Consider the following 144,179-nt stretch of genomic DNA (forward strand, 5'->3'; position numbering starts at 1 on the left):
TCAACCTTGACAATTTTAAGGCATGTGGACTTCAACTCCCAGAATTCCACAGCCAGCAATGCTGGCTGTGGAATTCCGGGAGTTGAAGTCCACATGCCTTAAAATTGTCAAGGTTGAGAAACACTGGACTAGATAGACTGCCTTACCCAGGTTTGTCAAGAAATTACAAATCTACTTCAGCAGTCTTCTTACCTATCTATAATTTTCCAGTTTCGTTCACTAAAAGGAGATTGTAATTAAATTGTTTTAAAGGAAATGTTATTATAATCCCCTTTTAAAAAAAGAAAACACTCCTGCTAGGTGACATGGCAACTTATTTCTTGAGAGAAGTTAAGAAATCCCTTAGTTAAGATACAATGTTTCCATAAAATATGTGTTGAAATTCTGAATATTAGGCATTTACCTTCAAATGTCACATTCATTACTCCAGCTGTGCAGACTTTCAATTATAGGATATGATCCATCCAGGTAGGTTTTTATTCCACTGATAATAGGAAAAGAAATATAGTATTTAAATCTCTCTTTCAAATTTATTATCTATCTTTATAGTATTCCTTTCTTCAATGGAGCTGAGAACAACACACATTTATTTATTTATTTATGAGACTTATATATACCGCTTTAAGTGCAAGCACTCTCTAAGCGGTGTACACCAGTAAGCAATGTATATATATATATATTTCCATTGCCCCCAACAATCTGGGTCCTCATTTTACCTACCCCGGAAGGATGGAAGGCTGAGTCAACCTTGAGCCGGTGAGATTTGAACCGCTGACCTGCTGAACACAGTCAGCTAAAGTGGCCTGCAGTACTGCACTCTAACTGCTGCACCACCTCGACTCCATGTGATGTATTAAACCAGAGGTCTTCAAACTTGGCCCTTTTATGACTTGTGGACTTCAACTCCCAGAATTCCTCAGCCAGGCATGCTGGCTGAGGAATTCTGGGAGTTGAAGTCCACAAATCATAAAAGGGCCAAGTTTAAAGACCCCTGTATTAAACACTTGAATAATCAGTGTTAACAATGGCTGAACAGAGATTTTAATCTTGATCAATATTCAGATCCTTATATCATACTGAGTCTTGGTTAAAAATAGACTAATATTCCAAATATATTTTAATTTCCATAGGAAGTTCTCAGCTTATGACCACAGTTGAGCCCAAAATTTATGTTGCTAAGCAAGACATTTGTTAAGTGAGTTTTGCACATTTTACAATCTTTTTTGCAACAGTTGTTAAGTAAATCACTGCAGTTGTTAGTAACATGGTTGTTAAGTGAATCTGGCTTCTGCATTGACTTTGCTTGTCAGAAGCTTGCAAAAAGCTGGTGACATGTCTGGGAGACTGCAACCATCATAAATATGATCCAGTTGCCAAGCATTCACATTTTTATCACATGGGGGTGCTGCAATGGTCACAAGTGTGAAAAATAGACATAAGTTCCAGTCACTAAATGAACTGTCACTAAACAAACTTGTAAGTCAAGGTCACTAAATGAACTGTTGTAAGTTAAGGACTACTGCATATGGAGAATGAAATATTAGACCATGTACAGCTTACAGTCCTGAAATGTTAACAGGGAGAGATGGAGGCTACACAGAATCAGAAGAGGAAAGTGTATGGAAAATGGCTCTGTGCCCCTGCTCTTTTATGCTGAGGGACAATAAAATTACACACTTGGAAAGTGTGTCTCTGGCTAGCATCCTTTTCTTAAGGTGGCCAGGAATTGGGTAGGGTGCCGATGATCTTAAGAGAATGTGGTATGCCATTGGCTTTATGCATCATTTACAAGCAGCCCCTGATAATTCACCATAGCAAAAGCAGTTTTAAAGTACAGTTGGGCTCTTCCAAAATTAATCTTAACCTGCAGTAATTATATGAATCTTTAGATTTCCCTGACCAAATTCTGTCAAGAATGCATGTCTGATTGCATCACATTTAGTTAGTTCTTTGCAGATGAATTCTTCTCTTCTGGTCTGACATAGTGCTGCAATCCAGCCAATCTTGCAAGACTATATTTGATCAGTTTCGGTTTGTGGCTCCTCAGGATGTGAATATACCAGTGATAGCGAACCTTTTAGAGACCAAGTGCCCAAACTGCAACCCAAACCCCACTTACGTATCGTTGGGTGCCGGGTGGGCGTGGCCCATTGGCTGGGTGTGGTCCATTGGTTGGGCGTGGCTGCAGTGGTAATGGCAGACTGGCTGGGACTAAAAAGTTCAATTCCAACTTTGCGAGATCTCTTTTTTCCCGCGAGAAGTTGAAATTGATTGATTGATCGAACCTCTTTTTTTTGCACACGGCAGTGGAGGCCTAAAGCGAAAAGGTTTTATAAAACCCAGCTGAAGGCCTAGGACTGGGGTGACGGTGCATGTACCCAGAGAGAGGGCTCTGAGTGCCACCTATGGCACGCGTGCCAGGTTCGCCACCACGGGAATGTATGTTTCAAAGCGGTATGACTTAACCTGTCCTTTCATTGACTTCATCATGCAATGAAGCCATTGTGATTGGCCTAGATCAGGGGTGTCAAACTCCTGGCCTGTGGGCCAGATGCATCAGAGCGAGCCTTTTGCCTTCCCTTATAGAAGGTGGGTATGAGATTAAAAAGAGGCGAAGCGAGAGGAAAGAAAGGCGGCTGGCGTGGAAGTTTGCCCAACAGCAAAACTTTGTTGTTTCAGTTCCTTGGGTAGTTCAAAGGCTGGGATGTCTACAAAAATCTCTTTTTAGTCTTTTATACTTTATATTCAAACCACAGAGGGGAAGAATAAGAATAAAACCAATGTCTTGAGCTTTGGAGGTATTATTATTAACAATATATATATTAATTATGTATTGGTCAGATGTAAAGGTAGACCTGCAGCATGAGGTTTAATCAGATCTATTTATTAAATTGGGTTTAACAAAGGTAAATTAAAAGTAATCTGTTCACTGACAAAGTTTCAACTTTAATTTGTTTCAAGTCAATATCCATATTAAACTCCAAATGTAAATTTTTCCACTTTGTTTGACGACTTCTTAAAAATAATTCAATCTTTTACAAACAACCAAATTTTGTTTTATTGGGCCAATTTCATTCCACATAGAAAGCTGACATTTCCATTCATTAAACTAAATGGGTATGCCAGTGGTAAACGTCCCAAAAGATTAATAAAATGCCTTCTTGTAATTTAAAGCCACACAATATATAGTAACATTAATAGTATTAACTTACCTTGAACAAAATCCTAGTCTTTTAGATACACTAAAAATTGAAGGTTTTTTTTTTCAACTACAAAGGTAAATCTTGTAGGGTAGGCAAGGCGGGGTTGTATGATGTGTGTGAGCGCTGGCACCTTTTTTTAAAAAAAACAAAAAAAGTACTGGATATAACCAAAAAGGAAGAGGAATCAGTCCCCATTTTCTGATTCTCAGTATTATTTTGTCTCGATACTGCTAAAAGTGCTACTATTATGATCAACATGCTAGATTTTACATCAGATGATATATTTTACACTGTTATTTGCCAGTCCCTACAGAAGTTAATCTTGTGGTTGAAAGCCTGGGGCTTGAAAAGGAAAAGTATATATTAAAATAATAAAGGAAAAGATTATGTTCTGTGTTTATGTTGCTTGAAGGGCAACTGGCAGACTAATGGAATGAATGAGGAGAAGGTTGATGGGAAAAATTCTCCTCTGATCTAAAAGATGAGGAACTACGCTCATAGCAGGTCCTTCTTCTGTGGCTGGAGCAACATGGATTCTGAGAATGTCACTCTATATCTCCTGGATGTAAATATTAATCCTTAAGAGAATTAAGGAGCTACGAAGTCAATTAGTTTTCATTCAATCCACTCCTATGGATTCTTATACACACTCTATCAAGGGAAAGTGCTTCGATTTCATGATTGTGGTCACTATTTTGACTTTGGGGGCTCCATATTTTTAACATATTTTTATATCTTATATATTTTTTTCATAAATTGTGCTATTATCCCACATACCCAGCATTTTATAATTTTTCAACTTGGTCTTTGACAGAGGTGTTAGGTCTTACATTAACTTCAATATTTCATCAAAAGCATTTGAAAAAGACACTGGAATCTGCCAAGTTGGGTACCATTACCGGTTTTTAAGCTCAACAAGTATTGCCTAGGGTAAAAGGGTAAAAAAATACATCCCAATCAGGCAAATAATTTTGACTAGCAAGGCTGTATTCACCAGTGTGAATATAGTTGACCCCTTGTTTCTGAAAGACATCAATGAATAGTGTTGCCGTTGATCCACCACCAGCCTGCCATAAACACAACCTCCTCTTTCTTCTCTACTTCAAAACTACTGTTTTCTAACATTAATATTTCAAACTAAGAGCAAATAGATGAACTCATGTACCTTGTTAGAACGGCAAAATGGATGAGGATATTTGAAAACTTGGAAATACCAGTAGAAGCATGTGGTCAGGAATGAAGTAAAAACGAGACATGCTTCTGTCCTTTGTGTTATATGGAATCAGGGGGGTGGGGTTTACAGGGAGAAAGAAAAACACAGTTACCATATAATTGGAAGGAAGATTAGAGGTCATTTAGTCTATTCCTTATAACATTTTGAAGAGCTGACCATCTAGCCACTATTAAAAGACCTGTACTGAAGGAAAGTGCATTATTTTGCATAGCATCCGGGATCAGTTAGGAAGCTCTTCCTTGTATCCAGCCTGAATCTCCCCAGAATTGCTGTCAGCCTGGCAATCAGGGAAAAAATGACCAAGGGGGGCTGTGACCAATGGCCAGTGGGAAGGAGGTATTCCACCGCAGGCACGCTAACTAATTGAAGGAAAGGCAGTGGTAAGAAGGAATGAGTGAAATAGATGGACCTCAAATTCATCTAGTTGTCTTGATTTAACCCAGGGGTAGTCAACCTTGGCTCTTTTATGACTCGTGGACTTCAACTCCTAGAATTCCTTAGCTGGCTCAGGAATTCTGGGAGTTGAAGTCCACGAGTCATAAAAGAGCCAAGGTTGACTACCCCTGATTTAACCTGTGATGGATAACTTGTAATATTTTATTCCAGTTTCCCTGTCAAACACAGTTCATTAGTCTTTGGTATATTAATTCCCCAGTACATTAATTTCAGACCTTGGTTTTTCACTGCATCATAAAGTGAATTTAACCTTTCTGAAAAATCATTTGGCTTCTTAATCTCACAACATAACATCCTCAATATAATATCTTCTATATACAAAAATATATATAATTCACATTTCCAACCAGTCCCAACCATGTCATCCCAAGTAATGTTTATATAGTGCATTTATCCACAAATATACTGAACAACATTGAGGGCTTTCACACAACTTTGTTTTATGCCCTGTTCAATGTCACTAAGTAGTCCATCTATCTCCATATATGACTATTCAAAATTAGAACTTTTTTGCTTTGCAATACAAATCTCTTCATAGTACAAATGCCCAGATGTGGCTTTCATACTCTTTTTTGCTATTTAGACTCCTAGAGCTAAGCAGTGGGAAATCTCAACCATTTGTTCAATATTTTTTAAAAAAGACTGGGACTAATTTATTCACCAGAAATATGCTCCTAACTTTCATTGCTCCCTTGAAAAACACTTCACTGCTGTTTGTTGTGAAATGCTACTTGCCATGAAAAAGATTAAATAATAATGGCAATGGATATGATCTATATTTATCTTAATTAGTAGTTGACGAAGAAGGAGGAGGCAGATTCCAAAATGAGCATAGTCCCAACCCTGAATTTTGTTTCCAGATCAACAGGTTGTTGTAGGGACTTGCTCGTAGAAATTTAGGTGGAGTTTTCATTAGGGCCTGCCTGGATCACAAAGTTGCTCTCTTCTCTCTGCTTTCCTTCTTTTCTTTATCTCTATAGCTCTGTATCTTTTCCATTCACACACATTTTACTTACCCTGTTTTCCCCCAGACCACCAAAGCAATTGTAGGAAGACCTTTTTGCTTAGCATTTAAGTATCTGAAACAGACCCAACAGCAAGATGGTTCAGTATGGTCTGGATTATACCCGCTGCAGATGGATCTTGCCTCTCCTGCTGGGCTTAGCAATGATCTTTGGCATCATCTCACTAGTTGGTTCAGGCTGGGTAACCTCAGAAAGTGATCCATTTGGGAGTAAAGGCTCGTTATGGAGGTTATGCTCTTTTGAAGATGATGAGCGATGTAAATCTCTCATGGATTTTGGTAAGGATCTCAGTGATGGGGACACTGTAAGGCAATTTGTGTGTGTGTGTGTGTGTGTGTGTGTGCGCGCGCGCGCGCGCGTAGCAAATTACACCATTTAGGGGCAATATGCTCTATAACATTTTTGCATGTAACACCAAGTAGTTCTTTTCACTGTTATCATTACTTCCAATATTTTCTCCAAATTAGAAATGTTCAATAATGTGTGTGGGTTTTTTTTTTTTAAAAAAAGAAGGAATTGAAGTGTCAGACAGAGCAATTGTGAAAGTAGATGCTATAAAGACATACCTTCCTTTTTTCTGGTTTATTTGTACTCTTGGACTAGAGAAGATGTAGCTGTGATTCTCGTCTCGGTCAGCAGAAAACATAGCAACTTAAAATTTTGAAAATGGTGATTTTGATTTCTTTTATTGGTGCCAGTCCTAAAGTCTAAGAAATTGTTTGAAAATGGATGTATACAGTTACATATTAGAGATAAACTATTATACCCAGTGGATCTGTATAGTGTTCAGTATTTCAGAATGTACTGATAGCAATTCCAGCACACACATTTTAGGAGCATGTTAAATTTGGTTTTCTCTTTTTGGAAATAGTGTTATGTCATGAAGACTTTTATTTTCTGGCTGCTCTTTGGAATAAAATATTTGAAGGCTGCACTAGTTATGTAGAGTGCAAGCCAAATAAAGTGAAATGGAGGATTTTAAAAAATCTTCATCAATGAGGGGTTTAAAATGCCTTCAGTGAAAGATATTCTGTTTATACTATGTAATAAGATTCAATCATTTATATATAATAAGGTTCAATCATTTTTATAGAGTCAGTTAGATTTTCATGTGCAGAAAATGTAAAACCCTCAGAGGAATCCTTAGGTAATTTATTTATTCTAGATTGGTGGGCGAAATCTGAGGAATATACACAGAAATGTTTAAAATGCTATTCCAAACGAAAATGCTGCACAAGTAAAAGTGCAACATTCATCTTGTATGCCCTTTCCACAAAGCCGTATGACCCATCTCTTGAATTTGTGTCTGTAAAATCCCAATTAACCTCTACTACTCATTGCCCACAGCTTTTAAATATGATCTTCTCAGCTTTAATATCTTTGTGTGAAGATTTCTATTATTTTACAAATGCTTTTACAAATTCTGAGCTGACTATTCTTAGCAAAATGTTTTTGATATTTGACATGCCAGGATCTTCCCTGGATTTAATCTGTTAAAGAGCAAATCAGTATTGTGAGCATCTCATTTTAAACAAACAAACTCCTGAATGCTTAGATGGTTAAGGATTAGAATCCACTACCTTCCTTTCTCTGCTGCATTCTCAAGTTATTCCTATCCAAAGAGATCAATATCATTGTGCCTGTCAATTCTTCACTACTGTAATGGCAAGACATGAAAGAGATTTTATGAGAACCAGAATTAATTTGGTTACGCGTCCCACAGTTGTTCCTGTTCAAACAGGTTATTGAAATATTAAAATAACCCAGAATACCTTATTTAACAGAGATGAAGATAGGATGCCTAACAGAAAAGGTGGCAATCGTTTTATCGTATCTATTTCCTTGGAGGGGAAAAAAATGAATGCCTACCAAGTGGTTTACTCTAAAACTGTAGCTGCTTTAAAATCAAAGACTCTGTTCCATGAAATAATTGCCCCCTCCCCAGCCCCCCTCCCCGACAGATAAAACTATATGGATATAATGATTGGAGTTCACAAAGCACTTTGAGCCATTTGATTTAGTACAGCAAATCATGGAAATCCAGCTGTTACATTTGGCAAGCGATGCCTTTTAATACTATATGTGAACCCATCCAATGGCGGTTTACTTAATAAAAACATTGTTCCCTAAAAATGGATAAATGGATGGGCTACCCTTCCTTGCCCGACTGAATGATATTTTAGAACTGTATCTTGCCAGGGTGAGGCATAAAGGATGGAACTATTGTTTTCTGTTTTTATTTCCAGCTTGGGGTAGAGGTGCAGCTGGCACCTTCTTAGTTGGATTTGTACTCGTCTGCATCTGCTTTGCCTTGTCCATCATTGCCTTTGCCATCCCAACACTTCGCTTCAACTTCATCAGAGGCATAGGAGGCTTGTGTTTTGTTGCTGGTAAGGCTGCATATCCAAAGCAAGAGAAATATGGATAGAATATTGTAGAATATGGCAGAGCATATTTGGTTTGGAGAGACACTGACTGTTTCTATGGCAGTAAGAAAATAGCAGTGTAGGCGTGTAGAAAAGATTAGTGCCATTTCACGTTTTCTCAGGAGCTTGTCTGAACAGCAGTATGGGAAGATCTCATTTTGCAACCACATTTGAACTCAACATTCCCATTGCTAAGCAAGGTGGTTGTTAAGCCAGTCACGCACCATTTTATGATTTTTTGCCACAGTTGTTAAGCAAATCACTGCAGTTTTTAAGTGAATCATGCAGTCGTTAAGTGAATCTGACTTCCTCCATTGACGCTGCTCATCAGAAGCTGGCTGGGAATGTCACAAATGATGGTCACATGACCTGGGGACAGTGCAACTGTGCCAGTTGACAAGCACCTAAATTTTGATCATGTGACTACGGGGGTGCTGCAAATGTAAGAATGAGTTGTAAGTCACTTTTTTCACTGCCGTTGTAATTTTGAACAGTCACTAAATGAATGGTTGTAAATCAAGGACTACCTACATTTCATAAAAGCAGGCTAATAAGCGATGATATTTGTTATAATCAATGGAGAAAATAGTAGCATTTTTTTTTTAAAAAAAAGCACAAGCATTGCCTATTTCATTTTAAACCAGGGAACAAGATAATGTCTATATCCTAAAATAGAGGGCAGGGGGAAAAAATCTAAAAGGAACCTTTCTGCTTTTCCTAAATTCTTCTGAATTCATCATCCATCTCTCCTTATTTTTCTGATATATGTATGAAATTGTAGAACCTGGGTTCTTAATTTATTTTATTTTAGTTGATTCAAAAGCATTCTAAATTTATGTTCACCCTGTGAGTAATTCTACATAAACATGACTCAAAGGTTATCTATCAAACATCAACCTTATTGCTGAAATTGTAAATTGTATGTTTACCTTCATTATTCCTGGGTAAAATAAGATTCAGAATCTCACATCATCATTTCTATGATATTTCCCCTCAGAGCTTCAAACCCCAAAGTAGGAAAAGGACTGTAGCTTAGCGGTAAAGAACCTGCTTTGCTTCCAGTTACCTTAGCCTTTTTACCTAAAAATGGTCTCAAGTTACAAGGCTGGATCTTATGATGCTGCCAAATACTGGACTGCATGAATCATCTCTCTGACAGTATAGGACAATATAATTTAATCACCGTATTAGATAGATTGGGCAATTAGAATACAAACTAGGATGGAGACAGGGCTGAGAATTCTCTCAAGGCTATTTTTAAAAATATACAGTCAATTCTATTCTACTATTGTTTTCATGTGTTATTAACTTTTTTTAACCTTTTCATTTTTTGCAGCCATATTCTCATTAATGGGCCTTGTCATCTATGCTGTAATGATTTCAACACGTGTGGTCTTCCCAGTAAACACGGTGCATGTGTTTGACTGGAGCTATGGATTTGGGTGGACCATGTGCATCATGGCCATAGGTCTTGGATTCTTCTTTTGTTGTCTCCCCCTCTATGAAGATCATATTTTGGGAAATGTCAAACCTGAATTTTATTAAGATTCCTATAAAGAGCAGCAGGGCCATCATATGGAGTCCCTCGCTGCTTGGGATCCAAAGAAGCATACAGACATACCTATCAGCTCAAGTCCAACATACAAAACTAGAATATATAGAGGTTTAGCAGCTCAAAAAAAAAGTATTAACAATTCTTGTTAATGTGGATTTGTTAATTTTTTTAAACAACTTTTTTTTACCATTAGTTTTTATAGGCAAATAGTAACTGAACTGCCTTAATTAAACATTCACCAATTTACAGAATTGGTTTATAATCAGTATTGACTTCCTCCTGTAGTCCCAACCCTCCTGCTCCCAATCCTTTGGGGACACACTTTTAGGGGCAGGGGTTCAAAGGGCTGCAGAGGGGAAGATAAATTAATGACAACAGCTACCCTGCTTCATTTGTTAGTGTGAGATAAATCCTGCTAAGGCCTGTTTAGATTCAATCCACTAGACAGAAATATCATCAGAAACCAGATGTTCCCAAAAAAAACCCAAACAAAATACCTTGAGGGGTCCCTGATGCTCTCTGACCCCTCATGTCAACCCTGAGCTACAAATATTTTCCTTTATTAAAAACCTTCTTGATTGCATTATTACTAATATGTATAAGCTTGTCTTCTCCAGCCTGTCAATTGCAGATGTGTTGGGATTGCAACTCCCAGAATTGGATGTTTAATTATGCTGACTGAAAAATTTTGGAATCTGTATTGTTCTAACGAAACATCAGTATTGCTTTGTTTAAAAAAAATTCCAAATTTAGGCTATAACATCTTTATTAACAAGAATGAGAAAGATGAAGCCAACATAGAAAACGTTTATGTACCTGAAAGCAGTATTAGCCAGAACAGACTGTATGAAGTGCATAAATTGTTTAGTTAGGAAGATGTTGGGAACAAATTACCCTGACTGAGAAAACGTGACACCAACCTAATTTCTGTTCATTTTAACTAAACTATGTGGCCTGCACATTTTAAAGACAATTCTATTATGTTCCAAACTTGTTTACAATAAACAGTCTTCTGTTATTAGATGTTCTCAGATCTGCAAACTGACCTATGTGGAAAGCAAGATTAAAAGAAGAGTTTGCTGAAGTTCCAGTTGTACTTTTGTAATAGCATATCTTAGTTTTGCCTACTTGTTTTAAAGTGTAAATACATAGCCTTTTTTTAATGCATGGATGTATAATTGCCAAAATATGTTCATTATTTTTTTTAAGGGGCAATTCTTTTGTAATATTTTGTTTATGTTCAGCTGATGAAAGCAACACAATCCATCATAACACTGAAAGGACAATGATGCAGCATAGGCGTAGAAAACTCAGAAAATGTACATATATACATTATCTATTATACTAAGGGTCACCTGGTACTCATTTCTTTTGCCATTTATTCTGACTTCTTACAGCAAATGTGGGCAACTATGACAATTTTATGACTTGTGGACTTTAACTCTGAGAATTCCTGAGCTAGCATGGCTGGCTTAAAGTCCAGTTAAAGTTCACAGGTTGTAAAGTTGCCATAGTTGCCCACCCCTGTCTTATAGGCTTGTTTCTTAATTCAAACCTTATTCCTAAGTAAAAATACATAAAGCTGTATAGCTTCCATGTTCTTTATAATGCTCAAGGCTTAATTAAAAGTTAAATCAATAGTTTAAGTGGCAAGTTGAACTTAATATCATCTATTGTGTTTTGGCATAATTTTCCATGTTTCTTAATTGCATGTTCAAAAGGATGTGATATTATTAAAATCAGTTAGTAGAACTTTTTTGTCTGTCGCTTAATGAGTAAAAGAATTTGTAGGATTGGTATTAAATACTTAAAAATAAAAATAAACAACACATACAATTTAAGTATGTGAACATATTGCTCTGATCAAATGACAGATGCAAATTTGTTGAAAATTCAAAAAATTAGCATACAGACGCTATAATTGCTGTTAAAAATTCAGCCATTGCAAAAATGTTTTAGTATTCTCGGCAGTTTACTAGCAGAGTTCTAAGCATTGATTGCTTAAGGCAAGACTAGGAAATTTGTGGGCCTTCATGGGAGTTGAATTTTAACAGTGTCTTTAATATAGCCCAGACCTGAGATTTCCCCCTTCCCTCAGGAGATGAATAAAGAACAATTTAAAGCAGCAAAGAAGTATCTTTTGGCAAAAGTGAGCATTGTTGCCAGTAATCTCAGAAAATTAAGGGAAGGTGAATATTATTTCAAGGAGGGCTCCCAAAAGAAGGTTGCTGGTAGTTACATTCACTCTGTAAATCCTGATCCTAGTTTATTAAATATATTTATATTCTGTAGGTAGATGCAGACTAGTTCTTTCTAAAGAACTAATTTTGCCCAATATCAATAGATGCTAGATGGTTGGATGTACTTAAATCTAGCCATAAAAACCCTTCTCCCTTAAGCTGCAGAAAAATGAAATTTAAAATTCTGAAGATGTCTTTTCTGAGAAGAATCAAGGGCTATAGATATTCCTTCAACCAGTATTGCATCCACGTTTCATCAGTCCCTTTCGTCAGCCTGTGGATTGCAGACTCTAGCCTGGAAATTATGCAGAGGATTTATAGTCTGCACTCAATCTCTACTAGGGAGAACATGCCTGCCCAACAGGTTGCACAATGATAGGGTTCACTAATGGGAATGCGAAGGCCTTAGGTCTTGAGCCTGGGAAAACAAATATGCTAACAAATAAGTTACAGGATGAAACAAAACACTTTTGAGCGGTGTTTTGTTGTTTTGAAAAGATATATAGCATGTCTGTAGGACATATGTGCATGCTATTTTTTTTTTCTACGAAAGGGAAATTGATAGCAAGAAAACAGCACAGAGGCCTTGAAGAAAAACAACAACAATAAGGGACACAGCAGGACTAGGCTCCATATATTTAATCTATCTAGAGGATTCCAAGAAACTTTCTCCTCCTGGGAACTGGTGAATACACAAGGCATAGCAAATAGTAGCTCCTTCAGAAACTTACTGCTTTCATCAGAATTAGGGAGGAAGTCAGCACTAGGAAAAAAAACAGATTTCTTTTTTTCTGATGAATGACATAGAGCTGGCTCAATGGCACTTCAATCTGGTCTAACTCATCACCTGCAAGTCAGGCAATAAGGGATATGAGTAGCTAGAACCATTTCCATGATCCTTTTTCCACCCCTAATCTACTAAACCTACTTCAGCTGTACCTCACACTGCTAATGTGACAGTGATGATTAGACTGAGTAGGGCTTGAAGACTGTGGGAGTTTCTTTCCAGTTGAATCATGACTGCACCACCCTTTGGGTGAGTGGCATTCCATAGTTATGTAGGAGGAGGAGAAATCACTGCAGAACCATTAGGGGTACATATTACTTTAAAGTTGTATTTACACAATCACCAAATGTAGTAGATTATATTGTTACTGACGGAGTTCCATTGTACAAAAACTAACAGATGAAATATGATCAGCTTGGTTTAAATCTACTGGAAGCTCGGTCTGACTAAAATTAAAAACATCATGGCACATGTGAACATAATTTTAGAACAGCGTGTTAGTAATTGGAATGCAGTTTCTCCTCATATTATCTCTGAGGTGACTGGAATGGGATAGAATAAGTTGTCTAAACCAAGATTAGGCCTGAAAAGCCATTATTTCACCAATAAAAATTCAAGTAAGTGTTTCAAAAGTAAAAGAAATAAATGCTGATAATGCCTCATCCTGGGACAAAGGTGTTTTGCAAAAAAAGTAGAACTTTTTTTTTTAAAGAAGAAGATAGATCAAATAAATCGAGTGTCCTGCAGTATAAAGCAATGAAGAAGGGAGAGATACTGTAAGCTGGGATGGGTTTTTCTATGTGAACAAAGTGGTATGATGTATTTGCCCAGGCATGCAAGTCAACTCTCCCATAGACACTCCTAAGGTGGGGCATTTATTCATCTAAAGCCTGAGCCAAATGAAACACATTCAATATTTGTACCATGTAACCAGTCAGAATAGTTGCATTGGTGAAGCTGCAGCTTATAGACACAGTACTGTATTGAAAAGGCTGTTAAACTTGGATAGTGGATTTACTTAGAACTAGATGCAAGTGACAAATGGAGAAAGCAATAAAATTTTGATGAGGAGGAATTAAGCCACATGGATGCTGAAGTCATTTTTTTTTCATTCCTTCCTCTTAACTTGGGAGTTCCATTGTACAAAAGCTAACAGATGAAAATATGATTAGCTTGGTTTAAATCTACTGGAAGCTCGGTCTGACTAAAATTAAAAACATCATGGCACATGTGAACATAATTTTAGAACAGCGTGTTAGTAATTGGAATGCAGTTTCTCCTCATATTATCTCTGGGGTGACTGGAATGGGATAGAATAAAGTTGTCTAAACCAAGATTGTGAGGCACCAAGATGAAATATGAGCAGAACAAGGGTGGGAAGAGGGATTGAGCGGACCAAGATAATGCAGAAAAGAAACATGATGGATGACTAAAGATTTACTTAAGAGAACCATGTTGTAGTACATTCTATTGCAATCTACAATGCTACAGTACACTTCCCTTAGGTTTTTGTGCTGTTCTTATTTAGGGCTAACACCACACTGTATTGCAGCATACTGTATTGTGATTTAGAGGATTATAGCAGACCATATTTTCATTTTGTACAATGCAGCTCTCTGTCGGTGACAAATGTACTACATTTGGTGATCATGTAAATTGTATTTATTTATATAGAACTTATATAACCTGGGCAATTATCTCTCCCCCCCATTATAATATTTGGTTTAAAAGAGTTTAAAAAATAGTGCATGGTGAAAGCTAAATACTAAAGACTTAAATCAGCAGAAAAAGTTTCTAGAAGAGATGTTAAAACTTGTTGCTTTTGCCTTAAGCTAGGGCTGGGTGAAGCCACACCTTAATGGATGAGACTTCCAATAAGCAACACCTTTCTACCCATGTACTTGGAAGCTATTCTTTGAAACTGCTGGGGGGCACTAAAAAAAATTGCAGGGGAAGCCATGCCATCATGGAAATCAAAGTTACAGGACTCTTTCCCATGATAGAAAAGCAGTGTTTTAGAAGCCATGTAATTACATACAAGAACCCCACCCTGTTTGGGGCCTGTTTTTCAGTTAGCAAGCAAACTTTCCCAACTGGTTATTACATAAACCTATACAACATGAGTTAGATTTATTCTGGGGAGGAGAATCAGGGGGTGGGGAATCAGGGTTTAAAGCTCCCTATTGGTCTAATGCAGTGTTTCTCAATTTCAGCAATTTTAAGGTGTGTGGACTTCAACTCCCAGAATTCCCCAGTCAGCATGCTGACTGGAGTATTCTGGGAGTTGAAGTCCACACACCTTAATGTGTATAATGGTATACACTGGTATATCAGTGTATAATGTATAATGTGGTATAATGTGGGGCCACATGGGCAAGAGGAACAATAACAAAGCAGATGGTCATAAAACTCATTCACTTTCCTATTTCGGATTCCCCACAACATCTACTGATGGGGATGTGTCAAAAGCACTGGAAGTTATATACTCTCAAAACTCTTGAAATTATGGATACTAGAAAATTAATCATAATTATAGATTCTTCATATATTTTACATTGGAATTAATTATTTTTGTTTAAACTTAAAGTGGTGTAGAGACAACCTCATTTGTATAGTAGTTAAGGCATCAGGCTAGAAACCAGGAGACCATGAGTTCTAGTCTCACTTTAGACACAAAGCCAGTTGAATGACCTTGGGCCAGTCACTCTCTCTCAGTCCTAGGAAGAAAGCAATGGCAAACCCCTTCTGAAAATCCTTGCCGAGAAAACTTCAGAGATTCTTCCAGCAGTCTTCAAGAATTGGACACTATTGAACAAAAGACAAAAAAAAAAAAAATGGTGTGAAGAAAAGAAATGATTGAAATATCCAATTACACTAATATTTCCCATTATCTGAAGGATAGGCAGGACAAATCTGAATGGATATCATTATCATCATCACCAATAGCAGCAGCATCAAATAAACTGGAGAGACCATACAGATTCTGTTCTTTGACATAACCTACTGGAGATTTCTTATTCCATTATAGGGCTGCAGCAAAAGGTAGTGTTTGAATCAGTTGTGAGGTTGCTTTCCTTACTGAATCCTACTCTTACTGAACTCCTTCTTCAATCTCTATCTTCCATCTCCATTTCAGAGATAATGAATTTATCTGACTTCTGCACCGAACTTAGTGAGTCATAACCCTACCCATTTATGGATGCTTGAGATGAGTAACTTTGGAGAGATGGGTGTGATTGTTATCTGGCTTTGGGTTGATTAAAACATTTCTTGCTTACACCAGTAAAGGATAATAGCATTCAGCCCTTTAAATTTGTAAAAACTAGGATCTTCTTTTCCTGCAAAGGATCAACAGAAGCCACAGGGTTTGCTCGCTGTTACTGTGAGTAAACCCTCGCTTGGACTCTGGTCACTGCCAGATAGCATACTGATAGTTGCAGATCTAGTTCAACCTGAATCAGGGTTCTTTAGTTTGGAACCACATTGGAATGTACAATGAGACCAAAGATATTTATTTGTTTAACCACCCTTTCAAAAGACTCAGGGCCAACAGTAGAATAGAATAGAGCTGTGGAAGGGACCTTAGAGGTCTTCTAGTCCAGCCCCCTGCTCAAGCAGGAGATCCTATACCGTCTCAGTCAGGTGAATGTCTAGTCTCTTTTTAAAAATCTCCAGTGATGGAGCGCCCACAATTTCTGGGGGTAAGCTCTTCCACTGGTTGATTGTCCTCACTGTCAGGAAGTTTCTCCTTAATTCCAGGTTGCTTCTCTCTTTGATCAGTTTCCAACCATTGTTTCTCGTCCTTCCATCTGGTGCTTTGGTGAACAACCTGGACCCCTCTGCCTTGTGCAGCCCCTCAGATACTGGAACACTGCTATTATGTCTCCCCTATTTCTTCTTTTCTTTAGACTAGCCAAACCCAAGTCCCACAGCCATTCTTTATATGTTTTAGTCTCCAGGTCTTTGATCATCTTAGTTGCTCTTCTCTGAATTTTTTCCAAACTTTCAACATCTTTTTTGTGATATGGTGACCAAAACTGGCTGCAGTATTCCAGGTGTGGTCTTACTAGGGTTTTATAAAGTGGTAATAATACTCACGTGATCTTGATTCTATGCCTCTGTTTATACAACCCAGGATTGCATTAGCTTTTTTGGTTGCTGCTGCACACTGCTGGCTTGTAGTCAAATAATCGTCCACTAGGACTTCAAGGTCCCTCTCACAATTACTGTTTTTAAACCAGGTCTCTCCCAATCTGTATTTGTGCCTTTGGTTTTTCCTGCCTAAATGTAAGACTTTGCTTTTCTCCACACTGAAACACTCACATTCTTTAAAACCGACTAATACATAATTGCTTTAAAACCGACTAATAAATAAGTGGCTAAGGTCACTCCAAATCTTTGCCAGCTGTCAAATGCTTTTAAGGAGAATGGTTTTTAAGACACTGCAGAATGCCAGAAGTGTAGGAACCAAACACATCCAGAGGATAGCATATTCTATAAAATGGAGCCCACCAAAAAAATGACCTGTCAGATGACCCATTCCCTCTGATAATTTGTAAGGCAGGACCCTGAGTATAGAGACTGCATACAGATGTTCCCCATTGTGTTTCTTTCTTGTTTTCTTGGAAAGACAGAAAGCAGATGCTTAAGTTAGTTAATCTCATCTGGAGCTTCAGAGATTCAAGGCTAATTGAAGTCTCCAAAAAGCAAAGTAATCATTAACCAGTGGTGACTACATATACAATACTCTAATATAAAAGAGCTGTGAGTCATAACATTTGAAAAGAGTGTTGAGTTGCAAATGGGAGTGGTTTTATACCATTACTGGCCACAACAGATGACAACTAATTATTGAAACAGGTAGTTTTCTAGAAGCCACTGCACCCATCTTATTCAAAATTACCCACTGGCTGAGTATAACTGGGCAAAAAGTATCCATTGAAATGTATGGTTAAAACAACATCCATCACATTGAGGGGGAAATGACACGTAATTAAAACATATTTCATTCAGGACAGAAATGATCATAGCAACAGCAAAAGAGGAAAACTAGCAGATGTTATTTAGGTTTTTAAAAAGCACTATCAGATAAATAAGAGTAAAAAACTGATGCGGATTTTTATATAGCCTAGATTTATATACAATGCAGAAGGAACAGATTAACTCAAAGAAGTGTTCCTTTAGATCCAAAAGGAATCTATATTGCTTATATGTGACATATTCATTATACAATCTGTTTTATAACAACTGCTGTTCCCCAGGTTTCCCGAGGCAATGGGAGTGAAGTCAAAGAAATTATTTTAAGCCAATCTAAATAGATATAGCCTTACTGTGCTACTTTTCCACAGGAAATTAAGGGAGCATTAATGAGCTTTGGGAAAGTATCACACTGTACATTTATTTGAGCATTCAAACATCTTCATTCAGGTCCATTTAGCATTTATATGCTTATGTAGAACAGAACCAGATAATGTTGAACAGATTATACATTTAACAGTGTATTCTTTTGCATCTGATAGAACAAATTCCACTCAACAAATCTTCATGTTGGATAACAGCCAAAGAATACCCCAAAGAAGTCATTATGTACTTCATTATAGCAAGGATTTCAAGTAGATTGATCGTGTAAACCTCTGAATGTGCTCAGGAACCTCAGAACATGTCACTGTCCTCATGAGAGATTGATATATATAGGTTAGGAAGCCACAGTATGGGAAGAATATGGTGAAACAGGTTGGCTCCAGGCTGGCAAAGGATTAAGACAAAGCTGTATTCTCTCCCTTTATTTATTCAGCCCTTATGCTGAATAAATGTTAAGGGAAGCTGGACTGGAAGAAGTTAAATGTGATTTTAAAATTGGGACCAAGAAACATCAACAACCTGTGCTACGCTGATGAAACTAGCTGAAAATGCAAAGGATCTGCAAACTCTAGTAATAAAAGTCAAGGAGCACAGTGAAAAAAATGGCATTAAATTTAATATAAAGAAAGTGAACTCATGTCAACAGTACAACAACCAGTCTTAGAAATGACAAAAAAGATTGATGGAAGTATGGACAGCTTCTGCCTTTTGCAATCAACTCTCAACAGTTAAAAGGGTAAAAAAAGGTCAAGAGATATGCCACAGACTAGCCATGAAGGCTTTAGAAAATATATCCAAATGCCATGTTGTGCCTATACCTACAAAGATCAAAACTGTGCAAGCCATGGTACTCCCTATGGCATTCTATGGAAGTGAAAGTCGCAGAATCTAAACCTTCATCCATTCCAAGTCCTGCTTTGGTGTCTCCTTTTGGTGTGCAAGTGTGGATATTCCAGTGTGGAACTAGTGAAGTGCATCAAGACATCGTCCCAACTGCCCAGTTAAAGGAAAGACAATTGGGATACAAGCAATTGGGATACAAGCTGGCTGTGATGGAATGTAGTAAAGAGTTGGATTCCCAGGAGGGCGGGGGGGGGGGCAGAGGGAAGAGAATTCCAGATTTAGCATTAGACTTCCTTAAAGTAAATTATTCAAGAGTTGACAGGGAGTTTTCTGCAGGGTATTATCTGTCCAGATATTATGTGTCAGACAAAAAGGGTGAAGACAGCCCATCCGTAATGATCCACAGAGTATATTGTAGATGGAGGTATTGTAGATGGAGAATGCTCAGCATGGCAAGATTTTGTCTATGGCTGTGAAACAATAAAGAACTCAGCTTGGTAGAATCACCATATTGTTCTATGGTTTGGGGGCTGACACAGGGACCTATGGCATGAGCAGCAATATAAGAAGGGGTGAGTTGCCCTAACGGATTTGGGATAAATAAGTCATCTCAAGGGTTAAAGGATTCTCCCCCCACTCCCTGTGGGCTAAAATCAAACTCATATAGACAACCAAAGGTTTTGTGTCTAACAAAAACAGAAAGCTGTAGATATATAAAATGGCAGAAGCATTAAATAACAGAAGATGAGATTTTGGGTATTCCTGGAGTTGGTTTTTTTTATGATATGAACTGATAATACTTTCTGCATCAAAGAAGAGAAATCTATCAAGGAAGAGAAGTCTACAGTGGGAGACCCAGCAGGACCAAGAGAGAGATTTGCTGAGCAAACTGGCTAGTGGAAAGGATTATAGTTTTCAAAGAGTAGGCCACATCTCAATGAGGACAGCTGGACAAAGGTGATGGAATCCAAGAACCTTAGGGAATAGTTGTTTTTCCTCTTCCCGTTCTCCTCCCTTCATTAGAAGTGAGCTCAAAAGTGCAAGCAGAGGAAAAAAGATGCCTGAAGGATTTTTGCTTGTTTAGTTGTGTCAGAAGCATCACAGTTAAAATAAGGCATAGTCTATGACATAATATTTAAAATATAAATGAAATTAAAATATAAAATACAAGATTAAAATATGTACAAATTAAACAGTTCTTGCCCAGAAACTAGCAACATTAATTGTGTTCTGTCATGCTACTACGAAGTCCCCAAGTTTACCCTGATCAGGACACAAAAGGCAGATATACTGTATATATGAGTTGTTGTCTGCATGTCAATACAATCACAAAGAGCAGAAGCAATCTGGACAGTCCCATTTGTTCAGAGTGTCTCTGGATCTTGTTTTACCCATGCCCAGTCTATTTGACGATTTCCATACCTCCCAGCTTTCGTCAGATCCAAGTGCCAGCTCCTCCATTGGTTTCATTCAGCGTTGGTTCTTTGTAGCTTTCTATAGGTCCACTCTGCCTGAAGAAGTGAGGGAATGAAACAGATAAGTTAGTGTAAACAGCTCCCTTTGAAAGTATTGGTATGGAACTGCATATATATAATTTATTAAGCCAAGGCCACTATACATATTAAATAGCATTGTAAATTGAGAAGAACCATTTGTGCATTTATGGAAAATTCTTGTCTGTTTTACTTACCCTCATCATGGTGGATGATCATCTGAACAACAACAAAGGCATCATTTCCTTCTGAACAGCATAGCAGAAAGAAATGATAAACCACTCCTGTATTTTACCAGGAAAGTAACATGGATAGGCAATATAAAATTAAGATACATTGTGGGATGATGTTCCTTGGTTGGCACTCATAGAAATGCTCAGGAGTTATTTGGAATACCAATAGTGTTTATGATGGGGCTATATGAAAGCTTTCAGGATGTTTAACTGCTGATGTTAGCATATTAATAAAAGAAAATCAGAAACGTCAAAGACAGAATTACATGGGAAAGAACACACAGACATTTGGAAATGAATTACAAAAGAAGCACAAAACAATGAAAAATGAAACAAACTGGCTATACATTTATATTTTAGGTATCAGCAATTTAAAATGAACTGGAATTGCACACTTGTAGTTAAGAATAATCTTATTGTTTACTATTCGAGGAATGAAAAACAAAGAAGGGCTAGCACTGCTTTCAGGGTTAGGAAAGATATAGCAAGGGCAGTACTTGGATACAATGCAATCAATGATCAAATTATATTAATTAGACTTTGTAAACAACCTTTTAATTTGATGGTTGAACTTATAAATTATATACAGTGTAAGCTCAGGAAGTCACAGTTAAGGAGCACAGTGAACAGATAAACAAGACCAAACTAATGAAAACAGGTGCAGCAAGTGCAGAATTGATAAGGAAGACTTTGAAGTAGTAGGTTGTTTAAGACTGACAATCAATAGAAAAATTACCAGCAGTCAAAAAATACTGACAATTAGCACTTGATAGGATAAAATTGAAGGCCTTGAAAAAGATATTCAAATGCTATAATGTCTCTATACCTACAAAGATCAGGATCTGGCAAGCTCAGTTTTCCTGTGACACTCTATTGAAGTGAAATTTTGGCTTTGAAAAAGCAGGTTGGAAATAGTATTGATGCTTTTGAACTTTAGTGTTAGAGAAGACTCCTGACAATATCACAATAGGCAGGCGGGAAAAAATAAATAGATCATAGACCAAATTAATTCAGAATTCTCCATTGAGGCAAAATGGCCAGGCACAAACTATTGCACTTTAGCACATTACGGAAAGATCCAGTTCCCTTGGAGTCCACATTACTGAGAAATGTTAAAAAAAAGAGAAGAAAAGGGTGACAAGAAAAGGAAAGCAGAAGGATGCTATGGGAGTGGGAAACACCAACTTTAACTGCCAGATTGAGGACAGATCATTCTGAAGAAAATCTGTCCACTTGGTCACTAAGAGTTAACATTAACGTCGTGATGTTAATAACAAAATCTAATCCAGTTAATAATGACAATAATAAAACCTAATCGAAGGACAGATACTCTTGACACACTCTATTTCAGCAGTTACTGAAAATACAGTTTAGTTTAAAGTGAGGAACAAGTCTTGGGATACTCCCAAGAAATGGCAAAGAAATTTGAAGATTTCCCCTTGTATTAGTCCCATTCTTTTTGCTTTGGAGAACTCAGAGAACAGGAAATAAAGAATGTGTCAGCAAAAATGTGAGTCTTACTTGAACCCCGAGATGACGTGGTCACTTCCTGTCAAAATTCCCACTACTTTTGTCTGTTCAACCAGCTGTTTCATATTGGTTAAAATCATATCTAGGAATGATGATCTCATCTATTCTTCAATCTTCAGAAAAATGAAATAGTCAATAAGCCACTGAAGACTTTTTGAGAATTTGCAGTCTTCACCAAATTAGTTTTGTCGCAAATATCTGGGCAGTTAAAGCTTCCAGTATTACTACTGTGTTTCCCCAAAAGATCCGGTCTTATATATATATATATTCCTCCAAAAGAGGCATTAGGTCTTATTTTCGAAACGGAATGTCTGTTCTACTATCTGTTCCACTGTCTGGCCTCATGGTGGCAGCACCAACAGCCCCACCCAGCAGGAATCCGCATGGCTGCCAGCCCATTTCTTCTGCAGCCTCTTACCACTGCTCGGACGCGTCTCCCCCGGCCTCTGTTTTGCCTTTTCTGAAGGCCTCTAGAGCTCAGAATGGAGCTCCGGGATGACACACACATTGCCCTCCCCTCGCATCCATTTTGTTGGCAGAGGCCAGTCTCTCTCTCAGCCTGACCCACCTAACAGAATTGCTGATGTGGAGAAAACAGGAGGAGGAAGCCATCTTGATTTATTTATATAAATAATAAAGGCAGATAATAAATAAATATTGGAATTACATTTTTACAGAATTTATTTTCTTTTTGGGATGCTGTTATAATTCTCTGTCTGCTGAACAATATAAAGAACTGAATGTAATCCACAATACTTTTATATGGATTTCACTTTTGCACAGCAATAAGATTTATCTTCCCTATTATAAAAGCTGTGAATTGGAATAAACAGCAGGTTATTACAAAACTAAAAAAAATAGCTCTGCACCATATTTTTTTAAGAAAAAAGTCTTGCTCTGGAGCAATTGGAAAAGAAAGGCCCTTATTTTTGCTACTAAAATCAACCACCGCCCAGCTTTAATCACCTAACCCTGCAAAAGATAACTTCCAGGTAAAGGAACTGCAAGAAGTAGTATTTTGTGCAACAGGAAGCCCTCCAGTGAAGAGACACACTTAGCCTCCATACCTCTTAAAAATGCCACTTGCTCACACATCCTTGTGTCATAATATATCCTGCTGGCTTCTCCCATGTCTTATCTTCTCTTTGGTGTACATTGGTTCCAACACTGGTCCTGGAATTAGAGCAAGCAAGCAGTGATGTTGGAGGTGGGATGTTGTTGCTGTTTTCCTTTAAGGAGCAGTGTTTTGGGCAAGGAAGATCTTCATGCATGTGGGACTGCCTTTGAAGTCTCCATCTACTTGGAGACTACAGCTTCCTTGTGCAGTTGGTTGGCCATTGTAAGAACAGACTGCTGGATTAGGAACTCAATCCAGTTAGGTACCGTTCATGTTCTTACGCTGCTACAATGCTGCTACCACAACAATGAATAGCCAGTCCAAAGTAATGGTAATTATGTGGAGTGAGATGACCTACCCAACTATGTAATTATCCTGGACAAATTAGGACAATTGGCAGATTTGTTATGACCATTTGGAGAACATACAAATTCTGTCCCATTTCCCATCAAACTATAAACAAGAACGACATCTTATAAGTGTTCCTGTTGGATTGAGTAGCTTCACTTTTCTATTCTGCGCAATTCACAAGCCAAATTTCATTCCTCTTTTCAGAATTAGAATCTCTAAGGATTATTGTAATGATTGTGTTCAATGCTAGGATCATGCATGCCACCTGGAGGAAATTTATTCTAATGTTTAAGAAGTACAGCTGAAATAGATATAAAGACATCCATGTGATGAAATGGGAGGAAGAAATATTCTAGGGTTGTAATCTTGGACCAGTTTGAGTTTATGCAGCATTCCAACATTGTGTTCCAACAAATAATAATTAAATGAAAATATTTCTGCATTTAACAATAAGGAAAAAAAGTTGAAGATAGAGTAACAAGTTCTCATTTTTTAAAAAAATAATAAACCAAGCAGAAATGGAATCCTAAATTATAGGGTACGTTTAATACACCCCCCAAAAAGCAAGTAAATTAAATTCACGTAAACTATCTCAACCTGCTTGCACGCAAGATGCTGTTGTGTCACTGAATTCAGGTAGGAAGAAATAATTGTACAAAACCAAAAGAATAATTGGAAAAAAACATTCCAATTATTGCTGAAAAAGAGTTTTTGGGTCTATCGTTCAATACATTTTGGACTGAAATAGTTTTACTTTAGAAATACTACAAGCAACAAAAAAAAATTGGAACAGGATAAGGAATATAAAAGAAAATACTTGTTTTAGAAATGTATAAACTCAAAAATAATGTGAGATTATAATTTGCAGTATAATCACAGTTGTACACATACAGTACATAAAACAGAAGTTATATATATACTGTTTACTTCAAAGAACAGTTTACAGTAAAACAAGCAAGTATATAAAAAAGGCCTAGCTAAGGATGGCTTTGTCAGTATTAGCACCCAACATTTTGATACTGAAGTACCTTACTGAAGGCCAGAAACTTATGGGTATTTTCTGATGTAACTTCATTTTGGGTATCATTCTATTCAATATTTTGTCTGCCTTTCTCTGGTCTTCATTCTCTGTTCTCTCTCTATATTCTCTGTTTATATTGTTCTGTTACTACCAGTAGTCGGTCAAAGAAAAAGAAGAAAGGGAAACCCATAGTACAAGAGCTGACAGATACAGACTAAGCCATTAGATGGCACCATCTAAAGCCAAATGAATAGAAACAAAGAAAGAAAACTTCTGTCTAGCATAATTACATGGTTAGAACCGGTAAACAAGGTTTTATTTCTTTGAGAAAGGAACCAAAACATGAAACTAGAAGAAAATGTACAAAGCTGGAACCATGAGGGTAAACAAACACATGTGTGAGAACTAGCATAGATGCTGTAACTTACAGCAAGGGGTGTGGATGTGGACTTGTGGACTTCAACTGCATGGCTGGGTGGGGAATTCTAGGAGTTGAAGTCCACAAGTCTTGAAGTTGCCAAAGTTGGACACGCCTGCCTTACAGAGTATAAAAGGGATTCTCCACCCAAAAAGTAATTGGAATCTCCCGATTCCCTTTTCTCCAGTTGGTAAGTAGAGAAGGGCATTATCTACATTTTCCCCTTTTTTGTAGACATATCAAGTTCATGTGTATTGGTCTGTTTGTTTCTGTGTGCCCTGTGGAGCATTCCTTCCAGTCCTCTCTACAAAGGCACAGAACTGTCCCTAGTGCATCAAATAGCCAGAAATGGCATGAACGTCCTAGCCACAATATTCATCTGTAGTCCTCCAAGCAATCTCCAGATCTTTCATATCACTATTTCTGGATTAATATTCTCAAGTACAGTAGTACTTTGCTACTCAACTGCTTTGAAACTCATCAAATTTGGTACTCAACACATTTTGACATGAAAATTTTGTCCCGGTACTCATCATTTGTTTGGTACTCAATGCACAAGCTAGAACTTGTTGATGTCGGCTGCCTTGTGACTCACTACATTATTCCTTATGGGAAAAATTATTTGGCATTCATCATTCTTGGTATTCATTGTGCCTCCTGGAATCAATTAACCATGAGTACATCTTCTTCTCCTTCCAATAACCTTGCCAGTAATTGACACCAATTAGATCTCCAATTCAGATTGCCTTCCAGGCTCTTTTCCATCTCACCACTGACAATCCTCTGCTCCCTTTTGATGACCATTCCTCTTTTAGGATAATTTTTAAAGCAGGAAAAGTTATCATTCTTCTCTTTCTTTTTTCTTCTATAAACTGGTAAACTTTACATGGGTCTTCGGTCAGCATGGATTCCTGGACAAGGCTCTGCAGTTTTCTTGGCAAGATTTCAGAAGTGGTTTGCCCTCGCTTTCTTTCTAGGATGGAGAAAAAAAATAACTGACCAAGGTCTCCAGCTGGCTTTATGCTTAAGGCAGGACTAGAAGTCACAGTTTCCTGATTTATAGCTTGGTAACTTAACCACTATACCAACCTACCTCTGCTCTCCATTAGGTATGATTTATTTTAATATAGTTAAAGCGAATATCTAGATATGGCTAAGTAGCGTATTTAAGGGACATAAATTGCACTTCTTATGCACATACATTATGTATAACAATGGCAGCAAATAAATGGATAATATTTAACTACCGGTATATAGTCAGCTTCAAAAATTAGAGTTTGTCCACAAGATGGCAGTACTAAGCTGGAAAGAGAATCGAAGTGAGTCATAAAGCACTGCACAGTATTTCTTGTGCTAAGCTCTTTATAGTTGTCTATAAAATAACTTCACAGAATGTTATAGATGGATACTCACAAAAAAGAAAAAAAAAATCTGGAAAATGAGCAAGTATTGCCATGATGTTTAAGACAAGGAAGGGGATGGAAAACAGTTTTTTTTTCCTTTCCTGGATAGGCTCCTGGATCTGTAAGTAGTCATGTGACAAAGAGAAATTTAACAAGGGAAACCTTTCCTATTGTGAGTTTCTAGCTTCCAGTATGAAAAGCAACAAATGAACTTTATTTTCTCTAGTCTTTTATTCCTTCATCGTTTTCTCCTTTGTACTGGGCGGTAGTGGTGAAATGTAGTTTGATTGATTACATGCTATCAAGTCCTTGTCATGGTCTTGCCAGCCACATAGATTTTCTCCACAATTATTTGGTCCTTCAGTTCTTCAAACAATACACTCATCGCTATTGTAACTGAGTCCATTCCCCTTGCTGTTAGTCATCCTCTTCTTTTTTCTTCCATCGTTCCCAGCATTAGAGGGAATTCCCACATTCCCTTCCCCTGTGTGAGAGATGTGTGATTCACAGGGTTATTTCACCTTAAATATGATGAAAGAAAGAAAGAAAGAAAGAAAGAAAGAAAGAAAGAAAGAAAGAAAGAAAGAAAGAAAGAAAGAAAGAAAGAAAGAAAGAAAGAAAGACTTCTTCAGTGAGATAGGTTACACAACACGTTCATAGTAGATTAATTTGAGGAACTTTGAAAACATGTTCAACTTTGGATAATTTTTTTTTTAAAGCCCCAGTTCCTTTCTGATTCCATCTGGATGGTGGGTTGACCAACCATGGCCAAGTTAACTAGTGATGTTTTACCTAATTCTTGCTAAAGTTAAGGTTCTTGAGATATAACAGAAATCTTATATTTTGCAACATTTAGACTTCCTCTTCTCTTGAAATGACTGCGAACCCTTGACCCATGACACCCTTGGTTAGCAACATCTGCAAAGCCTTAAGGCCAAAGGGAATTGGAAGCAGAGGTGTTTTTCCCAACATTTACCACCTCTGCCTTGGAATAGAGATGGGATTTTCAAAACATTGGAAATAACTCTTCCATGGGCATTAATGGAATATTGGCTCACGGACTTCACCAATTTTGAGGACAACTACGGTCACTAAGGCATTTCTTTTTCAAGACCTATTATAACAAATATAATCTTCACAACAACCTGATGGCATCTTTTCAGGATTTTAAGTGGAAGAATTCCAAATATGCTGATCAACCACTTATTTCTGCACTTTTTCATAATCATTTTGTATGTACAGTATATGTACTGGTATCTGAATGGAAATTAAATGCTGATACTAGATTCACAGCATAGTATGTCTTTAACATCACACAACAGAAGAGAAGTTGTCAAAGTTTGCCAGTCGAATCAAGACATATTTATGACCATGTACTGTACACTAGAACTGATAATAATTCAAGGGTGCTTGTAAAGAACTTTGCCAACATTGTAATGGTTTTGTTTTAAATAACTTTTGGTTGCTTCACTGCTTTCTGCCAGTAAACTCCAGTAAAACCCAACACTAGGAGTGATAGGAATGCCAAGACATTTCACTTAAACTCTCATTGCTAATAGAGAAAGTGAACTATGCAAATATTACTTCATAATGTGACTTGTAAGAAAAAGAAGCACAGAATCTCCAAGGTTATTTCATCTATACCTAATATCATTTGTCTTCTGAAAAGTCAAGGTGGTAGCTGCCTCTTGGGGGAACTTTCAGGAAACCAGTTCATTTAAAAAAAAATTCTTTTCACCCACTATCAATCATGCAAGCGTTAATTTTAAATCTGTAAGCATTTCATTTCTAGATTAATCTCCTCCAAACTGGTGTGCCCAAATGTATTGAAACACAAACCTCCTAGCCTTAGCATGACCAACTGTGGCCAAATCAAGATGATTCATATAATTCTTGCTAAAGAAAGAAGTGGAAAGAAGAGAAGATTAGCAGAGATGCCATATGATACATCTGAGGACAAACTTACAAGCTTCATTATACATTTTGTTTTAAAATTTCACCTGTAATGCTGGAAATGCAGCGTTGGGCTCTGATGATGATGTTATCCAAACAGTCGTGTCCAGTGGTGGGATTCAAATATGTGAACAACCGGTTCTCTGTGTGGATGCCGTTTCCGGAAGTCCATTCTGGGCCTGGGCAACAAACAATTTAGCTACCAGTTCTGCCGAACTGGCACGAACCGGCTGAATCCCACCACTGGTCGTGTCTGAATCTTGAGAATTCTATGGGCCTCGTCTCTTCTCATCTTCCAATCTTGCACCACTTCTTTGAGTTTTTCTATACTTTAGACCAGTGGTTCTCAACCTTTTTAATGCCACGACCCCCAACTGGTCGTAAATCGAGGACTACTCAACTGGTGCAGCACCGTTTGCAGAATGGGACTTTTGGCGGGCTCAGCAGGGCAGAGACAGCCTGGACAATTCTTATTGGCTTTTGAAAGCCAATATAATTAGACTCTACTCAAGAGAGTCTATTCTATTGGCTTTCAAAAGCCAATAGAATAAAAGGGAGTAGCACAGCTAAGGAAAAAGGGAAAAAAATGGCGGACTGCGTTGTTTGGCGACCCCCGTGGAATGGTCGTTCGACCCCAAATGGGGTCTCGACCCACAGGTTGAGACTCTATATCACATGGGAATCTTAACTTTTCTCAAATAGCAAAGTATAGAGCAGGAAGTCCTCCACATAGAACACGTATCTCCACACAACGCACGATTTGTATTTTGGAGGCATGTGCCCATCTGCTTAGCCAGGTTTGGCCTTTGCAGCATAGGTATGCAGCCATGTCTACGCACAGTTGCAGGCAAGTCTAAATCAAGCTTCAACCTTTCAATTACAAGCATTGTCCTTAATCTGGGAAAAAGTTAGCCTTGCTTTAGCAATAACAATACCACAATACTTAGACTTATATATTGCTTCACAGTGCTTTACAGCCCTCTCTAAGCAGTTAACAGAGTCAGCATATTGCCCCCAACAATCTGAGTCCTCATTTTACTGAACTCGGAAGGATGGAAGGCTGAGTCAACCTTGAGCTGGTGAAAATCGAATTGCTGGCAGTCGGCAGAATTAGCCTGCAACACTGCATTCTAACCACTGTACCACCATGGCTCATTTAAGTTTAGTCTATATATAATTTTTAAATTATTTTAATCTACAATGAACAAGAAACATAGGAAATAAGTTAGAAGTAAATGTTGAATATTAAAGCTCATCGCAACAACTCCCCATACTATGCTTTTATAGATTTTGTATTCAAAGGAGTTAATATCCTGATTAAAATCCAAACATCTTCTCTTCTGCTTCAGTTGCCCATGTTTCCTCCAGCTTTTGGAAAAGATTACACTGAAATCAGAGACCACTAAGAGGCAATTCATGACCTTATTAGGAATTGTCTGGTGTACACGGTGCACATCTGTTGATTCCTAATAAGGATAAAACTGGTCCAGTAATCCTTCTGGTGGTCAATGTAACTAAAAACAACACATAAGATATATACACTATGCAAAAATATAGAAATTTCTCTCTGACAAGCGGTCTGGTGTGGAAGTTACATAAAACCTCATGCTTAGGGGCATAACATAATGTAAGTTCTCCGGCATGATTGGATGGAGAACCCACGGATGGGTTGTCTTAATCTATCTGCTCCAATTAGACTAAGTCTGAAATTTAGTACCGCCCCCTCTGTGCCAACTGCACCCCAGTTTTAGACTTAGTCTCTTTGCTCTAAGACACATTTTTTCTTCGCTCCTGGAGCAGAAGACTGTGTATTCCTATTTTATTTCATCCCAACCTGTAGCCTAGCAGGCTGACAGGCTGACAAAACCTCCCTTTGGGGGGGGGGGACTTTCCCTTTCTCCCTTTGAGAGCCTTTCAGCTTCACAATCAGCTTGAAAATTGGATTCCCAGAAGCAAGAGAAATCTCCTACCAGGGGCTGTTCCTCTGCATCAGAGGCTCCATTCTTCTAACCAGAGCCTGGAGGCCTTAGAGGCAGGGGTAAGCTTGCCAATTGACTGGGGGGCTCCACTACTTTCTGCTTTCTCATTAAGAGTGGGCACAGGTGGCACACCTCCAGTCGCTACATTTCAACCATGTCATTTATGAGGTAATGCACTGATAGAAGTAAGGTCTTCATCCTGGTTCATCCAAGCCAGGAATAAATAAGCAAACATGGTGACTGCTTTGGGAAGAAGGTTACAGTTTATTGCAGAAAGATGGTCTTCAGGAAAGTACAGAGGAGAGAAGGAGCTGAGCACATGGGGCAGTAGGCTTTTATACCCCCTCTAGCCTTGTTTGGAATAGTTTCCTGTTCCTGTGGCATGAACCTTGAGGCTGAGTGTTTGTCTAGTGTTTGATATCTGTGGTTTAATTCTATTATCATATCCTGCTTCCCAGGTGATGGGGCTAATGACTCCTAGAGTTTGGGTGGGGTATGCAGATCTTCTCTTTTGTCTTCTTGATTGCTCTGGCTTCAACTTTCTGATGGTTTTATATCTGCATTTGTATAGGGCTAAAGTCTTGCTTGGGGCAGAGAGATAGATTTGGGGCCAGGTTTGGTTTTAAAAAGTCCTTTTGAGGAAAAATATATTTTTCTGCCCTTTTTAATATTTCTTTCTCTGGGCTAACTTCCCTCAGCGCCTAATCTCTGCTGCAGCATTTACCCTCTGGAAAGGCATGAACCCAGAGATCCACATGGATCACCCTGCAGCTATTCTACAAGTGAAAACCAAGGCCTGCTCCCAGGCCTGAGATTAAGATGACTGTCAAACCAACGTTTGTTTTCTTTGGATATATTGGGTTTCTTGTTCTGAATGTACTTGATTTTTTTCTTTCATGTTACTGTTTCTATTGTTAGACATATAAGCTACCCAGTGCTGCCGAGAATCAGGCAGTCTAAATCAAATCAAATCAAATCAACCTCAGTGGAGTTTTCCTTAGATCTACTGTTTGTTTTAAAAGTACTAATTTGAAAAAAAAATCCTGCAGAGTGCGGCAGGAGTATTTTACTCTGCGTACAAGATAAAGTGTCACCTTTAGTCAGGGAATATGTACAGTTGAATGTCTGAGAAGCAACTTACAGTGTGGTAAGCAGGCTACAGTGTTTTGTTTTTCCAAAATATTTTTTAGTTTTAAAATAGAAAGGCAAACAATTTTGCAAAGAAGTATTACCATTCCATTTATTAGCCTGCAATGGGAGCTTCCAAAATAAAAGGAAAAGAGATAAATTTATATTACTGTAATTATTATTTTTTTAATTGTTGTCGTTGTTTTCTTTATCCTTTTGATGTGTTGATCTGTAGCAAACAATGGCGAAACTTGAGACTTTTGCTATCACCCTTTTCATCTGAAGAGCCAAGGGAGGTAAATCAATTACCTTGGTATTCCAACATGTGATATTCTTCTCTGAAAACAGTCAGAAACGGCATTCCTCATCACCAGCCCTCTGTCACACCTTTGGATTACTTTCTGTCTTCATCTAGAATAAATCAAATGCAGTCTTTAAAAAAAGCACTTTGGAGTTTCTTCAAAGTACTTTAGCCCTACCGGATCAATAAGCACATAAGGATTATGTCTCAAAAATTATTTATTTAGCTCTAAAATATGTTTACACTGCTTCTCATTTATGCAGAGCCAAAGTCAATGAAAAGAATACTCTGGAACAAAACATTTAGTAAAACATTAGCATTTGGAGTTAATGATTAGAAAAAGCCAACGGATAGTTACTATTGTAGTCATTTTCCTCATGACTCGTAAATTTCTATCACAGAACAACTAAATTATGCAGGACCACTGGGTGTTAGTGATTGTGAGCACTGCTATATGATCCACTGCTGCTAAACACGTGTTCTGGCTGACCAAATATGATTGCAGCCACCCAGATGTTATTTAGTATTGAACTTCAATGAGTTGAATCAAGCAGGCATCTTTTAGGAATACTCAGCCCATGAGGATACTGAATACATTCACCCCATTGATAAAGAAAGACAACTCAGAATGTCTGTGGGTCTTTGGCTCAGGGTCATCTCAAGGGCTAGGCAATGCCGCTAGGCAATATTTGCACTGGGCTTGCTGTTTATTAATATGTTACTTTAAGAGACATTTTACCATTCTAGCTGAATTTTTGGATATCACAGTGCATCGAAGATAAGTGGCCTGTTGCAAATTTGTACTTTTTGAGTGAATGGAAAAGGGTGAATAGAAATCAGCTTAGGTGGCTTCTGTAGCAACAGTTCAGCGTGTTGACTAACCAATTTATATTAGGTTAAATGCCTGAAAACATAATTGCTATATACTGGAAAAACATAAATCTGTAAGGTACAAGTAACTTCCACCCTAAACTTCTTTTTCTTTTGCATCAAGGAGATAGATTAGATAGATGATGGTAAATAGATAGATAGATAGATAGATAGATAGATAGATAGATAGATAGATAGATAGATAGACAGACAGACAGACAGACAGACAGACAGACAAAGGGGGGGATAAAACATAAGAATTCAGAAGGGTGACCTGAGGGTGCAAGACACATATGGATGGGGGAGAAAGGAGATAGAAGGAGTAGTTTAGCCTGGCATGTCTAGAAAAGAGAAAGAAAAAATAGAAAAGTTAATCTAGAAAGGATTAGCCTAAGCCAGTGATGGCGAACCTTTTAGAGACCGAGTGCCCAAAACTACCCTGTTCCCACCCTGCCCGCCACCCTGCGTCCCACCTGCCTGCAGAGCCACTCACCGCCTCCACGGCCCGTTGCAGCAGATCGCCCAGGCGGCCCAGCAGCACCATGGTGGCCACTCCCTCCACCCGCGCCCTGCAGCATCATCTGTGCATGATGGATTGCGAGGGTGGATTCTTTTCCCCGCTACCTGGCTGCCATGTCCTTGGCTGCACTGCTCTGCGTGGGCTGCATTCGGGGGTGACTCTCTTCTGAGGGCTGCTGGTGAGGGGGTCGTGGAGGGAGGCAGGGCTGGGGTGATGGCACGTGTGCCCGCAGAGAAGGCTCTGAGTGCCACCTCTGGCACGCATGCCATAGGTTCGCCACCACTGGCCTAAGCATATAAGGGAATAAGGCAAAGGTTTTTATAATCATAAAGAAGGAAGTGCATGAAGCTTTTTTTCCTTGCAGCTATCAATAAGAGAGGGGAAGTTGGTTGTTTGCTAAGGAATTTAGATCATCAATAGGCATTTTGGCTCACACATAGAGAAAAAAAGGCTGGTCAGTTTCACCCATGAGGAAATCACCTAGTTACCTTGCAGATTGGCAGAGGAAGATTAAGGCTTTGGCAGCCAGGATAAGAAAGAGAAAAGAAAAGTGAATTGAAAACTGATCCAGAAGGAGGAACCAAGCAGCCAGAAAACCAGCTACGTGAGACTTTTTGCAGAGGCAGACACTGAAGGGAGAATTTGCTAAAGAGGGTGGAACGTGCTCTTTTGCCTAAGTATATACTGTGCATCTGACATATTCTTCACATTTAAGCAGTATATCAGAAAAAGATGAAGTGAGAGCTTTGAGCAAAGTATCAGGATACAGAGAGATTCATTGTTTTTCCTCTTCCTGTTCTCCTCGGTTCATTAAAAATGAGCTCAGAAGTGAAACCAGAGGAAAAAAGATGCCTGAAGGAATTTGCTTGTTTATTTGTGTCAGCAGCATCACAATTAAAATAAGGCATACTCTGTGACATAAAATTTAAAATAGAAATGAAATTAAAATATAAAATACAAGTTTAAAATATGTACAAATTAAACAGTTCTTGGCCAGAAACTAACAACATTAATTGTGTTCTGTCATTCTACTACGAAGTCCTCAAGTGTACACTGATCAGGACACAAAATTATATTGTATATTACATTATATATGTTATTATGTAACTTTTAATAATATAAGTTCATTTGTTTTCTGTTCATACCCAGAGCTTTAATTTTTTCCTTACTGGATGTTGCAAAAAAAAGGGAATCATCTTTTTGTCCTACCCCTACTACTCAATGATTTAGCATTAGACTTCCTTAAAGTAAATTATTCAAGAGTTGATGGAGATCCTGCCTGGGAGTTTTCTGCAGAGTATTATCTGTCCAGATATTATGTGTCAAAGAAAAAGGGTGATGACAGCCCCTCCCTAATAATCCACAGAGTATATTGTAGATAGAGGTATTGTAGATGGAGAATGTTCAGCCTGGCAAGATTTTGTCTACAGCTGTGAAACAATAAAGAATTCAGCTTGGTAGAATCACCTTATTTTGTTCTATGGCAGTGGTTCTCAACCTTTTTAATGCCGCGACCCCCAACTGGTTGTAAGTCAAGGACTACTCAACCGGTCGTAAGTCGAGGACTATTCAACTGGTGCAGCACCATTTGCAGAATGGGACTTTTGGCGGGCTCAGTAGGGCAGAGACAGCCTGGACAATTCCTATTGGCTTTTGAAAGCCAATAGAATTAGACTCTATTCAAGAGTGTCTATTCTATTGGCTTTCAAAAGCCAATAGAATAAAAGGGAGTAGCACAGCTAAGGAAAAGGGGGAAAAAATGGCAGATTGCGTTGTTTGGCGACCCCCGTGAAATGGTCGTTTGACCCCAAATGGGGTCCCGACCCACAGGTTGAGAACCACTGTTCTATGGTTTGGGGGCTGACACAGGGAGCTACATAGCATACAGCAGCAATATAGGAAGGAGGGGGTGCCCTAATGGATTTGGGATAAATAAGTGGTCTCAAGGGTTAAAGATTTCTCCCCCCCCATTCCTTGTGGACTAAAATCAAACTCATATAGACAACCAAAGGTTTTGTGTCTAACAAAAACACATAACTATAGATATATAAAATGGCAGAAGCATTAAGTAACAGAAGACAAGATTTTGGGTATTCCTGGAGTTTGTTTTTTTATGATATGAACTGATAATATTTTCTGCATCAAAGAAGAGAAATCTATCAAGGAAGAGAAGTCTACAGTGGGAGACTCAGCAGGACCAAGAGAGAGATTTGCTGAGCAAACTGGCTAGTGTTCTGTCATGCTACTACGAAGTCCTCAAGTGTACACTGATCAGGACACAAAATTATATTGTATATTATATTATATATATTATATATATTACTATATGACTTTTAATAAGCTAAGTACATTTGTTTTCTGTTCATACCCAGAGCTTTAACTTTTTCCTTACTGGATGTTGCTCTTTGAACTCAGAGGCAGCTTCTGTTTTACTACAGGGGCATCACATTCATGGAGTCCCCTGCTGAGATTTTATGCACCTTAACCCACCCACCCATTTCTAGAGGCTTTTGTAGCAAGGCAGAGCATCTGGAAAAAAATGAGTTGTTAATCTGGTTGTGCACAGGTACGGATGGATGTGGAAATGGATAATGATGACCTTTAAAAGTGGGGCAGGCAGAGGTAGTTGATATCCCTGAATTCTTAGACTGTTGAGCAAGAACTAGAAAAGATAGAAGTGAATAAATGTTTGGAATGAGGTTCATTGTTTAAAATGAAAATGAGCAGTGTATATGGCCGCATTGTGCCAATTTTACCAAATTGGGGGGGGGGTTTGCTATGATAATACTTTAGAGAATTTTGGGATTGGAACTTTTACTCTTGGGAGTCAGAGGCGTGTATTAGTCTAAAATGTCACTTACGTTTGAAGAAAAGTGGACCGTGAAAGTGCGCCCACCCCATTGCTGGCAATGGCAAAAAAGTCACGAAACGTCACAACACGTCACATGATGTTGGGAATTTGACACCACTGCTCTATGCTAATGAAATTAGGGAGGAAGAGGATAGAGAAACTCTGAGAAATCTTTTGGGTCTTCTCTAAAGAAATTCCGTATCCATAGACAGGGAAGAAGTCCGAGCAATGAGTTGAGTCTTCCAGTCCAGTAATATCTACTCCTGCTACTATGTCCCTTTTGGAACATAGTGTGTGTGTGTATGGGGGGGAGAGCTGTCTCCTGCTACTATGTCCCTTTTGGAAAAGTGTGTGTGTGTATGGGGGGGGAGCTGTCATTGCCTTGCAGAGTAAAGAAGAAGCCTGCGTGTGAAAAATTTAGAATTTAAAATCCATCTTAAGTGTCTGTTCCACACCAGATCTCATAAGGAAAGGAAGCAAGAACAAACTTTCCCCCTGCCCAGATGAGGGGTGTGTGGCCTTAATTATGGAAAATTGGAATTTTGTTAGCGTTGTGGAAAACCTGGACACTATGCAAGGGGGGGGGGTGTTAGGTCTTTTACCAACCCTGGAGATTTTGTCTCGTAATCCGAAGTGAATCTTCCCCCAAAGATCAGGGAAATACCAGTGTACTTAAAATGCTTAATCTGCAATTCATTCAGAAGGCTAGTAATTTGCATAAGGTACCTCAGCATGATATGAAACACCTTTTGTGAGAGATATGAGTAATAGCTTTGCAAGACTGAGCAGATAAGAATAAAGAATTGATGTGAAGAACAGCACTGATGTTCTCATTTTGCTTCCGTTGTAGGTGGTATTCACAGCTCACTTATTACATTCATAATAGTAATGCCACCCTTCTCCCCCAAGTACCAAAGTAGCAGTGTATGAATCTGGAAATTTCATACATAGGTCTCTTTAATTTCTTTTAGTATTTTTCATCGCTGCTGTAGTCAGTTAAGCCATTTCTTAAGAAAGCAGAATTGCCTTCTCTACCACTCTTACTATCAGTTCTAACAGGAAGAAGAAACACAAATTGGCTTCTTGGGAGTATCTCTGTGTTTGATAAACTGCAGAATGCCACTTTGGGATTGAATAAAGAACCCCCCCCCCATTCTCCCTCTTCCCTCAAAACCCTATCAAAATAATGAAGTTTTTTTGCCTCTTAGTTTTGAAAATTGCTCACAGGAAGCTATGGCTATGCCTGGTATCCAGTTTTACCATTAAACGAATGTCTAAACCAGTGGGTCTCAATCTTTCTAATGCCGTGACCCCATAATACAGTTCCCCATGTTGTGGTGACCCCCAAACACTTATACATCACCGGGTGCCAGGGGCGTGGCCAAAGAAAAGGGGAAAAAAATGGCGGACAGCCTTGTTTGGCGACCCCCATGAAATGGTCGTTCGACCCCAAATGGGGTCCCAACCCACAGGTTGAGAACCACTGGTCTAAACCTTTGCTTTATCATAATTCCTTTGAGAATGTAAAGTAGAAGCAGTATTTATAACTATATAAATACTATAAATATAAAATTAATAAATAAATTTCTTGATAAGTGAGGCTTAATCAAGCTAAAGCTGATGAATGTTATGCTCCAATTAGAAAATATTTCATTGATGGTGAAGATCTCTTCAAACAAGCCAGGAGTATGATTGCTTTTCCAACCACAGGTAGTCTTATTTAACGATATTTGGTCAGTCGTGAAACTAAGCAGCCAGTAAGTGAAACCACAATGTGCATATGATCTTATTTCACCTTTCTTTGCTTTATAGACCTGCAAAGGTCGTAAATGTGACAATTGGTCATAACATCCCTTTTTCATCTCTGCTGTAAGTGGAAATATTGCTAAACAAGGCAGTTGCTAAACAAGGACTATGTGCATTTTATTAGAATATATTCTAACACACACACACACACCTGTTCACACTCATACAAAATATCTACAGTAAAGGAAGAAAGTGAGAGTTATCTTGTCTTCTATTGATCAAATGGATAAAAGAACATGAGAGATTTCAAAGAGCTCTTTATGGGAGTATCTCCGCTTTTCCAACATCATCTCACCATCTTTTATTCCTTTATGAAGTATCTGCTCATGATTTCTGTGGTTTTTCCCAACAAGTTTTTGGCACTGAGTTTGTGGATCTAGCTAACATCCATCTAACAGTTCTACAATGACATTAATGTAATGCCCTTACATTAAAACAGCAGCTTGACTTAGCTATTAGGCAAAGATTATTCTGCCAGCAAAAATAAGTAACCAAACAAAACCGATAACAATAACTATAAAAGTGGTGTAAGTAATAACGCTACATAGGCAACAGTGGTGATGATCCTGAAAGGGAGGTGTGACCTTAGTAGCTGCTCCAGTTGCTAAGTGAACCCTCATTTATCTATTTAAACTGAATTTAAATCCTGTTGGTCTAATTAAAACCCCTGAATGTAACCAACAGTCTTTATGGAGGGCTTTCTGTGAAAGCAATGGTACCATATTTACCACAGAGGAAGATGACTCTGAATTTAAGACATCCAATAAAAGAAAGAAATGTAGATGTCTAGCAAATTAGATATTACAGTCCATCTTGGTAAAAAAAACAGTCCCCGACCTCTTCCCTTCCAGTATATATGTGTGAATAAAACATTTGTGTGCTTGAAAAACATGTGTATATGTGTGTGTGTGTGTGTACAAGCACGCATAGATACCTGTCAAAAGACATACACCTACCTCCCCCAGAAGAGCCCAGCCAAGAAAAATTATCAGAACCAACTGATTCTCACTTAGCTATACAGCCATTCTCTTTGACATTCAAATCATTGTTATCCATTATTATCCATGGAAGTATACCTACTTACAGGCACAATTTCCAACCTTCTTTCCAGCAGAAACAGAAAAAACAAACAAAAGTAGCTAAGAAAGGGATGAGATGGAGTGAGGGGAGAACCATTAGAAATCATGTGGCATACAACTCTCTTTTATCAAGGAAGGGAGGAAGGAAGGAAGGAAGGAAGGAAGGAAGGAAGGAAGGAAGGAAGGAAAACAATGATTGCAGATGAGGGGATGGGAAGAGATAACTGGGCATGGAAGAAAACTACAAAGAGAGAATTTAATTTCACCAGGCAAGCAACTAGCAGGCTGATTTTCAAGGCATTCTGCTTTACAGCAAACTATTGGCTTTATTTGTATGCCTTGCTCATTCCTTTGCTTTCAATAGCTTTTTTTTAATTCTTAGACACTCCCTCTAAGAATAATGAACAGATGAACAAAAATAATGAACAAATAATAGGGGACAAAAATACTTCTTCTTTAGGATCCTCATGTGGTTGTAAAAACTTCCTGACAGTGAGAACAATTAATCAGTGGAACAGCCTGCCTCCAGAAGCAGTAAACGCTCTAACACTGGAAGTTTTTAAGAAGAGACTGGACAGCCATTTGTCCGAAATGGTGTAGGGTTTCCTGCCTGAGCAGGGGGTTGGACTAGATGACCTCCAAGGTCCCTTCCAACTTTACTACTATTACAATTACAAAATATCCATAACTAGGAATTCAGCTTTAATGGTTTGAAGCATCAACCACTGAACAGATCTCAGTGTTGGGTACCATCAAGATTAGGATCTCCAAGGAAACTCCATACCAGAGATCCATCACATTTTTGTAATGTTTAAGAATGGCTTAACAGTAATAGAGAGATGTGTATTACAGTAGAAGATCATCTTTGTAGCTCAGGATTAAACTTTGGTGATCTCTGAGCCTGGTTGTTTGCTTGCAGACGTTTCAGTACCCAACTAGGTAACATTATCAGTGTAAGTGAATATGGGATTTGCTTCCTGTTTATATACTGTACAATAGCTTGCCCTGCAAAAGTTGGTGGGGATGAGAGTTTCTTCTTTGTAGTTCCTTGATTAGGATATTGTTTTCTGCTTGGTTTTTTATTTGATGTTAATCCTTGTTTATCTGGCTGCCGACTGATGAATAGACACATAGTCATGTAGAACAGACACATAGAGATAAACCATTTACACCCCATTCAAATGTGATAAAGACAAAAAGCTAAGGAGGAAACAAAACCACCCACAATCTTCTCTAGCAACCAACACCCAATATCTGCAAACAAACAACCAAACTTAGAGAACACCAAGGACTCCACATTTATTAAATATTTTAAAAAGAGATGGTGATAGAGAAAAGGAAGAGAGGGAGGAAGTTTCTGGTTTTATTACTGTCAAATGTTGTCTTTTAACCACTTACTAGTTTTGTACATCAGTTTCTTTTAACCACATGCCAGTTTTCAGGAGTGCAAGACACTTATTGAGGGCAATGAACAGGCATAAACCTGGTTTCCATCCTGAAATTAGAATTCTGCCAGAAACTAAACTGCAAGAAATACAAGCTAAAGGAGAAAATGTTTGTCCTAATGGAACTGTTCTTAAAACCGATGCTCTAGCACTGCTCCCTTCTGAGTCTACAAATAAAAAAGTTATCATTTCCTCTACTGCTGTGTCTGGTTTAAGTCTAGTTGTTGATCTCTCCTTTTTAGCAACCTTAACCTCCTTTCCTCCAAGAAACCAGATGTCAAGAGAAATAAATTTTTAACTGCAAATACAACACACAGTTTTGTTGTGGTTTTGCCTTTGAGAATTATAATTACAAAAATTATAATTTTATAATATGCTGGCCATGAAAATTAATTTTCAGACTGAATTCTTCATTTGCTTCCTTTTCTTGCTGTCAACATACTTAAGTAGGGCTTCTGAACCACATTAGAAAAGACCAAATAGGCTGGAAAAGGAGAGAATTAGTGTAGGCTCAAAAATAATAGAATTAGTAATGTTGATAGCATTGTTGTTAATTACTATGTGAATTAAAAATAAGGCTAGGAGATCAGATACAATGACAGCAGCTGAGATAACTTATCAGTTGGTACTGAATAGTATGCCTGGCTGAGGAATTCTGGGAGCTGAAGTCCACAAGTCATAAAAAGGCCAAGTTTGAAGACCCCTGGAACAGATGAAAATGGAATACAGAGGTAATAATTTGGGTAGAAAAGGCATATATAGGCTGATTGTTACTTTGGGAAATGTAGAATCACAAAACCATGTAAAATGTAAAATGAAATTTCCTTATATGCGATTTTTAAAATTTAATGTTAAATTAGAACCGTGAATATTGCTAACGAAAATACATTCAGATCTCCTAAACTGGGAAAAAGATAGTTGTCCCTAAAAAATATGTGATGAGAGAAGGCTACATCCTTTTTAATTATCTGTGCTGAAGAGTATAATTGGAAGGAAGAGGTGCAATAGAACTTCAACTGATATTATTTATTACAAGAAAGCGCATCACTGGTCTTCATAGACATCTCTGTGTCTTTACTAGGAGACAAAGACCCAAATTTGGTAAGGAGAACAGCAAATAATTCCCTTTCTGGAAAGCAAGTGGTATAGTGGGGGGAGGGGAAGTACTATGGAGTAGAAGTAGTTTCAGAACTATTTCAGAAGCAGAAAAAGATGAGGAAGGCAAAGCTGCTAAGAAATGGTATAGAGTAGAGCATCCATGGACCTAAAGCTAGTAGTTGAACTGCTGAAGAAACTGTGAGGAATGACATTTGTAAGGAAACAAGTAGGTGGCAAGGAAACAGTGATGAAGTTCAGGAAAAAGGAAATGCCAAAGATAGCTCTTCACATCTATGAACACCCCCCCCCCCCGCACAAGGGATGTTTTCAAACAATCACAAGAGTACAATTAAACAAATCTTTAAATAATTTATTTTGGCTGCTGGATTTCCCTTCATTGTCTTCCCATCTGTATTAACAAGAAGGATTTTTTTTTAAAGGAAAATGAGAATGATAATAAGGAGCAAATTATTGTATTGGCAATGTGCAAATTTCAAAATTACATTTTTTTTTGAAATAACATAAATATTTAAATATGCCTTCACATTTTACAAAGCTCACAAAATCACACAAAGAAATTTCAACAGCAAAGGACTGAGACAGTAGCAGTGTTTCCCATAATGGAGATTACATACACATACAAAATGCAAGCATTTGGCATACATGTTTCCCTCCTTCCCACACCCCATCCCCGCCATATTTAGAGAAAGAAAACAAGAGAAGGCACGAGAATCTTAGGAAAAATGGAAGATTTAAGTGGCAGAGCTCCAAATATTTTCTTGTTTGGTGCTTAGCTGAGAATAATATGCAGATATGGGAGATAATGGTCCAAAATTGCACGCTTGCATTGTGGAAATAAATAGTATTTCACAGGAGTGGCCACCTTACAAACAACACAAAGCCTACTTTTTCCTCACTATTAGATATATCAGCAGTCAAATACAACTGAGGATTGTAGGGATGTGTGAATGTGAAAAAGCAGAAACAAAAAACCCAAGCCTATCTTCTTTGGGAGTCTTATAGTCCAGAAGTTAAGACTTAACTGTAAGGACACAGTGACCCACAGAAAATCATCCTTAATTTTTAGTAAATTCTGAAAGGATTGTGACAGTTCAGCAAACTTTTCATCAAATAGTAGAAGCCAGACATGAAGAGAAAGCATCTTTGTTATATCAACCTTTTGGGCACCAGGGACCGGTTCTATGGAGACCGGAGGGGGAGTAGTTTCAGGTGCTGTCTGCATCCCATGGATTGGGCTTTGCCTGTTTGCGCGGCCCGGTTTCTAGCATGTTGCGGACCGACGCTGGTCCACGGACCAGGGGTTGGGGACCCCTGATCCACAATACAGAACAGTCACCGTTGGATTTTTTTTCTCAAGTAAACATAGACTAGGCTCTTTCTAATCTGTCAGTCTGCTTTCAGGTCAATCAATATACATGAATATCTTTATTAAGGAATTCTTATTTTTCCCATGTTCTCCCTCTGCCCCCCCCTTGCCCTTCTCAAATGTTATACTTAAAAGTACCTATGTTCTTTCACATTCTAAATCACAAGAGGTTTAGCAACTACACCCTCATTCAAACTGCACAGAATAGTAAATGGAAAAACATCAGTCAGCATTCCAAGGGCAAACTGTATAGGTTTATAGGTGCTCTACGTGCATAAAACTTTTATTTGGAAACACTGCAAAAAAAACCAAAACCCTATATAAAACAGATGTAGCAGGAGCCAACAATTAAAAAAAAAAGAACAAGCAAGCAAAAATTGTAAAAAGTTCTCCCACAACTTCCTAATATTTTGTTCAATCTTAGCTCTACCACATCAATATTTTCAGAGCAATCAGACACACAATTCTGATGACTGTTATAGAAAAACGGTTCATTTCAGTTTTTTGGCTGGTTTCATTATACTCAGAATGCTCACAATTTAGACAGAATGCAAGAGACATATTAGAAAAAAGCATGCAACAAGCAGCGTTATCCTTTTTCCTCATACAAGTAAATATTCCAATACCGAGCATAATCCAAAACATTTTGGAAAGAAGGGGTTTTGTAGTCAAGTATAAAATGTCTTGCCAATCACCATTGGTGCTGGAAGCAATCTGCTTTTCTATCCCAGGATTAATGTTTTGAACCTGCACAGTTCTGCAGATTCATACATATGTGTATCTACATATCTACATATGCACACACACACAAAAATCAGCTTATTGTTTTCCCTCCAAAACCACCTTTTTTCACCAGACTGAAGATCAGGTGGATAGCAAGACAATTAAGTGTTTTGAACATAGCACCATTCTTTTTTTTCTTTTGCAAGGCAAAAAAAAAAAGGGCATTGCTATCCATATATTTGTTTGAACTGATAGCATTCGTTGCAATAGCCATTGCACTTGTTATTACCATAGTGATCACAGGCAGGGGCTCGGCAAAGCTGTTTGGGAACTTCGTCGGCTGGAGGTTCAACCGGAGGTGTTCCGGACTGTCCCCGTTGGCTGACACGCAAGCACTCCTGACACACCTCCGCACTCCTAGAAGCTAAGTTATTTCTACATGAAGCTTTAGCACATTTCCGTTTTTGAGAGTGTGTAGTTTTCTGGTGTAAATCTTGATGTTGTCCCGTTTGCTGAAAACATTAAAAGCATCTTTTAAATGGAAAGCAGTTAAAGGTCTCCCCTTCAATAAACTTGCTGCTTTTACGTTAGACCTCATTAACTACCATGGATAAAAGAATACTTAACAAAATTTACGTAGAAGCTGAATATTTTTTAATCGTTTATTTAAAAAGAAAAAGAAGTATACTTGATTTTCTTGAAAACTGTACTGACTACAACATAGAGAATGAGTGAACTGCCTGCATGTAAAACAGATTAACTTGGCATGTGGCTAATGTAAAACGTGAATTTCCTAGTTGTGGTAAACATCAGCTTCCCTCTCCTCCCTCTGCAAATAACTACTTCCTTATCCATGTTATTATGATCTAATCTCCATCGATCTACTGACTACTGGGATGTTGCAATATCAAAATGACCCTTTGAAACCTCTATCAAACAATATTTGTGCTAAGAACAGAAGCAGAAAGCTTTCTTTCTCCTTTCCAAGAAGTGGGCAAACATTTATCATACCACATCATCTTCCAGAATCCTCTACAATGAACACGTAAATTCAGTAGAAGGCAATATTTTGCTGATTCTTTCATGGAATCATATATAGACTGTCTGGGAAGATAGGTACAAGATTACATTGGGAAGAATGAGTTGCATTTGCACGCTAACCTCTGATTGTCTCACTACTTTGTCTTCCGTTCTTCTGGCTTCGTAGAGCCGCTTGCTCTGTGCTTCAATAAAACATTTCTGGCAGTATCCCTCAAGCATGGTGCTCCCTATTGTGACACATTCTCGACCCGGACAGGAAATGGTATTCTGATAGACAGCAGCTGAGACCCCAGGATGCTCAAAAACAGGAGAAGTCACAGGAGACCTTCGCTGATGAAGCAGGGGAGCCTCTGTAATAAAAGGAGAACAGGAAAAAAACAATCACTCTAATGTAAATTCTGAGGACATATTCAGAAGAAAAGCTGAGGCATATAATTTAGGAAGGGTATTTTTAAAAACTCCCTGGGCCTTTTTTGGTAACTGCTTAAGTAGCTGGTGACATTTTTTATAGCAATGAGATACATGAGGAAAAACAGATATCAACTTTCTACTTTTACTATACTGTAAAATATTCTACTATTTATACCTACTAAACTTAACAATTGCTACGAATTTCAATTCCAGATGAAGTCAGAAAATCTAAAGTTCCCCAGTAACAAAAATGATCTCTAATACAATAAACAGATGTAGTTAGGGCTGTTCTGTGTATCTCAGCAAAATAGGAAAACAGCCCTGGAATTTTTAACATTATGGTAAATGACCAATGCAAGATGAGCAAATTCTACCCTTGGCTGCATGTGCACAATACAACACTTCAAAGGCTTCAGAGCTATGTACTACACTCGGTCTTAGTCAAAAGGCTATTTTGTTATACTCCATTTGCATTTATCTGATGTTCTCTTGCAAATTCAAAATTTAGTCCCTCCCAACTCATTAAGGAAGAGGAAGATAGAACCAAATGATATTCTCTTACTTGCCTCTATTTTCTTGATATTCAAAATAACACAGGGTACAAAAGCCTTCATTCTGCAAAGTCCCAAAAAAATTACAGCCACGCTTCCTGCATTTATTGTTACTCGTCCTCGGTTCCGTTCTTTGGGGCTGAACATACGGTGGCACGTCCACCTTATTGCTGTTGGTTGCTGTGTGACAGGAATGCTGCAAAAAACTTTGTGATACAGGAATAGGATCAGAAGAGGACCTCTGATGGCTTGAAGGCAAACCGCCAGAGCTGGCATTTGAGGAAGGGTCTCTAGTCCGTTTGAAGCAAGCGCTACACATCCCATTGAAGGTTCTGTTGGTGTCCTTAAGGCAGGATGTGCAAGTCACACAATTTGAATGCTGTGGGTCGCTTGGATTATTGCAAGGATTGATCTCTGTACAGCTGTAGCAACGTTCACAAAGCCCGTTATATTGCACATTCAGTGTAAAAGGGCAGCCTGGGGTCCTGCATTTCATGGCCGTTGTTTCACTGTATAGAAAAAGACTTGGAGCTGTGGGGGGTGCTGAACGAGATTCTGTGCTAGAATTCTCCAAGGTCCAGGCAGGAGGCTGGTGGTGCTCATCCTTTGGGTAACTGGACCTATTTACCCGGGGCTTTTCTGAGCCGGACCAGAAATGCTGCCTCTTTACCAAATTTGCCCTTTGTCTCTGTTCAGAGCACTCATGGCAGAATGGCTGGGTATTCACAGACATGTAGAAAGGACAGTTGGGAGTTTCACATTTTGCCTCCATAAGCGATAGCTGGGATAACTGCAGCTCCAGCCTGTTTCTCGCAGCTGTTTCCTTCCCACTAAATTCACTGTTTTCTTTCCACCGCTTGTACTCATGTTGTACCAGCTGAAAGTAATCTTCCACCAGATTAATCTCTTTGGGCAAGTTACCTTCGTCCAACCTTGAAAAGCAAAGGGACAAGGAATTGATATCACTGGAGGGAGAAAAGGCAAGGATCTTATAGAAGCTAGAAGGAAACTGAAAGTTGGAAGACCTGTGATTTACATAAACAAGTATAGCATTATAACTGAAAACCTACACTAATAATATGTTATGGAAGGAAGCGAATTTTTTTTTTAAAAAAAGATGAAATTATGTGGAACAGTTTCATGCATACTTGCGGAAAGAGTTGACAATGACATTTAATACCCTCTTTTAGCATGCTAAGAACATTCCTTCCTAATTACATCATGGACCAAACTGTAAGGTCTAGGGCACAGGTCTTCAAACCTGGCCCTTTAATGACTTGTGGACTTCAACTCCCAGAATTCCTCAGCCAGCATGCTTAGCTGAGGAATTCTGGGAGTTGAAGTCCTTAAGTCATAAAAGGGCCAGGTTTGAAGACCCTTGGCCTAGTGGCTTATGGTCCTCCACTTTTCACTCCAATTAGATTTCTTTCCTATGGAACAATATGACTTCTCATCACAACATAGTTTTGTCTAAAAATAATTCTAAATATTACAACAAAAGAAAGTAATTGGAAGACTAGCTTAGCTGGAATACCAACTATGGCCCCTTTTTCTGGTTCAAAATACCTTTGTTATGGTTTATTTATTCCACAGAATATTCCATAGTCTTGATTTCTGCAATGCTTTGTGCAATACAATTTTAATGATATGTGGGAATGACCTTGGGACAAGGGGCAGAGACATAGTCAAGGGAACGATCAGATAAAAGGCAGCTGAGCCCACATCAGGATACTTTTTCTGTCTGATCTACAATAATATACTATTCAGGACATTTAATTTAATACAGTTGTAGGAACAGGAGTGATTTATTTCACCGAAGCAAATATGCAGTTATAAAAACGTTGCAGACACAGTGGACTCTGGACAAGGCGATGGTACTGCTGTTTTAATCAACATGCAGGTCACTTTAAATTGCTATTACCTATCTTGCTGGGGGGCAATATTCTTTGGAGGGCATATGGACATGCTTCTCATGGAACTCTTAGCTGCACTCCAGGAATTAAATACAAATTAAAGCTTTTGATCTGCTTGTGGACCAGTTGATTTGCATTTAAAAAAAAATTCTGCTCATACTTGTTCCAATTTCCAAGTTATTTCATGTCATTCCAGAAGGCTAACAGAAAAGAGGCATTCAACAATCTAATCATGGTAATCTGAGGAGCATTATGGTTTACTGAATGTAACATGGTAGTGAATGGCACTAAACTTCCGTAAGGTAAACCTTAATTGAACTTACTGCTTAGCCATGACAGTGATTGATTAGAGATGCTTAGAAATGTCTCATATAGTTAAAAGAACATGAACAGGGAACAGAGTTTGCCGTTCAAATATTTTATGCTGCCGCTATGTCTCTCTCCCCCCCCCCACTGTAGCAGTGGTACTTCCTTGTCTTTATATATGGCCCTCTTTGCATACTGATATCTGAACAAAGAGTAGATCCACATCTCATTTTACAAAAGGTTTGCTCTCTATGTATACATTGGTATGAATGAACCATTTTTTTTCATTAGTGGTAAGGAATTCTTGCAGGTAAGCATGATGGCTGGGCATATAGACTCAATCAATAATAAGAATGAAAGACTAGTCACACTTTTCCTTGACTCCCCCCCCCATGCGTACCCTCATACACAAGGGAAAAAGAAAGGAATAGTATATGCATATCCTTATTGCCCCTCAGATAGATGAATTTCAGAGAGTAAAAGACTAAGATAGTTTTCATCTTGGACTGCCATTTTTACAGGAAGAGGAGCAACAAAAAAGCTGTAGACGAGACATGTCAAACTCGCAACGTCAAGTGAGGTTGCACAACGTATCGGGACGGTTTTGCCATTGCTGACAATGGGGTGGGCGCGGCTTCCGTGTGACGCATTTGGCCCGCGGGCCGGCAGTTTGACACCCCTGCTGTACACAATACCTATAAAAAAATAATCTACCAGTTCCTGATTGAAGATCAGGAGCAGGATTTATGTTCACTATTTTTTGTAGCTTCCTGAATTAACATGTATGTTTTGCTTAACATTAACACTATACATCTTTGAAGAGGGTACTTACAATACTTCAAAAAAGATTATCAAATAATAAGGCTGGAAATGGACAAGACTTATACTAACTTTGCAGCATGAATGAGATGTGTTGTCCCTGGGTCCCATCCTTGTACAGGAATTTCAATCACCATTAGGTAGTCTCTCATCAGTTTTTCTTTCTCCCTTTCTTCAGCGTCAGTTAAAAAATGCACTTTTAAGTCTTCAAATCTTCCTCTTTCGCAACTGACTAAAGGAACTGCCCTGATTTCTGTAGAAAGAAATAAGAAAAAGGGAATAAGTCAAATAAGGTAGAGAAGAGTGCATTGCGGCAAACGTCACTAATAGATCAATCTTTGCCAATCTTTATCAAAACAACCAATGATGTAAACAAAAATCTAGTAATGGCATTAATTAAGTATAAGCAAGTGATTAAAAAATATCGGGAATTTTTAACAAGGTAAATAATTTATCTAAAGTGACTCTAACAATTCAAAATAGGTTTGTGGCTGTCAGCTCGGAAGGCAGAGGGAATAGGAAAATAGCAGCGTAATATAGACTGGTAATGTTCAAATGCATACCTGGCCCGCTATCTTTCAGAACAAGCAAAGGAGTGAAGTGCATACTGTCGTAAGCAAGAATGATAGGATATCGGTAACAGTCCTCTGCTGACCAATGGAGAGGCAGATATATTCCACCAACATTCAGAGGGGAAAAGCTGGAACCTGACTGCAGACTTCTGAGCATTTTATCTGTTTAGCGTTAAGAAAAGACAAATGGGTTGAGTTAATATTAGGCTCTTCTATTTTAATTTCTAAAGATTCATCAGTACATAAACAACTCAATGTGACGACAACTTAACACTAGTTGATTTGGGGAGAATGAAGGCTGGAAAGTGAGTAAAGTAATATTGTAAATGACTGGGTAGGTGGGCAGGATTTTTTTTATGCCTAGTTTAGAACAGATATATAACAATTGTAATGTCTTCTGTAGAAAGCCATGCTTGGTTTTTTTAAAAAAAAAAAAAAAACCCAAAGAGGATTCCTAAAGTTGGAGAAAAGGAGACTGGGAGCCACCTCTGGCAACCCTGCTCTAGAACCTTGATTGCACATTGTACCAAATTACATCTGCACAATAAATGAATGTGGAACAGAGGGAAGATTTATAGTTGATCCCTTAATGAATGAATATTGGGAAAGATGGAAGAATTGGGATCAAATTATGAAATACTAATTGTCCTTCTTAGGCAATTATTACGTGGCGGGATGATAACACATATAGACAAGTATGAGCTCATAAAATGGGGTCTTAGAAGTATTGCTATTATGTCCATCAATTCTTACCTGCAACAACTATGATGGGGCGCCTTAAGATATTAGCAAGGACGAATATATGGATTTCTTCCAGAGAGGTATACTGAAGGCCTGTGTGTGCAACTGATGTTTCTGCAGATGCCATTTTAATAAGATTGTCCCATTCATCATCCCAGTTCTAATGTAGAAAAATAAGATGCATCAGGAATTATCATGCAATGCTCAAGCCCTTGCACACCAGAAATACACTTAAATGTTTTTCTTCTGCTAGAAATCAATGTATTTTATAGTACAACATGCTGAAAGATTGAAGTATTGATAAATGCAGTATTGAGCTCTGATTAAGGTGGTCATTTTTACTCTTCTTCCCAATCATTCTTCTGGAAATCAGTTCTAAACATGACTCCGTCATTGGTTTTATTATTTTTAATAGCATTCCTACACGCTATCTTATTTTACATTCTAAGTCCCAACAGGATGAACGTGTTTACCCCATAGCTATCCTATGTACCAGCATGAAATGAGGGTGAAGAAATGTGTCATGGTACATGAGGGTACCAGCTCGCAACAGTCTGGGCAAAAGGTGAATATAGGCATGATGTTCTCCTGTTGCTTGGATCAAGATATTTCAGCTATTAGGAAAGGGACCTGATTAGCAAAACATGTATTTTTTTAAAAAAAATCTAGGACTACTCCTTTTGGAGCCCATCCACAGACAGAAACAGCACTTGGCACTTCTATATTAATTTCCAGTGAAAAAAGTAACCAGACTAGTGACTACTTATAAGGCTGCCAATTCAGGACTGAACATCATTCTGTCTCCTGGGGGAGGATTGGATGGCTCATCTAAGTTACTGCTTCTAGTTAGGTAAACTAGTGATAAATGAGAGAAAGTGGATAGATATTCTTAGGAAGATTTGTATGGATAACTATCAGCAATCTGCAGAGTGAAGCTGAAAACAGGATGAAATATTCAGCTGGCAGAGACTCTGTGGTGGAATAGGTTATGACCATCCTACATATTCCCAGGAGGCAGGAATTAAATATATATATATATATATATATAACTCTTTTCATTTCTTATTTTTACTACTGCTGTTAATGGTGTATATCTCCATAATAGGAAAAACAGACGAACACCAACTTCAAAAGATGTGGGTGGTCCATGGAAATAACCCAAATTGGGGGAGGTTGCTTGCTCTGGAAATTCCGCAATAGTGAAACTCTTTGTTAATGAATTGAGCAATCCAGTAAAGTTATAGGATTAAAACGTTTTAACTGGTGGATGGCTCCACAATTTTACTTTCTTAATTGCATCCCATCATGTGTAATTACCACAAGGAATCACAAACCAATGATATCACGATTTCAAACATTATTCCCTTACATAAACTGGATTACTTTACCCTGGTATCAAAGCAGAGTCCTGTTGCCACAAATTCCTGTGATTTAAGTGTTTCTCGCTGCCAGCGCAGTTTAAAATTGCGTGTATCGGCTTCTTTAAGTACATTAAATAACGTTTTTCTCAGAAGCAGGTCAACATCTTGGACACCCCACATATACTGGGAAGCAGCGTGCATGAGACAATTTCCATCTCCTACAGGAAAATAAACAAGATATCCAAATATACATTACAAAATATAAATAAAAGCATATCAGTATATGTAATGACATTATTGATTAAGTTGCTCTAATGGGATGCTATAGTGTGCAGCAAATTGTAACAGATCCCTTGCTATTTCCTTTGATGTACATAGAATCCTGGTAATAAGCACATATGGTGGGACAGGCAGGCAGTTATAATGCAGCTATTCATCTGCATTATCAGGCCAAAGTGAATTTAGATGCTGATGCGAGCATTAGCTTTCCAAGTATTAATTTATTTTAAAATATTACAGCTCCTTGCTTTATCTGTATTTTATCAAGATTTGAAAATTAATTTTTGCATACTTTTTAATGTCTGCTTAGTTTGTTACAACTATACTGTAACAGATCGTAAGTGTCATTCTGTATTTCTTCCTATTATAGGATAGATAATAAGAGATTTATAACCATTTTTAAAGTAGTATGTTCAGTAGTAAGTAAACTAATATCTCAGCTTTTTCAAGAACCTAGTTAGTCTGTTGTTGTTGTTTTCCCTTCCCCTCTTGTTCAACTTAGGACAATTTAGGAAAGGCATTTCCCATGGTGCAGTAGGCTTACTAAGCTTGTTTTTTTTTCAGTAACTATATAAAAGGTTTTAAATACAAGAGCAGAAGAAAAGAACAACAGATGAATGACATGAAATGATGATTTACAGGTTTCTGGCTCTGCAAGCAGAAAAACATGGCATAGAGGTAGGACAATTATTATTACATCCTTTAAAAAAAATTCCCTGTGCAAAATCTAGAGCAAAGATAAGACGTTTTTTCCCTGTGTATGCTTGTTTTCAGTTCTTTATTGAGAACCACTCAGTCCAAAATTCCCTAAGCAACATTTGGAATTCCCCAGTGTTAAGATATTTGACTAGTAATTGAGTAACAGCTATTGTACTTCTTGTTCTGATGTACAGACATTTGAATTGTGAAGTGCACACTGGACTTTCCAAGTGGGTGTGGTTAGGTTATGCTGGAATGCCTATTCATTAGAGAAGCGAAATTACTAGTTAGTAGATGTTGGAATCTTTTCAAATGACAGGCTTTCCTTCAGTCATTGTCTTTTAGATTAACAAACGTATGTGAGGCATTTGTAGTGCCCCCCCCATTTCTACAACTGCATTTAATATTTGCACTTCTTTTATTAAAATTAACTTTACTACAACTATAGGTGCATTTATTTTCTTGTTCTTAAAATGAATAGTTTCCTCTAAAATGCATATTGTCCTGTAAGAATGACAACTTATGGTTATACTGACAATGCACAAACTGCTTTTACAAATCCTGTCATTATCTCCACAGGGAAGAAAATAAATGTTCATGTCTGTATAGAATCCTTCATATGCTCGGAGTCCTCAGGTATCTTCTGATGCCCTATTATGTGCCTTCTCAATATTCCACATTCCAGATACACTGAAATATGCCCAGTCAATGCAATATTTTTTGCTTCTGATGTGCGGCATAGGGTCTGCCAATGGTCAGAAGATCTGAAAATGCCCATGGTAGCCATTCCTAGGTTAATTCTCTCCAAATGTGGACTACAAGTTCCACTTTTCCAACCAAGAGGACTAGATTTGTCTAATAGACAAATGGCCTTCATCTTAGCTGTTTTGATACCTCACCTACACTCTGCAAAGCCTGCAATGCACAACTCATTGAATAAAACTTTCAATGCAAAAAACTGGAGGAATGTAGACAAGTGACAGAAAGATTTCTGTAGCTGAATGAAAAGAGATTTGCCTTTTTTGAGATGAATCTGCCAGTTCTAGCACTCTACCTAAAAATGAACCTTTTTAAAATTCTTTTTCTAAATTCATCACAAGACACAGTATTAATAAAAGGTGACCAATTCATTTATAAAAACTTCACAGTCCCATGAAGGATCCTAATCCTCTGTTAAGACTATACTGAAGAGCTGGATAAGTCAACAACCGCAAGATAATTTTGGGACAAAAATTGTGATTATAGACATTTTAGGAAATGCAAACATGAAGCTAGGTGAACAAAATACAAATTCTGTTTCCTATATTTATTTGTGCATATACCTTTCAAATACTCTGTAGCTCAAACTACTTCCTATGTAATGTTTCAGCCATTTAATTGGACATACAGCTAAAGTTTAGAGAGATTATAGTGGAAACACTGAAACTGAGAAAGATATGAGAACACCAATAAAGCTTTCTGACAAAGCATTGATCTGATATTTGTATTACTACACAGAAGGGATTATCTAATATTTTTGCCCACAGATAAATTCTTTTCAATTAATCCATCTCCTTATTAAAACTGAACAGCTCTGGATGGCACCATGAACAACAATGGAAGAAACGACTGTAAATTAGCATTCAAGCACCTTTTGTTTATATTTGGCATGACTGTGAGGAAACTCAGGCTACCTGTGGCTCCAAGAAACCTATGATTTTGAGTATCATACTGGATTTCTAAGAAATTAATATAACTTAATCTTGGGAGTCCATTTTATATTAGACATACATTTCATTTTTAAAAAGAGAAAACAGCTCATTTATGTTTTTTAAAAAATGTACTTTCATTTAAACAGGGATCATTCAAGGTCCATTGCTGGAATAATTATAGTAAATGGTGTCAGTCAGCCACTGACTCAACTGGTACCCTTCATATGCATCGGACCAACTATACGAATAGCGAGCTAGCATTTGGGGAGACGGAGTTGAAAATACCGCACGTGTTACATTTACCCTGTCAGAATAATTTCAAATTACAGTTATACGATGAACCTGACTTACCATTAGTCTTCAGTGGCATAAGTTTTTTAACTTCTCGACACCAGTTTAACTTCTTTTGGCGTTCCAGTGAGTTTTGGGTTGCTTGGTCAACTAGAGATTTTTGAAGAATCTTCTGAAAAGGCGGGCAAAAATGACACATTCTGAACATCTCTATGGTGTATCTATGCATAGTTTTAAAATGCTGGATAATTCCATTGTTGCACTTGAGAAGGTCTTCCGACATCAGTTCTCTTATCTTCACAGCTTTCAGCATGTTGCTCAGAAATAAAGCTTGAGGGATGATCTGTGACCCAGCCATTCTATAAGGAGAAACCTAAAAGAAAACAACTTTAGTTATTCATCGTTTGCTTTACATCACAAAATTGGTCCTAAATGCCCTTTCTAATGCAGGTATGTAACAAGCAGTACTATAGGTCACTTTTAAATAAATGGCTCTTTGCACCTTCCTGTAGTTTCTCATGAATCTTGAGCAAACCCTTGCTTAAGGGGGAAAAGAAATCTGCACTTAAGGGATATCCTTAGATGATGTCAGTTCTAGAGATACTACGGTTGAGTGTACCTAACACAGCAGAACTGGAGAGCCATAATTATTCAGCTGTAAATCTTTCTGATGACAATGAATTTCCTTTTAGTTTAGAATCCCCCCCATATATTTTTTTTCCATTCCACATTCTCCCTCACTCTGTCTGATGACCTTGGGGTTTTTTGTTTTTTTTTTAAAGTAGCACATGGCATAGCTTGAATTGCCCATCTTTAATTATATATTGCAGTCTGAAACTCTAGACAACATTATTAGGAAGGCATGGTTAATACTGTCCACCATAACAACTCTAAAGAATATTCCAGGTCACCATCTTAAAAGAAAGACTCCTTTTTCCACAAATTAGAAACTGGTATTTCATTGAAATGCGTTGATCTCACATTTCCTTTGTTCAGAAACACTAAGGCTGGAAAAATCTGTCCGTAAAAGAAAGATTTTTCTCTAGGATTTTCCTCCTTAGTTTCAACACTGAATTGCTATTTTAATGATATGTATGAAACTTAAAAACACAAGTGACCTATCCTTCAGGTATTTAAAGATTCCCATAATCTTTTGGTAAAAAAATGTGGTTTTTTTACATGCAAAGTTAGTTCTAATTATAACAAATCAAATCAAAAACAGACATTTGGGCCAACAGGATTAAAAAAAAAACGTGAAATGGCCATTATTTGTCCTAAAGTAAATAAGAATCAAAAATTATTAATCCTGAATGGCATAAAAAAATAACTTGAGTTAAACATGTATATTTTATAAAGGAAACTGTTTACAGCTGCCTTGTAAACAAGTATCTATAGGAATCGAAAACTAATCAGTTATTGGATCAACAGAAAACTTGAGATAAATAAAAAAAAAGTTTTAATGACACCAGGTTATGGTTTTATACAGAAAGAACTGTAGCTAAGCACTCAAGATGAAAACCAGATATATCTCGATTAGAGTAGACCCACAAAATCCAATTCTATTGATTTCATTTACCAAAATAAGCCAAAACATAATTAAATGTTTTATAAAATCTATTTAAAGCAGTGATGGAAATGTGCTTAATTATGCAGAAATCATACAATTTAATTGTGTTTTAATATTTATTTTATATGGACTGTTAATATCTAAACGTAAAATGTACAAATCTAAAATGTGTGAAAACAGAAAGACATCACTGATCGGTAGAATATGTAGTAGTGATTTTCCTCCTTCTACTAAAGAGTTTTTCCAGAATTGTACACATATTAAGATATCTAGAATTATAAGAATTATAGCACCTAAGACAAGCATGTATTCTAAAGTTAACAAGGGTATAGACAGTTCCCTTCTGACAGCTCTCACAAGCTTATAATAGTGGAAGATGGTTTTGAGTCAATGGGAAAGTTGGTATGAATAACCAACTAAGCATAAGAAACGTATGCTTAGGCCTTTAACTGGTTCTTTCCAATATTACATAATAACAAACTATCCAATTAGTTAAGTTCAATTATAAAGCTAGTTCACATTCCTGGATTGTTATCAGCAGTTCCCTTTAATGCAATCTTTGTTATGTGACTGAGCTCACTGTACATCTTGAGTTTTCCAACCATCCTATTTATATTTAATCCTAGTAATTTCAATACATTTTATTTATTTAGCAATATAAATTTATATGCAGTTTCACGCTAACAAAGGTTTTATCCTGGATGATGCCTGTTTTTGTTTGTCTTTATCTTGACTGCAGAAATCTCACCAACATTTTTTTTAATTGCCTCCATATTTCTATGTAGATTATCAGTCATCCAGATCATTGTTGTCTCAAAGGTGCTTTTTTTTTTCAAAAGGCATCCTTCCATTCTCCCCACCATCCAGCCAAACCTGATGACGTTTCTTGGATGAGAAGAAATATGTCTTATTCTTCCTCAAGGAAAAAAACATAGTCCAATTGCCTTTCAAAAAAAAAGCACCTTTGAGACATTGATGTTTTTGTTGAAGAAAATAAAACTACCTTATAAAACATAATGGCTATCAAACTTTTAATACTTAGCAAAGTGATAGATAGAAGCATATTGCTTCTGACAATCTGGTATCCACCAAATGTGTCAGACTAAAATTCTCATCATACCTTGTCAGGATGGAACAGGATTTTGGTGGATGGAAATGGTGGGAATAATCTAGTCAAACAGGAAAGCACCCAATTGAGAAAGGCTAGACTAAGGGATTTCAACTTTTCGACTGGCTACTAGAGGTAAGCTTAATATAGAAGAATGATATAAATATCAATCTTGATATTCATATTAAGCTATTATACTCATTAATCACTAGGCTTGTCAGTTGGAAAGCCGACAGCCTGGGTTTGAGACCTAAGCGCTGCGCGACAGGGTGAGCTCCCATTACTTGCCCCATCTTCTCCAGTTTGAAAGTATGCAAATGTGAATAGATAAATAGGTACCACTTCGGTGGGAAGGTAACAGCATTCCAAGCGCCTCAGCGTATAGTCATGCTAGCAACATGACCACAGAAGTGTCTTCGGACAATGCTGGCTCCCTCGGCTAAGAAACGGAGATGAGTACTACTTGCTAGAGTCAGAAACAACTGGACAGGAGAACTCTAGCTTCTAGTATCTAGTAATTGTAGCTATGAATAAAGGAAGATTATAGTAAATTGGGACATTTGTCCTCCGCTGGCAGCAGCTTAATCTGGATGAAAATAAAAACTGGAATCAAATCAGAACACATCATGAACCTTGTCATGTCCACTAAGGAGTTAGTTCCAAAAAAACTCAATGAATTTTACTTTAAAAGGAAGTGACTGATCATGGCATGATATAAAAATAGACTGATGAAACTAAACAGAGCTGAATATGATTTGGTTATACTACTTGGCATGTGCAAGTCTTCTGAGTTTCTAATACTTTTACTAAAGTCTAATACACAATTATGGCTTTTTGCATTCTTACCAGTCAATTCTATTCCACATTTTGGAAAATATTCTCAAACCTCAACCTATTGAGAGTTTCCTGATTATTGCTGGTAAAAAACTGAATGAATAAAGTGCATTTATTGGATTGTCTCAATTGTCTACAATTAACATTCTCACTACAAATTCTTGATTCTACTGTCTATGTCATCAGATGCCACCCCTAAGCATCTGCATGATGAGGCTCGCCTTTTAAACAGTAAGCATTTGACTATGTTTCCCTATCATATATATATCTAGAAATAATTTTCTGTGAAGTTATTGAGACATTTCCAGGTAAAGGGTTTAGGATTACAGTCTGAAGTAAAGTGGCACCGAAAATGTTTACAGATAAATAAGAAGTTTCTCTGTACATTTCTCTATGGCTAACTTTCAGGCTTGTTTCTAAGATATCTTTCCTGTCTCTCATATATAGGAAAGAAACTAGAAAATGAACAAATATGTATTGCTAAAATGGCCAGTTGGGACCACCAAACCCAACCTGCTAGGCTGAGGTACTCTTAGAATTGGGATGCTAGGACTACCCAGACCCGGGCTACAAATATTTGGGCAAATTACATTTCTGTATCTCTTTGCTCCTATTTACTGGTTACCTGGAATTTTTGCAATTCAGTTTTAGTAGACCTAGATGATATTTCAATCTTTGAAATTTCCAGATAGGGCTAGGCAAGATCCCTGTTAAAAGTACATTTATAATTTTTTTTAACTAACTATAAGGAAATTACCTACGTTCCATGGAGCATAATTCAGTTATTTGATCTGACAGTGATGAAGATAGCCCAGTATTTACCTAAAAAAGGTTGTTTTTTTCCCCAAATCTAATTTAGGAAAATATTACAGCCTGTACTTCAAACCCAGACACGGACTAAAACTGTTTTACTTCTGTGGGCCTATATATCCATAGTTTGAAGACTTATTCATAAAACTTCTACAGTCTCATTAGCATTACTGTTATTAGGCAGAGCGCATAAACCACCTTAAATAGCTGAAATGGCATTAGAAAAATTTTAATATTATTATTGTATTACTATTATTCATTAAAAAAAAGACAATTATTTGTGTCAATGAAACTTTACATAAAATGAGTATTATATTTGCTGTTTTGTCTCTGGCAGCAAATTATCCTAAATCAATAATTATACAAAGAGCTAACAAGGAATCTGAATTTTAGTTAAAATTTGGAGGTGCCTCACTATAAAATCTTTTGAAAGGTTTTATGGAATAACTAATAAAATTCCTTCACTTCAGTGTAGCTTCCTTTCCTATAAATAGGATTATATCTTATTGATTCTTTTATTTTTTTGCACCAGTGGCACATTTATCCATTTTTGTAGTGTAATATAATAAAATTATCATTAAAAGATATACCTGCATATTATATCACGCTTTGTAATAGCCACATATATAGCATGCATTCTTTTAAAAAATGCACTCTCTTAAAAATAGAGAATACTTGTTTCATAACCACTTTTAAGAACTGTCATACTCTTATGTAACTTTATAGAACGAACAAGTATAACTTGTACATTTGTAGTTCTTGCTGCAAAGGTTTATTTGTACCAGAGTTCAATCTTCAGTACTATACCCAACTTCTATTATTTATAAACTAATGAAAGTTTCTCTCAGCCTATAAGTTTTGCTTTGCCTAGGTCAAAGAGCAATTCACTTTGTATATGACATTGCTTTATGGATTAAGCCAAATTAGAAGAGTTGATGTGATAATACTTACAGATATTTTTAAGTAGGGAGGAGTTTGCATCAACTATATTTACCTTTTCTATAAAATAAATACATCTGAGTTTCCCTGCTTGATTAAGCACCTGTCTTCAGCAAGCCTGGTCTAGCTTTGTTTACAGTTCAGTTCCTCAACTGTGTGATTATTATATTAGGCTAAATTTTTATTTCTTGGAAGAAAATTGCCTTGAATTCCCTGGGCATTATGTTCTAAGTAGTTTATTTATTTCTTTGGAAAAAATATTAGCCACCCTTCCTACAACAAAGTACAGCTAACACTAAGACCTCCAAGAGCTGAATGAAATAAGGCCCAAGAGATCCCAACACACCCTGCAACTCTTGATGTACAGGAAAGATAAATAAATACTTTGATCGCCTTCGTAGCTTTTTCAAAATCCAAACATTTCTATATTAAACAATAAAGCTTGGAGAGAAACCGCTTCTTCGTTTATACTTAGGACTGCCCCATAATGCTAAATTTCATTGTCTCCAAAGCGACCCATTCTTGGTAGAAATTGGTAGGAAAGCAGATAGGAGGGTGAATCTCCCAACTCCAGCACCCATTTAAGCAGCCCTATTGTGCAGCCCACAGGCCGGAGGCATCCAGCCATCCCTCTGTTCCTCTCCGACCATCTGAGCGAAGCAGTTCCGCAGAATCGGAACCGGACATAGGACTTACCCGGACCGGCTCGGAGGAAAGACCCTGCAGTCTGCTACTAATCCTCTTCAATGTTAACGAGTCAGACGTTGGGCGATGCAACTTGGGGAGCCATGAATCCCAATCCCGTCCTTAGGATGAAGGACTTCTTCCCTCGCTCAACAACTCGACTCCTCCTCTTGCTCTCTCTGCTACCGGCTTGCCAAGAGTTGCAAAGAGATTCTGGGTTGGTCGGACCGGACTATCTGTTTTTTCTTCCGTTCGACTAGGAGGAACACGACATCTCTCCCCCCCCCCCCTTCAAAGTTCCGTGGTGGGGATTTCCACTTCGGGCGGCGAGGGATTTTCCGGGGTGACACCCCCTTCCTGGCGGAGCAACAGCTGCTTGCAAAGAGCGGAGCTGGTAGGCGCGATGTTGCGCGGGAGTCTCCAGGGGGCGCTGGGGATGCGAAAGACGCGGCGCATGGGCAGCCCGGCACGTGATCCTTCTGGATGTGGATTGTCGTCATCGCGTCTGTCTGACCTGGATAAGCCTTTTTCTCTCGGCGTCTCCGGCTGGGTTTCTCCCAGATGCGTCACGGAGAGCCTTTGCCCCCTTTTCTTTTATCTGAAAGAAGTGTTCAATTGATTTGTGAGGGGGAGCCGTTTTATTTCCCTTCGCCCTCCCTCGTCCAAAAGTTATGTTTTCCTGACCCGGAATTGCATCCACACGAACCATACACCACTGTGGGGAATTCCCCACAAGAGGTTGAGGACCTGAGATCTTCCCAGTAGCTACATTAGTCAGGGAAGATGGGATATGTCATTAAAACAGTATCTGGAGGGCCACCGGTTTTCTGCTTTGCTAGGGGCATGCAAGTAACAGTGCTTGCAGGTTTACTTCATTAGAACATGAAATCCTAGTGGTGGAATTCAGCCAGTTTGCACCAGTTCGGCAGAACCAGTAGCTAATTTTTTGTTGCTCAGGCCCAGAATGGACTTCAGGAAGCAGTATCCACACAGAGAACCAGTTGTTCACATATTTGAATCCCACCACTGGAGACGACAGACCTATTGTGGGTCCAAGATTCAAAAGCCTGCTGCATGAATCCATTATTAAAGTGTAAAAAAACAAGTGTCATAAAGCATGGTTACTTGATTTTTAATTATAGACCTTCAGTTAAAATGGCAATTTTATAAATTTATGTCTTATAAGTATAGTTAGGTATTAATGCAGCTCCACCTCATTATGTTTAGTAATTGGAGAAAAGGCAGGTATGGTGTATTCTGAGATTAATTCTTTGCTTGCAGACATTTTATTACTTAACTTCATAGCATCATGTATACACATCAAAAAGCACCAAAGATTCCACAGTTTGGCGCTGAATTATATATAGAAAAACAAAGAAAGAATCGAACACCAGGATGAAAATACAAGCAAGACTGTTTAATGTAAAGCTAAGTGGTTTTACATTAAACAGTCTTGTTGGTATTTTCATCCTGGTATTTGATTCTTTCTTTGTTTGATTTTGTTGCATGTGAGGTTTCTCCTATACAAAAGTCTCTATGCAAAAGAATTGATATTATTACAGAGTCTGGGTACTTATAGGTTCCATCCAGAAAAAGGTTGAAAAATGATCATAATGAGGGGGAGAAGATGCTACTTAGCTTCCCATTGATTATCCTTGGAAAATGTGACCTCCGCATGGTCATGGAGTATTGATGTGATGGTAAAAACAACACCCTTGACATCTTGTATTCTGGACAACTATTACACTTCCTTGAACTCTTATCAGACAGCTTTTTGGCAATAAAATCTTTTATTGTATTCTGAGACTAATGGGCTGCACACTTACATTAAATGAATAGTCCTCATATTGTGGGTTTACTGGATAAAAATGCTATTATATTCAATATCGATACAGATGCATTCTTTTTTTTTATTTTGTGGTTTCATATGTTAATATAAATTAAATTCAGAAGAAAAACATTTGTAGTAGAATATAAACACCTTTCTCAAAAGAAATATTTATGGAAGACCTGTTAAATGAATGTCCAGTGTCTGATCATCAACATTAAACACTGATGATAACTTTCAAAATACTTTGTTACACACTTCTGTCCATTTTTGATGATAGATGATAAAGGAACAAAGATAATCAAACTGCTAGTAGGGAAATTATTTAAGAACCTTCCAACCACTTCCATCTCCCTGCTTCCCCAAACTTTCAAAGCAGCTAGGGGCCAGCCTATCTTCACTTCTTCCTTCTGTTTTCACTTTTATCTGGAGGGCTGAAAGCACCATGATCTAATCTAATCCAGTCCACTAATAGGAAAGAATAAAAATGTAATTCAATAGTTTATCTGTCAGCCTTGTGAGGTAGTCCAGACAAGAAATACACCCAGGAGTGCTAGTTACATCTTTATTGTAAAGTTACGATTTAATCTTGCAAGTCTGAAAGTATCCCTTCCATCCTCATTCTATTCTTCCAAAAACTAGGAAAGCTCCATTCTCAGGCACTTTTGCGACCTTCCTCCTTTGAACTTAGATTTTGTTACCATTGTCTGGACTGTGGGTCTTCCTTCTGTCTTCCAAGGTCATTCCCACATACTATCAAGGTCATTCCCACATACTATTACATTATCTGACTGGAGTAGAAAAAATGCTCATCTCTATACTACACAGAAAGCAAGGAGATGGAATAAACTGGATTTTCTCTCTCCTTCCCATTTTTAGTACACAAGTTACATTGTCTATATTTCTCTGACTTTGGTGAAGAATCTGAATAATTAGTATAAAGGTGTTAAGCCATCATTACTTCACTGTACAATATAAAATCCATTGTAAACCATGGCAGCAGATTAAGAACATATTGGCATCTTTTACAACCAGTATTTTTTCCCCAATTGCTGCAGCCATAATGCAGTGGCTGGATTGGAAGAGAAGGGGATATGAATACTCCAGGACTAGGAAGTAAACTTTAGGGGTGAGGACAAAAAATCAATGCAAGAGATAGAGTGAGACAAGACTTTTGGGTACCAGAAAAGAAATCATCCACAATTTCCATCAAGCCCTATAGTGTTGTTTCAAAGAAATGAACTTTGATTTTGTTTCAGATAAACCAATACAGATCCAGGAAAAAAAAGACTACCTTAGCTCTCCATGTAAGAGATATGATACAAATGTACAAGTCTAGAGCTGGCTTTAAAGCACTGCAAAGCCTCTTGTGGAGGTGTCCAAATTAAGCAGTAAAGGATAATAGTACCAAACCAAGACAAGTTAAGCTAATGCGTAATGTCTAGAAATGCCTAAGACAAGATAATTATTGCAAATTTGTGGATGCAAACTTAAATAAACATATTTTAAAATGTTAGTACAATGAAAATTGGAACAGAAAGTTTGATGTTTAAAGAGAATTCTGTTATTGAATAGATTAACCTATCGTTTTCAGGAGATTTTATTAGGCAATATAGAAAAAATTGCCGAATAATGACTTTCAATACATTTGGAAAAAGATGAGAAAAAGATTTACAACCTTACTTGGTTTATTTTTGAGGAAGTAAATCTTCACAGTATTCCCTTGTTTTCTTGAAAAACAATCTTGGTCAAAAAGGTCTTATAAACTGATTGCTGAAAACCTTTTCCTAAGCCACCATTGAACTAAAATGCATTGCTGCTGAGAAGTTATAAATGAAATATTAGCCTTAAGAAAGTATATATATTACACAGTATTTAAAATGATAGTGAAAGACAATTTTTTTTCTTTCAGAATTCATTAGGGAATAAAACAAATAACAATTTTGTCCAGCACTAGAACTTTCTCCACTATGACATAGTATCAGTTTACACAGCAATTTCATATTATGGACACAACTGTACACATAATAAAATTTATGTAAAAGTGCCATACTCGAAGAGTATAGTAACATCTATACATTCCAAATCAGAAATATTACATAGTTATCCATCTATCTTCTCTCCTTCCATATGTAAAGGCATTATAATGTGTTGTGTATTAATTTGAAAGTAATCCAATAGAGCCTACATCCTTGGGAAATACACTTTAGAATGTAAACTGAGAATTAGAGCTATTGAGTTAGTCTACCTCATAAAAGAATAGATTGCAGCCTTCACTAATTTCTAATCATCTCTGTAATGTGGTCTTAAATTCCCTTTTATTGTGGCACAAAAGTTCCCATGCTTTAGAGAAGAGACCCACAATTTTCAATGGAATGGCACACATTCCTGGTGTTCTTACTCCATGATGTGACTATATCTTTTTCTTTTATAATATCAATAATTACGTTTCCTGAAATCACTTACCGATTGAATACTTCAGCTCAGTCTTGTCTCCTGGTAGTCCATGGGCAACTTTTTTTAGACATGGTCTTCCCTTGTCATCTTCTTATGGCTAAGAGAGAATGATTGGCCTAACATGACCCAGCTGGCTTTGTGCTGAAGGCAGAACTCAGTCTTTTGGTTTCTAGCCCAGTTCCTTTAACTGTTACCCAAAACAATCTCACAATCTAGCTCTTAATTATGTAATGTGTGTTTGTCTTTGAAATTGCCTTGAAAGTTACAATGCCAGGGGTAGGTTGTTGAAGGAGGGGAACAATCCATTAAGACTGTTTCAGTTCAGAAGGCGCTACATAGAATGTCAATTGTGATGAAGCCAAGTTTAAGATGCTTGTGGTAATGCATAACATCAGGTAAAATTTTAGGTGATTAATATACAATATGTTAATGTCTCGCTAATATGTCAACCTGAGTTTTAAGGTTTAGGGGTGACATGGTCTTGTTAATCTGTATTTGGCAGGAGTTTTCTGTGCAGCTACTTGAGAAGAACATGAACTGGCCTTCAGTTCAGATTCAGGGGTCTTTCAGCTTTTTTTGTCAGCTAAAAATGCGTTGCCTTATTCAGGTTTTTAGATGAATCTGTTGTTAATGTGTCTTGTTACTCTTGCTATTTTAAGATCTTATACTCTAGTAGTTTTAATTCTATTGTGCTCCTGGTTTTATATTTATATTTATAGTGAAAAAATGAGCAATGTATTTTAGAAATATATACTGTAAATACATACATTTATGTTCTGGACAGCATGTGATGAAAAGATCATTCAAATCTTTTTTTCCCTTTTCTACTGAGTAGATAAGGCTGACATTGTAATAGGTTGGGTCATTTTTGTTTCCATTGCCCTGGAGACTAACAATCATGTGCCAGCTTTCCGATATTTAAATGTTCCTGTGATTGCAGAACCACAATAGTAAAGAGCAAGAATTATATGTAGGCTATGGGGATGTTCTTTGTATTCTTTTCATCCATATAGGGAAGTCAAAATAATTTCTTGGAAAATTAGCCAGGTTTCACATTACTTCACTTTGTTGATATGCTGATCTTCAATGATGAATCCACATATCATATCAAGGAAAGAACTGCCTCATGGAAGGAAAAGGATTAAGACAGAAAATGGACGATTGAATGAATAATATCTCCCTAAGACTCCTAAACTTGGATTTTTCAGTGTTGAGAAACAATCAGCTGATTTTCAATACAAAATTTTTCAGACATGATTATTACTTGAGTGCAGGTGTTATATTAATCCTATACAGACTGTGGACAGTCCAATATGAGTTTAGCACCCATATGAAGCTTTTGTAATATTAAAAAAAATCCCTTATAGCCCCCTTGGCATATGCTTAAGGCAGAAAAATATAGGTCAGCAAAAAATAAGATTTTTCATATAAAAAGTCTGAGCATGAATCCCCTAGTTTGTGTCCACTATGCAGATATTAGCAGAATTCACATGTAAACCATATATTAAGCGATATGTGTGTGTGTGTGTGTATGTATATATATGTATATGTAAATATATGTATATAGAGATACGAGTCTCAGGTATATTCATATTCAAAAACTAAAACGCAGATAACTGAGACTGAAGAATTTATTTAAAAACTTAGCTTTCATCAGCGTCTGCTGACATCATCAGAGTTCTAACCAGGATTGAGAATCACGTTCTTATAGTCTCTGTAACACCAAGCGTTTGGCTAATGACCGTGTTACTGGTCTATTCAGCTCCCGCCCCCCTGTAGTTAATTGCTGTGTTGTTCCTGTCGCACTCATTGATGGCTGTTTAAATTTAGGCACCCTGCTCCTCTCCTCACGCCCTGCCCGTGTGGAGTGTTTATTCTGCCGTGTGCAGTCATCTTGCTGCTTTTCTGGCATTTGCATATGTGATGCTGCCATTTCAGCTGGCTGTTCCTTCTTGCTGTCATCGTCCCTGTCCATGTTGGCTCCAAGTCCCCTGATGTCACTCATCGAGGAAGGGATATGATCTTCTGTTGACCTGTTTGTATCAGTGAGGATCTGTGGCTGTTTCATCTTTGCAGTTTTCTTATTTAAAGATATCTGCCGGTGTAATGTCTGATAAGCTGGTAACAGTTCAATATGCCGGTTGATGGAATGCTTGTTGGATAGCCATGCCTCTTTTGTTGACGGCCGTCCTTTGTTGCATCATGAGCAATGGCCCTGGCCTCAGTGAAGTTAAACATGTGGTTGTGTTCTACAGTGTGAGCCCACACTTGGGACCGCTGCTCGTGGCGTTTGATGGCCAACTGATGTTCATGCAATCTCATCTGAAGACACTTCGTGGTCTCACCTACATAATTGCATGCACAATTATTACAATTAATTTGATATACCACTGATGACATCTCACCCAAGGGCAAGGGTTCTTTGGGGCACATTACCCTTCTTCGAAGAGTCTGATTGAGTCTATGTGCCACTGTAATGTTATACTCAGATAATATTCTTTATATATATATAAAGGGTTAACTAGAACTTAAAAAGAAAAACTTTTAAACTCAGATAAACCTCAAACAAATATAATTACATTCAATAAACGAATTATTAAGTACTTTAACTCCATTATATAAAACAGAAAAAGAAAAAGAAGAAAGAAAAGAAAAAAAAGAAAAAAAACCTTCTTCCAATACTAACCTATTAACAACCATACCAATATAATTAAATTTAACATTAAAATAATTTCTTTGTCATTACAATCCTACCAATTTACCATTATAATTTATTTTATCTATAATTCACAACTTCTGTTTCTTTCACAATTAATAAACCAATCATCTCCCTAAGTTAATAACATTACAAAATATCATATTTCATATAAAGTGAATTAATTGGAATCTAGTCCGCCATTAAAATATTATAAACTTTAAGTATAAATTTAAGTATAAATTATTCAGAAAGCTAAACAATATTTTCTAATATCATACTTATATTATATAAAGTTTATCCATCTTTCTTTGTCATCACAATCAACACACATATAAGCATTACTTATACCATTGAAATTCCCTTATAGATATTTAAAACAAAATATTCCTTTAAATGCTCCTTAAGTTTCTAAGCATACACTTCTTATCTAAAGTTTTCATTCAGTCTCCATAATCTTCTCTCCTCTTTTCCAATAACCAGTTCCATCCACAATGAGCTATAATCTGTCAATAACCTTGGAACAATCTTTACATTCTTTACCCATCTCTCTTATCCAATAACCTCGAGAAAGCTGCTTGAAGATCTGCCATTGAAGATTGCACCAAAGAACTCTTAGGTCTTGCTTCTCCCACAGACTCAGAAACAAATTCTTGTAATACTTCTTTAACCTCCTTTTTCTGTTGTTCCTTTTCCTTGCATTTGTATACTGCCCGAGTCATTCTCTGCTCCTTCATCTCGACTTGTTGAGACCCCTCAGTCTGTAGTTTTCCAACTTTCATCAATACAGCTTCTTCAGACTGCTGTTCTACCTTCTTCTCTTCCAAAACTTTAAACATTATAGGTGGTGATGAGCGTGCTCCCAGGACCGAAGTATAAAACTCCTTTGCTTTAAAAACAGTATTAAGTCTATGACGTATCCCCGCATAGCTCACCACTATGCCAATCGGAATATCCCATCTAAACGGCATCTGCCTCTTTTTAAGTTCATCTGCTAAAAAAGCAAACTCCTTTCTTCTTCTTAAGATTTTAGATGGGATCTCCTTTAAAATTATAACATCTTGTGCAGCAATCTGAAACCTCTTATTGTAAAAAGCTTGTATAGTTTCACTGCGCAGGGATCTTTTCCCAAAATAGATTACCACATCCCTTGGCAAATTTCTTTGCTTTGCAACCCAAGAGTTGACTCTAAATATTTTTTCAATTTCTCTGAATATTTCCTCTTTTTCTCTATCCAAAATCACAGCAAAGTCATTTGCAACCATCTCTCTCAGATCTCCTTGCAAATTTTCTCTCATGCCTCTGATTCTTAAAGCGAATTCCATCTCTCTATATTGAAACATAAGAATCTCATCTTGTGAATTTTCCATCTTTTTTTCCATGCCTTCAAATTTTTCCTCCAACAGTTCCACTTTATCTGCAACTTCTTCAACACGAAAATCCAACTTTTCAACAACAGAAGCAAGTCCTTTTAAAGCCAAAACTATATCTTGCCTCAAGATCCTGTTATTCTCCACTAAGATCTCTTTCACTTCTCCCCTAATTTGAGATATAACATTTCCCATTACATCTTGCAAATCTTTTACCGTTAATGACTGTGCAAGAGGAGAAGGTAATAATGTTGATTTAGGTTGTTGAGCTGATAATATCGCCGAAGAAGAAGCCACCTTAGAAACTGGAAATTACTTGGCGCTTTGAAGCCATCTTAAAAGAAAAAAATTTGTTTCTTCTTTCCTCCTTCTTAAAAAATACAAAAAAAAGAAAAAAGAAAAAAAGAATTAAACAAAAGAGAGGGAGATTAACTCCAAAAACCCAAATCCTCCTTCAAAAAAAATCATTGTAATAAGAAAAAGAAAGAAAAATAGAAAAAGAAAAGAAAAAAAATTAAATAGACAAAATCCGTTCCGTCTCCTTAAAAAAAAAAAAAACCTTCAAATCGCCATTTTACTTTCCCTCTCAACAAAGGAAAAAAGAGAAAATGAAAGTAACTCTTTAAACTTAAAATCAAGAAATAAAATCCTCTAATCAGCTCTGTCCGCTTTTTAAATAACTCACCAGTTCTCTTTAAGCGCGGAGGTGGGAGCGGCGTCTTGCTTTGTCCCGAACAACAAGGGACAAAGGTACCTGAGAAGCGGAGACACCCTGAACTCTGTGGGAGCACTCCTTTCACCCCAAAAGAAAACTCCTTTGGGGATTTCAGAGGCTCTACCACTATTCAGGGTGAAACTCCCCTCCCTCCCTTGGCCCGGGAAGGAGGTTTTAAACCGCGGAACAGCTGATGCCTGCTGTTCTCAGCGGTTTTAACGCTGTCTCAGGAGGACGGCTACAAAGTAGCCGCCATCGCCAGCGCTACACCACCGGAAGTCTGCTCAGATAATATTCTTGTAGCCGTCTCTGACACTCCATGGATATAGGAGAGTGTGGTCCAAGTAGTAGTGATTGGAAATCTGTCATCTGCAGCACATGGCGCCCGTTGCTGGTGGTGAAGTCGGCAGAATAGCTGTTCTGTGTTCACACCTGAAAAAGGTGTGCATATTCCTTGGCTTTTTCACTTGCCGTGCTGCAGTGTGTGTTTACTCTATTAAACAGGGTGCAAATGCAGCCAATTTTGTGGGTCATAGGATGATTGCTGTCACTATGGAGTATTCTGTCAGTGTGGGTGGCTTTGCAGTACACACTGGTAACCAGCGTGCTATTATGCTCGCGATGTATTAGTATGTCCAAGTAGTGTAAGGTGTTATTTGCCTCTTCTTCAGCCGTGAACTGGATGTCAGGGTAGATGGCATTCAGCTTTTCCATGAAGGAAGCTTTGTCACGGTGCTTGATGACCACAAATGCGTCATCCACATACCTGGCCCAAAATTTGGGCTTGTAATCCTTCATCGCTGTGAGTTCTAGCTTTTGCAACACTGCCTCAGCAATTAATCTTGAGATGGGAGACCCCATCAGCGTGCCCTTAATCTGTTCATATACAGAGCCGTTGAATGTGAAGAATGTTTTTAGCCAGAAATTGAGGACCTGTATGTAATCTTGGGGATTCAGTGAACCAGGTGCTTGTGGTTCCTTTTCCTGCAATAGCTCTCCTATGACTGATTTGGCTAAATCCTGGGGAATAGATGTGAATAACGATACCACGTTGAATGACACCATAATTTCATCCTCCTCTACTCTCAATGCCTTTAACTTCTGTAAGAAGTCTCCAGCCGATGTTACAGTGGTATTGTTGTTTTCGATCAGGTGTTGAAATTGTGTGCTCAGCCACTTCGCCAGCCCAAATGTTGGGGTGCCTTTGAGTGATACAATCGGCCGCAATGGGGTACCTATCTTATGTATTTTGGGTAGCCCATAAATGCATGCCGTGGCTGAGTCTCTAGGGCGGATCAGTTTTAAGTCTTCTTTGTGGATCTTCCCTTGTTTACTAAGTTTATTAGCTGCTTTGTTAATTTGGTTCCTAAGAGCCATCATGGGGTCTTTGTTGACAACTCTATAGGAATCCTCCTCGTTAAGCATGGACTGGATTTTTTGATTGTATTCTGTCCTGTCCATGACCGCGGTGGCTCTGCCCTTGTCAGCCAGTAGGATTACTATTGAATTGTCCCTGCGTAATTCCTGCAGGGCAATTTCCTCAGATCTTGGTAGGGTATAGCCCCGTCTCAAATTAGCTAGGAGCTCCGTTAAGCACTACCTGATAGAGTTTTTCGTTTCTTCATCCGTGTCAATTCTAAAGATTGCTGATTCCAACTCTGATGCAAAGTCAATGGGTTGTGCATCCATTGAATTGAAGCCTGCATCGCATTGTAAAACTGCAGGCTGCCCTTATGTGAGTGTTTTGGATGACAAGTTGTGTACTAAAGTTTTATCACCTGTTCGCTTGTCCATAGTTGTTAAAGACTCTATTTTACATGTCAATGTGTCCCTTTTACATTGGCATGCCCTCTGTGCTGTTCAATGTATTTGTGCATTGAGGGTGGCAAACTATTGTTATGATAATACCATCTCACAATACTCATGGTGTCCTGTGATGGTCGTGGTTTGGGCATCAATCTGCCTGTGATGTTCATTAATCATATATATATACAGTATATATACACTAAGCAGGAAGTTGTTGACAAGTCTGTGATTTCATGATTTTTGAAAAAAAAAGATTTAATTTTAGTTAAATGTTGAACAAGATCTAGTTTATATATAGTAGTAATTCATAGTGGATGGGATTACATTTTATGCTATACTAAAAATGCACAAACTAGAGGATGGGTTTGTTTTATGTGAGCTTATGGCCACTGAATTTCATCAGGAAATTCAATCTGAACAATAAAGGTAAAGGTTTGCTCTGTGTAATTGTGTCCAACTATAGGGAGCAGTGCTCATCTTCATTTCTTAGCTAAGGGAGCCTGCACTGTCTGAAGACAGTTTCCATTGTCATGTGGTCAGCATGACTATATGCTGAAGCACATAGAATGCTGTTACCTTCCCATCAAAGTGGTGCTTATTTATCTACTCGCATTTGCATGCTTTCAAATGGCTAGGTGGGCAGGAAGTCACCCCATCGCACAAAGCTGGGTTTCGACTTTCCAGCTGACAAGCCCAGTGTCTTAACTGCTGAGTCATTATTCTCCTATCTGAACAGTAAACCTGGGAATAAGATCAAATACATACCACTGTTAGAATTTATAACAAAATTCTGTTAGAAAAATGTTAGCCTTGGGGGGAAAAGCCACTCCTGAAATTTAACAATAGGAATATAGTTAAGTTGCTTTTCCTAAACCTGAGACTCATTCTTTGTTATAGTATGATGAATAAGAGTTCAGCCATTAACAAATACTGGATTATTATTTAACAGGATGCTAAATGGAGCCTATATTCCTTACTCAGAATGACTACATGCAGGAAATTCTCTCACATTGTTCTTTTTTGTCATGTGCCTGATTACAGGCATGCTATTTCACCTTATCTTATTTGTCTTTTAATTTGTCTTAGCTTCATCACTTTTCTTTTATATTAATTATTCACTCTTATTGGTCATGTCTTACTATTAATTTAGGATGTTCACTAAAATACATTTCCCTAAATCCTAAAATAAAATGAAACAAAACAAAATAACAGATACCCTATATTCCACTTTCTAGTCATCTATTTCCTGATTTCTTTAATGGATGGCTTATTAACTGTAGAAAGCAGAAGAAGCCATCAGGGTATGGGATTTGTGAGTGTACTAAAAGTTTGTGTATTAAAATCAAGATATTACCAGAGGCAGCAGCAGTTGTAGAATTTCAGCAAGAAGCATCCCTAAATAACCCAACTGTAGTAAAAGATTCCATGGAATTTTTAGTAGGTCAAAATCTTGTGTCTGTACCTTTCACAAGGCTCTCTCAATTACGTAATTATAGTATGTTACAAGTCATTGTAGAGCATAATGTCCTGGGTCTTAAAAAAACTGAAGATTTGATCATTCTGTCTGGAGGATTGAGAAACTTGGTTTCAAATCCCTGATCTGAATTTCTTCTTTTTTAAAGTAACAAATCTAACTGTGCAAAGAAAGATTCTGTGGAAATAATTGAACCAGGATGTATAAAAGATCTTTTTTTTTTTAGTCTGTATGTGTATAGTAGTACGAATGACCTGAAAGGAAATCAACAATCATGCTTGGAATATTAGTCTTGTATAATGTTTCTACTTTTTGCATTTTGATTCAGACATAGAATCTGCTAATGTAATTCATAGTGTACATGTGTACATGTCCCTTAATGTATAATATTATCCTTTCATAAAAGCATGAAGATGAATACTTACATCATCATCACCATAGGCCACCAACATACTTGCCTACAATGTTTAATTTATTCATAGACATAATAGCTGACAGCATCCAACTTTCCAGTAGAACAGAAAGGAAATACAAGGAAAAGGAAAGGTTCAAAAGATCAACCTGTGACTGATAAGATGGTATTGGAGAATTGTAAAAGAATTGTAAATTGAAAAGCCAATTTACATATGGTCCGATCGATTACAAAAAGCATTTTGATTCATTACCACTCAGCTGGATTATCAAATGTTTGGAAACAACTGTTGTCAGTAAAACACTAGAAGGTTTATATGAAAAATAATGAAGCACTGGAAGAAAGAGTTGGTTGTTAGAAATGAAAAATATGGGCTTGTCAACTTTGGGAGAGGCATCTTCATTATCAACCTTGGATGACATTTAGAAAATGTGTGAATTGTCACAATTTCCATCTGTCTATTACAAAAGGCTACCCTGCTTTTATCTGCACATATACTATGATGCTACGTTATGGCATCCCAGGTCCTTGGAAAGAACCCGATGTATAGTACGGCCAATATCAGCTAAAGAACTGGCAGCTGTGATTTTATATTGTTGTGAACTGATAATATTAAAACGGAGGGGTTAATTCTGGCTGAACAAGACCAAACCTTAAGAACAAATGAATATAAATATAGAATTGAGAAGACAGCCACAAACACTACCTCTGCAAAGAAACTGAAGAAACAATGGACCACCTAATTAGCTGCTGCAAGAAGATTGCACAAAGTGACAGCATGATAAATTAGTAACAATGGTGCATTGGAATGTCTGCAAAAAATAACACTTGCCTGCAAGCAAGAACTGGTGGGGACTACAAAATAGATAGTGTGATAAAAAATAAAGAAGATAAGGTGTTCTAGAACGTTAACATTCAAACACACAAACACCTGCCCTGGAATAACCCAGACTTAACTGTTGATAAGAAAGACAAAATAGTCTGGATGATGGATGTTGCAGTACCTGGGGACAGCAGAAGAGAAGAGAAAGAACTGGAGAAAAATAGCAAAATACAAAGATCTGAAAATAAAACAACTGTGGCAAAGCTAGTACCAATAGTAATGAGTGTGTTGGGTGCAATTCCAAAACATATGGAACGCTACTTAACACCATTGGCATTGACAAAATCACCAGTCACTTGCAAAAAGTAGTTTTATTTAGAACAGCTTACATTCTGCAATGATATCTTCAGTACCATCAAACAATAACATCTTCCTATCCCTTTGGGAAGAATTTGATGGATAAAAATGCCAAATCCAAGTTAAACATCTGGCTGACTATGTGACCAATAGCAATAATTTATTACAGTCATATGCTACTATGTGAGTCTGGGACTTTGGTCTAACATGGAAAAAAAATAGAAAAATATTAGGCCATGAGAGTTAGGCGGCATATCAGTTTAAGAAATTATTATGATTATACCAGATTGGATTTGTTGATGTTGGTGCTGCAAATCTTTTCCATGGATGCCTTTTTCTTTCGTCCGTTCCTGGATCGACACTTGTGTATTTTTCCTTTGTGTAATTTCACATACACATATAGACATAATGACCATTGAAATATCAGTTGCATAACTTAATGAATTCTTTTATAGGGATGGTGGCCACCCCCCCCAACAATGAAGAAAAAAATCTGTTGAATTATAAAGCTCTTCATTGCTGGGAGGAGGATAATCCACATACAAATAGTCTTGCAGCAAAACAATGGCATGGTTCAGATTTTGGACAAAGCAGTCTCATGTCCCTTTTAGCTCAGTAGCAAGAATGAATCATGCTGTATTCTTGGCAATGAATATAAGAAATGACTTGCCAAGTTTTCTTCTGGAATATCTTTTGAATTTCTCCATCTAGCGTAGAGTCGCAGGATTTCCTTGTCTCTGTTTAGCTTTTTGTCATCTGCAAAAAAGAATATTAATACTGCATCCCTTTTAGTGAGAAGCAGTTCAAGAAGATGGCCTTCCCTTGATTTGCTTTCTTATCCCATATTCCCTGACTTGATCTGCTTTCCTACCAGTCGCTTGATGTCTCCTCCTCCTCCTCCTCCTCCTCCTTCTTCTCTTCCTCCTCCTCCTCCTCCTCCTCTGTCTATCCACTGCATGATGAAGGCCTCTCCCGCTTGTTTCCAACACATAGGGTCCACTGGAGTGCAAACCATTTCTGGCTGGCAGTGCCAGCGTCATTAAGTCGCTACACCACTGCGTCTCCTATTTTGTAACTAAAGTGGAAGAATTCCACTTTAGTTACATTCCATACATGATCATATTCTCTTTCCTCACTTTGAATGGAAGAATGGTAGGAAAAATACATTTTTTTTTGCCTAGCATTAGTTTTAGCTGCGATTTCAGTTTTTGTCCAAGGATTTATGTTATAGGTTGTCCTCAACTTACAACCATTTGTTTAGTGACTGTTCAAAATTAGAATAGTAGTGAACAGTGTCTTATGACTGGGCCTCACAGTTATGCCTGTTGCAGCATTCCTGCAGTCATGCAATCAAAATTCAGGCGATTTACAACTGGCATCTAGTTATGAAGGCTGCAGTGTCCCAAGGTCATGTGATCACCATTTGAGACCTTCACAGTTGACTTTTGACAAAGTCAATGGGTGAAGCTGAATTCTCTTAACAACTGTGTGATTCACTTAACAGTTTACAACCATTGCAAAAAAAGTTGTAAAATTGGGTGCAACTCAATGAAGATGTATGTTCGCCTGTTAGCTTCAATTTTAAAACACACAAAGCAATCTTGAAAGAATTCATATTTAAGGCTTGTTTAACTTGTTAACCACTGGCCTAGGAAAGAAAATAACTCTGGGGTTAATTTTAAAGAGAAAAAATGGCACTGATATTGCATCCCGATGTGTAGAGGTGGTTTAAGTTCAAAACTGTGAGAAAAATCACAAACCAATGCAAGAATGTCCTTCCTGCATAGTTCACTCTAAGCCATAGTGCTAGATGGAAGAAAGATAATATCTATATACAAATAAGTATGACTGAAAACTAGTTTGGGGCAGTGACTAAGTTACTAGATTAGGAGTGGGAAAACTTGAGTCCTAGCTTTAGACACAAAGGTGGCTGGGTAATTTAGGGCCAATCATTCTTTCATGGCCCTCGGAAAAAGCCAAGGCCAAATCACTTCCAAAAATGTCGCCAGAAAACAGGGTTGACTTGAAAGAACATAACAATAGCATGTAGGTAAGAACCAAGCCACATCTATCATGTAGTCCCCATGCTGCAAGCTGTTCAACACCCATCTCTTGACTACCCCTGTTATGTCCTGGGCCGGCAGGCACAGGCTGCAGCGATTGGCCCGGGCAGACCATGTGGAGGCCCGGGACAAGAAAGGCTGCTTCCAGCCTTTGCAATGATTGGCCAGCAAGGTATTGTGCAGGGGGGCTATAAAAGGGGGCCGCACCATTTTAAAATCTGTTCTGTTGGTGTTGCAATAAAGGAGATTGTTGGAACTCATTGCTTTGTCTCAATGCCTCTTTTCCTGAAACAAAACAACCCCATTCTGTTATATTTTCTTTTTCAACTTCAATTCTGGAAAACAAAACTTCTGATATTGCTATTTATTTCTCAGTTCTTTACAAGAACTCTACACAAAAGAAAATCTAATGCCATATACCTCCTTCCTCTATTAAACAGCAATATTTATTTTGGCAAACAACACTTTATCAGAGCAAAGAGCAACTCAAGATTTTTTAAACTTATGGAAGTCCATAAGAAAATTGAGACAAGTGTTTTCTTTCGGTTTCCTTTTGTTTATTTAAAATAGGATAGGCCTTGGGTGTAGCTGAACAGACTCCCGGAACTGAATTTTGCTGGAGCCAAATCTGCCAGGATTGAAGTGGCCAAAATTTATAACAAACTTGATTTTTTTTTTTTTACTGTATTGCTTAACACCATAAGCTGGAAAATAGATATGATCCGCTTCCACACTACCTTCCAATGGGGAAAAAAAGAACCAAAATATTTGGATCGATCTTCCCTGGTAACTTCACTGTATTTCTGCCAATACCTCCTGTGGCCCTCAGAATGACCTCAGTTGTAAAATTGTCCATCCCTGGCTCAGAAAAATAAACTTTTAAGATGCTTTTTTTTCTCAAAGAAAAGACTGAATAGCACCTACTTTCCCTTGCTTTTTTCCCCCCAGCATGACAAGTCTTTTTCTCTAGTCGTTCAATTTTGTTAACTGTCTGTGGATGGTATGATGTTATGATAAGATGCTTACATTAATTATCTGATATGTTTTGTTTCACTAGTATAATTGATAAAACTGATAAAGATTTAAACAGTGAGTACAGTATATGCTCCTTAATATATAGGAGAAATAATTTCTCTTCCATTTCATATGAGACTGAGTATCTCTATGGTGTTTTTTTTAAAAACAGCAGTTTTGTATCAAGATCCTCAGCCTGGTGGACAAATATCTAAGGATATTCCATCACAGTTACAATATTGGTGAGCTGTATTTCATTTCCTGGGTGTTTGCAAAGTGGCTTGTACGGATCATTTCTTTTTAAGAAAACATTGAAGCAAAGCAATAAATAGATAAACAGATTCAGATTGGGATAAAGATAAGTAATATGCAAGCATTTCTGTTACTCCTGTTTGTTAAACATAGATATACAAGCAGATAAGTGCATACAGAACATTTCATTTTTTCAAAAGGGGAATGCCAAACTTGGGTAACAGGACCAGGTGACTAAGTTTTTCTTCAAAAGGAAGTCACTAACCATACATTTAAGCAATTCAGAAGGAAAATGGAGTTAACCCTTTACAATGAGCCTGAAAAATGTTCCCATATTAAGTTGATATTGCACAATAATAGACTTTCTAGTGGAAGGTTCATAAGCCATTTAAGTTAGTGCAAAGTGACTTCTTTAATTTCTAGGAAATGCAATATAATACACTGAGAGAAATGGGAGAGTATTATACAAATCTGCTTATAATAGATTTTTGTACAGGTAGTCCTCAACTTTTTACTACAATTGGGATTGGAATTTTGGTTATAAGCAATGTATTTGTTAAATGAGTCATTACATGACCAGACTGGATTTTACTATCATTTTTATCATGGTTGTTAAGTGAATCACTTGATTATTAACCAAATCCAGCTTCGCCCATTGATTTTGTTTGTCAGAAGCCAGCAGAGAAAGTTGAATATGATCACCGGGCACTGCAACCAGTTGTAAATCTGAACCAGTAGCCAAGCACCCAAACTGAGATCCCATGACTGAGATGGTATAATTGTCACAACTTCCAGGACAAGTTATAAGTCACTTTTCTCAGTACCATTGAAACTCCAAATCATCATTAAATGACTGGTTATACTTTGAGGGCCATCTGTATTATTGCTTTAAACACATAGAATTGACAAAATCCCTTTTCAACATCCTTCTACATATTTTGTCTCCAAGCATCTCACTTCGTTTTAAAAAATGTTTCATCTGAAGCATCATCCTATGAATGTTTACACTAATGTAGGATCCACATTAGCCATTTACACTAATGTAAATTATCACCTGACAGTGAGTTCTGTCAAATGAACCAATGGAATGTTACGTTCTTCGTTATAACTGGGGCTGTGTACTGAGTATGCCAGTCAAAAGTCCATTATTGAATATAACATATATTGAAAGCAATTATAAACATAAATTGTAGGTAAAAGAGATAATGATCTTAAAATATATAGTTCTTCTTTTCTGGAATAAAACAAATTGAAAAGTAGCAGGCTTACAATCATCTTTAAAACTTGGAAGGGTTGCTTTGCTTTGATGAACTTTTGAAGCTTAATGACAGCTTAAGAATGAAGAATATAAAATAATGGAATCCTTCAAATAAGGAAAGTCCCCTTTAAATCCTAGAAGGAGCAACTACAAAAATAATTAACTTCTATAGGAAAGGAATCCCATTCCTAAGGAAAGGTTCAAGTATTGTTTTCAATACCAAATCAGCTAAGAATTGATCAAATTATGTAGAAATAAACCACCAAAAGTTAGAACTGAGTAAATTATCTATCTGACTATCTAAGCTTCCTCTCTCTTTGCTGGATTCCTTGTGAAACTGACAAACTACAGACCTGCAGTAGAAAATTCCTGACAATAAGAGGATTAGGATGGTTTCCTCCATCTTGTACTAAATATAACAAATGCAATTGTTTTGTAAATGTGAAATGTTTTGTATAAAGATCTGAGCTAACTTTTAATCAGGGTGCTTGATTTGGACCTCTGTCTCAAGTGTGAGGATCTCAATTTCTGCGGAAATAAACAGCTGAAAGTTTCCTTCCTCATTCCAGGAATTTATTAGCCACTTGCATGAGGAAAACAGAAGAGAACCCAGCTGAGGTTCCAGCTAGCAAAGCCTGCAAGATAACATGGTCCTTCTGATTATAGTGGAAGAAATATGCCCAAGCTACTTTGCTTTGTTCTTCTTGGTAGTTTTATTTCACCACTCATTTGCATAAGCAAAGGTTTTTTTGAGTGCTAGAGAATCCTCAGAAGATGGAACAATGTTAAGGTTTTCTCTTGCATTGTCCAGCATTCAAAAAAGCCCAAAGAGTCTTCTAAGCATGCACAGCTATTGCAAAAAAATATATTTTTATTTTTGCTGGTGGAGGAGGTAAAAGACAATGGGGAAGCTTCCTGGCAATCTCAAGAACATCACTGATGTTGCAAAAATGGTGCAAAAATTTTAATTGAGATAAATCATTGCACAGACTAATTGAACCCTTTAAGCCAGTGGTTCTCAACCTTTCTAATGCCGTGACCCCATAATACAGTTCCCCATGTTGTGGTGACCCCCAACCACTTATACATCACCGGATACCAGGGGCGTGGCCAAAGAAAAGGGGGAAAAAATGGCAGACAGCCTTGTTTGGCAACCCCCGTGAAATGGTCGTTCGACCTCAAATGGGGTCCCGACCCACAGGTTGAGAACCATTGCTTTAAGCCCATGAGTATAAACACATTAAAAAAAAGGATTCCAGTTCTTCTGTTTATCCAGCCTGAGCTCAGAGCAGAAGGGGTCAAATTAGATGGCTGGTAACTCATTTGAGGTGGGCTGGAGATACTGAATTTATCCTGTTCCATATTCAAAATCTCTGAAAAAGTCAGAACATTAGAGGGTAAACAAGATCAGTTTTTTTAAATAAACTTTATTGCTGGAAAAGGAGAAGAGATGTTTGATTAAACTGTAGCCTTTAGGATAGATAAAGAGATTATGGAAATGGAGAGAAGAAAAAATATATACATTCATTATGATTACAGTTATGCCTTAGGTACATTTTTGTATAGTTATATGTTTGTGAAAACCTTCCCTTCTGTGAAGATTATTCTTTTTACAACCTGTAATTTCCATTCTTGATTAATTCTTTTTAGTTTACTTATACAACTTCACATTCTTCCCTTTCCTATTTTTCCCATCTTTTCCCAGCCCATTTATCGTGTTCTATTTTATTTTCTTTGCATTCAATAATATTTATTAATATAAATAAATAATGTAACATAAATATACTATTCTATTCTTCCCTTGTTATCTATATCTATTTCTCCTTCTGAAAGTATTGCATTGTAACTTGTTTTTCCTTTGCAGAGTTGTGAGTATCTGCTTTTTCCTATCTTTTGTCCTTAGAAGAAGTTACAATCCCACCTGTCTTTGTAGGATTATATCTTATAGGTGTAGATGGGTTGTGAGCCTCATAGGCAGTTCATCAGAGAGATCTGTCGATGCTGCTAACATTGGAAGTTCTTGCTTTGACAACAGATGGAAATGTAGCAATCTTTTCAAATCTTTCACTTTTAGAGATAGTTGATGCTGGGAGTTGGGATGTGGATGAGAGTCCAGTTAGCCATAACAATAATAACTCAGCTGTAGTTATTGCACCCAGAATTGATAGATTTGGCGGGCTGGAGAGTTGGGGAGAAAGCCCACGCTTCAGGCTAATTGGGGAATGTGATTTATGACTGTTAATTGGAGGAGGAAATTGTGCTTTGCTACCCCATGCCCAGGGGAGGGGAATTCAGTTTTTGCTTTAACTATGTAGTGCCGATACTTTGTTTCTCAAATAAAAGATTCTTTAAGGTAAACAATGCCTCAAAGTTCTTTTGAAGAGTTTCATCTGTCGGAACCATGACAGGATCACTGTGAGGGGTTTTATTTATTTATTTAAAAGCTTTATATAGCTGCCTCTCTTATAACAAATTCTGGGTGGCTCCCAATCAAAAATTAAAATAGCCTAGCATGAAGTCAAGCTTCTGATGTGCAGTTGTCTCATCTTATTCCAACACTTGGGGAAAAAGCCACCCTTCAGTGCTTTACAGAAAACAAGGATGGTTGAAGCCTGCTGAACTTCAGGGGGATGGTATTCCATAGGACAGGGGCTGCCATGGAAAGAGCACACTTCCTTTCTCCCACAAGATGGTAGGGTTTAAAGGAAGGGTCTAGGAATGAGCACACACTTTCTAACTTAATAAGATGGGTAGAGAAATGTGAAACGTTTAGAGAAAATGTGGTCCCACAGGCTTGGCCCTGTGCCCCTATAGGGCTTTAAAGATGATGCTCAGCACCTTGAATTGTATCTGGAAAGAAACTGGAAGTCAGTGCAGTTAGCTAGGGGAGCTGCCACATTCTGGACTAGATAAAATTTCTGGGTGGTCCCAGGTAGAGTGTATTGTAGTAATCCAAGACATGGGTGACTGTGAACAAGGCCTCCCAGTCCAGGAAAGTGTGAAATTGGCCATCCTAGCTACCACTGCTACCTGCTTTTTGAGCAGGAGCTGTGAGTTCAGGAGGACCCCCCAAGTTGCACACCAACTCAGTCTAGGGAAGTGCCATGTCATCTGTTGAGTCCGTGGCGGGAAACAGACACGAGAAGCAGCTGGAGTTCTCAGTTTCTTTTATTCAGCGTTCAGCTTACAGGAAGATGGCTTCAGCCTCACCCAAACGCCTCGCAGCCTCTTATATAGGCAACTCCCGGGTAAATGGTTACTTTTCCCGCGCCAGCACCCGCGCATGCGCACGGCGCTGGCGACAGCCTGTCTGGTCCCGGGCAGCTTTGCACCTGCCCGGGACTGCCTGCAAACGCCCGAGCCGTTTGCAAGGCTCGGGACATAACACCCCTTTCCCCCGGGCTAAAACTACTACCAACATACAACATTTATTTTATACGACAATTTGCTCCCCAGTGCTCCCACTGTTTACTGGCTTTTGCCTTGCCAGCAATGTTATGTAATCTTCTAGGTACTTAGGAGATTTCTTTGCTCTCTGTGACCTTCTTAGCTCTGGGTTACTGGCATAAGTCCCCTGACTGGAGGGAGGCGTGAGCCTGTTCTCTCTATTGTGCCCTGGTGTCTTCCAAGGACTGTGCCCCGATGCCTGGCCTGCTTGCTTGCCCACCGGGCTCGTCAGGCCAGGGCTTCTGTTGCTTTGTGACCTGGTTGTCCTACCTAGCTGTAGACCCTCAGGCCCCTTGAAGTGATAGCCGCTGCTGGGCGTCTCTGTAGAACCTCCTAGGTCAGTCCAAGACCTGTCAGGAGGCTGTCCATTCCCTGAACCCCATTCTGTGCTCGGGCTCGTGTGGGTTTCTGTACTTTCCCAAAACTCAGGTGTTCCCTGATTTGTGCTAGGGGTGTTGTAGTCGGGACTTGGCTCCTCGACTAGCTCTGTGTATGTTTGACCCCCTGTAGGATTTGGGGTAAGGTCAGGCCAACCTTGGGAATTTTGTGCCAGCTCTCTTGCGGGGAATGATTTGTTGGGATGCCCCCGGGTATCCTCCGTTGCTGGAGTGCTGTGTGATGTGTGTGGAAAGTGAGTATGCCCCGGGGTGACTCCCTGGCTGGAGTAGGCGTGAGTGCCTGTTGTGTGGGTAAGCTCCATGACTTCCTTTTCGGAGCAATTGCGGAATCTTGGGATGTGCCGTTTGTGGCTCCCTCAGTGGAGATGGGCAGTATCTCTTGCCCTTCCCTTTGCTCCAAAGGGTCCCCCTCCCCCCCTGGAAAAGACCCAGGAGTCTCATCAGAAAAGTCTCGCCTAGAGCGAAGTTGGTCGATGTGCCGACGCAGGACACGACCGTTGTCCAGGGCAACCTCGTAGGAGAGAGGACCTGTGATCCTGGACACAGAAGTGGGGACCCATGTATGACCAGGCCCGTAATTGCGAGCCCAAACCGGGGCACCCACAAGTAGTTGTCTAGGTGCCCTAGGATGTGAGGTAGATGAAGGCAGTCTGTCCGGATGCAACCGGTCAAGTCTAGTAGTAAGTTGGCACCCCCAACGAAGTTCAGCTGGACTTCTCCCTGTAGAAGTGGACGGTGTGGTGCGATAAGAAAGGAGAAAGTGAGCCAACCTGTGATGCCAGTCCCTGTAGGTGAGTCTCTTCAAGGCGTCCTTTGCGATGCGCACCATGCGTTCAGCCATACCGTTGGTGGACGGGTGAAAAGGCGCAGACGTGGAATCAGGTTTGCCTGTAAGAAAGCTTGGAATTCGGAGGAGGTGAATTGAGGGCCGTTGTCGGACACAATGACATCTGGCAGCCCGTGTGCAGCAAAAATCCCCCTCAGTACCTGAATAGTCTTTGCAGTGGTGGTGGATGAGACAGGCACAACCTCAAGCCATTTTGAATGGCTGTCAACAAGGACCAAGAAGAACTGGCCCTGAAAGGGCCCAGCGTAGTCAATGTGCACCCTAGACCATGGGGACTGTGTTTCCTCCCATCTATGCACAGGAGCTTGGGGCATCTCTGGGCGAGATCGTTGGCACAGGTGGCATGCGTGTACCTTAGCCTCAATACCTTTATCTAAACCAGGCCACCACAAGTGGCTTCGTGCAAGAGCCTTCATACGAACAATGCCAGGATGACCCTCGTGGAGGGATTCTAAGACCCTAGTCCTCATTGAGGTGGGAATGACAACTCTGTTTCCCCAAAGCAGACAACCCTGAGAAAGGGACAGTTCGTTCCTTTTGGACCAGAAACTCTGAAACTCAGGACTAGGGCAGTGCTCAGGCCACCCGGACAGGACCCAGGAGCGGACACGTGAAAGTGTGTGATCTGTACCTGTTTCAGCGGTAACATCCCTGGCACTAAGAGGGAGCTCGGGCAAGGCTTGGATTGATAGAATGTTGACAGCTGGCACGGGGTCAGCTTCTACTGTGGTGGTCTCCCATGGAGAATGAGACACGCAGACAGGTATCTCGGGATGAGAGCCCAGAGCTGACTCCAGCACCCTCTTTTATTGTTACTAAGGTTTTTACATCACACAGCATAAGCAAAAGACGTATATAGGGGTGGTTACAATGTATCAAATAACAGACACTCTCCAGATACAAGGCTACTGCAGGTGTTCTTATCAGAGTCTGTCCAAAAGGCTGATGAATGTATCCTGTGTCTGAAACAGTTATCTCAGGCCCTTGTGGGAGATGCCCATGGATAGATGCCCATGGACATTTGTGCAATTAGTCCCACATCTCCTCCTTTTCTGTTTTTTCTTTAATGTTACTCACTTCCAGTTCCAGAAGGGATCTTGATTCACTGATTAAGGCGTCCTTCCTAGTGGAGGGCGTAACATTTTTGCACATTTGCAGGAGGGAGGGAATACATTGAATGCAACAACATAGCAATACAAATAATATCAAAATGGTTACTATAATAGAAATCAAAGATCGTAGCCAGGATCCATCCGGTAGCCAGGACCAAAGGGCACCCCAAATATCCACGGTGCCTGATCCATCGCTGCGTAAGGGATTATTTTGGAGCAAAGATTCCATTTTTCTAGCTGTAGCAGAAATATTAGGTTGAAAATCATGTATATACATACAACAATGAGAATGAATTAAGGCACATACACCGCCTTTTGCTGCTAAAATAATATCTAAAGCATACCGATTTTGCAAAACTACTTCCCTTATTTCCCCCATTTCTTGATTAATCATTTTAATGCTGTTAATTGTTTCATTAAACATATGAACAGTCCAATTGTTAAGCAAATGAAGGTCTCTATAGTTCATGGCAACTCCTAGATTGGGTAGAATCCCTCTGCTGATTTGAGTCTCTAAACTACCACCCAATGTTAGGGGTGGATCCGAGGAACCAGTATCACGTTTGTTCCGCAGGCGTCCATCAGGGAGATGAGGCAAAGCATATACAGCAGGAGTCAAAAGGCCCAATGTACAGGTGCCTTTCCAATCCTTAGGCACCTGGCGATAGGCTCTACGGCCACATAGTAGCCACATATCGGGTAACTCATAATAACCCTGGTGAGACTCATTAGCAAATGTTATTATGGATTCCATGTCAAGGCAAGCCATGTAGGTACTGATGTTTGTCCATTGATTGCTTTGATAAGTGTCATTTACCTTAGTAAGGTTGCTTTTGATGGATTTGCATCTCTTTGCTGAATTCCATATAATAACTTGTTGACAATTACTATAAGTTCCCAAATAAATGGCAGTACGGAATAGTCCTGTGCTATAAAAACAAAATCTGGCAGGTTCCATTATACGAGCACCCACAGCATATGTCATATTCAATGTCTCTGTAGTTATGCTCCACTGCTGCTTCCATCCTGTTTCATTGAATGGGATGGCATGGAAAATAAGGCCACCACGACTGTCACCAGGAATTTGCATGCAGATCCAACAGTTCGTGACGTTAAGTGTAAGAGCAGTGCACCTGGCATCCCGTACAAAAGCATTAAAAGCCCACAGTCCCTGATCCTCATATGCCTGGCTGAGGTGGTGTACGTTGAGCCATATAAGGACGAACACAACGAGCTGGAGTCCAAATGATCTCGCCATGGTCGTCTATTGCAGCATAGCCTCGACCCCAAGTAATGAGGGAGGCAGGCCCTTTCCAGGTGGGATCAGGCAAACGTCGATAGTATACCTGGGGGCGTGAAGAATCTGTGGGAGAAGCAGAAAAATGCCTGCTTGCGGCAGTTGAGCCAGGGGTGCCAGAAACATTCAAAAAGTTTAAGGTAAAAAGTACAAGATTAAGAGTGTTTTGTATCCCAGGCAAGCCGGGGGTATTTTCCCCTTTCTTTTTTGCATGCATGTCTAGAGCCCTTTTTACGGTCTGATTGGCTCGTTCCACGATCGCTTGACCAGTGGAGTTATATGGAATGCCAAATTTATGAATAATAGACCAGCGAGAGCAAAACTGCGCAAAGGAGGTGCTGGTATAAGCAGGAGAGTTATCAGTCTTAATTTCTTTTGGATTGCCCAGGGTAGAAAAAGTACGAATACAATGATTAATAACATGTTTAGCAGACTCACCCCTTTGAGGGGTGGCCATAATAAAACCTGAATAGGTGTCAATGGAAACATGCAAGTATTTCCAAGGGGCAAATGGCAAATATTGCGTAACATCCATTTGCCAAAGTTGACAGCTCTGCGTCCCTCTTGGGTTGACCCCTTGAGGAACAGAGTGTGCTTGGAGGCTGCAGGTGGGACATTGTTGTATGATAGCCGCAGCCTCCGTAGCTGTTAAAGAAAATTGTTTCATTAAAGCCTTCTTATTTTGATGAAAATATGAATGGCTGTCCCATGGAGTTATGGGAGATAAAACAAGGACAGAAACGTCCTGGTGAGTGGAGGCAGCCGAAGCGGCAGCATCCGCCTTGGCATTGCCTTCGGAGATAATACCAGGGAAAGGTTGGTGACTTCTAATATGAGCAGGAAAAAAACAAGTAGAGCGGGAATGAAGAAGGGATTGAAGTGTGAGAAAGAGACTGAGGAGAGAGTCATCCAGTGAGGGTGACACATATGAATCAGATAAAGAGGTGAGAACTTTATATACATAAAGACTATCTAAAATAAGATTAAAAGGTTCAGAAGAAAAAGTTTGTAAGGCCAATATTGTAGCAGCAAGTTCAGCACGCTGAGCAGAAGTTTGAGGAGGAGTAATTTTTGTGTGCCATTGTTCACTCTCCTTCCATACACATGAACCATAAGTCTTGCTACCATCAACATACAGGGTGACAGCATTAGGAATGGGAGAGGAGGAAATGGGAGAATGCAGAGAAATTGAAACATTATTAAGGAGTTGGAAGCAAGGGTCAGAGGGAATATGACAGGAAACAGATCCTGCCCAGTCAGCAAAAGAAAGTTGCCATACATCTGAAGAGTGTAATTGAAGCAAGTGCCTTGGGGTTGATTCCCCTTTTGGATTGCAGCTGCAAGAGTGTCCATTTGAAAAGCATTGGTTCCCACAATGCGACAGGCTTTAAGAAAGTCTGCCAGAGTGGCCGTGGGACTGGAAACAATTGGTTTAAGAATGGACTGGCAGTCTGCATTTGCATATTCATAAGCCAATTTTATGAGGATTTCATTTGCTGCATCTCTGTTTGAAATTTGATGCTCAATGGCAACTTGCAGGCAATTCACAAAGTCTGCATAGGATTCAGTTGCAGTTTGGTGAATGGCAGAAAAAGATTGAATCGGGGTGCCAGATTCATCAACACGACCCACGGCAGAAAGAACACAAGCATTAATGATAGGAAATGCAAAGGGAGTAAAAGTTAGAGCTTGAGCATTGAGGGTACTAAAATTGCCTTCTCCAAAGAGTTGTTCTGCTGTGTATTGTGAACCTGGGTGATTAGCTCTCTTTTGTGCCTCTCTTTTATATTCAGATTCAAAGACTACGTATTGTGTTCCGTTAAGAAGCATGCGGAACAGATCTTTCCAATCTTGAGGCAACATTCTATATGCACTAGCAATTGAATGTATTAGTCCTCTAGTATAGGGACTGGTTATGCCATAATCTTTTGTAGCCTTTTTCAATTCTCTGATCATAGCCAGGGGAAGTGCCTCCCAATTAACAATTAACCCTGCAGCAGTCTGTTGGTAAGTAACAGGGAACAACTCTGTCTCGGATAGTTCAGAGACGCTTAAATCACCATTGTTTAAAGCCTTTTGAAAAGCACCACGGACGATTCCAGGCTGGGAGAGAGGAGGCAACGTGGCAGGAACAGGAGAGGTTGTTTGCTGTTTATCAGAATCCATAAAATTTGCAGGGACAGAAGGGTTAAAACCAGCTCCAGGGGGTAAGGGAGTGGCCAACATAACAGACGGATTTTTATACGGTGGAGGATCTAATAAAGGCTGATGAGGCAATTCAGCATAGGTTTGAATCAAAGTATAGGCAATTTTCCAAAGGCATAAAATCTCTGGGGGGGTTCTCGGAGACTGGTGGAGAATAGTACCAATTTTCCTCCATGTATCTATTTTTAAAGATCCAGACTCCGGATAGGATGAGCAGTTAGCCCAAATGTAAGCAAGCAATTTAAAAGCTTCAGATTTAGAAAGGTGACGGGTTAATTTCTGTTCCTGATCAGTAAGATATTTTTTCCTGCCAAGTAGCCTCAGCTCTTCCACATGCTGCTTTTGAGCGTGAGACATTCCACCCCCCATACTTACGAAGAGGAGTCAGTTGCCAGCAACTTCGTCGGGTGCACCAAGCCTATTCCAGGCGATAAGTAAAGGGTTGGCAGGGACGTATCCTTCAGTGGATCACGTCGGGGTCACCAGATGTGGTGGTCTCCCATGGAGAATGAGACACGCAGACAGGTATCTCGGGATGAGAGCCCAGAGCTGACTCCAGCACCCTCTTTTATTGTTACTAAGGTTTTTACATCACACAGCATAAGCAAAAGACGTATATAGGGGTGGTTACAATGTATCAAATAACAGACACTCTCCAGATACAAGGCTACTGCAGGTGTTCTTATCAGAGTCTGTCCAAAAGGCTGATGAATGTATCCTGTGTCTGAAACAGTTATCTCAGGCCCTTGTGGGAGATGCCCATGGATAGATGCCCATGGACATTTGTGCAATTAGTCCCACATTCTACTACTGGCAGAGGCAACCTACTGAGGCCATCAGCATGGCCCATTTCTTTCCCAGGCTTGTGGATTAATGAAAAATCATATGCAGACAAAAAAATAGACCACCTAAGCATTCTAGGGGAAATGATGTGGGGAGTCTGCTTACATGTGGTAAACAGTCCCAGCAGAGGCTTATGGTCAGTGAAGACCGTGAAATGCCTGCCATATAGAAAATCGTGGAATTTTTTAATTCCAGCAACAACAGCCAGAGCCTCCCTGTCTATCTGAGCGTAGTTGCGCTCGGCAGAAGACAGTGTTCTGGAGTAGTATGCAATAGGAACCTGAGTTCCATCAGACCTGAGGTGACTCAGGACAGCTCCAACCCCATAGGGGGACGCATCACAAGCGATGCACACAGGAAGAGACTCGTTGAAATGTGCAAGAACACTGTTAGAAGTGAGCAAGGCCTTGACTTCTTTAAAGCAAGCCTCATGTGCTTGTGACCACAGCCACACAGCTTGTTTGTCTAGTAGCCTGTGAAGAGGCTCAGCTACACTAGCTTTATGTGGAAGAAAAGAATTGTAGAAATTCAGGAGGCCTAAGAAGGCCTGAAGTTCGGCCTTAGACTTTGGCCTGGGTGCTTCTAAAATAGCAGTTAGTTTGGATTCAGCAGGATGAATCCCAGCAGCATCAATTTTGAATCCCAGAAATTCAGTAGAAGGCACCCCAATCTTGCATTTGTCTTTTCTGAGCTTGAGGCCTGATTTCCTGAATCTTAACAGGACAGCCCTAAGCCTTTCAGCTAGAATGTGTGTGGAGTCTCCTGCAATCAAGACATCGTCAAAGTAGGGGCAGACCCCTGGTATACCTCGTAGTGTGTTTTCCATTACGCTTTGGAAAATCCCAGGAGCGACATTCACTCCAAACTGTAGCCTTTTTACCTTAAAGGCTCCCCTGTGGGTCACAATGGTCTGAGCTATAGCAGCATCATCATCAACAGGCAGCTGTTGATATGCTTGAGCTAGGTCAAGCTTTGCAAAAACACGCCCCCCCTTGAGAGAGGCCAGGATGTGACTGACCACAGGAACAGGATAGGCATGTTGCTGCAATGCCTTATTGAGTGTGCATTTGTAATCAGCACAAATGCGAATGTCCCCATTTGCCTTTAGAGGCGTGACAATGGGGGTCTCCCACGGGCTGGAATCAACAGGTTCTAGGATTCCCTGTTGGATTAGTTTGTCTAATTCAGTGTCAATCTTACTTTTTAAAGCAAAAGGGACCCTTCTTGCTTTAATCCTAATGGGAGTGACAGTGGGGTCTAGCTTTAAGGACACAGGTGGTCCTTTGAATGTGCCCAGCTGGGGGCTGAAAACATCTGCAAATTCTTTGCAGACTTCCTGTAGGTCGAGTGTTTGTAAGCTGTTGAGTCCTGTGACGTGTATCCCCAGGGCCTCAAACCAATCGAGTCCTATGAGACTCGTTCGTTCACCCCCTACTACTAATAAGTCTAGTGGACCTTCAAAACTCTTGTATTGCACGTTAAGGGTGGCCTCCCCCTTAACACACACTCTTGAGTTCTGAAAATCTGTTAATACAATATCAGAAGGCCTTAACTTGGCCTTAGTCCCACTACTGGAACAAATCTTCCTAAATGTATGCAATGAAATGATGGAAAGGGCAGACCCTGTGTCTAGTTCCATAGATAATGGAACCCCTTGTAGCTTCACGTTGAGTGACAGCTTTTTCTTCATGGGCTTGTGTGTGCCTGTCCTACAGATGCTTCTTCGCAAAGCGCAAAAACCTACCCTATTCTGGCTGGGGAGTCTGGTACCCTTCAGGCGTTCTTCTTGGGGTTGTGCCTTTCGTCGGCCCAGACACACAGCTGCAATGTGCCCTTGTTTGCCGCATGCCCAGCAGGTAGCGGAGCGGAACTTGCAGTCGGTTCTCCTGTGGCGACCTCCACAGCCGATGCACTTGAGCGGAGCCGAAGAGCTTCCCTTCTGGTTTTCTTCCTTCGCGGGGTGTAGACGGTCGACTTCCTCGTCCGGATCCTCCTCGGAATTTCGTTGGACGTCTTCCTGGTGCACGGACGCACCCTCTGCACTGCTTCTGATCGGCCGCATGTTCTTGACGGCGCCGCCTGCTGCTTCTTCTGCGGTGACTTCCCTTAAGGCGTCTTGGAAGGATAATTCTTCCTTAGCGAAACGTCTCTGTTGTAGCTTTCGATGCCTTAACCCGCACACGAATCGGTCCCTCAGTCGTTCCTCGAGGTCCTTGAACTCGCAGGGCTTGGCGGCCTTCCGTAACGTGGCGATGTATTCCTTGGCTGACTCACCGGACCATTGATCCCTCTGTTCGAAGATGTGGCGCCATGAGATAACGGACACCTTGGGGTGGAAGTGCTCCTTCAGCAGCTTCTTCAGGTCTGCGTAGCTTACAGACTCTACTGGGACAGGTGCTGCAAGGTTTTCTGCGATTTCGAAGGCGTCTTGGCCGCAAACGCAAAGCAGGGTGGCAGCCTTCAAGCTATCTTCCCTCACTTGGTTTGCCTTGAAGTAGTTCTCCATTCTGGATACGTAGGACTCCCACCGCTCTGGATGTGAGACGTCGAATTCCGAAAGCCTTCCGATTTTCGCCATCTTCGGATCTTCAGGAGACGGGTCTATCAGCCAGCCTACCCCCGAATGCGCACCGGATTGGCGGGCAGCTGCCGAGTCGACGCCGTTCCTCTTCCGCCGCTCAGGACTCCTTGGGTAAGCTTACACTTCTTCCTTTCCAGGTAGTGCAAGGCATCCCACCTTCGTCGCCAGTGTTGAGTCCGTGGCGGGAAAACAGACACGAGAAGCAGCTGGAGTTCTCAGTTTCTTTTATTCAGCGTTCAGCTTACAGGAAGATGGCTTCAGCCTCACCCAAACGCCTCGCAGCCTCTTATATAGGCAACTCCCGGGTAAATGGGTTACTTTTCCCGCGCCAGCACCCGCGCATGCGCACGGCGCTGGCGACAGCCTGTCTGGTCCCGGGCAGCTTTGCACCTGCCCGGGACTGCCTGCAAACGCCCGAGCCGTTTGCAAGGCTCGGGACATAACATCATCCATCCAGAGTGAAGGATGAAATAGTATCTGGCCCTGATAGACCAAAAATCCAGAGTCACCATTTGGCCAAGGTTGAGTCAAAGCCAGTTCCTCCCCATCCAGAGCCTTACTACCTCCGAGCACCTGGCCAGCATTTCTATAGCATCATCTGTCAGCTAGGGGTGGAGATATATAATTGGGTATCAGCAGCATACTGATGATACTGGACCCCATACTTACAGATAACCTCCCCTAGACCTGGGGTAGGCAACCTTGGCTCTTTTATGACTTGTGGACTTCAACTCCCAGAATTCCTGAGCCAGCCATGCTGAGGGGAAAGGGAGAGGGTTCCAAGCTGAGCCATGCTGGCTCAGGAATTCTAGGAGTTGAAGTCCATGAGTCATAAAATAGCCAAGGTTGCCTACCCCTACCCTAGACATTGCAGATCAGTTAACCTGTGTTAACAAAAGATTACTGAGATCATTGGGAACATTGTTGAAATTTGATATCTTTCTTTTCGTCATAATCCATTTCTTCTGCCAATTTTGTCTCAGTTAGATAATAATGAAAAAGTTATACTGTAGGTATTGTTCAGCATTTGTCTTATTCCCAAGAAAAATGTTTAGGCTACTTCAATTCTAGTGAACCACAAAGTGAATTAGTCATTGTACAACCCTGGTAAATATTGTTAAGTAATATGTTATGCAATATTGGGCTTTACTTCCCTAGACATAAAAGATCCTTTAGGGAGGATTTAACAAGTCAGTTTCTGATGACCAGAGTATTTATTTGGTGTTCATGCAATATTTACACATTTAAAGGTTGAACAGCAGATAGCAGTAGTCCTAAAGTACCCTCAGGTCAGCCCTCAAACTTCCTAGAAAGCTGCTTCTGTATACTTGTGCAGTTACTCAATTATCGTTTCTTTTAGGAAAAATGCCTATCTATTTATATATCTGCCTATCATCCATCCATCCATCCGTCCATCCATCCATCCATCTTATTTGTGTAGAAATCAACTTAGATAGTTTTACAAAAAGAAAGCCTATTAGCTCTTTTAATATATATAAATCCAAGGTAACCTACAGCACATTAAAACTGCCAGAAAAGAAACTGATAATATTAATGCTTAGGAACAAAAACTCAGTAACACAAGAACAAAATTGGTAGCCTCAGCCTCTCCAAACTTAGTGGAAGTCTGACTTCTGAGAGGACATGTTGAATCCAAATTTAGATCTCCTCATGTATAGTTAGCCCTCATTTAGTGACTTCCTCATATAGTTTGTCCTTGACTTACAACCACAATTTGGACCAGCCTTTTGATTGTTGACTAATAACTAAAATGGTTATTAAGCAAGATGCTTACATGACTGCTTCACTCAACAACTACAATCTTGGCATTCCTGTTTGTAGTTATTAAGTGAGCTCTGGGAGTTGAAGTCCACGAGTCATAAAAGATTGTTAAGCAAACAGAACAAAAGAGTGGCCTGCCAAAGGATTTCAGCTCCATAAAGAAAAAGGGCTGCCTATCAGAGGGTTTTAGCAGGCAGCCATTTTGCTCTCAAATGTTTCTACAGCCCACTTAAGGATTTCAAGTCCCCTCTGTGCACAAAGGGGAAATCCTTCATGTATGGCATGACATTTTACAATGGCTGGAAGTGGTCTATGGGCTGTAAAACGCTCTTTCTGTAGCTGTTCTAACTTTAAATAGTAGTTAAATAACTGGTCATACGCCGAGGACTACTGTACAGATCATTCATACTTAAGACAGTGATGAAAAAGTAGCAATTACCAACCCTCACATTTATGACCTTGCAGGTCTGTAAACAAAGGAAAGCTGAAAGAAGATTGTAAAGTACTGTCATCATTTCACTCTGTGACTGCTTTGCTTAATGACCAAATAGTTACTAAATGGTTACTAAATAAGGACTACCTGTATCACTGAATACCAGATTTGGATGCAAACGGAGTGAGTCATTTATCTAGATAATTTATTTCTAAAATAGGAAAATCATCTTAGGTACAGTAACAATATGATATTAGAAGCACATATGTTTTTTTTTTCTTTCTTCTTTGTAATCTTTCTTTTGTGGTGTATTATCTTAAATTCAGAGTTATCTTTCTTCTGGGCAAATATGAGTAAGTAAATTGACTTCCAGTGCAAGATGACAGTGGATCAAATCCCAATCAGCCTCATTTCTCTGAATAGTGGGTTGCAAGTCATCCTAAGCTACAGTGTTTCCAACTTGCAGTATGAGGATAACAAATTGTTTTGATGTTTGATAGGTAATGAGTAGTAACAAATGAACAAACAAAAGGGACAGAATATATTTAGGTAAATATTAAGGTCTGCATTGAAAGTCTTTCTCAGAATGGTCAGGAGAAGCACATTATGGTGATACAGAAGGCAACATTCTCTGTTGTGTGCTCCTTGTTTTGAAATTATCTTCTGTTGGTCCTGACATTATCTGCCTTTTGGCATTAGGTAAAGACCTGATTTTTCAGGATGTAGCATTCATAGGCACCCTTGGGGATCCAGGGAATAAAAGAGGTTGAGATACATATAAAAAAGAGATGGAGCCTCAGTCATTATTATAGCGACTATCTTATTTTAATCCCCATGGAAACCCTTGCCTATTGTTCTTTTCTGTTAGTGTCCTTTATTGTGATGATTATTGTATGTTTTAATTAAATTAGCCAACTACCTAATTAAACTGGTAATATTGTTTTTGTGCATTGTAATCCACCACAAGATCCTCTGGATAGTGGGAAACTCCCAGATATTTTATGTAAAATAATAAATAGTTTTTAAAATATATGGCCCTGTGTTATAAAGGTCATGGAATGTTGCTGAGTTTTGTTGTGGGGGGAGAGCATAGCTGTCCATTCATATCTATCCTAAAATATGTGAATGGGAGTTATAATCAGCTTCTGTCTTAGGGGAGAAGAAAGACTTCACAATAAAGAAGGAAGTTTTGCTTCCGGCTAACTGAAATGTGGCTGTAATTGAACTATGACTCCTTTCCTTCTTATCTCTATTGATACTATTTCCTCTTGTTTACAATGGTGATTTCCCTCAATGTACAGAACAGTAGAATGTGGCAATAGAGCCACAGGACTATACGCACAAGGACTTTCCTGTGGACATGGTTGGGAAAAGGGGAAAATAATACAATGAAGGATAATTTCCATTTGTCTAATCCATTGCCAAAGGATAAAAAAGGCAATATTATGGGGAGAAAAACATTTGTCAGGACATGTTTGTCCTTCACTTAGGTTCAAGTTATGATAGTGAGCAGTATAAACAGCAAGTATCAATCCAAAATTCAGATTAAATATAGCTGAGTGACATATATGGCAGTTCTGATATCAGCAGGCAGGCTTATGGAATTCAATATTTGCCATTTCTTATAAATTTAACCCTGGCCTCAATCAATATATCTCTGGGAAGCCTTATATTAGATTGCATGGAAGCATTTAATTTTCTACAGTTGTTCTGAAATGAATGTCTATTTCTTTTTCCAAAGTCCAAATTAATTTGAATAGATGTTTATGGAGTGACATTATATTTAGGAAGGTATCTTTTTGGAGAAAACAAGTTTAAAATTCATATTGAGCACAAACTCAAATGCAATTGTTCATGCAAAGTTAAAATAATCATAGAGATATGTAAGTGTGGTTCAGAATGGATTAATGGGTATCCATCATGGCCTGTTTGCCTTGGGAGTTGCCTTGGGAGACAACTCCGATGACATAGTCCACAATTTCATTTAGCCACACAAACCGCTTCGCTTTGTCAAGGCCCCGGTCATAGAAGGATACAGAGGATTACCAAAAAAAAAAAAAAAAAAAAAAAAAATGTAATTCACTGTCGGAAATTATATTTATTTTTTTATGAATAAAAATCATATGAGCTCAGCATTGGTTCTGAGATAAAAGTAACTGAAATGGTGCTTTACTGTATATCTGGAAGTTTTTCCTCAGATAATATGCCATTAAAATAAGCAATATATTTTAAAAGAGATTTCCTGGAAAATTGTAATTGTAGGAATAGAAGAAATTTTCTGCTGACCCTATTTTGGGGGATGGGCAATCATCATAAACTCAGGCTCATCTTTCTTTTGGATAAATACGTCAACTTCAGCTTGTTCTGTATTAGGCAGTATTGTGGTTGGATCCCTTTGGAAGTATGTTATAAATCACCGTCTCAGAGAAAAAGCAGAATATGTTCAGTAAAATAATAACAATAGCTGGATGTTCATGCCTTTGTTGGCTTTGTCAGGATAGATGGTATAAAAATGATGTATTGATTGATTGATTGATTGACTGATGATAGAGCATTATCACATTCGCAAGGTACTATATGTTTGAAAATCTCTGACAAAATGGGTTTTATTTCAACTTCTTCACATCCAAATATAGCAAGTCTACAATTCTCAGAATATTCAGCAAATACAACCCTTTATGGTTCATCAGATCCTAGTTATAATATCTACATTTAAATGAAGAGGTCCTTTGCTGCGTAGTTATAGTGTCATTGCTTAAAATCAAATTATCTTTTGTGGTTCAGTTCCTTGCAACTTTTACTTTGATAAATCTTAGAAATGTGACTCCATGCTTTTCATCTACAAGGTTTTACATTTGATTTCCTTTTCCATAACTCAATAGGCGAGTATTCTGAGCTCATTCATTCCTAATCTTGATGCTGGGTCAATAAATGTTTGAAGGGTGGACAATTACATAATGCAGGTTGAGTCATGTGGGCCCAGACCTCTTGCTCAATTATTATTAAGGGGCTGATCTTTCCGAGCAGTTTTCAGAACACATCCAGGGATTTCACAAGAAAAAGAAAAGAAAACTGAATCACTTGGGAAATAATAGCTTCTGGTTTTCATTTCCTCAGGATTGTATACATGTGTGGCAATTGGCAATTGTGCAAATGCTGAAATAGTTGAAATGTATAAACAAAAACATGTGCTTCTGGAGAGAAAAAGCAACATTATACAAAGCTGGCTACACAAATCTGATTTTCTCCAGAGGTTTTGAACTACAATTCCAGCATTTCATCCAGCATTTCATGGTGGATTTAAATGATGGGTTAAGTAGTCATCTGGAAATCAACAAGTGGAAGTAGCCTGTTGCAAGGAGTGGTCATCCATGTAATAGAGACTTAAAACATTTTGTTCTCTCTATATGTTTACACAAGAATAAAAAGGCATGCTGAGACATGCAGATTTTACAACCTACTATGTCTTTTGGGGGAGGCAAAGAAGATTTGGCATCAGGGAGAATGAGAAGAAACACAAGGAAACCAGGATGGGCAATGGGAATTCTTTTAAATATTGTTGAACTGTGAGACTCACGTTTTGCTACACTTAGCTGTGGGATTCAGCTGGTTCGCACCAGTTTGGCAGAACCGGTAGCTAATTTTTTGTTGCTCAGGCCCAGAATGGACCTCCAGAAGCGGCATCCACACAGAGAACCAGTTGTTCACATATTTGAATCCCACCACTGGTTATACTGGCTGGTGTTGTTGGGGACTGGCCCTGGAAGGACCCATGTTGCGCATTTCTGCAACAGAAGCATTGCTTCTTAACTACTTTGAAGCTGCTCCAAACAGCACAGCAAACTCATTCATAGATGTATGAGGCCATTTTCTTGAGGACAACAATGTTTTGCAAAGTGCAGAAATTAAAAGGCCTCAAAAAGCCACGATTTGGACACGTGGTTGAAAAGATTATAATAGCATGGTATGAGAAGTTTTATATCCAAATATATTTTAGTCTTTATATTATTTCCATCTTCCCCTTAAATTATTAACAGAATCCACAATGGTCTGGGAATCAGTGTCTCCACTAGAAAATTAACAGTCAAGCTAAAACTAAGTTAATCAACTAAAATTAGCAAACTTCCTCAAATAAGTTACCTAGACCTAATCCACATATTAAAGGATAATGTCTGCAAACATAAACAGAGTTAATTAAATTAGGTCTCCCAAAGGAACTGCAGGTTCACAAGAATAAACATAGCCACACACACACACACACACACACACACACACACACACTCCCCTCAAATGTTTCCCTAGAATCAGCATGTGACACCCTAGATAAGCTCCCCCTATAAAAATCTGCTGTATCCATTTCTCTGCAGCCTGCCCCTAAATGCAAACTGTTTTGCTTCTAGGAATAAATATTTCTTCTTTCCTCACAGCTGTCTAGATCTCATTTTTATTCATTCTTGCGCAGCCCCGGCTCCATTTGGAACCCCAAATTATTCTTCTAACAGTAGCCAGTTCTATTTATGAGGGGTATTCTGCAAGGATCTCTCCCCCTTAATCCAAGGGCCTCACAAAAGCACACCAAGAACAGTAGGAGCTCCTCCCCACACATTGCTTTGCTTCACTGAGATCTGTGTCTGGCTACCCTCTAGCCCTACAAAGCTGTGCGCTTGGATTTACAAACTGAGCTGATTCGTGTTCAATTTAGGTTCTCTTCCAGAGGAAATGCTGCAACATTTTTTGCACCATTTCCTCTGAGGCGGAGGAACAGATGGTTTTGCATTCCTTCCCACTCCTGAAGCCTTCTAGCGCCTCCCTCCTGTGCTTGGTTGATCTGAGGGAGGGCTGCTCCCCTTCTTGGTTTGGGGTTGTTCCTTTTCCTGCTCCCTGAAAATCAAATCCAGCAAGGAAAGAATGGGTCCAATGGCAGGGTGCCACTAGCTGACAAATTTCCTCTATTCCTATTGGCCAGGTGGAGGAAGGGCAGTTGGGAAGATATTTGGGGGAGCATGAAAAACGCTGCAGAGGATATGAGAAGGGAAAGCTGGCACCTGTGTGGAACTTCTCCTCTCTGACAATACATTCTCTTAAGACCCAAACATTTTGCCTTGTGATTTTATGACTTGCAAAACAATGGGGTTTTTTTTATACACCCAAAATTCCAGGATTCCATTGTAACCACAGGTATTTACAATACAGTTGTATGTTTGTTTGTTTTTACAATTCAGTTATAAAAACGAACTCAAAGACATGTGGAGACAGCATTTAATGCAACTACATGCTTTATAATTGTTCTGGCATGGAGAGAACAGAGAGGGAAAAGAAGAGAGGCTGATATGGGATGGAAGAAGTATAGAAATATAAATATATTCTGATTTGACCTCCCCTCCTGGTATAAACAGGACCTGATTTTCTAAGTTCTTCTGACAATAAAGAGGAATTTCTCTGGATTCTTTCTTGCACTAGAAAGTGAAGGTAAATACAGCATGGAGACAGAGATGTCTAGACATGGTTTTAATCACCAGTACATCCCCTTTAGAATTAAGGAATAAAAAGTAGTCAAAGCTGCTATTCTGTGATACTGGATTCAGTGGGAAAGATTTAAGAGTGTGCTTCACTTTCCAACTGAAACCAAATTGAATTAAATATAAGTTTGGATGGATTACATCTACTTGATCTTATTTTTTAAAAAAATCAAACATTGAACAAGAGAACATTTTCTCAATTGCCGTGTTGCTATGACCTTCTTTAGGACCAAATTTCTTTATGTTTGTAATAGTTTCAATATACTCTTTAGACTAAGAGTTCCTAAACCTTTTGCCATCCCACCTTGTTGTCTTAATCCACAAACCTCACCTAAAAACCCTAAAACCAAAATGGACACCAATGAACAATGAAAACAATGCAATGGAACTTTGGGAAAGGTGGATTTATTGTTAACAATGTGCAGCTAAAGGGATTTTCATATCTCTTCACACTCTGTCCGCAATGGAGGTACTGCTCACACTTGGGGAAATCATACTTTAGACTCTCTTCTATTATGATTAGGACAGAGCGTTGACTCTTTTCAGCACTTAAGTTCCTGTGCGTATCTCTGTACATGGATTTTCACCCTGGTATTTAAAACGCTCTATTTTCCCCACCCCCCTAACCTGAGTCTGCCCATAGCAACTTCTCCATGTGAAAGGTAAACACCCCTCCTATCGAAGTGCAGAACACTATTATGTGTCATGAGCTGGGATGGAATTTCCCCTCCTCCTGAGGAGATGGGTCATATTGAAGTGGGAGTATCAGAAATTATATGAGAGGAATGAGGTGGGAAAACACACTGGAGCTTCTTTGAGAGGAATAAGGTGGTTGGTGCTGGTTTTCCCCCAGGTTAAGCACCAAGGTTTTGAGTGGGCTGAATTATGTGTGGTTTCAGAGGCATTTTAAAAATAACTGGAGAAGGGTTAGGTGGGCTGGTTGTTGATCTGGGGGAGGCAATATGGAGTGTCTGACTCTGAACTTTTCCTTAAGAGTAAAATAGCTGTTCGTTTTTACATGTTGCTAAGTGGTCTGGTTTACTATGTTATCGCCCACGTCTTATTTAATGTCCAAATGCATGGGCATGTGGTGAAAAGTTGGGGAATCTATCTTAAATTACAGCAAGTTTAATATATTAATATTATACAGTCCCATAACAAAAACATATCATTTCCAAAAACATCATGGTCACAGACACTTTTCCTATTTTTCAATTTGTCATCTGAACAATGCAATATATTATACATACTTTAATGGAACATCCATGAAAAGAATGCAGCTGTAAGAAATTGGAAACAAACTGATTTATTTGGGAAGAGTTATGAATGGAAAATCGATGCATAGAACTAGGAAGGGGTCATTGTTAGTGAGACAATTATATAGACTTTTTTTTAGTATCAATTCTGATGGAATCCAAAGGTATCAATTTGCATATCAGGAAATAAATTGGACTGAACTTTTCCTTTTTCTTTCTACCACTATTACTTCCATCACCCATATACAACTTTTCTTCTAAAGATAGCACAATGATAGCCATGGATATATGAGTATAGTTCCATTTTTATGAACTTCTCTCTCTCTCTCTCCCTCTCTCCCCCCCCCCTCTCTCTCATCATATTGTTCCTAAGCAGTAAAAACAAAAAAGGGTCTGAGTTTCTTTTATTGTCAAGAAAAATATAGTTAAGAGAATACTTAAATACAATGCAATCAGTGACCAAATAATTTTAATTAGATTTCATGGACAATCTTGATACTAATTCAAGTTTATGCTCTAGCCCAATGGTTCTCAACCTGTGGGTCGGGACCCCATTTGGGGTCAAACGACCATTTCACGGGGGTCGCCAAACAATGCAGTCCGCCATTTTTCCCCCCTTTTCCTTAGCTGTGCTACTCCCTTGTATTCTATTGGCTTTTGAAAGCCAATAGAATAGACTCTCTTGAATAGAGTAATTCTATTGGCTTTCAAAATCCAATAGGAATTGTCCAGGCTGTCTCTGCCCTGCTGAGCCCGCCAAAAGTCCCATTCTGCAAACGGCGCTGCATCAGTTGAGTAGTCCTCGACTTACGACCGGTTGAGTAGTCCTCGACTTACGACCAGTTGGGGGTCGCGGCATTAAAAAGGTTGAGAACCACTGCTCTAGCTACTGATGCAGAAAAAATAGAAGCTGATAAGTTGGTTTTATGGTCAAATTCAATTTGAAACAAATAGAGCATATAAGCAAGATGTGCTGTTATAGTTGGAGATTAGAAATATTAATGAAGAAAATGATGCAGTTGGACCGTATGGCCTAGGAAACTGGAATGAAATAGGAGAATGACTTATCAATTTCTGTCAAACCAATTATTTTATTTTTGCTAATACCATCTTCAAACAGTCAAAATGACAGCGATATTTAGGAAGAGACAGGGTTAAATTGACTATATTATAGGCAAAAGGAGGTGGAAGAGCTCAGTAGTAACAGTAAAGCCATGGCCAGAGTTTGATTGTGGAACACAGCATGAACCACTTATGTATAAGTTCCAAATCAAAATAAAGCAGAAGAAGAAAACCAGGTTCCATGATATGATAGTGAACATATGTCCACCATTTTCGAAGGGAACTTCAGTAATCGCTTTAAAATCCTGAATCTCATTGATAGGAAACCAGAAGAACAGTGATACTGAATCAAAAATATTGTTAAAGATCAATGTGAAAAACAAAAGAACTAAAGAACATAAGAAGGAAACTAGATATCAGGATAAACAGTGGAAATTGCCAAGGAGAGGCGATGTGGGGCGAGGCGAGGCGAGGCGAGGCGAAGTGGGATGGGGCAAGACGGGGTGAGGAGAAGAGAGGAGAGGAGACGAATACAAAGATCTCAGGAAAGAATTTAACAAAGAATTTCATGAGTGGTTAGAAGAGACAAATCTGGAAAAACAAGCAAAGTCTTCCAAAAACTTTCCAAACTCAGAGAAAGGTCCCAATCTCAAACTGGTATGCTAAAGGATGCCAATGGACAGATGTAACTGTTTCAAAGAATGTCAAACACTTCAATATCTTCATTGTCATTTCTAAGGCTGGTTGCCTACCCATTGTCATTAATTTAGTCTTTATAAATAATTTTCATTCCTTTTTTCATCCTGAACAAGATCTGTCTATGTGGTTATAAAAGTCGACATCAACTTGATGGTACATAATCAATCAATCAGTGGAACAGGAAAGAGATTAGTGTTATGATTCTTAGGGTATGAAGCAACCTTATTGTAAGACATTTTAGTCTTTAGTCAAGTATTTTACTCACAATTATTATATCCTTGCAATAGTCCCACTTCACGGGTTATTCCAACACATAGCTATTTGCCAAAAACTATTGTTACCTTCCAGGATATTTCTTAATAGCTTATCTCTCTGGCCAATGTCCAGTGTTGTTCTAATATCAGTGGAACCACCTGCCTCCAGAAGCTGTGAATGCTCCAACACTAGAAGTCTTTAAGAAGAGATTGGACAGCCATTTGTCTGAAATGGTGTAGGGTTTCCTCCCTGAGCAGGGGTTGGACTAGATGACCTCCAAGGTCCCTTCCACCTTTATTATTATTATGGATCATCGCACAGTCAGCCAGATGTTCAGACTGGATTTGGCATTTTGTCTACCTATCGAGTCCTTACCCAGGACCTGGGATAGGCAGATGTGGATGTTTGATGGTATTACAGATATCGTCGCAGGATGGAAGCAGTTCCTAATAAGGCCGCCTTTTGCAATTGACTAATAGCAAATTTGTCAATGCCAATGGTGTTCAAGTGGTGCTCCAGTTGTTTTGGGATTGCACCCAAGGAGCCTATGACTATTGGTACTACCCTTGCTTGCTTTTGCCACAGTCTTTCTATTTCTATTTGTAGGTCTTTTTATTTTGTTATCTTCTCCAGTTCTTTCTCTTCTATTCTGCTATCTCCAGGCACTGCCACGTCCACTATCCAGACTTTTTTGTCTTTCTTATCGACAATTGTTAAGTCTGGGGTGTTATGTTGCAGGTGCTTGTCTGTTTGAATTCTGAAGTCCCAGAGCAGTTTAATTTTATCATTTTCTATGACTTTCTCTATTTTATGATCCCACCAATTTTTTATTATTATTATTATTATTATTATTATTATTATTATTATTATTATTATTATTATTATTATTATTATTATTATTATTCTACTGAAATGGTTTTGAAGACAGATGATAGCAGCATGAATCATTCATTCATTAAAATGCCTTGTGTTAAAAATTCCTGGTATTCTTAAAATGTGTTGAACTACTTTCTGTTTTGTTCTTATTATGAAGGTCTGCAGTACCAGTTCATTGAACATTTTTTAATGACATTTTATGAATGGGGCAGAAGGAAAAGTATGTCTTTTGTCCCCCACGCCCCGGGATAATTTCTATCATTGGTTCCTCTGTCTGCTTTAGTAAGTAATTCAGCACCAGCTGACTGTCTACAGGAAGTGTATGGCCATGACAAACTGGGAAAGTACAGAGTGAAAATGTACACAGAACTGGCACTATGTGTGCTAGAGCATATGTGCATATGTGTGTGTTTGTCATAAGATCAGAAAATCCACCAACATTCAGTGTTTTTTACACAACAAAATGGTGTTCTTCCTGAATGGTTTACAGTATAAGGAAAAGTGTAGTGATTCATGCAATAGAATCATAACCTTGGCATTTAAATACAAGATTCATACTTGTAAGAATGCATCTTATTCTAAAACTTTGCTAATCCATTCAGTACAACAACTAACCCCAGTTACCAAAGTATCTTCAGAAAGTCCTTGTTTTCGAAATTTTAATCTGACAAAATTGTTCAGTTGGCTTTTAAATGTTTGTGAGTGTAGTTCTTTTTCACTTCAGGTGCAGAAGCATGGTGCTAAAACCAAAGTTATCTGTAAAATAAATTTGTATAAATGTTGTTATATCTTGCTTTTTAAACAGTTTGCTTTTAAACAAAATAGTTTATAAATGAGTGAACACAATACTAACTCATAGTATTTTTTTAAAAAAAAATCTAAAGAATGAGTTTGTATGTATCAGTCAACCATGTAATCCTGTAATGTTTTTTTTCCCATCTAAAAATAGGAAAAGAAAAGAAGTGGAAGATTTTTCCTGGAGATGCTGTAATTAAATCTTCAAGCTTAAATGGGTTATAAAAGAGTAATTCATTCTAGGCCATTTAAAAATTTAAAATTCACCCCAGCCCTTTTATTTAGATTGGATATGAACAGCTGACCAATGTAATTGGTGTAGGATATATCTGAAGTATGATCACCTTGCTTCTACCTACAATTAATTGCACTTTGAATCAGCTCAAATGTTCCTGTTATACTTCAAAACACCTCTGTGTAGATTATTAGAACTATCTAAACTCTGTATAATGAGTGCAGGAGTGATTGAAACTAGATTCACTTTCACAAGGTAGGACAGGACCTAGGTGACAAAAATTTCGGACCATTCTAAGAGATAAAGTTTATGCAAGTCAGACTCAAACAGTATTTTTAGTTTTTCAGAAAAAAGTGCAAATCTCTCCCAAACAGACTGTGTACTTCCACCCAGAAATCCCAAGCAACAGTATGTTGACTGAATTAAGTATCCATTTATTCTTTCTCTTACTGGCTGGTTTAATACCTCTTAATACTGGTTTAGAATTTCAGCTACCTCTCTCCCATCAGTTATAGGGAAGAAGAGTAGATCCAATAAATCTTTACCCTACTTATCCAAATTCTGGTAAAATCTCATCAACCTGATGGTACTCTAGGATAAAGGAACTCTGAGCAAGTTTTCTTCATGAAGTTTCATGCTTCCTGCTCTTTCAATTCTCCTTTCTTCTTATGCCTCCTATTTCTCTCTTGCTCTCTTATTCTCATTGTTCTACCTAGTTTTTGCTTTTTAAAGGGGAATCTCTGAACAATTGCCTTAAGATCTATCCCTAATGATTCCACTGCTTTATTTAATAGATTCATACATACCAGAAGTGAACAATATCATGCCAATCTATACTATGGCATCTTTTATTCCTAAAAACATATTTAAGTTCATTTAAATAACAATAACGTGTTTTTTTTTAAAATGGCTGAAAATTCTTCTGAGATTTAAATTCTTACAGGAAACCTCCCTGATGTCCATCCCAGGAATGCCAAAGCCACATTCAATTTAGTGACTTTTCAAAATAAATAATTTTATGGGGTTTCTCTGGCCTTGATATGGGATTGCTGGATGATGAGCAGTAATTCCCTGAAAAGGACAGGAGGCAAGATGGAACCACAACAATAGTCCTTTGACATCATCAAACAAGGATGATCCGTTCTTCCAATGTTACTTTGCCAGTGCAACTGACCAATACTTTGTTTAGGCATCTGTGAAATAATCTAAAGCAGTGGTTCTCAACCTGTGGGTCGGGATCCCATTTGGGGTTGAACGACCATTTCACGGGGGTCGCCAAACAACACAGTCCACCATTTTTCCCCCCTTTTCCTTAGCTGTGCTACTCCCTTTTATTCTATTGGCTTTTGAAAGCCAATAGAATAGACTCTCTTGAATAGAGTCTAATTCTATTGGCTTTCAAAAGCCAATAGGAATTGTCCAGACTGTCCCTGCCCTGCTGAGCCCGCCAAAAGTCCCATTCTGCAAACGGTGCTGCACCAGTTGAGTAGTCCTCGACTTACGTCCGGTTGAGTAGTCCTTGACTTACGACCGGTTGGGGGGGTCGCAGCATTAAAAAGGTTGAGAACCACTGATCTAAAGCTCACTTAGAAAAGAGGGAAGGACTAAGTGAGCAATTAAGAGAAGACTTTGTGAAAAGATTACTTAGCCTAAGAAAGAGAAGACCATGAGAAAACAACAACCTCAGGATAGTTCCATCCTGGTTTTGTTAGTGACAAACGGGACCAGAGAAACTTGGGAAGCTTTCAAGATTCTGTTATTCTATCTTAACAAAATACAGGTGGTCCTCAAAGACCACAACTGAGCCCAACATTTCTGTTGTTAAGTGAGACATTTGTTAAGCCCCATTTTATGATTTTTCTTGCCCACGGTTATTAAGTGAATCTGGCTTCCCCATTGTCAAAAGGTCACAAAAGGTGATTACATGACCCCAAGACACTGCAACCATGATAAATATGAGTCAGTTGCTAAGAATCTGAATATTGATCATGTGACCATGGGATGCCACGATGGTCATAAGTGTGAAAAGTGGTCAGAAGTTGCTTTTTCACTGCTGTTGTAACTTTGAACAGTCACTAAGTGAGCTGTTGTATGTTGAGGACTACCTGTAATAAAAAACATATATTATTTTATAGCAATTGGGAATTGACACATGGTTCAGTAGAAATGCAAATTAAGATCCTTTCGTTTAAAAGCAAATGCTGATTGACAGAAAGAGATATTATAAAATCATAAGGCAGTGATGGCAAACCTTTTAGAGACCAAGTGCCTAAAAACTGGCCCCACCCCCGCTCCACCCCCCTGCCCGCTCCCGCTCTGCTCCCCCATCCCCTGTCCCGTCTGCCCACAGACCATTCACCAACTCCAGGGCCTGCTGCAGATCGCCCAGGCAGCCCAAGCAGTGCTATGGCAGCCACACCCTCTGCCTGTGCCCTGCAGCATCAACTGCATAATGGGGTGTGAGGGCAGAATCTTGTCTACACTGCCTGGCTGCCATGTCCTTGGCTGCGCTGCTCCATGTGGGCCACGCTCAAGGGCGAGTCTCCTTCAGGGGGGCTTCTGGAGAGGAGGGGTCGCGGGTGGAGGCAAGACTGGGGCAATAGCATGTGTGCCCATAAAGAGGGCTCCGAGTGCTGCCTCTGGCACCCGTGCCATAGGTTCGCCACCACTTTCATAAGGAATCTAACTACTGGCAAGGTAAACAGAGGCAATGGTTAAGCTAGCAAATAGCTTTTGATTGTTTGTCCCAAATGTACTTTCTCAGTTTTTTCCTTGAAAACCTTTCTCTTCTCATCCAAGACGATTCTTCAGATTGAACTGAAAAAGCTTTTTGGATGAGAAACAAAACATCTCAAGTAAAAAAAAAACTAAGAAAGTCCAGTTGCCTTTCAAAAAGCACCTTTGGGACAACCCTGACCTGGATGATTGAGAATCTCCATAGACTTTTGATTCTTTAGATTAACATCTCACTAAAGGAGAATGCATTAGGATTCAAGTGGCTGTGATGTGGATTGCTCACAGCCATTATTCTGCATGAGTCAATTGATGTCCGAAATAATTGGAGAAAATGAAATAACATGCAAACTTGGGCAGGACGTACCATTTTTCTTCAGTCCTGAAATGCTTTAAAGGAAATATTCTGAGGCTTGTTCACCAGTTGTTCAAGTAGGGTATTCTTTGGCATGTAGCAAAGTAGCTAGCTTACCTATCAATAGCATCTAGGCCTGTTGCTGCTAAGGTAAACTCTATAAAGCAGGTGTAATGCAGGATGTGGCTTGGAATATTTTTGCCTAAATGATTTCCTGTGGGTTTGAAGGCTATACACCCTCAAGAAAATCTCCAAAATACAAGATAGAAGATACATCAAAACATGCCTTGGAGGAAAACCCCTTGAGTTAACTGCACACTTCCCCTTTGAGCCTCACTATCAGTGCATCAGAAAGACCGAATCTAGCAACTGTCACCCTGCTGCATTACAAGACAGGTATAATTTAAATGGCTTCATCCTGCAACAGTTTGGTGCACATTGTCTGGACTGATGCTCGGATCATTCAGGACTACAAGGAATTTAGAAAGGTGAACATCATATGTTTTAAAAATTTCCATATTAAACATAAACTTCTGTTGTAGAATATGTAAGACAACTAGCTGGAAAGCCCCAGATTAAAATCTCACTTCAAACAAGAAGTGACAATTTGTGGCCTGAAGTCCAACCAGTATCCTTTCAGTCTCAATCATCATGCTAAATAACCATTTGACCTAACTTAAAGGATCCTTTCAAGAATTCCAGGCTTTTAATAAATGTATAGGTAGCTTCCCCTTTCTACCAAATTTCAGATCTCTTCTATATCTTGTAACTGAAAGTACACTTCAAACATTTACTTAAAAATAATTGGTAGTCCAACAAAATTACTTTATAATATATAAGTAGGATGTTCAGCTTATTGAACATATGTTGTAATGAAAATTAATGGATGTTTTAGACTACTTGTGATGCAACAGTGGATAGATATTATTATTAATATCCAAAGATTGCATCAGGTAAACAAAAGGTTGTTTTTTTTTTTTAAATAAAACTGGGTTTCCAAACCACTAGGTTTGGGGAAAGTTAATAAAGGTAAATTTAATAGGGTTCAGTTGTAAATGCCAAGTATTTCTTCAGTCCCAATATTTATTGAATAGTTCTTAACAGAAGGAAGTTCAATGGAACTAATTTGTTTATTAAGTTTATTAAATTCTATGCATTTATTGTCTGCTTCTAATGGGATATTTGGCCTTACCACTCTTCACATTCACTTTGTTTTGGGATAGCTGCTTCTCTTTATTCTCCTTGTTTTTGCACTTTTTTCTCCCAGAATTATTCAGAGATTTTTATATCCCAATTTTTTTATTTTGAGAGTTCAAGGCATCATGTGTTGGGGGTCTCTCCTAATTTTGTTCCCATAATAACTTTTTATCAGGTAAGTTGGACTGAAGTCTAGCCAGGGTGTTTTGTGGTCAATAGGGGCTTGAAACTGAGTCCCCCAAGTCATAAACAATGCCTTTACCACTATACCATATAGCTATCATTATGGAAAGTGTAGTTTAGACCTCAGTTACTGGACAAGAAAATGTGGAATTGATGGCCTAAAACTGTTGGAGAATGGAACGATTTTTCCCTTCTCCATTCATCGTAATTCCTGGTATGGATGCATGATTTGTAGCATAAACAGAATAAACTGCAAACGCAACCTATTATGCTCCTCAGCATTCATAAGACATGTGAACATTTTTACAAGAAATAAAATGGGAAGCTACCAGTTTGTCCTTAAGTTTACTATTTACATAAATGAGAAGGGTAAGAGAACAGCTACCAAAAGGACAATGTTCAGATGCTATATGTGATTTCAATAGCTGTAATGAAATAAATTAACCTTCTACAACCCTTGAAATGAACTGAGATTCCATAATTTTTAGACAGCTTTGAGAAATATAGCCCCAGTGTACTTGGGGGGCAAAAGATTAGAGAGGAGAATTATACAGGTTATAATGACAAAATACTGGTAAATGGAAAATATGTCAGTGCACTGCTGGATTATACCAGAATAACATTCAGGAGTAAATGGCCATTTCACCACTTCTTCTTCTTCTTCTTCTTCTTCTTCTTCTTCTTCTTCTTCTTCTTCTTCTTCTTCTTCTTCTTCTTCTTCTTCTTCTTCTTCTTCTTCTTTCTTCTTCTTCTTTCTTCTTCTTCTTCTTCTTCTTCTTCTTCTTCTTCTTCTTCTTCTTCTTCTTCTTCTTCTTCTTCTTCTTCTTCTTCTTCTTCTTCTTCTTCTTCTTCTTCTTCTTCCTCTTCCTCTTCCTCTTCCTCTTCCTCTTCCTCTTCTTCTTCTTCTTCTTCTTCTTCTTCTTTTTGACAGTCAGGAAATTTTCTCCACATTTGGCTGGGCTCTCCCCTTCAAATCCACTGCCTACTGTACTGAAAAGAAAACGAAAAGCCAATGGTTGCTATAAAGAGGGGAGAAGATAGTGGCAGCAAGCAAATTAGCACTAGCTTTAGAAGTGAAAAGATTGAAAGACTGGAACAACGGAGAGAATTGTTCCAAAATATGGGAAAGGAAATACCAAAGTGGGGGCATACAATTCATGTCCACAGTAACAAATTCTGTAAAATCAGTGACATAAGAAAAAGCATATATCAACATGAGACTCAAGGTTTTTTTTTTTAGAGAATTCATTTCTTTAAAATGGCTTCCATTTATCTCATTTTGTAAACTAAATAATGATTAACATTTCCTTTTAAAAAAAGAGCAACATAGTGATTTTAATCTAGACATCTGGGTTGTGTGTGTATGGTGGTTTTTCTTTGTTCTTTAATTTTTGAGCATTTGAATACTAGATGAACTAGCTTTTTAAAAAAAATTTAAAAAAGGAAGAGAGTTTGTGTGCACACAAATTTTCTTGCTCAGTTTGCTTCAGCCTCTGAGGAACATATAACGATGGCTCACGTTGTTTCCATGAAGTTTTAGGCCAAAAAAGCCCTTTATGCATTAAAAGGGAGTTTCAGAATTTGGGATCCCAATTTTAAATTTTTAAGTATAGCGAGATTTAAGATGGTGGGAGATGAATATGCTGATTTCAGTGAACATGAATCAGACAGAGATATTGAATCAGGCCTCTACTTACAGCCTGTGGTCTGGTCTTTATAAATCTAATGACTTAACTGCAATCCTCTGAGATTTTAAGTTGATGTTAAACGCCAAGTTAGCTGGTAGGAAAGCTATAACCATGTGTGCCTTAACCCTGAACAATGTGCAACTTGATATGTATAATTGAAACCTTGGTGGGTGATCTGAGAGGTGTGAAGCTTTCCCAGCTATGCAAATTATAGCTTAGTACTATAAAGTGAACCTAGGCTATTATCTCTCTGGTCAAATTTGTTATTTAACGATAGTCAGATCTGAACATCTATACAGGGAACTCGAAAGAGATTAGAGATTTGGTTATTGGCCCATCCTCTGTACTAAGCGTCTCCCCTCTCTGAACAGAGTGAGATGATTTCAGAGAGGGCTTTGAAGAATCCAAAGTCTGTGGTCTTGAGAGTTTTCAACATGAAGCTGTTTGTACAAAATTATATAGCTGCTGTAACAACCAAGAGTCTCTCATAATTGGTAACAAACCCACATAGCAGAACATAAATTGCACTTGATTTTCTATATTAATTTAAGAAACAATAATCAAAGGTAGAACAGACAATTTTCCGTTCTGAATTATTAAATAGACTATTTCAAAGTAGTCCAGGCAAGAAGCACACCTAGGGATACCAGGTCTATCTTTAGTGAAAGATTACATTAACAGAATCTTGCAAGTCTTAAACTACATGTCTCCACCCTTGACTTTATAGTCCAAGAAACTAGGAAGGGTCCTTTCTGATTTGTTTGTCATGCCCCCCCCCATCTGTAGGCTTATCTGGTTTGCAGCTCTTCCTCCTGTCTCTCAAAGTCATTCCTGTTGTGTCCTGCTGAATGACTCAGGAAGATTGTTTGTGTTATTCCGCTTCGTCTCCATGTCTCTTCTCTGGGAACAAAACAATTCCCATATACCATTACAATAGTCTTAATTATCAAAGGCAGTGGCCTAATTTTAAGAATCTATCTTGGAAGCTAATGGATCCAGATAGTTTCTTGAAATCTCTTGCAACATTTTCGGCCATATTTAACATCTCTTCTTCTCCCAACTCTCAGACAGAATAACATTTATCTTAGAATTATGGAAACTCTGCTCCCAACCATATTTCAAGAGCTTTAAAAGTTTACGTATTTTTATTTCAACAGAAATTGATGGGATAAAATAAGATTTCGGTTTTCCAAAAATTGTTTTGTGTAACAATTCTATTATTGGGGATTTAATTAATTGTACAGTAGGAAAAATGCTCAACCCACTGGATGCTTGCAAACTTTCTTCTGTGTAGCTTAATGCAAGATTGCCTTTGGATTCTTCTTCTATTAATTTACAGAAGTATTGTTCCTTTTTTGTGTTGCTTTCATTTTAAGTATTTGTGCTTTTCATTTCTCTTTCCTTCCTAAATCAGAATATATTTAGAAAAACCTTTACTTTTACTTTCAAATGTTATCTTAAAGTGGGCATGGATTTTTCTGAAGCATATTCTATATATGGGTAAAAGAATTTTTTTTTGGTTTTTCTCACTAATCGGTAGATTCCAAACCAAGCTAACAAGTAATGTCATATTTATTATTCCTCAATCCTATTGTAGGATTGAATAGGATAAAGAGAAAAATTGAAGATACATTAGCTAATATTGCCGAATAGAAGACAGATACTGGTCTAATAAAATGTAATTTGCAGCAAAAACAATCATTTTAGTTGCCCTCTTTATTTATTTGGAAATTATATACTAACTTTTTGAAATAGCCTTCACATCTGCATAATTTGTATTGTAAAACTATTTATTTTGGGGTGATAATTTTATTAAAAGTTTTAGCTAGAACAATAAAAGTTGTTGTTGTTGTTAGTTGCGATGTCATCTCTGACCCATCGCAACCCCATAGGCAATGTTCCTCCAGGTCTTCCTGTCCTCTACCATCTTCTGGAGTCCATTTAAGCTAACGCCTACAGCTTCAGTGACTCCATCCAGCCACCTCATTCTCTGTTGTCCCCTTCTTCTATTGCCCTCAATCTTTCCCAGCATTAGGCTCTTCTCCAATGAGTCCTTCCTTCTCATTAGGTGACCAAAGTACTTGAGTTTCAACTTCAGGATCTGGCCTTCTAAAGAGCAGTCAGGGTTGATCTCCTCTAGGACTGACCAATTTGATCGCCTTGCCGTCCAGGGGATAAAAGTTAAAACAAACTAAAAAGAAAGGAAAATGGTGCAAGAAAGCAAATATATCCATTTGTGTATGTATGTGTGTGTGCATGTGTGTACCCTTACCCTTCAAGTGATTTCCTACCTTAAGATGACAAGTATAAATAATTTCATAATCTGTTCCCCTCTTCTTAGCTAACAAATATAAAACTCTTCATCCCACAGCCCATTTCTTAACAATAAGCAAATCAAGTAACATCTTCCCCAACCCAATTATTAGCAAACAGTCCAGAACTCTAAAATATTGGCATTAATTAACATGTATAAACTCAACTTTCCACATCTCAACTCTGAAATATAAACTAAATCTCATTTAAATGCATAAAAATTGTCCTATATCCCAATGTAAACAAAAGAAAAGAAAACCAAAGACTGACATAATAGAAAGAAACCATGTCTTCTTTACAAAAGGCAAGCTCCAATATACATTTTCCCATTCCAGATACAAACAATTCCAAAGAAACCCAACCCAAATAACAATTTAAATAAAGAGTCCATATCTGAAGTATAAACTGTAAACACATTCACCCTTTGCACAAATATAAAATCATCCCTGATATAAACAAAAGACTAAAATTTAGCATAAGAAAGAGAAATCATTTCTCCTTTAAAAAGATAAGATCATGAAACTTTCTTACTTAGAGTAAAAAGACAGTTAAATGCAAAGCCAGTTTGACTACTACAAAGTTAGGATACATAAAATAACTGTGAGAGAAAGAACTATGACACCAGAATAGCAACATGTCCCTTTTTATTCTGGTCAAATAAACCAACTTTGCATTCCTTTTTTCTCCCTGTACAGAACAATCTTTCTCTGGAATTCATTCAAATGGTTGTTGATTCTTATTACAAATGTCTTCAGTACTTTAAACAGGCTCTTTTATGAATTCAACAAACAGGGATTATTCCAAGCACTCTCTGGGATTGTCATTTTTATTTCCTTCTGAATTTTTAAAGCCACATCCACCTTCCTCTTTATATCTGATGACAAGTTCTTATTCAGAATCTTGTTTTTTTTTTTTTTTTTTGCTGCATATCTTGTTCTGTAACATCTTGTTCTGGGAACAGATTGTTCCCAAGAAGTTATGACGTAACTGACAGAATTGAATCAAATTCCTGATGAAGGTCCCTGTGCAGTTCCTCAAAGATATCTCTGAACACCATAATAAGTTACTTGTCTTGTTATGTCTTCAATCTACAAAAACAATTTTTCTTTTCCGCAAGCATGCAATTATTCTTTATAAATAATTTCAAAGTCTTAATGTTCAAAATCCAATATTCCAATTTTCCCAGCCCTTAATCCATTTAAAACTTTCTGTAGCCAAAACATTTTTGCTTTTTACCTCTAAATTCTTAAGGGTTATAAAGATAGATCTTCATCATCTTATATTAAGGATTGATAATTACCTAGTGTTTCCAGCCTTGTCACTTTGAAGGCATCTAGCTTCTTTGAAGCAGTTAATAGGCAATTTTCCAAAGTTATTAGCTATGGGAGTATGCAAACATAGTGTTCTTTGAAAAGGCTCAATTTGGAGCTGGGTGATTAATGTTTGGCAGTCACTTCACGAGGAGCAACTGCAAGGAGTACAGCCTGGATGATCTTGCATCCTCTCCTTGTCCAGAGAAGAACCGATCTACCATCATCTCTCATATTCATGCCTACAATATTGACTCCACATTCAGAAAATGGTATCTTCAGTCTGCCATCTTCCCTGGAAGTCTATTTTACATTGCAAAGTCTCATTCTTCCTGGGCTCCAAGATCACCACAGATGGGGACTGCAGCCAAGAAATTAAAAGACGCTTGCTCCTGGGAAGGAAAGCTATGGCAGATCTAGACAGCATACTAAAAAGCAGAGACATCACCCTGCCAACAAAAGTACGTATAGTCAAGGCCATGGTTTCCCCAGTTGCAATGTATGGCTGTGAAAGTTGGACCATAAGAAAGGCTTAGTGCAAAAGAATTGAGGCCTTTGAACTATGGTGCTGGAGAAGACTCCTGCGTGTCCCCTGGACTGCAAGGCGATCAAACCGATCAGTCCTAGAGGAGATCAACCCTGACCGCTCTTTAGAAGGCCAGATCCTGAAGTTGAAACTCAAGTACTTTGGCCACCTAATGAGAAAGAAGGACTCACTGGAGAAGAGCCTAATGCTGGGAAAGATTGAGGGCAATAGAAGAAGGGGACGACAGAGAATGAGGTGGCTGGATGGAGTCACTGAACCAGTAGGCGTGAGTTTAAATGGACTCCAGAAGATGGTAGAGTACAGGAAGGCCTGGAAGAATGTTGTCCATGAGGTCGCAATGGGTCGGACACGACTTCGCAACTAACAACAACAATAACAAAGAATCACACTATATGTCCCACTCCCCAATTACCCCTAAAATTTAGATCTAATGCAACTCAGAATTCTCTTATCTTCTTTGTTGAGGTCTCAACTTAGGGTCCTCCTGGATTCATGGCTACAGTTAAATAGGCAGCTGGAGACTTTTGCTTGGGGGGGGGGTTTCCCCAGTTTCAGATGGTCCTGAATTTGCAGCCCTGTCTCCCTATCCATGGTCATTCATGTATTTGTCACAAGGATTACTGAAATGCATTCTACATGGTGGTGCTGTTGAAGACCACCTAAAAACTGCAGTTGGGACAAAACATAATGGCCTCTTTGTTGACAAATCAAAGTCATCATGATCACATAACATGTATGTTATGGTTGCTGCATTTGTTACCAATAGGTTCCTGGGTTTAATTCAAAAAAATGGTTTTATCTGTATGGGTTGGTATCAAGGCAGTGATAGGATCAACTTCTTTGTGTAGAAACAGCCCACCCCCCAACTGCACAATGCTCATGTGCTATCAACATCTTTTATTGACTGCTGGGCTCATGAGGTGAAGGGAGCCTGGGATCACAGAGAATGTTTTCCAGTTGCAGATCCATGTCATAGAAGAGACTCCCCTAGGCAATTAAACTAGTGCTTTCATGGTTAGTTGTCCAGAAGCTATTAAAGGCAAAGCTCTTTTGGAGGCCATTTGGGGAATAAATAGCATTACTACACATAATGTACTGATCTGTCATGATCATTCATTTTGATTTTATATTTTTATTGCTTTTTATCATTTTATGTTCTATACTATAAAAACAGATAAATAAATAAGCTGTGTCTCCATACTGGTTGTTTTCACTTACTGACTGCCTCATTTAACAGCTGTTCAAAGTTACAACAGTATAAAAAAATCCCAGCTTTGTGACCAATCCTCACATTTATGACTATTGCAGCAGCCTGTTACCTTGTGATCACCATTCAGATGCTTTGCATTTGGCACATATTTGCAACCATTGCTGCCTACTTCAGCCACACAATCACTATTAGTGTGCTTCACGCAACTGGGTTCCAAAAAGCAGGGCTAATGGGGAACGCTAATGTAAAATTGTAAGTCACGGTCATGTGATGTCTCGCTTACCAACCATGATGATTTCCTTAACAACCAAATGGGAAGTGATGTTGTAAACCCTTCATGGTCATGTGATTTTCTGCTTAGTAACCATAGTATTTAGTAATGGAGTTGCTAGTCCCAACTGTGGTGGTGAAGTGAGGATACCTTTATTCTGGCTTGGTAATCAAAGTACTTATGCTGGTTAAATTAAGGCGCAGCAAAAGATGGAATTTACTGCTAATGAGAACAACATTCATTAATTGTTTCCCTTGATATGGGCTAAGAGAAGGAAGTGAACTTAGCCAACTGTCAACATTTTTAAATACTGTGTTTCCCTGAAAATAAGACCCACCCCAAAATAAACCCTAGCCTGATTTTTGGGGTGGGCCGAATATAAGCCCTATCCCAAAAATAAGCCCGGGGTGAGTGTGCCAGCACAAGAGGCAGCAAGCGCATGGGGGCTGATGGTGTCCAGCAGCTGCCGCAGCCCGCCAGCCTCTTGGAGCACTGCAGGAAAGTCCAGCATGGAGGCAGAGGCGGGGGGGGGGAGCCAGGTGATCCGGATGTGTCTTGCACTTTTCACCTAGAGGCAGATGGAACCTTTGTCTGCTTGCAAACAGGGCAGTTGGAAACCAAGGGATTTGCTCCATTTCCAGTTGCTCCATTTGCAAGCAGACGAAGCTTCCAGTCTCTTTCATTTCTCTGTCTGGGTGAAAAGTGTTTGGGCACCTCATAGGCGCCCAAACACTTTTCACCCAGAGGGAGACTAGAACCTTTGTCTGTTTGCAAATGGTTCAGCTGGAAATGGAGCAAATCCCTTGGTTTCCAACTGCCCCGTTTGCAAGCAGATGAAGCTCCAACCCCTCCTGCAGGCTACATGTCCTCCTGCTGCGAGAGGCTGTGAGCAGAAACAGAAGTGGGCCAGCAGCCACGCGGGCTCCTGCCAGACAGGACTGTTGGCGCCGCCATAGTGAGGCAAGGCAGGTGTTGGGGAAAAAAAATAAGACAATCTCCTGAAAGTAAAACTACTGCCTCTTTTGGAGACAAAAAAAAAAAAAGTAAGACTGGGTTTTATTTTTAGGGAAACACGGTCTTTCTCTGGGCAATGTTGATCTGCCTAGGATAGTGTTTCCCAAACTTGACAATTTTAAGGCATGTGGACTTCAACTCCCAGAATTCCACAGCCAGCATTGCTGGCTGTGGAATTCTGGGAGTTGAAGTCCTCATGCCTTAAAATTGTCAAGTTTGGGAAACACTGGCCTAGGAGATCTAGTCAGATTCACCTGTGGCATCCTTGAAACAACCTTTGGTTTTCTACATGGGTATGATAAGCAGGTCCCATCAAGAACAATAGAGAAAGCAAGACTAATGCTTCTTTAAAGTGTGCTGCCTTTCAGTCCCCTCAGAGATAAAAAAACTCAACTTAATACTACCTCTGTTCCTAGGACATGGGAAATGCTACATCATGGTTTCTGAGCTTGTTTCGAGACCCCCTCAATGGCTCTCTACAGGACTTCCTGTGCCTGGTGTCTAATATGCTGATGGCCTCTTTGCAAATACACAGAACGGATGCTTTCCATAAGCCCCTTTTTAAGCAACATTGCTAAGCACTTGCCTCTGGTCTCATTTACATAATAAGAGCATTGGAGCTCTGTCAGTCCATCAGCAGAGCAGCTCTCCAAAAACCCTGATGGGACCACATCTGGTTTATGGGGAAAATCTGGCAAGCGAAAGATTAAATACAGAAATGGATCAGATGTGGCTAGGGGTTCTGAAAGAAAAAAAAAATATTCCAGAGGACAAAAAATCTTCCAAAGCAATTGGGCAACAGCTCAGAATATTGACAACTATTTCATTCTAAGACTTCTTCCCTTCTCGTTTCTTCTCACTGTGGCGTATTTTCATCCAGATAATCTTCCATGCTCTTTACTGCTTCCCCTCCTTTTTGAAAATATCTCAGCTTGCAGCAAAGCAAAGTAATATTTGGCAAGACCATGGGAAATTGGCAATAAGAGTCAGTCACTTGCCATCAGTGAAATGCTGTTGCCACCATAGTAGACCCAATGGAACTCAGTGATGGAGAAGGATGTTCAGACAAGACTCCCTTAAGACTGGCCACCAGGCATGCACACTTGCTAGCTCATCTCCAGATTAACAGAATAACAGACTTGGAAGGGACCTTGGAGGCCTTCTAGTCCAACCCCCTGCTAAAGCAGGAAATCCTATACCATTTCAGAAAAATGATTGACCTATCTCTTCTTAAAAACTTCCAGTGTTGGAGCATTCACAACTTCTGAAGGCAAGTTGTTCCATTGGTTAATTGTTCTAACTGTCAGGAAGTTTCTCCTTAGTTCTAGGTTGCTTCTCTCTTTGGTCAGTTTCCATCCATTGCTTCTTGTCCTGCCCTGAGGTGCTTTGGAGAATAGCTTGACTCCCTCTTCTTTATGGCAGCCCCTGAGATATTGGAACACTGCTATCATGTCACTCCTAGTTCTTCTTTTCATTAAATGAGACATATCCAATTCCAGCAACCGTTCTTTATATGTTTTAGCCTCCAGTTCCTAATCATCAGATTGAAAGGCATGGTTTTGCCTGTTTCATCTCAGCTTTGGGGGGCTAATAAAATGATATAGCTAAGATGAAAGAGGAAAAATCATGCCAAAGTGGAGATCTGCTCTCACATAATATCAATTTCAGTAACACCTGTAGCATTTGGTTCTCTTCCCTGTTCCTCTATGATACTACATCCGTTTCCCCTTTTAACTAATTTTTCATCCCCCATGTCTCAGTCAGTATCAGTGACCACCAAATAAGTTTAATTCTTATTTGGTGGTTTCTCAATTTTCTCTTCCCTTAATTTTTTCAAACACATATGGCAAATTTCTGCAAATTTGAAGGTTCCACCAAGTCTAGGGCTACCAGAGCTTGGCTCCAAAACTGCTGGCGTCTATTCAATCCTCCCATTGTGATTTTTGCAGATTAAAATTGATTGTTCTAACCATATCAAAGCTCCACTTATACATATAACAAGAATCATCAGCCACATTTAAAATTTAATATTAAATTAAAGAGTACATTGTTATTTTACTATACTGCATCCATTTCTGAGTTGCCTTTTAGACCATGCAAGAATACATGATCAAATAATATTAAATACAAACCTTCCAAAATAAATTAGACTCCAAAGACAGATTTTAAAGACAGGCTTTACAACGCCACATCAGTAGAAAGTGTTTGACAGGAATCGTAACAATAGCACCAGTAGCAATAGAATAAAAAAATAAATGTGAATTTTCTTGAGTACTGAACAAGCACAGAGTAATGATCAAGAATAAGCCACAAGTCTGTCGTTTTCTAGATTCTGTAAGGTTTAACTCTTGGTTTTTCCCCAGATTCAAACCAAAATCAAGATTAGTCTACAAATGCCACTATCACGGGAATTTTTAAACCACATTTCTATATGTTTTATTTTCTTCTGTTTTTATGCTTTGGAAAATTTAAGTGATTAAATCTTGTCATTATTTCTCTGGGGTTTTTTATTTGTTTTTTTTTTTTAAGATGGGCATGAGTAGATATTTGGCTATCATTTGAGGATTTCTCTGTCTTTAAGTAAAGGACTGCTACTTGTTTTTATTTAACCACTTAATGCAGTGTTTCCCAAACTTGACAATTTTAAGGCATGTGGACTTCAACTCCCAGAATTCCACAGCCAGCATTGCTGGCTGTGGAATTCTGGGATTTAGTAATAGTAATAGTAGTAAAGTTGGAAGGGACCTTGGAATTGTCAAGTTTGGGAAACACTGACTTAATGGAATGCTGTAAAATATTTGTCCTTAGTCGAACATTTTTCTACCATTTCAGCTTAGTCAAACATTAATTGGTTAAAATGCTGCCATCTATTGGCAATTGGCTAGAAACAACAAACAGTTCATTTAGTTCAGGGGTAGGTAACCTTGACTCTTTTATGACTCGTGGACTTCAACTCCCAGAATTCCTCAGGAATTCTGGGAATTGAAGTTCACGAGTCATAAAATAGCCAAGGTTGCCTACCCCTGGTTTAGTTCAAAGTTACAACAGTACTGAAAAAAGTGACTTGTGATCATTTTTCTCAGTTACGACTTTGTAGTATCCCCATGATCATGTGATCAAAATTCAGATGCTTGGCAACTGGTTCAGACTTACAACCGTTGCTGTGTCCCAAAGTCATGTGATCACCTTTTGCAAAGTCAATGGGGAAGTCAGATTCACTTAACAACCAGGTTACCAACTTATCAACTGCAGTGGTTCACTTAACAACTGTGGCAAGAAAGGTCATAAAATGGGGCAAAGCTCACTTAATAACAGAAATTTTGGGCTCAATTGTGGTCGTAAGTCAAGGACTACCTGCATTGGATTACAGTTTATTAAAAAAAACTAATTGCAATGTGATAGCAAAGTAATAGCTGGACTGATTGATTGTGCTGTATGATTTCAGAGTGCATCTACAACATTTTATTTTCAATATTTAAAAAGTTAACCTTTGAGGAAGATGCTAAAATTCTAAAATGGAATGTAATGGCTTATTGCTGTTCTTTCAGATTTCAGTTCTTTCAGATTTCCAGATTTTTCAGCATGCTAGTACAGTGCTGCCTTTCCTGAAAATCTGTAGTTATTCCATTTTAGAACACCTCGTCCTGAAAAGAATAGATCATACATTGTAATGACATTTTTGTGTAATTGCTTGAAGTCGTCCCACTCTTTTTAACTAAAATAGGTTGATGTTAGATTTATAATCTGTGCTTTGATTCCCTGGGTGTTTCCAATGTATTTGGAAAGAATTGTATTTCAATTCAAGGCTAGTTTCTCATCTCCATTTGTTGTGAAGTATTTGGTCAACCGGAGCAAAAATAAAACTGTTCTGATTTGCTGTGGTGTTATGTTAGCTCAGAGTGTTGAGTAATTAGCACCAATGTAAAAAATATTGTTTGAAGATACCTTTTGTATAGTCCTTGGTGCGCTCTGGTATTTTGCTTGGAGATAATAATAATAATAGTAAAGTTGGAAGGGACCTTGGAGGTCATCTAGTCCAACCCCCTGCTCGGGCAGGAAACCCTACACCATTTCGGACAAATGGCTGTCCAGTCTCTTCTTAAAAACTTCCAGTGTTGGAGCATTTACTGCTTCTGGAGGCAAGCTGTTCCACTGATTAATTGTTCTCACTGTCAGGAAGTTTCTCCTTAGTTCTAGGTTGCTTCTCTCCTTGATTAGTTTCCACCCATTGCTTCTTGTCCTGCCTTCAGGTGCTTTGGAAAATAGCTTAATTCCCTCTTCTTTATGGCAGCCCCTGAGATATTGGAATACTGCTATCATGTCCCCCCCTTGTCCTTCTCTTCGTTAAACTAGACATACCCAATTCTAGCAACCGTTCCTTATATGTTTTAGCCTCCAGTCCCTAATCATCTTTGTTGCTCTTCTCTGTACTCTTTCTAGAGTCTCAACATCTTTTTTACATCGTGGTGACCAAAACTGGATGCAGTATTCCAAGTGTGGCCTTACCAAGGCATTGAAGAGTGGTATTAATACTTCACGTGATCTTGATTCTATCCCTCTGTTAATGCAGCCTAGCACTGTGTTGGCCTTTTTGGCAGCTGCAGCACACTGCTGGCTCATATTTAAGTGATTGTCTACTAGGACTCCGAGGTCCCTCTCACAGTTACTACTATTGAGCATGGTGCCACCTATGCTGTACTTGTGCATTTGGTTTTTCTTGCCTAAATGTAGAACCTTGCTTTTTTCACCATTGAATTTCATTTTGTTAGTTAGTGCCCAGTGTTCAAGTCTGTCCAGATCCTTCTGTATATGAAGCCTGTCTTCTGGAGTGTTGGCTATTCCTGCCAGCTTGGTGTCGTCTGCAAATTTGATGAGTTCCCCATCTATCCCTTCATCCAAGTCGTTGATGAAGATGTTGAAGAGTACTGGGCCCAGAACAGAGCCCTGGGACCATGTTTCCCAAAAAATAAGATCCGGTCATTCATATATATATATATATTTATATTCAATAATGATGGTGAAAATGCGACTCCCGGGCATAATTATAAATGGAATGAATAAAGCGCGTTCACCAGGAGAGTTTAAAGTTAAAATACTTCAATTAAAGTATTTTACTATATTAAAAGGTTGCCAAGCTTTCGTTGGGAAAACTCCCCAACATCTTCAGGGCTGAGAGACCGTTTCTAACAAGGTGGTTTAAACGGGTTCCATAGACATCTGCGCTTGGTTCCTAGACCGTGCCAGCATTCCCCGCTGAACAGCTGATAGGTGGGAGGGGGAATCGGAGTAAAGATTTCTTCCGTCGTTCTCTCGAGCACTTGTGTTCACATCTCCGTTGATCTCAGGGGGTATTGTTAAAGCTATGTTCCGCCCTCTCCCGGCAGCACTGGCTCTTGTTGCAGCGGGGGGATTTAGTTCGATGTCATTGTGTATCCTACCATGGAGGCGGGGCTTCATCGGCTTCAATTTAACATCTTTCCTCTGCTGCGTGCTCCCATATTTATCTTCGCTCGCATGTACAAGCATCAACTGGATGTGGTATTTTTCAATGTTTGAATCATTCTCCTCCATCATGGTGTCCTCCATGCTCATCTTCCCTCGTAGAATCTTTACTCCGATTCCCCCTCCCACCTATCAGCTGTTCAGCGGGGAATGCTGGCACGGTCTAGGAACCAAGCGCAGACATCTATGGAACCCATTTAAACCACCTTGTTAGAAACGGTCTCTCAGCCCTGAAGATGTTGGGGAGTTTTCCCAACGAAAGCTTGGCAACCTTTTAATATAGTAAAATACTTTAATTAAAGTATTTTAACTTTAAACTCTCCTGGTGAACGCGCTTTATTCATTTCATTTGATTATATATATATATATATATATATATATATATATATATATATATATATATATCCTCCAAAAGATGCAGTAGAGTTATTTTCAGAGGATGTCTTATTTTTTTCCAACACCTGCCTCATCTTGTGGCAGTGGCACCAACAGCCCCATCTAGCAGGAGCAGGCGTGGCCGCTGGCCCCCTTCTGTGGCTACTTGTGGTTACTCGCTGCAGGAGGCTGCATGGACCACCTTGCCGCTACTAAGAGGCGAGGCAGGTGGGGGAGGGGGTTGAGCTGCCTCAACAGCCCCATAGGCACCTAAACACTTTTTGTCCAGACAGAGAAATGACAGAGACTGGAAGCTTCATCTGCTTGCGAATGGGGTGCTTAAAAACCGAGCAATTCGCTCGGTCACCAAGCGCCCCATTTGCAAGCAGACAAAGCTTCCAGTCTCCATCATTTCTTCATCTGGGCAAAAAAGTGTTTGGGTGCCTATGGGGGTACTTGGAAACCGAGCGAATCGCTCCATCTCCAAGCACCCCATTTGCAAGCAGACGAAGCTTCCAGTGTCCTTCTGGGCAAAAAGTGTGCCTGCCTCCTCCCTGCCTCTGCCTCCGCACTCAGACTTACCTGCATTGCACCAAGGGGCTGGCAGGCTGCTACTGCTGCTGAACACCATCGGCCCCCACGTGCTCACCACCACTTGTGCTGGGTATGCCCACCCACTTATTTTGAGGGTAGGGCTTATGTTAGGTAGGGCTTATTTTCAGGGTGAGCCTTATTTTCAGGTAGTATCATCAATGCACGTTCAGAGCATGTGCAGAACCCCAATGATGTTGCCTAGTTGGGTCATGAAATGTGTGCAAGCAAACAACGAAGCTCAGAAAGCACCAAAGACTGCACAGTTCAACTTGGAGTTACCCATGTCCTCTTCTATGGGAATCTTTTATATTTTTCCATGCATAGCCATTTAGCTGCTTTGGGAATTGGGGAGGAGAACTGGTAACCCTCCAGATGTTGGATTCCAACTCTCATCATTTCTAGCCAGTATGATCAGTGATACAGAACTGTACTTCAGCAACATTTGTGTGACCTCACATTCTGCTTGCCTGCTTTGGATGACTGCCAGCTCTTTGGCATGGTTTGCTTTTCAGAATGCCAAATTATGGCTGAAAACCTCATACTGAATAAGGGTATTTCCTAAGCTTGTGGAATCACGAAGAATTCTTCTGAATATACTGTGGGTTGACTTATGACCATTAAAAGGTGTGACAACCCCTCCCTCCCCAAAAGCTACTTATGACTCTATTCTGATTTCCAATGGCTGCACACCCACCCACCCACCCACCCACCCACATACACACAGAATCATATGAACACATTTTGGGCATTTGGCAATTGGTTCACTCTTATGACCATTTGCGGCATCCCCCGGTTTTGCAGCCATGATTTATTGTTTTTTTGCCAGTTTCTGACCTTCGGGGCCATTTTTGGCAAAAAAAAAAAAAATGGCCATAGAAATATATTGATTCACTTAACAACTGCTGCGACGTAGTTGTAAAAAGTTGTAAAATTGGGTCCAACCTCGTGCCTCAATTAATAATAATAATAATAATAATAATAATAATAATAATAATAATAATAAAGTTGGGAGGGACCTTGGAGGTCATCGAGTCCAACCCCCTGCTCAGGGAGGAAACCCTACACCATTTCGGACAAATGGCTGTCCAGTCTCTTCTTAAAAACTTCCAGTGTTGGAGCATTCACCGCTTCTGGAGGCAGGTTGTTCCACTGGTTAATTGTTCTGTCAGGAAGTTTCTCCTTAGTTCTAGGTTGCTTCTCTCCTTGATCAGTTTCCATCCGTTGCTTATAATTGGAAATTCTGGGGTCTGTTACATCCATAAGTCAAGGACTATCTGTATTTGGAAAAATAATGTTTTTGACAATTCTTTTTAGGGATGTGAGAGAAAGAAGGTAAATTTGACCTTATCATTTGGTTAGGTGCCCTTGAGTATAGTATTTTCCATTATAAAACGAGGATGGAAATATTCAAGTCTTTAGTACTACCTTCTGAGTCTTAGGAGTGAGATATTCACCATGCTAAATCTGTTTGGAAGGATTATAAGGTTAATCGGGTAAATAAGCCAGGTTCCACAAAGGCTTCGGTAGGCAGAGGGCAATGAAAAGCAAGATGGTGACATGTATATAGGCTTTTACATAGGCTTTTGAACTAGCTGGACAATCCTGGCTTGGTATTTTGGGATTAAAGCCCAACACATCTAAGAATGGCAGATGGAGAAAGCTGAGTCAATCTACCTCTTCAGCTTAGTTGGCTGGCAAACCAGTCTCACTTGATTTTATTGCTGTGTATTGGTGAGAATATTACATCTTATCTGATCAGGAGGACTGAAAATTTGTCTTTTGGCATATCAGCTTTCTTGGGCAAAGGTACCAGATAGTCCTTCAGATATCATGGTCTCATGGCCCACAGCTCTATTCTTTCCATTATTGACAAAGATATTAATTAGTAATCTAACCACAAAGATATTAATTGGTAATTTTTTTGTTACTAATGAAGTTCTTTGGGATCCACATTGCATTATGTGTGGCAGGCTCTAAAGAATAACAGGCTCTGAATATAGTCCAGGGCTGAGGAAGAACTTGTGTCAACTGAAGTAACTTTAGAATCTTTTTCTTTTCTACAAAGTTCTTTAGCTGAAATAATTCAGGAATGATGTATCCTTGCTCGACACGGTCATTATAGTTTCCAAAAATTCTTGGCTGCTGTTTGTTTTAGCTAAGCAGTATTTGGAAAGAAGGTATGTTAGAAGAAGAGATTAAGCTTTTTAGTTTTTCATGACCTTGTGCTGATATTTTGATCTTTCCTCTTCCAGTTTGCTCTTCTAGTATTTCACCTGCATATCAATTGTCTGTGGTTAATTAGAAAACTTCAAACCCATAATATGATTGGCTAGCCCTAATATTTTATCTCATGGGCCTTGGTATACAATAAAGATTTTCATTAGTAGAAAACAAAAGCTGATACATTTTTACATCTGTATCTGTATTAAAGCAGCTTCCATAATTTTGCATCCTGCTTTAGAATACAGTATGTTCTAATATACAGGAATGAATCCTTTGTTTGTAATAATCTTATTTTTTATTTGAGAGGGCTCCACCACACAGGATTTTGATGTCATTAATCACATATTGCTCTTTGGGGCAGTAAAGCTGATTTTTCTACTCCTGGACCAATGATAGTGCAGCTTAATGCAGCTTATTTGGGCAATCTGTGTTTTTAATTTTTCCATGTATAAGAGCTGGCATCAAACTAATTGAACTCAGAGTTCCCTGGAATGTTTCATGGACAACCTTGTAAGGAAACCCAATCTTCATGCCTTTAGTCAGATTCTAATCTGTTTCACAATCTCTTGCTTAACCCAACCTCCAAGACTTTGTTCACTGTTGTCTTCAACCCAATTTTGACTGTCTGAACTAGTCTCTGAAGTTTTTTTGGCATGGGTTTTCAAAACTGACTTGCCCTTGCCTGCTTCATAGAGTTGAGAAAGTGTGACTAGTCTCTGGGTTTGAGAGAGTAATTAAGTCATTTGGCTTAAGTAAACCATCTTCTCCAATCATACACAGATACTATTTAACGAGCCTACATTGTACCTTGTAACATGGTTCCAGTTGTTGGGAATAGGCTATAAAACTGCAGGGTTATATCAGTCCTCTAGCTTACAGTGGGAATTTATTGCAAGAAAAATAATGTCTAGGTAGCTTCCATTTGCATCAACTCAGATCCTTTTTAGCGAATAATGCACATAGCATGTAATGAAAAGAAGTGAATAGGGACGATGTTTTTCCTTTTATTATTCATTATTTCCACAAGTCCCATGTTGGATGAAGAAGAACTGGTTGTTTAGTCTATTCTCCAAAGTACCTGAGAGCAAGACAAGAAGTAAAAACTAATCAAGGAGAGAAGCAACCTAGAACTAAGGAGAAATTTCCTGACAATGAGAGCAATAAATCAATGGAATGGTTTGCATTCAGAAATTAGAGGTGCTCCATCAATAGAGGTCTTTAAGAAGAGATTGGACAGCCATTTGTCTAGAATGGTATGGAGTCTCCTGCTTGAACAGGGGATTGGACTAGAAGACATCCAAGATTCCTTCCAACTCTGTTATTCTGCATTCATTAAAAAACTAATCAAGGTTCAACAAAATGTTTGTCTGTGCATAGTGCTTTATAAATAATATATTAGGACTTTGTACTTAACTGTGGTGCAAAGTTTTTTTAATAGGCACCATATAATACTATGGGTATATACATGAAACTGCGAAACCTAGGGGTGTACATACAATCAGGAAACAATATGCAGGTGTGCAATTTTGTGAATTGCACAGCCGGTTTAGCACAATTGGGATGAAAACTGATCCTCTTGTGAACTTGTTGGCATGATAAATCTTTCAAACTTCCCTCTGTAGTACAGTGGATTGTAGTAGGTTGACTAAGGCAATTTTGTACAAAGGAATCTTTACTTTCACAAGACTAGCAAAAGAATTTTCAGAACCATGTAGGAATTTCCTTGGTTGAGACATGACCACTTCTGTGAAAAACTAAGTGAATGTAGAGAGACGGACATGCTGCAATCAGATATTATGGGAAGCATAGAAACTTGACTAGAACCTGTGTAATTATTATTCCAATTAGACTGAATATACATTTATTACTCAATGCCTTTGATTTTCATATGGTGAGTTATAGCTCACATAACAGCAGATTCATCTTTACCTTTATCTGGAATTTCCAAGCCACATTAACTGAAAAGTATATATCAAGTTTTTATAAGTTGAAAACAGTTACTGCGGACCTATGTATATGCACCTTTTTCTTATCTGATAAATGATTATCTGATTTATAATTTCAGCTTGTCTCTCCTCTCTCTGGTTTAAACAACTTTCAAAGATAGTTCCTTGGACTTAGAAGGCAGGAAATAATAAAGCTGAATATCATCCTGATGTAATATTGGTGACATTCTACTCAAACATTTTGAAATACCGTATTGATTTCATGTAGGAGTCAAAGCAGAGTTCTATTGGGCATTTTGCCCACTACTGCTTTCTCAACTGAACTGAAAAGAAGGACTGGACCTCTGCAAAACAATACCTCAAATTCCTATTTCAGATGGCCCCAAAGAATACTTTGATCAGTGGTATTGAGAGCTACTGAGAGGTTCCCACCATCTGGCTTCTGACATAGGTCATCTATTAAGATAATCAGAGTAGCCTCAGTGTACCTGAGTAACATCCCAGTTGAAATGGATTCAGAACAAAGGTTTTAGCTGGGCGCATCTGGAGTGGCAAGGCCACCATTTACACAGTCATCTTACTCAAACAGCTGAGAGTGGCCTGTAATTAGAAAGAACTTCTGAGTCAACCAAGGTTTTTAATAACTGCTGCTTTGAAGCATGGTGGGACACAAGTCATTCCAAAGAGGCATTTATCATCTCCTCCCTTAAACATGGGACCTGTCAGTCCTAACAGTCTCTAGTCATTTTTATCAGACAGGAAGAGCACCAGAGGAACAAGGGGTGATCTCTGTTCTCCAACTCCCTGAGTTACAGACTGTAAACAATTTGTGTGAATCTGAGAGGTCTTTACCAAGCTGGTCCCGAAAAGAGATCAGGAGAATCATCTATTGCAGGGGTGTCAAACTGCTGGCCTGCGGGCTGGATGCATCATAGCAAAACCGTGCCCACCCCATTGCCAGCAATGGCAAAAAAGTCGTGGTACATCATGACACATCATGTGACATTGCGAGTTTGATACCCCTGGTCTATTGCATTCTACAGCTTCTCCCGCAAAGGTGCGGTAACTAGCTACATTTCTTTATCACTCTAACTTTGTCACTTCCCTTGAAGCTAAATATCCAGAGAGGGTTTTATTCAAGTCTTTTGTCTTAGCTCTTCCTGCGAGCAGGACAGTTAAAAGGTGAGATAAAAATTTAATAATAATATTGTTGAAAAAGTAGTCAAAAATTAGCAGGTTATACAATATTGTGGGATTTCTGAATACAAAGTGATAAAAGTCTTGGCTCATAACGTACCATATTTAATGTGGTTGAAAAGAGGAAAGTGTGAATCAGTTAAATTCAAATGTGGCAATACCAGGGGGTAGTAAAATAGACAAAGAATTGGACAAAAATAACAAATTATCAAGATCTGAAAATCAAAGTTGAAAGATTATGGCATAAACCATCTGTGGTGATCCCAGTGATTAACAACACCCTGGGTGCCAAGCCAAAAAATCTTGAATGGCATTTAGAAAATCTACACATTTATAAAATTTCCATCTGTCAATTACAGAAGGTCATATTGCTTGTATCTGCACATATACTAAATAATACATTATGACATCCTAGGTCCTTGGGAATTACTCAGTGCATATGAAGACCAACATCAGCTAAAGAACATGCAGCTATGATTTCACTGCTGTGTATGTAATATTTTTTAATGTTTATAAGAGAAAAAGTTACAAAGCATGTATTCAAAAGACAAATGCAGAGTGATTTTGATGGAAAACTATTGTGAAAGAGGAGTATAAACTGAATGAAAAAAAATAAAATTATGAGATGATTTTGGATGAAAGTGAAGTGAAGGAATACTGAAAGAAGCGCTTTAGATATTTGTATGAGAATTGTAGTGATATGTAGAAGAGTGGAATGGGAAATCACCAAGGCTTTTGACACAGTTAGTCGTGAAGGACTATGGCACATTATGTCGAAGTTTGGGTGCCCTGACAGGTTTATTCTGATGGTACGACAGTTCCATGATGGCATGGCGGCTCGTGTTCTGAGTGACGGTGAAGCCTCAGAGGCCTTCCCTGTTACTAATGGCGTTAAGCAAGGCTGCGTGCTGGCACCAACCCTGTTCAGCATGATGTTCTCAGCCATGCTGTCAGACGCCTTTCAGAACAGCTCACTGGGAGTTAATCTGAGGTACAGAACCGATGGGAAACTGTTCAACCTGTGAAGACTTTAGGCTGTCACCAAGGTAAAGGAGACTGTGCTACGAGATCTCCTCTTTGCTGATGACTGTGCCCTTAATGCAGGATCGGAGCAGGAAATGCAAGCCAGCATGGACAAATTCACAGCCGCTTGTGATAACTTCGGCCTCTTCATCAACATGAAGAAAACTGAAGTGATGTACCAGTCAGCTCCAAAAGCCCAATATCAAGAGCCTACCATCACAGTAAAGGGACAAAAGCTGCAAGCAGTGGACCAATTTATATATCTTGGTAGTACCCTCTCCCGTGCAGTGACAATTGACATCGAGGTCAATTGTAGAATTGCCAAGGCAAGTTCTGCATTTGGCAGATTGCGGACTAACGTGTGGGACCGCCGTGGAATAAGTCTTGCTACCAAGCTTAAAGTTTACCAGGCAGCAGTGCTAACTACCCTATTGTATGCTAGTGAGACCTGGACAGTGTACAGGAGGCACGTTAGGCAACTGAACTACTTCCACATGACTTGCCTTCGTAGAATTCTGAGGATCCGGTGACAGGATAAGATACCAGACACAGATGTCCTCTCCAGAGCAGTTCTATCATCAGTTTACACTCTGTTGATGAAAGCCCAGATGCGCTGGGCGGGCCATGTTGTAAGGATGCCAGATCATCACATCCCTAAACAGCTCTTCTATGGTGAGCTGTCTCAAGGAAAGCAATCACACGGGGGACAAAAGAAGCGATACAAAGACACGTTAAAAGCTTCTCTTAAGTCTCTGGATATTGACACCATCTCTTGGGAACTTCTGACGCATGATCGGCCGACATGGCGCACCTTGGTGTACCAGGGTTGCCAGACATTATGAACACAGAAGGACAATCTTGGCACAAGAAAAGCAAGCACTCCGCAAAGCCAGAGCTGCAAATGCTGAATTAACAGTGTCTACATTTCTTTGTTCAGTATGTGGCAGAACATTCCATGCTAACATCAGTCTTATTAGCAACCTACGGACACATCATTGATGGCCCATAACCCACAAGATGTCAAGGTCTTCATCGAAATCGATGGATGAACAACAAAATACCCTTGGGAAAAATGATGAAAAATAACAATAAATGCTTTAAGAATATTTTAAAAGGTAGTAAGGCTGTGGGTGTAGATGGTATAATTGGTGAAATGTTAAAATACGGATGGGAATTCTTTAAGGAGTGTGATTTGTTTGTATGAAAAATGCTGTTATTGTTCACTTGTGTGAAGGGAAGGGAAGCATTAATGCAAAAAACTAAGGGGATTCATTGGTATAATTGCCTTAAAAAAGTCTTTAGGAGAATTCTGATAGAGTTTGAGAAATGACAGCAAGGATAATTTGGGAAGTGTAATGTGGTTTAATGCAAGGAAGAAGCGTACAGATTTTTGCTTTCCAGCAAGACACTGAGAGATGTGAAAAGATTTATTGTATATTGATTTTGGTACCTTTCTAGAATGTTTACTAATGGGGAATTGGATGGAGAAGTTTTAAGATATACAAATGATGAAATAAATGTAATGGGTCATATGTAAGTCCATTGTGGTGAATGAGTTTCTGTTGAAAGAAGCAAAAATAACTGTGCCTAACAGCAGCTTTCTGCCCTTTTATATGGAAATGAGACTTGGGCATGTAAGAAGAAACATAACATTAATTTCAAATAAATAGGTAGAGAATAGGTAACTTTTAAAAATGTGTATGACAAAATAAGAACCAATAAAGTAATCTAATAAATAAATGTGAACTGAATACAGAGGAGAGTGTCCACACTCTAAGTGAATACAATAGTAAGTGAGTGAAATGCATTCAGGTGATTTGATCAGATAGAAATGCATGGGGATTCAATCACAAAACTAATGGATGAAGTAAGAGTGAATATGTTAAGGGGCTATTATTGAATGGAATTTGTAAACGAGATGAGACATTTCAAGAACAAAAGGCAAAGTATGAAAGAATGAAAAGGCATGGTGGAAGCAAGAATTATTTGCTAAGATAGAAAAGCAAGGAATAGCAGTATGGTGGTAAGATAAATTAGGTTTATCTAGTTTATTGGTCTTATCTCATGTCTTTCATTTCTTTTGTTTATTGTTTCTTAATCCTTTTTATTATGTTATTTACCTTAAATGGTAGGATAAAAATGTACACAGTGTGTTCTGAAAATATATAAGCATGTAAGCAAGAGCTTATAGGGGAAGAGACTCTAGACTGGTTAATATTTGGATATTTCCATCAAGAATTTATCATTTACCTTCAATAGGGTTTCTCTAGCAGATTTCAAATGATAAAATAAAGTGAAATGTGTTTCTTTCAATCACAATTGAACAATTTTTTCTGCTTCTTCCACTTTTGGGGAAAAAACACCATAGAATTATTAAAAATCCTTTGTCATCTTCTTCGACATCCTTACCCATGAAATTGGATTATAAATCTCACCACATTCTTGGCAAACAGGATGCTCCCATTTTACAGCAGCCCACTTTGATGTAGAAATAGGAGTGATTCAGAATGTTGTCAAATCCAGTCTAGTCTGCATTTTCATTGGAGAGAATATTTGACTCACCTGGTTTCCCACTTCTGGTATCCTGCCATGACAAAAAAAAAATGGCATGACTTCATAATGGACTCAAGAAGGAAGCCATCTTGCACGAAATTAGGTGCAGAACAAAGCAAACGTATTTGTTGGCAGATGAACATTAATGTGCTGAGATCTCTATTAGTCAGAAAAGGTAATTGGCTGCCAGTTTTTTTATAGGTTCCAAGACCTCCCTCAGCACACACAAACAGACACACTGACACACACACAAAACAAGCATGCCTATTCCCATTGTTTCCTGATTGACATGAATAGCAGAGCAGCCTTGTTAAGCACTGTTTCATTGAGTTAGAAATTAGAAAACTTGGGCAAAAGAAAGGCTATCCCAAAAGAAAGGTTAGCCCATTTCTTTCAAGATGGTGGAGCTTGCCATCTTAAGACTAGGGCTGGAATATGCCAGTTAGTTTTTGTATGCAGTCTTGAGGGAGAGAGATCTTGTCCTTTACCTCAGACTGTAATGTCTTGGGCTGGCCTTGACCTTCAATGTAAATAATTTTTTTAAAAAAATCTTATCTGTTTTATGCACATTGCCTGACATTAGTGTATTTCATCAAAATGTTTATGCGGAAGTGCAGCTCATAAGATTGAAGGACTTTCGCTTATATGTGAAGCTTTTGAATGGGAAGAAAACAAATATTACTAGTGTTTCTTCCTCAGATGAACTTCTTGCCTGGCCTGACCTCAATCATCCAGAGACATTAACTAAAGAAGCAAGTATTCTCCTTAGCATTAAAGTAATCACTGCCAGTTCTTAACTTCTATTTGTTGGCAGATGAACATGACCTGAATGGAAACTAAAGACAAGTCAATAAATGTTTTGGCAAAGAGACAGAACTTCCCTCAGGGAAGCAGTTGATGGAGTTCAGAAGAGAGGAAAAGAGTGACCCGCTCTAGGCCTTCCTATTTTTCTGATAAAAACACGCCTGCAAGTCAACCTTCACATTTGATTCTACTCTTTACACTTACAGGAACATTTTGGGTTGTCTCTAGAAATCTTGGAGGATTTATGGCTGACATTTCCCAAGAAATATAGAGCCTAGTGGTATTTGTTTACGCCTTGTCAACATTGAGACTCAGATTTGGCATAGGCTACTCATACTTACAACTCTCCCCTTGTGTAGCCTTTTGAGATTAATCAAACTAGCACCAAAGTGAGTGGCATGCTTGTGTAACTGAAGGAAATATGGTTGGCAGGAATGCAGGAAAAGGCCTCCTCAGGTTGCCACACCTGGGCTGTGCAACTCTCTGTGAAACAACTGACCTTTTAACAAAAATGCACAAGTTGCCTAAGATGTTCTCTATACTCAAAGACTGGGAAATAGCCAACATTATCTCCATTTTTTTAAAAAGACCTGGACAGAATTTGGGAAATTACAGACCAAACAGTGTAACATTTGTTGCAGGTAAACTGATAAAAATGAGTCACTTATCAAATAATGAAGAGCAATTTTGGTTTCTGTCCTAAAAATGTTTTAGAGCTTGTGAGGAAGTATAAACAAGCCTATCAACAGAAAGCACTGTTGTGTTCTTAAACCATACAAAATAGGATAGAAGATAGGAGTCAACGGTCAGTTCACACATGGCAGATTGTAGATATGAAACTAGTCTTTCAAAACTCCTCTGTAAGTTTTCTGATTAACACTAAATTATTCAGAGCAATATAAATTAACTAGGAATTTAAATGTTTTATGTTTGATTATTTTCAAATGTGAGCTGTTGTGGATATTTTTTTCTTTAAAGTAGGAAAAGCAGATAGAAATATTCTAATCAATAAATAATTACCACAGAAATGGTTTATTAGTTTGGGAAATTGTTTATTGAAGGCTTCTTAATACATTTATCAGTCAAAACAGAGCAAATTTTGTTGTGATGAAGGAGAGTAACAATTTTTTGTCTACAAGGCTACCACCTATCCCCAGGGATGGTGGGTTGCAAACAGACAGCTGTCCACATAAACCATATTGACATGTTCAGACACAGATACACTCCATACACTTGCATATTGTTCTTGAGAAGAGTAACTAGGAAGAATGGGAAACATTCCCATTTTCCTGTATACAGACTTTCTGTATACAGTTCAACTATTTTGAACAGGCATTGGAGATGTAGACTTCTCCATTTGCGTTGGGAAATCAGCCATATGTTTTGATCACATTGATTAATTGAACAGAAAGAAAAGGTAAATGTATTAAGGAACCTTCCATGACAACATGGACCACATTTGTTTATTTATTTATTTATTTGTTTATTTAGTTAATTAGTTAGTTAGCCAAAGGCTATATGTGATCTGAGGTTCATGGGCTACCAACCATTCCATATGGACTAGTAACTGACTTTAAAAAAAAGCCACACAACTTTGAAGCAGAAGATTGGAGTCAATGGTCAAGTGACACAATGGCAGATTGTGGATATGAAACTAATCTTTCGAAACTTGTCTGTACGTTTTCTGATTAACACTAAATTATTCAGAGTAATATAAATTAACAAGGAATTTAAATGTTTTATGTTTGATTATTTTCCAATGTTGATGTGAGCTGTTATGGATATTTTTTTTCTTTAAAATAGGAAAAGCAGATAGAAATATTCTAATCAATAAATAATTACCACAGAAACTGTTCATTAGTTTGGTCAGAAGCAGATCCCTAATTAAATCTTACACAATGTACTAGTTTATTACTTAACTTTAGGACTGAAATTCTGAAATTGATCTATGGGAATGAATAAAAATGTTTTATTGAAAGAAGGCATAAGAATAAGTTAGTTAATGAAATGTTCTGGCAGTTTAATTTAATGGCATCATGCTCCCCCCCACCAACTGAAATGACTAAATGATATCAAGTCCATTATCTGGTGACTATTAAAAATATCATGGAGAAGGGGGAAATTGCTTGAGCTGTTAAGAATTATATCACAAAAATCTAGTAAACACCCATGACTCTTACATAACAATTTCTATGCAGTAACTGCAAAAATTTGCTTCTTTGTAACTGAAGCAAAGTAATGAACCTACAGTGAACCTACAAACTTCATTTAAAGCTCATTAAATGTTACTCAAAGACGTGAAAAACCAGGTTAGAGACAGATCCTCATGGAGTAACAATGATTGGTCTATCCGGTTGGTCTAGGAGTCAAAAATGACTGGATAGCACATAATCAATCAGTCAATCAGATGTTACTCAAATGTATGACAGAACAAACGACATGGGCACTTCCTTCAGGAAGTTATTCTCTCTTTTATCTACCATTTTTCGTCATTACAACGTATTTTTGAATACCAATTTACAGAGTTTCGGAAAAAAAAAATAAGATAAATTGATATAAATGGGACAAGTGTATTGTAAATGGCAGAATTCATCTGACATATGACCTGAAACTTACATGATACCCTAAAATGTTTAAATGGACAATTTGTAGGGAGTGGGAGGTGTCAAAAAAATTAAGATGATTGCTATTGCCACACAGTTGGAACCCTGTCCCCTTTTTATGTATGTTGTACATTAAAGGAGGGGTGTACAACTTTAATCACATTATCATGATTGCCATGAAAAGGCTAACCCTAACGTGGGGACAGAATTAAGGGACTAACCAGTCTGGAGTCAATGTGTTACCACAAGTGATCCAAATGAATCCAAGCCCCCTTGAATTTCATTAACTCTTATCTAGCCCCAGTTTAGGGCTGACCATTAGCTGACTAGATTCTTGTGTATAGGCCTGAACAATAAATCTTCTGAACTGGAACTAACATGTGATCCTGATTCTTCGCACCTGACCCTCTCCCACAAATGACCTAAGTCTGTACCTTCTTCTCCTCTTCAACCTTAAGGGGTTTAGTCATTTCTAACATCTTCTCTTCAACTGGAATTTTTGTCCCATTCTGTTCTCTTAAGTTTGCCTGTCTGCATTTTATATGCCCAAAGACATTGCCTGGTCAAAATTTGTACAAATTATTTATAACATGTATTTGTTTCCCATTCTTTTAACTGTTTTGGAAATGTAGAATAAAAGCAATTTATAACAGCATTAAACATCGATAATACAATATGCAAAAGCAGTGGTCCCCAACCTTTTCTATACCCTGCACCCCTAGAACGCTTCTGATATATTCTCGCAACCCTCACAAAAGTTCAAAATAACGGCAATGAATTATGCATATAAACTATAATTTTGAAAATCGAAGTTTTCACACCCCCTGGAATATCGTCTCACATCCCCAGTTGGGAACCCCTGCACAAAAGCTAATACCTCACCATTACAAAAATGCTTTTGTTATCATTTATTTTTGAAGGAACCAAACAAACAGCTATGGAAAACAAAACAAAACAAAAGCTACCCTGCGGCTATTTTCTATATTTCATGTTATATCCTAAAAGCTGTATTTTACTCAAAGAAGTAAAAGAAATTAATGGCTATTTATAGCTACAGAGCTCTAATATTTTTTCCAACAATTTTGAAACCACATGACATTAATTAAATGAAACCAATTTTCTTTTTTAGCTTTCATTCATTTTAGGAGGAGTTGTGTTAATTTATGGCAGTAAAGAATTGGAAATGGTATGGTAGCACCTTCTCCATATCTTTTTAAGTAACAAATGTTATTAAAAGACATAATTAATTAAAATGAAAAAGTTCCTCATACAAAAATTCAGTATTGTTGTGAGAAACCCAGCTCTTGCCATTATATTTGACAGTGACCAGTAGAGAGCAGTATAGGACAGCAAAGTAAGTTGCAATTATTATTATTAGTTCCGTCTGCTGAGAATACTGCAAGTTCACCATTTGCCCAGGACTGATAGGTTATTTACAGTGGATCTCTCTCTCTCTCTCTCTCTCTCTCTCTCTCTCTCTCTCTCTCTCTCTCTCTCTCTCTCTCTCTCTCTCTCTCTCTCTCTCTCTCTCTCTCCCTCTCTCTTACTTGAAAACAACATGTGAAATTTTAGGTGGGCTTAGTCTTATAAACCTTTGTACAATGCATGAGTTTTCTTCAACAGCAGAAACTTTGAACATGTGGACAGTATCTTGTTTTTTCTTCTAACAGTGTCCAAATCTTACAATTAGAGATACGGTGGGAGAAAACTGACTGCCACTATGTCTTGTTTCTTTGCAGCAATTCTCTAGAATGGCCTTCCTAAACATGAGAATCTCAGGATTCCACAATTCCCATCATTCTCAACCAGCCTGGCCGTTAGATGAGAAGCGTTGAATCATTTGGAAGCCATCAGATCTGGAGAACATTGCATAAGAATAGACTCCACTACTGAATCAAAACACAGGTAGTCCTCAACTTACAACAGTTCATTTAGTGACCATTACAACGGCACTGAAAAAAAAGTGACATATGACTATTTTTCACATTTACGACCGTTGCAGCATCTCCACAGTCACGTGATCAAAATTTGACCACTTGGCAACTGACTCATATTTATGACTGCTGCAATATCCTGGGGCCAGGTGATCCCCTTTTAATACCTGACCAGCAAAATCAATGAGAAAGCCAGATTCGCTTAATAGCCAGGTTGCTAACTTATCAACTGCAGTGATTCACTTAACAACTGTAGCAAGAAAGGTTGTAAAGTGGGGCAAAATTCACTTAAGAAATGTCTCACTTAGCAACAGAAATCTTGGGATCAGTTGTGACCGTAAATCAAGGACTAGCTGTACTTTTGCCAAACAGCTTTTTACACTTATTATTTATTTTATTTATTCAATTTCTGTTATGCTTTTGGATTTAAAGTCTTGATGGACATTGTTGTGTCTCTGTTACAGATAGTCCTCATTTGACAACTGTGGAAGTTATAATGGTGATGAAGAAATAACTTTGCAACCAATCAATCCCTGCATTTATACCTAAAGCGAAGCAAAGCTGAGGTAAGATCATCAAGTGGTTTCTCTTGGCAACTATTTTGCTTAATAACTGAGTCTGAGTGGCCAGTCCCAACAGTGTTCACTAAATGAAGATTGTCTGTACACTTCGGTAATCTGCCCTATTGGGAATGGGCAGAAATAGTTTCTAAAATAAGTGAATTAAAAAAAAATGCATCTCAGGCTGGTTTTATATGAAGAATGCATATAAGGCTGGCTTTATATGAAGAACAAGTTTAAAAGGTTAAATTGCTGAACTAGTATTGAGGTTGTTAATGAGAATCAATATAAATTTACCCTCAGCAGTGAAAGCTGACTGATTATTTGGGGCTGTTTGCTATCTTTCAACCAACTTAGTTTATAGCATTATTGTTGAAAAAACTGCATGTACTTGCTTGAGCACCAAGATAAAAGGGGGAAGACAGATGTAATTAATCCATAAATAATAGAAGTATGCAGTCTTCTTATGTGCATTTTGAGATGCTGTCATTCACCTTTATTTTGTGATTTTAGTTCATTGTAACACAAAAACAGACATTTGCGGCGGCGGGGGGGGGGGTAATATGTGTACAATGGTAGCACACTTACCTTTTATTCCAGAGACTTGGAACCAACTTTCTATCAAAAAAAAGAGAAAAAGGAAAAAAATCTCTGTCAGCATAGACATATAGCAGCTGCTTTACACGCCCCATGTACCTGTTTCTTTATTGTGATATGCAAAAAGAAATAGGGGAAAATATGTACAAACATACAGCTCTCATATGCTAATCAAAACTAGCCTTATACAACACAGTTGTATAGAGAAAAATGGAAAATTTAAGCATGTTGATTGCTCTAGATTGTCTGATTCCTTAAAATTTTTTAGCTGTCTGTTTTATCAGTGAGGAAGAGATCTCCCCGTCTATATAGCTAACTATTAGATGATACATAGAAATGGTTCAATGGAGGTGAATAGTGTTGCAGGCTTTCAATTATATGCATGGGGGAAAGAGATCCACGCTAGTGCCAGTATATTGGAAATGTGACAATAGCATTCCAGAATTAGTCATCTGACTTTGTTATTCAGATGTATTCTTATTATAACATGCAGATCTCATTACAAAATTTCAATTTATAAAATACTGGCACAGGACAAAACTAGGTATGAAATGGCATATAAGGGTGGAATCTGAGTCTGAGTCTATATACATACCTATGAATCATATAACTAATATCAAAGATTCTTCTTTGAATCAGTAATGGTAGAACTGCATAATTACGTCATTATAGTGCAGTGTTGTATCCATCTACAGGACATAAAAGCAGCACTAGCAATAGCACTTAGAGTGGGGTTCTCAACCTTGGCAACTTTAAGACTTGTGGACTTCAACTCCCAGAATTCCTCAGCCAGCTTATATACCGCTTCACAGTGCTTTACAGCCCTCTCTAAGTGGTTTACAGAGTCAGCGTATTGCCCCCAACAATCTGGGTCCTCAGAAGGATGGAAGGCTGAGTCAACCTTGAGCTCCATCAGGATTGAACTCCTGTCAGTGGGCAGTGAGTTAGCCTGCAGTACTGTAAATTGAATTAAAGTGGGGCTTACTCTCAAGTGCAGCATTAATACTGGGCCCTGAACTCTGAGAAAAACAGTTCCATGAAGGCGACGGATCTGTACAATATGTGTTTTTAAGGGATTCTTATGATCTTTGTTCTATGTTTAGATTTATTCTAAAACATTCTAAATTGCGCTGATGGAAATTGTAATGTGTATTTTAAACTTTGTTTAATACATTCCTCTGGCACTGCTGGGAGACAAAATAGAAATGAGGGAACAGTGTTTGGAACAATTACTATTGATAGTAATGAATTATATGATCTATAAAATTTTACAACAAATGTGTAGGTGGAAAATGGTAATTATTTGAGGAAAATATGAGCTTATTGTCTGGGATGAGAGATATGCAGGTAGTCCTCAACTTACAAAAGTTCATTTAGTGACAGTTCAAAGTTACGACGGCACTGATAAATGACAGTTTTTCACAGTTAGGACCTCTGCAGCATCCCCATGAACATGTGATCAAAATTCAGATGCTTGGCAACTGGTTCCTATTTATGACCGTTGCTGTGTTGCAAAGTCATGTGGTCACATTTTGTGACCTTCTGACAAGCAAAGTCAATGGGGAAGCCAGATTCACTTAACAACTAAGTTACTAACTTATCCACTGCAGTGATTCACTTAACAACCGTGGCAAGAAAAGTTGTAAAATGGGGCAAAACTCACTTAACAACTGTCTCACTTAACAACAGAAATTTTGGGCTCAGTTATGTTCATATAACAAGCACTACCTGTATAGGCCATGTTAGTTATTTGTCGGATTATTAGATCTCCTGAATGATCATGTCCATCCTGGAAGACTACCTGTATAGGCCATGTTAGTTATTTGTCAGATTATTAGATCTCCTGAACGATCATGTCCATTCTAGGAGACAATCTCCTGAAGAGCCTGCATACATGTGAGTTGAGTATTTTGCAAAGCATTGCCTCTGGAGATTCATTTGATATCTTTGCTCCTGGCCTTGCTCAACACATGCCTTTGTGACCAGGCTTTTAATCGTTTTTTTTCAGAGAGACAGTTTGGTGAAGTAGTTAAAGGCACCTGTCAGTCATGTCTCCACACACACACACACACACACACACACACACACACACACACACAAACAGAAAGGAAACAGGACTAATTTAATTAAATAGGATTAATTCTGCTTTATTAAGAGAATCTTGCAAGTCTGAAAATATAAACCCCCTGCCCTCCACTTTTGTGCTTGATCCATTAGAGCAGGTCGCTTCTCTGTTGTTGTTGTTGTTGTTTTCGGTAATCATTAAGTGACTACGGGCTCCTGCCCCTCTTCTCTGATTGTTTCCTAGGCAGCATCTTTCCTTTTCTCTCCTGAAGGCCACTAATGCATTCCAATATAGCACCGGGAAATTATGGGTTCTAGCCCAATCATAGGCACAAAGCCAAGTGAGTGACTTTGGCCCAAGTCTTCTCTCTCAGCCCTAGGAAAGGGCAAACCGCTTGGAGTCAAGAATGACTTGATTCTATCTCTCTATCTCTATCTCTGTCTTCCTCTGCCTCCTACCGTAATGGGGATGGACAGTCACCATCCATTATTTTGAAATGTTTTGTGTTGCATTATGCTCTTGAGGTTGACTTGTATTGGCCTGGATGGCATATTTTTGTTAGTAAGTCAATCTCCTGCTCTAACCCTAATATCAAAGCCGCACACATATTTCCTCCATCCTCTTCCTCCACATTTTTTTTCCTTCCCAATCTGTCTATGGCCTAGATTGGATTGAAGCTCAAACTCATTCAGTGAGCTTCCCCAATGGAGGGTGGGACTGGAAATGGGTCTCCCTCATCCTAATCCCCTTCTTTGCTGCTGTCCTCCTTACCTCAACTGCATCCCACCCCAGTCATCGGTTTGTCAACATGAGGAGAAACCAAGCTAAAAGCTATTCAAGACAGACAATAAGGCAGTTGTGACATTGCAATAGAAACTTCCCCCCTTCTGTATCATGCATGTACACAAAGGAGCAAGGCTTTCGTTGTGATCTGAGTGCCTCTTTTGACTCCCTCTGCCCAGCAGCTTCGCCAGCAACGTCAAGTCCATCAGGGAGTGATGGAGAGGATTTCAAGAGGCTGTGGGTCTTCAATGACTTAACTCTGAGAAAACAGAGCCTTCTTTTTGTGATTCTCTTTGTGGCACCTCTTCCTTCGATCCTATTGAGTAATAATCCAGGATACAGTACAGCTCTCAGAAGAATCTCCCATGTTTGACATTTTTCTCCTGCAGCAGAAAAGAATTAGAAAGGAAAACGATCATGGGGAATGGACACTGAATTTAGCAAGCCCCATCACTGGACCATTTCCACACTAGTGTTGTATCAAGATTAGTGCTCTTTTATAGCATCAGCAGTCACAGGTGTAGCAACACAGCACATTTCCTATGAGAAGACGAGCCTTTCTTATATTTGCTTATATTGCTAAGAATAAGGAGACAAGGGAAATAAGAGGTGCAAAGTGCTATAGACCAGGGGTCTCCAACCCCCGGTCTGTGGACCAGTACCAGGCCCTGGCATGCCAGCAACTGGTTCACACAAACAAGGAAAGCCCCATCCACAGAATGCAGGCAGCACACAAAACGACGCCCCCTCCAGTCCGTGGAAAACCCTCTCTCCACGTAACCAGTTCCTGGTGCCCAAAAGGTTGGAGACCTCTGCTCTAGACACTGCAGTTGAATAACAGGAATGGCCAGCATTAACTGGTGGAAGAGCTCCTTGACTTGTGAGCTTAACTCTTTGTGTAATTCTTTAACTCCTTATGTAATGCCTAAACGAAGCTACCCTCTCTTCTTTTCCATCTTTTCCTTCCCAGTTATCTCCCTTCCTTCATCTCCATCCTGTTGTGTTTCTACTTTTATCTTTCCTCCCCACTTCTAAATTCCCTCCCCCCCACATTTCTTTGACTGTTCCTTCTGGATGGATGGTGCATGTGTGCACATGTGCACATACAAGTGAGGGTATTGGGATTATGTTTCCTTAGGTGACTGTGATTTGTATACATGAGAGAGAATGGTATATACAGATGGAAGATCAAATAATTTTATAAATGGGGCATTTTGTTTGGCAGGCAATTAATTTTAATCAGTCATTCAGTTAATTCAATTAACTGGGTTTTTTTGTTGTTATTGTTCTGGTCCTGCCTTTTGGGGGAATGTGGATTCTGTATAAACCAAAGAATGTGACACAGACACAAATCACTATCCTGAAGAAGGAAAAATCTCCAGGATTAGTTTCAGCTGGAGTTGGCATTCTAGGCTGACAAAGCAAGGAAATTGGGCATTGAACATTATGGATTATGGAAAAGTTCATTTTTATTACTGTTAGGGCCATGGATGATTGCATAATGTTAAAAGAAACTGTAAATTACTAATTCAGATCTGTACTATCAACAGAATCAAGACCCTTTTGCCTTCTTCTGAAACAAATAGTAACATGGTTCCTAATGTCAGCACAGAAATACTGCTGGTCTCCATCGTTTTTGGCCTTCATAGGATACCAATCCTTGCGGCAAAAAATCCAGGTATTATAGTAATGCCAGTTGTGGGGGTTTTCTGTATGTCTTTGCTGCCATCTAATGGTCAACTGGATATTGCAGACCAGATCTGTTCATCTTAAAGCTGAGAAATGCACATCTGGAGTACACGAATCTGAAGAATATTGCATTGCAACAACTGAGTCCAGATGTACATTTGGAAACTTACATTTTCTCTATCTACCCAAATGGACACACAAAAAAAGAGGAATTAGACAAGCAAGTGAAATCTTTCAAGTTACTGAACTGTCATTCATGTGACTCAAATACAGTAGATTATTCCTACCACC

General features: G+C 38.7%; 2 protein-coding genes across 7 annotated transcripts; one reads left to right on the forward strand and one right to left on the reverse strand.

The window, feature by feature from the left end:
• Window positions 1-5,765: 5,765 nt before the first annotated feature.
• LOC120298897 (p53 apoptosis effector related to PMP-22-like) lies at window positions 5,766-11,651 on the forward strand. Its single transcript, XM_039323071.1, has 3 exons — window positions 5,766-6,196; window positions 8,165-8,308; window positions 9,681-11,651. Exons 1-3 carry the CDS (start codon window positions 5,995-5,997, stop codon window positions 9,887-9,889), a joined length of 555 nt encoding a protein of 184 aa, XP_039179005.1. The 5' UTR covers window positions 5,766-5,994; the 3' UTR covers window positions 9,890-11,651.
• A 3,588-nt stretch (window positions 11,652-15,239) lies between these two features.
• Window positions 15,240-61,145, reverse strand: TNFAIP3 (TNF alpha induced protein 3). Of its 6 annotated transcripts, XR_005554266.1 has the most exons (13): window positions 60,466-61,145; window positions 54,572-54,884; window positions 51,579-51,769; window positions 50,203-50,350; window positions 49,441-49,611; window positions 48,950-49,130; window positions 45,855-46,771; window positions 44,998-45,227; window positions 44,126-44,348; window positions 32,066-32,167; window positions 23,454-23,559; window positions 20,553-20,641; window positions 15,240-15,731 (listed from the first exon to the last, which is right to left on the reverse strand). XR_005554266.1 is itself a non-coding variant. In XM_039323093.1 (10 exons), exons 2-10 carry the CDS (start codon window positions 54,867-54,869, stop codon window positions 32,151-32,153), a joined length of 2,376 nt encoding a protein of 791 aa, XP_039179027.1. In that variant the 5' UTR covers window positions 54,870-54,884; window positions 60,466-61,144; the 3' UTR covers window positions 31,847-32,150. The 6 variants fall into 6 exon arrangements, 2 of the variants coding, with proteins under 2 accessions (XP_039179027.1, XP_039179016.1); XR_005554267.1 differs by lacking the exon at window positions 23,454-23,559 and having other exon boundaries at window positions 15,241-15,731; window positions 20,553-20,637; XR_005554270.1 differs by lacking the exons at window positions 15,240-15,731; window positions 20,553-20,641; window positions 23,454-23,559 and adding exons at window positions 25,162-26,266; window positions 26,707-27,180.
• Window positions 61,146-144,179: the final 83,034 nt, after the last annotated feature.

This window comes from Crotalus tigris, unplaced genomic scaffold, assembly GCF_016545835.1.
Source record: "Crotalus tigris isolate CLP2741 ecotype Arizona unplaced genomic scaffold, ASM1654583v1 scf7180000017611.44802233496:7321179, whole genome shotgun sequence".
Lineage (NCBI taxonomy): Eukaryota > Metazoa > Chordata > Lepidosauria > Squamata > Viperidae > Crotalus > Crotalus tigris.

Excerpts from the sequence above, each read along its gene's own strand:
- LOC120298897 (XM_039323071.1), top strand. The coding sequence starts at position 5,995 with ATGGTTCAGTATGGTCTGGATTATACCCGCTGCAGATGGATCTTGCCT. Across the intron at positions 6,197-8,164 it reads TAAATCTCTCATGGATTTTG|CTTGGGGTAGAGGTGCAGCT; the intron begins GTAAGGATCTCA and ends TTTTATTTCCAG. Across the intron at positions 8,309-9,680 it reads AGGCTTGTGTTTTGTTGCTG|CCATATTCTCATTAATGGGC; the intron begins GTAAGGCTGCAT and ends CATTTTTTGCAG.
- TNFAIP3 (XM_039323082.1), bottom strand. The coding sequence starts at position 54,869 with ATGGCTGGGTCACAGATCATCCCTCAAGCTTTATTTCTGAGCAACATG. Across the intron at positions 50,351-51,578 it reads GACTCTGCTTTGATACCAGG|AACTGGGATGATGAATGGGA; the intron begins GTAAAGTAATCC and ends TTTCTACATTAG. Across the intron at positions 44,349-44,997 it reads AAGTAGTGAGACAATCAGAG|CAAACGGGACAACATCAAGA; the intron begins GTTAGCGTGCAA and ends TAATGTTTTCAG.